Source organism: Aedes aegypti, chromosome 2 (genome assembly GCF_002204515.2).
Source record: "Aedes aegypti strain LVP_AGWG chromosome 2, AaegL5.0 Primary Assembly, whole genome shotgun sequence".
NCBI classification, from domain to species: domain Eukaryota; kingdom Metazoa; phylum Arthropoda; class Insecta; order Diptera; family Culicidae; genus Aedes; species Aedes aegypti.
The window spans coordinates 455,681,340-455,825,518 of NC_035108.1; the positions used below are offsets into that span (position 1 = coordinate 455,681,340).

Consider the following 144,179-nt stretch of genomic DNA (forward strand, 5'->3'; position numbering starts at 1 on the left):
TCCAGGTAAGGGCAGGGTTGAAATCGAAGTTGCCACCTATCACCCCATCCTTCTCATCCACTTCCGCTACTCCACCTGTGGGGGCAGGTGCAAGCGTACAAGTGCCAAAGATAAATTTGCCAGAATTTGAAGGGGTTTTTGACGAATGGTTGCCGTTTTACGACACCTTCAAATCGCTGATCCATAGCAATGCTGATCTCAGTGCGATACAACGTTTTCACTACCAGGCTTCTTCCTTGCTCTTGACTTATCCTCTTTCTCCCCCTTTTAATGATCAACTACAAAAGAGAAGCGATTTCACCCACACACAAAGTGAGCGTACGAGCTCTGCGGGATGAAGAGTTCACACGTTTGTGTTTTGTTATTTTCATTCCCACAGTGGGGAAGAGCTTGTTTTGACAACCTCAGTGCTTAAAAGAGAAGGAGATTATTTTTTCCCTTTCTCAGTTAGGGGGAGAGCATGTTTTCCCATTTCTCAGTTCGGGGAAGAGCATTTCCAGACAGCTCTTCGTTGTCTCTTTGTAGCTCTTTGCACAAAAGGGCAAAGAGGACAGCGAAATCATGCTCTTGTGTTGACGGAGAAACCAACCTCAGTTCATCCTAAAAGCAATGATGATGTGTTTGCAGAGCCTCGCAGTAAGCTAGAGCTGTCAAATGGAAGATGTGCGTTTGGATAGAGCCAACGTTTCTCTCCACTCTCTCAGCCACGGATTATTCAACCAACAGCGAATGCTGGTTCATAATTGTTGTGAGCGTACGAGGTCGCTTCATCTATCAGATCAAGATGAGCAGAATAAAGCCTGTTCACTACTTGCGAGCGTCATTAAAGGGAGACGCGCTCAAGGTTGTCGATGCTTTTCCCATGTGCGAGGCTAGCTACGGGCCTGCCTGGGCTGCTTTGACAAAACGTTATTCGAACGTGTATCTACAGAAGAAACGCCACGTAAATGCACTCCCGCAATATCCGAAATTGAAGAAGATGTCAGCAAGTGGGATTCATGATGTCATCGACTGTTTCGACCGGCATACAAAGATTTTGGATCAATTGGGGGAAGTATCTGCGGGCTGGGGGGCGATGATGACGCAGCTGTTGGTGTCGAAACTCGACGATTCTACTCAGAAGGATTGGGAAGAATACGTGTTGAAAAAACCGGATCCTACTTTCCGGCACGTAATGCAGTTCCTGGAGGGTCAAACCTGGATTCTGGTTGCTGTGGCGGTCTATCAACGTCCTGATACTCAACGTATTCAACCTACAGCTCCTAGTACGTCCTTCAAGAAGTTCATCCCAAAGTTAACGGTGAATACAGCGTAGGATAATTCGTCGATGAAGTGCGTATATCATGCAACGGGCCACACTATATCACCAACTGTCCGGCTTTTGCAAAGCTGGCTCTGGATAAGCGGTTCCAGATCGTCAATTCTAAGAAGCTGTGCAGTAACTGTCTCCGTCGTGATCACTACAGTCGGGATTGCAAGTCATGTACCGTTGCCGTACGTGCAACAAGAAGCACCACAGTCTACTCCATCCTGGCGTGTCAGCAATGGGCTCTGCTTCATATGCAGGCGCTCAGGACTCAGCACAATCGCAAGCGGACGGTTCTGGTGTTTCATCGGCAACGGAAGTTCCTCGGCAGGCAGTACATAGCTCTGTCGCTACCATCTACGTGGCGAACGTAGCTGTTGGGTCTCGAGAGGTGCATATTTTCCTATCAACAGTTCTCGTATCGGTGAAGGATCGCAACGGGCGATTACATACGGCGAGGGCGCTTCTGGACAGCGGGTCACAGGCGAATATCATCTCGGAAAGGCTGTGTCAGATTTTAGGACTGCCGCGGAAAGGAGCTAGCGTACCTATTTCCAGAATCGGCAGCGCGCAGATTTAAACAAGCAGTTCTGTGTCTGCAACTATAGTTTCGCATATCACGGATTATTCTGTTCCGATGGAGTTCTTGGTCCTCATGAAGGTGACAGAAGATCAAGCGGCAACGACAATTCTTATCGATGCATGGAATGTACCCTCGGATATGGTTCTGGCGGATCCGGGCTTCAACAAGCGTACTCCTATCGATCTTCTGCTAGGGTTGGAGTATTTTTACGAGTTCCTGTTGTTGAATGACAGTCGAGTTCAAATACAACGCGTGGGTGATGGACTCCAACTCTTTGTCAATATCGTTTTCGGATAGATCGCTGCCGGTAAAGCAGATATGGGCAAACTCAATCCAGTTCCTTGCTGCCAACTGTGGGATCCCAGCGGCATTACGGCTCCAGTAATCTCTTGGGCCAAAATACGCATGCAGGTGTTATAAATAGCTGTACAAGGCTGGGATGATCCATTGTCCAAGGAACTATCAGATCAGTGGACAAAGTTCTACGAACAACAACCTGCTCTTGCAAACATCAAGGTGGAACGACCTGCTATCACCAACCATCCCATGTTGGTCCAGTTCCACGTCTTTTCAGATGATTCCGAGGCTGCTTACGGGGCGTGTATCTACGCCAGATCAATCGATCTATCTGAGCAAATCAAAGTCGAACTCTTGGCAGCCAAATCTCGACCTGCCGCGTTGATGAAGACGATTCTTGCGAAGTTGGAACTATGCGGTGCCCACATTGCTGCAAAACTCTACCGTGAAACTGTCAAAGCGTTGAAAATGGAGGATACCAAGATCTGGTTTTGGTCAGATTCAACGGTTGTGCTGTCCTGGCTGAAGCTGCCTCCATATGTCTGGCCTACATTCGTCGCAAATTGAGTTGCGCACATTCAGGAGCTCACAAAGGGACATCGATGGAATCATGTGAAGGGAACCGGAAATCCCGCCGATCTTCCGTCAAGAGGAGTAATGCCGAAGGATCTCGTCGATATGCAGAATTGGTTTCACGATTCTCTCTGGTTATCGCAGCTTGACCAACACTGGAACAATAACTGAAACTTAGCTTACGAGGCACCAGCGGCGGAACTCTTGGAGAAGAAGGAAGGCGTTCTAGTAGCATCAGAATCAATTCAACTCCATCCACTTCTCGACCGTTACTATTGCTACTGGATGCTCCTGCGGATTACAGCGTATTGCCTCAAGTTCATCCGGAACTGTCAGCATCGCGGATTGCCCCCAGCAACCCCGAATCTGATAGTCGCATATTTACAAGAAGCCAAATACGCACTAATACGATGTGTTCAACGGGAACCCTTCGCCGCAGAAATCAAAGCGCTCGCCAGCCATCGAAGCGCTGGCCCAAATCCATCAAGAATTCTGGCCACTTCGTGGTAAGGCACTGGCAACCTTTACTTTCCGAAACTGCATTCGATGCTTTCGAAGCAACCCTGTCCTTATAACCCAACCCCCTGGTCAACTCCCAAAACCTCGTACAACCCCTGCCCGAGCATTCACCGTCACGGGCGTAGACTACTGTAGCCCTGTCTACTTTAAACCTGTCCACCGAAGAGCAGCAGGTCCATCTTGAGCTGAGAGGGGACCTCACCACTGCCACTTTCATTGCTGCATTGCGCCGATTCGTGGCCCGTCGAGGTCTGCCATCTGAAATCCACTCGGACAACGGTCTGAACTTCAAGGGCGACAGCAACTATCTTCAAGTGCTTTACGACCTGTTGCACGATCCAGATGCGAAGATTGCGATTTCCAACAAAACTTCACGGCGAGGAATGGTCTGGAAATTCATACCACCCAGAGCACCTAACTTCGGCGGTCTATGGGAGGCTGCCGTGAAGTCCGCTAAGACATCTCTAGTTCGAGTACTGGGCCAGCAGAAGTTGTCGTTCGAGGACATGACGACCATCCTCACCCAAATCAAGACGGTGATGAATTCTCGACCGCTTACAGCCTTATCGGAGGATTCAGATGAGTTCCACGTCCTTACGCCTGGACATTTTTTGACCGGGTCTTCGCTGCTGGCCATCCCCGATCCAGACTACACGGACGTCCCTCTGAATCGACTCCAACACTACCAACGGTTGCAACAGGTAGTACAGCTACATTGGAAGCGATGGAGACAGGAGTACATTTCGCAGCTCCACAATCAAAATCAACGTTTTCCACAAGCAACTGAACTGAAGGTGGGTCAAATGGTGGTCCTGAAGGAGGAACGAGCTGCGGCCATCGAGTGGCCGCTTGCACGCATCGTCGAAGTCTACCCTGGCCCGGACGGAGTAGTAAGGGTAGTGAAGGTACGAACCTCGAATGGTGCAGACTATAAACGACAATCATCGAGGATCTGCTTGCTACCGTTCGAGAAAATTTCAGTGGATCAACCAACACGATTCGCTTCTAGTTCAATCAACACAACGTAGTTCGAATTATCAAATAATTGTAAAATGTGCTAATCAATATGCGTTAGAATATGTAGATCAAGTCAGAATAATTCGTAAATTACTCTAGAAAATTTAGGTGGCGTACATGTTAAGTACAAACATTATTAGTTTAATATTCTTAATCTGTTCGCTATATGATCAGTACGCAATAAAGACCGATCACGAACGGTCGTCGGTTTCCCCTAACTCGCTAAACCAATTATATTTCCATTCGCCGGTCCTAGAAAAATAAAGTACACAGTAGTAATTTCTACATCAGTCGTTCTGTTTACCTAAAACGAAGACATACTTACCTGTTGATACTTCGCAAATTTACCTGATCCTTGGTGAACCTAGAAGAGAAGAAATTGCAGAACAAAACAAGACTAAACGGAATAGGAAAAAAACGGATTTTCTTTGGCGCATAAAGTGAGCTAAGTGTCCAAAAATAGTTAAGGGTCCGAACAACTTTGTTGTTTTTTTTTTTTTTTTGAATAACTGCAGCTTAAATATAATTCAGAAAATTTTACTAAAACTTAACCACTAAACCGTAGAATTTCTGAAACTTGTTGACAACGAACTTCACAAAAAAGCTTAAGTGATCCTTGTAGGATTTATCACAAAAATTCTTGTTCTCTTTTCTTTGTCTTTTAGAATAGAAAATGATTTTTGGTTAAACGGATGGAATTTATACTGAAAATATTTGTTCCTAAAATCTCAGATAATATTTTGCATGAATTCCAAACAATTTTTTTTAAGGGGCTATTATCGATTATTATATTGTACTGTATAAGCTTAACGCGAAAATATTGTCGGTATTTTATAAGAACATTACCGAAGATGTATTGTAGTGAAATTCGTTTTAAAATTTCAATAAATTCAACACTTTTGCATTACATCCAAAATTTGTTGAGAAATTCCTGATGGACTTTCAGAAATCAGGAACCATGCGTATAAGAATTCTGTATTTTTTTTCTAAAAGTCCTATAATTAGCCTTCTTTTAGATTGCTGTTTGGAGTATGGAAAGATTTTGTACGAAGTTCCTTAAAGCGTCAAGGAAAAAGAAATAACAAAAAGTTGGAGTAGGCAGAACAATAGATGGGCAATGGTAAAACGAACGATAATTTATAATCTTTTCTCTAGAGGAAAATTACTGGATAGTTAAAACCTCTCATTTTTAGAAAGTATCCTTCCTTGATTTCTGGTTTTCTTGAATTCTGCCAGAAGCCTCTAGAAACTCCGCTCTTGCATCGCACAAAAAATCAAATCAAGAACATGGATTCTGAAAATAATTGGTAAAAGTATTTCAAAAGAAGTGTTTTAAGGAACATCAATGCAAATTTCTTTATGAATATCCTAATTAATCCATTCCCATTTCGCAGTTATTGTGGTGGGCTTCATGGCCGTGCGGTTAGTGTTACCAAGCATTTAGCCGCATCGTGTCAAGGAGTGTGGGTTCGATTCCCGCCTCAGCCAGAAAAAAATTTCGACAGAAAACGTATTTCGACTGTGCCACTGGGCGTTGCATGCTAGTCCGTTGTCTAGTGTGGTGCTACCTTCAAAGGGCAAATCGTCCACTGGAAGCATTAACGTGTCGGTGTCTTTACATATTTCTCTACAGAATCCTTTACCACTTTGCTTATTTCAGAAGGGAATGTTTTCTTGGAGTTTTTCAACAAATTTCCGCTGGAGATTGGCAGGCAAGAGACATTCCAAAAACAATTTCCTTTAAATTCTTGAATAATCCGGGGATTTGAAACAAAATTTCAAAAAAAAAAAAAATACAAGAATTTTTGACGCAATTTGTGAAGCATTCCTTATGCACTTTCGATGAACTTAAGCGCGCGTAAGTATTTGTAATAACGTTTTTGGGAAAATTATTTAAAGAAATTCACACAAGAGTTCCTAGTAGAACTTTCATTGAAATATCTCAGTTTTAGATTTGACAAGATCAATGATTTTTTGGAGGAATTGCGAGGAAAAACTGATCTTTTAACAGATTAAGTAACATTTTTATGTTAATCCGGGAATTTATTCCGGAATCAATTTGCCAATAAAAAGTAGACATAGAAGGGATTAATTCGCTTTGATCATACATCGCCAGGAATAATTCGCTTTGATCATACATTGAAAGTCCTACAGGTTTTTTATGACTAATTTCCAAGAGATATACAGAGATTCTGAAACTGCCCTTCAGTTGATTGTACTCAAATTGTATGAAGAATATCGAAAAGGTTTTTGAATATTTTGCTTCAAATCTGTTGGAAAACAATCAAATAATTTATGAAATAATAAGTTTTCTTAAAATAATATAGTTTAAGCAATTAGTTTATTCATGAGAAAATACTTAAAATCAAAGAGAAAATTTATAGCTAAAAAAATAACACTATATTTTTTGGACATTATACGAGTTGAGCTTAAGGCCGTACGGGACGTCATTATAATCACCCTCCCAAGTAACCACTAGCCCGCTAATTCGCTTTATTGGGCTTATAGGGCTGTAATACGGCTAATATGGGGCATGTCAGCTCTATAATAGCTTTATATTGACACGGAGGGCGAATTAAAGTGCTATTTGGTTACTTGGGCTATCCATTTGAAGAATCAAATCTTAAGCACCATGTATGATGTGAAAAATTTATCATATAATTCTATATATGTAGTGCACAACCCATAAAATTTTCAGCTTCATCGGTTCACTAAAACTCTAGATTTGCTTCTGCAATATGCTGATAAAAATTGTTAGAGTGAGACAAAAGATAGAGAAAATAACACGGTCTCCTGTGTAACTTTAATGTATGGATTTCTTTAGTGAATTCTCATCATTACCGGACACCTGGCGTATTGGCGTAGGAACAGGGCTCATTGGCGTAGGAACAGGGGGGCCAGGGGGGCCTGGCCCCCTCCAGAATCATCCAGCCCCCCCAGAATTTTTGATGACATTAAAAAAAACAACGATTTAGGATGACGCAAATTCTTCTGGATTTATGTACATGACTCATGTTATTAACAAAAAAATCGCTTCAGTAGTTACGTTATGTAATGTTGAACAACTATATTGAGAAAACCTCGTTTACGTTACACAGCATCAGCGCGGCTGTTCTGACTTTGGTGAATCGTACGACAATCGAAAGCTTAACCGTCCGATTGATATCCCATATGAGAATTCACTAAAAAAAAAGAACCATACATTAACATCAAGTTGTATGATGTCAGAAAATAATTGAAAAAACAGACACAAATTTTGTCTCAAAATTACTAAAAATACTACTACGAAAATTAAGGTTTAACTTTCAAGGAATTTCGGCATGGGAAACTTTTTATCAGATTAATGGTTAGAACAATGTAACAAAATCGGCCATAGTGTTATTCTAGCAATAAATTCATTCTTTAATTTTGATTCAATGTTATAAGTATCGGCTTTATTTATTGCTTAAACTATATTATTTCAAGAAAACTTATTGTTTCATAAATTATTTGATTAATTTCCAACAGATTCGTAGCAAATTATTTTCAAATTCAAATTCGATACTATTCATAAAATTTTAGTATTATCAAATTCCTCAAGGAATATTGAAGGGTGGCTTCAAAACTTTTGCAAATCTCATGGAAATTAGTCAAATAATATTGTTCATACCTTCAAAGCAAATTCCTCCTGGTGGACATCCATTCCTTCTATGTAAACTTTGTATAAGCAAGTTGATTCCGGAATACGTCCCCGGATTTGCCAAAAAAATGTTACTTCTGTCAAATCTGATGCTGGGATATTTTACTGAAAGTTCTACTAGAAATTCTTCTGTGAATTTCTTTCAATATTTCACAAGAATTTTATTACAAATTATTTTGCGTCGCTCATCAATAGTCCTTAAGAAATGTTTTCAAAATACATCACAAGTTGCGTCAAATTCTTCTTTACTTATTTTTCTAGAAATTTTGCTTCAAATCTCCGATTGAGTAATGAATTGGAAAGATAATTGTTTTTGAAACATCTCAGGCCTTCGAATCCTTAAAAGAAAATTGTTGAAATACCCCTGGAAAACTTTAGCTTCCAAAGTTAGCACAGCGGAAAAGGAATTTGTAGAGAAACATGTAGTAAAATAACTGGGAAGGGGGAAAGGATATTTTAAGATATTCATAAAGAATTTTTTATTGATCTTTCCTAAAACACTTCCTTTGAAATAATTTAAGCAATTATTGTCTGATTCCAAATTCGTATATTTTTGGCGGAAATTTCAAGAGGCTTTCTGGCAGAATCCTAGAAAACCAGAAGTGGAGAAAGGATAGATTTCAAGGATAATTTCTAAAGATGATTGTGATGGAATCTTAAAAAAGGTAAATTGTAGGAGTTTTGAAAAATTTCAGAATTCCTAAACGTGTGGTTCCTCATTTCTGAAAGTTCATCAACAAATTTTCCAAGTAATGTACAATACACCTTTGGTAATGTTCTTAAAAAATACCTGCAATATTTCCGCGTTTAACTTCTACTGTACTACAAAATAATCGATGATAGACTATTCAAGTTAGTTTGTTTGATATTTCTAAAGGTAGGAAAAAATGGGTTTTCCTACATCAATATGTTCGCAATATAGTATCATGACATTTCGGAGTTCATACAAAATATTATCTCAGATTTTTATTTTATTTTACTTTCAGTAAAACTTCCATGTTAAAAAACCCCTATATTTTTTATTATAAAAGACGATTCTGAATTTCACGACAGGAATGTAGTAAATTTTTCCGAATTAAATGTCAGCTGCAATTATTAAAAAAAAAATACCTTCAAAGTCCTTTCAATCCTTTTTTGTATGTGTTTCTCTAGAAATCTGATTAGGAGTGATTCGTAAAGGAATTTGTAAAGCAATTCCTAAAAGTATTGAGATATTCAGGGAGTAGTTTTTGAATTAAAATATGGAGAGTGGATAAATTTTTAAATGCTATTTATGAGATCATGAGATTACCAATAAAACAATGGAATGATTTCTAGAACCTAAAATAATACTTGATGGAATTCCTGGAGATTTTTTTTTGAGAAGTTCAAGAATGAATTGCAAAATCTTAGTAAATCGATGAAAAAAAATTTCAAAGAAATTTTTTCTAGAATTTTTGGCGGGTTTTCTTTTGGGAATTTCGTTAGTGCGGTTTGAAGAAAAAAAAAATCTCTGGATTATACTTTGATGAATCTCTGGTATTTTGTTCACGAGAATCTTAGGTAAACAATAATTTAATTCTCTAAGACATCCCTGAACAAATTACTCGGGAAATCTTTGAGTATTTTTGTGGAAGAGTTTTTGAAAGAACAGTTCAACGGTATCCGCTAGGAACTTTAAAGAAATGATAGAATTTTTTAAACATTTCTTGGTTAAGCAAAGCATAGAAAATAAAACAAAAATTCCGAGGAAGTTTTGAAGGAATGGGGGATGTTGCTCCTTGATTTTAGATAAATATAAACAAAGCAAGTAGATCTGCGTTGATAATAGGTTGGCTTTTCAGGCCTGACAAAATTAAAAAAAAACTGATATTTTATTTTGTCCAACGTTTCGGTCCGTTTGAGACCTTCTTTTGAGACTCAATTTTAACTGTTCTTCCTTCCAGATAGATATGCGGAGAACTACTTTGAGAAATCATGAGAATAACAATTTCCCAATTGAATTCTTTCTAATTGCTTATAACATTTTTGTGAAATATTACGTGGAATATTTAGAGAAACACTCAGAAGAGTTTTTTGAGGGAAGTCTGGATAATTTTTATTGTGACTATTTTCAAACCGCACTGTAGGACTTCAAAAGCAAACTGTTCTGAGGAATTCGTGGAATAAATCCTTGCTTGGTGATCTTGAAGACATTTTTGGTGATTTTTCTTAACTATTGTTTCGGAGAAATACTCAGTAATTTAATTAAATCCTAAACAAATTATTAATAAGCAACTGGAGGACACTTTAAACTAACAGTTTTTATAAAATACGTACGTAGAGGACCATCCAAAAGAAATGATCAAAATAATTTCTAATACATTTTCTGGCCGGATTCTTTAAGAGATTGTTTAAGTAATTCGATACAGATTCTTCGAGAATTTTTCTGGTGAGATCAGAAAGTCTGGGTTTGATTTTCTGTGGAAAGCCCAGGACGAACTTCGTGAAAACTGGTGAAAGAGTTCTTGATGAAAGCACTGAAAATTATGAAAATAATTCATAAAGAAATTTCCGTAGGATTTCTAAGAGGAATCTCTTCAAAGAACATGATTGAATCCTTGAAAAAATTGTGGAAGAATCACAAAGGATATTCCTTGTGATTTTTTCGCTAGAATTCTTGAAGGATTATAAATGAATGAATTTGTCTATTTGAAACTACAAATGAAACTGATGTGCCGCAAAATGAGACAATATCACATATTATTAAAAACAATGCAAATCTGTTAAAAATACGAAATTTGTGAAAATCGTGATTATTGCGACCGACATTACAGCCGTGGGCTGAAAATCTCCCTAATAGAGATAATAATAATAATACATCTGTAAAAACAGGTATATGCTAGGCCCCCCTAGGCCCCCTCTAGATAAAAATCCTAGCTACGCCAATGAATGATGCTGCTTTATGCAGCATCATTTGAATTATTCAGAAAAAAACGATATTTTGGAATCAAATTTCCAGAACATTGACGCTTTTTTGTTGCACGGTATTTTTTGCAACAGAGGTGTCGAAAAATTGCGCTTATCGCATACAACAAGAAGCTAGATCTAACAGTAACCAATCGACCGACAGCCGGACGCTTGAGCTCTTGGTTGCCGCATGGTTCACCGAAGTCAGAACCGCCACGCTAATGCCAATGCTAAAATGACGTAACGACGGAAGAGCTTTTTGTTAATAACAAGATTCATGTACATTGATTCATTGATAATTCATGATAATTTTTTTTCAACTTCAATTTTTATTATCACCAACAATTCTGGAGAGGGCCAGGCCCCCCTGTACCCTTCCTGTTCCTACGCTAATGGCATTCTAATTAAAACATATATTTGTGATTGAGCATGATTACAATTAGCCTGATGATTATCAAACAAGCGATCGTTAACTGAAAAATGAGAATTGTTGAAGATTCTGCCTGAAGAATTCCAGCTACGAAAAACGTTGCCGTTCATCTGTCTGGTACGAGCCGCAACGATTCGTTTGCGCGAAGGGCAATCCCAAAAAAGTGCCCCGCTGTTTGTGCATACAAACTTTTTAGTATCTTTGTTCACCGGACAAACGGCTTTAGCGTGAGAAGAACCTCCGCCAATCATGCATATAGCCGTTTATGCGTCAATCCTAAGGACCATGACCCTAATCTTGGCAATGAGTGGGGTTCTGGAAATTTGCGGTTTGGAAGGAAACCTTGATTTCCCTAATGGAGATCAAGATCTCCTATCTAAATCCTCCAAATTCGGAACAACGACTACGTTTAGTGACAGTTTTAAAACCTACTTTTTTGGAAGGAAGTCGTGAATTAAGAGATTCACCCTTCCTTTTGTTCGTGTTTGTAACCTGAGACGAGACTTGCGGAGACGGTTTTTTTTTCTGCGATTGCTGAGTTTTTTTCTTATTTCACTCAGTGTTTACATCAAACTTGCGCAAGCCGTTCAAACTCTCACATGACCATCTCAGCAAAAAACTTTTGCGTTTGCATCACACCCAAGCATAAACGACATTTTGAGTGAAATTTTATGCCAGCAAACGTAGTAGACATAAATAACTAGTCTTGTGTATATATATATCTGCATCTTTGGAAAATCTGCTCCTGCTGACTGTGGTTTTAAATAATAGTTTATTTTGAATACAATACTTACATTTCACTTTTTCAGCCATAAAAACAACGGGCTGCATTTGCCATTTCGTGACAGCGGGATCTGGGCTGCATATGACGTTGATATTTTTTTCTCTTCGCGAGTCTCTCTCAGGTTGTAACCATGATTAGTGAATAAACAAAGAAGACGTTACCATTTGAGTGTGTATTTTTTTCAAGACGGTTCACAGAAGGATTACCAACGCAAGCTTTCACTAACGGGTCCAACGAAAAATCGAAGGCACGGATCCAAACAAGGATCGTAAAGGGATTAATAGTAGAAGAAAAGTACTTAAAACAAACGAGGGGACGATGCGCACTGATGATTTATCGTTAAGATATAATAGCGTCGTAACCTTACCTATTAATGAATGACTTGTTAATCATTATTAAGAAATTTTTTATTTGGCTCAATTTTTTTGAAAAAGTTCGGAAATCAGCGTTGTTTGGATGTTACCTAATAGACCGAATTCCTTGTAACATCTTTGGTCTTTAGAGATCACGTTTCCAGACCACGTTCCCGGATCAGCCGCTGCGAAATAGCAGACTCATCTTCCAGAAAAAGGGGGAAGTGATTGAAATCATCACGACTGAATAATTAATTGACCGGTAAGGGCGAAGTTACCGATTGATAATCACATTACATTAACACGTTCAGGGCACTCACCACACAGATGGTTGGAACGTAAATCATGCACCTGATCGGTCCGTCACATTTCAATTGCGAAATCACGATCCATCGACGTTGAGGCGCAGTTTATGAACGGGGAAGATTATTATCATGCCCTAGAAAAAGGATAATCATTTTTAGTTCATCCAAAAACAATCAATAAAGTAATTCGTAATAAAAAAAATGCAACAATTAATAGAAAATCAGCATTTAGGAATTAAATTCTTTGCAAGTAGAAAATAATCAGTTTACTATTACAAAACTTTATTAGCAAGGTGAAAAATAGCACTTAAAATCATATCATATACTTTTTTTTCTTTATTTCCCATTGATAATTTTTGTTTGGTTTCATTTTTCTATTGGAAATTTGTTTATTGTTTAGTGTAACATTTTGGAATATTTCAATATTTTTAGTGGTAATTTTACATAGTTTCAGTGGTTATCTTAAATTTTCCTTGTTTTTTTTTACAGATTTTTTATTGGAATATATTGCTTGTTTTCAATTTCTCATTTCTTATTTATATCGCTTTACTGGGATGCACTTTCTTTAAATGCCTGTTAATTTGGCTGCCTTTTATGAACCCGTAGTTGCACTCTGCTTCTTGCGTTTCCCCAACCGGACAACACTGGAACCGAAGATGAGAGGTCATCGACGGTAGAGTAGCAAAAAGTGTTAAATAATCTAGAGAGGCACCTAATGATCAACTTCGAGACGAGCTTAAGAGAACTGCCCCCTTCTGATACAGGGGTAGCTACTTATTGAATTGAAGCAGTTGCGCCTAGAGGTCAAGTTGAGCGACGCAAAAAAACGAGGTGAAAGATTCCTCCTGCTAGTTATAAAAAAAAAACACAGATACATTGCAACATACAGTTGTGCCTACCGAACTTGGTGATTTATGACTTTAGTAGTAGCGAGACAGATATCATTTAAAATTCGCGTTGCAGAGATCAAAAAAGCTGATGGTCGGAAACCACGTGCGAACTCCTTTTCAAAACGTGAGCATGTTATTGAGGCTAGATTAAGCATCCGCGAATGACTGGCTGAAAGCCCAAAAATGATGGGTTAATGAGGCGAGAGACAATTTGAAATGTAACGCAGATGCAATTATAAAACAGAATGTTTGTTGAAAATACAAACACGGGTGGTACAATATTGGAACAGTTCAAAGCAGTTCAAGGTGGTGTTTTTTGCGCTTCCTAATTACTCTATAGCGTTTGAGTATTTTTTCATTTGGAGATTGATTATAAAACTATTAATCCATTAGACACTGCTTCAGAAATTACAATTTATTAAACAAATTTTTAATGTATGGAATTTAGTTAAACTAATATGGAGAAAATCAAAGCCATGCTGAAGGTGTCTAAATTCGATTTCCGGCCCAGGATTGCCAGAAGGTGTATCTATGTCAGTAAGGACGTAATATCAGGAAGAGTTAGGAAGTAAATCTCATTTACATGTAAAGGGTAGTCAGCTCTACCAGGTTGTCCATATAAAAGATATATCGATAGTGATTTTGATGTTATCATTGTAAATATATTTTAATCTAACCTTACTCAACTTCTCGCACCCGACTATGAAAATGGTCTTACGACTGAAGAGGAAAAACGTATACCTGTCAGAGGATACAAAAGCAGCCTGGTATTCACCGACGAAGAACTTCTTGAGGGATCTGTCTAGGTACGTCAATCAACCAGTTCAAACTACGATCATCTTCTCAAAACAAGGTACAATCGCACGTGTAGATTTTTTTTTGTAATTCAACCGAAGGATGATAGTTAAACGATTCAAATACGTTTGAAGGTTTCCACTTTTTCAAAGTAAACTCTCCTCCTACCGGTTCCTGAACAGCGCCACCAATATTAGTTTGCATATGGGGCCATTAAATGGACTGCACTCTTGAAAACTATTTCCATCGTGCATCTTTTTCCACTTACCCACGCCCATCGGCGCATGCAAATTTTACGCATCTAGTACACCGACAAGGTGAAATGAACTTTTTTTTTCGGTTTATTTCACAACAAAGAACCCACATCAGTTGGTAGCCGCCAGTTCCGAAGCGCACCCATGTGCCAATCTCCTTTAGCTTCGGTAGCCGATTAGTGGATACAGTGGCTGCAGTCCAGACAAAAGTTGGCTGAAAGTAGAAATTTTGCTCAAATCGTTCATTAAAAAATTCTTTGAAATGAGATCAGTTGAGCTACATTTGATTGAGGTTTGGTACAGCAACAGCGATTTTGAAGGAACAACATTCGCAAAGTTAGCTAAAAATGGTAATTTCTAGCTGCAATTCACTTGATATGAAAAATCTCGGCATTTCACATGATATGAAAAAGCGAAATGTACCCCAATCGATCTGGAATTTCAGGGAGTAACTATTCAATTGTAGAGTAATCAAGGAAAAATATCAATGGAAGGGTTAACAATCTTGATATTTTTTTACTCTTGGCCAGCTTCAGGCCACTGTGCAACGGTGGATTTGGCCTCCTCCCGCACAGCTGATCGCCCCCTAACACTGCACACTGGGACAGGAGCAGAATTTAGCCAGACAAAACCTCTAGCGCTTTAGGAGTGCATTTTTTCGGGTTGGTGTCAAAGGAGACTTATCTTGAATTAGTTTGTTCTTCAATTTGATGATAAAAGTTAGTTGGAAATTTCGCCGCATAGGTGAAGCTGCGATGCAAACTTTTTTGTTTTGCGTCCTAGAGCTTTCGCGTCTTCGGAAATGTTTTAGAACGTGTAAAAATACGACAAGTTGTCGAAGACATCAAAGTTCTAGGACTTCAAATAACAAAGTTATGGTAAAAAATGTGTAAATCACTTAAATTTTTCGTTTTTTCTACTTTTTACATCAAAATCGTAAAATGTTTCATTTTAAAAACCATGCGTCGCTTAATTTCGATAACATGCATGTACTGTATGAAAAAAATCTAATTTTTATAGAAATATTTGAATTTTTGAACAAATTATTGTAAAAATATAATAATTTTCAACATAATTTTACTCAAAAAGTTTTTGCAAAAACTTACCAATGTTCCGAAATACGCTATATTCTATCTACCAAATGTCAAAGTTTGCCAGATGTATATTTTGAAATATTTGAGATATCTAAATTCAAAATAACCATCTTTTCATATAAATAGAATGCACTTATCATTAATTTTATCATAATACTACAAGATTTTTGACACATTGCGTCAGTTAAAATTTGTTAATCAAATTCTTTTGTTTTGATACTTGTGATATGTTAATTGTGATTTATGTCAGAAAGAAATGTCTCGACACGGTCAAAACAGGATGTAAAAGGTTAATTATAGCAGGCCACAGCGATGTTCTAATTAGACACACAACAATATGAAAATATCTAGATACTGTTACACATGACTAACAAAAAGTATTTGATTAATAAAACTTGACTGACGCAATGTGTCAACAATCTTGTAGTACAATGATAAAATCAATAATAAGTCTATTCCAGAGGCGCGTCCACGTTCAAAACCATGGGTAGGACAAACGTTGGCAGATATGTTGTGCACATTGGAACCAAGACAAATTTTAACTCTGGACTAGAAATTGAAAGTTACTATATTATAGGAGGCTCAAACGCAAAGGGGTGTAACTGACATTTAGGTCGGCCATGAGTCATGAGCAACATTTTCAGATGATGTATCCGCTCAACAGAAAAATAGCATGATTCTTAGAAGACTGGCTTGTTTTTTTGTGTTCCATACAATTTGTATAGATAAAAAAAAAATGTGGAAAAACTTCAAAGTAGTGTTTTTCAAATCTAGGTTTTTGTCACTGACACCCCTTTGTGTCTAACTCTTTTTGTCTTTACAGGGCTGGTAGCGATTGAGTTTCTTAAAAATAGGAAATTAAGAGACCTCTTGCCCGAAAAAAAAGAAACTACAAAACGTAAAAGAATCCAAAAAAGGCGGAAAGAGTCCAAACAGGAATTTTTTTTTACAGCTCTAAAAAAGTGTTTTATTTTACCGTTTTATATATACATTACAAAATAGTTTCTAAGTGATTCACAACTTTTAGCATTGTCGGGAATTTCTAAATGGTACATTATGTATCTAATGAAAATTTTTAAAATTTTGCCCTTAATTCTTCTATTACAACTTATTGTGGGGTAATGCAAGTTTTCAAAATTAATATTATTTTGTTGAGCTATTACTTGAATGTTTGAAATGGTTGATTGCCACAAATTATTGATTCCGACACATGTGCAAAACTTATGCTCTAAAGTTTCTACTAGTCCACATAGTTGACAATCAGCATCATCTCTTCTCTCCTGACGGAAAAATAGTTCATTGTGATTCAATTTTCCATGAACTAGTAGAAAGAATGCGGACTTCTCATCAGACGTCAGATTTTTGTGGTTGATGTTCTTCCAAATTATTTTCCAGTTCCGAGTATGTCGCGTAGTGATACTTACAGCGGGTAACTGCTTCAGCAAATGATTGTAGATGAGACTTGCCGTTGGATTATCGATTATCTGACGTGGTATGCCTTCTTTAACTGATTTTATAATATTCAGATGAAGGAGATCTGAAGGAACTTGCTGCATTTGCATGTATCGGTTCATGCAGGGTGTTATACCCAGAAGTCTCAAGTATCGGTTAGTCAAGAGAGCCTTTGTCTTGAGATCTGGTGCAATCCCAAACCTCCTTGTAGCCTTGGCCTAAAAACGTCAATCATTTTGACCCGTTGTGCTGATACTCCGTTCCACAGAAAATATCCTATTTGCTTAGTAAACTGTGCGACGTATTTATTCGGCATTGGAAGGATCGACGACATATACCAGAGCTTTGAACATATATACGTATTTATTAGAACGACTTACTGCTTTATGTTCACCAAACGCGGTCTATGCATCCAGAGAAGACCATTTACGCTCCGGTATACAGCTTCCCAATTACGAGCAACAGTTTCCTTAATGCTGCTTTTGAATAGTACCCCCAGAACTTTTATAACATCTTTTTGAATGAATCCGTCCCAGTTTGGAAGTGGTACACCGATATTTAATGCTTCCGTTTTCCTCATATTCAATCTTGCGCCAGCAGCTATTCCGAATCGGTTAAAACAATCTATTAATCGACGTACTTTCGATGAACACCGAATAATGATCGTAATATCATCTGCATAAGCTATAACACATTCACCAGGACCATTACATATTTCTGCTAAAGCATCTAGAAGCGGCTGTAGATATAACACAAACAGCAACATACTTAGCGGATCCCCTTGTCTGACAGATCTCTTTATTGGGAAACATTCAGTAGTATGCCCATTGATGGTGATCTGTGAATTCGTATGAGCTGATAGGTCAGTCAAAAGATCCACAAAGCGTTCGTTGAATCTCATCCCACGAATGGTAGATAATAGATAAGACCGACTGACCCTATCAAAAGCGTTGCTAAGATCACATGCTATGACTATACCTCCAGTACGTTCTTGCTTTGATGCAGCAATGTGATCTCTGATCGTACATGTTGCTTCAAAAATTGTACGATCTCCATTGCTGCACTTCTGGTGGGGAGAAAGCACTGCTGTAGCAATCGGTTCTAGCCGTTGTTTGAATACTCTGCTAAATATTTTGTAGTCCACGTTTAAAAGTGTAATCGGTCTTAGAGAGTTTATACTGTTATCTCCTCCCTTTTTGCGCACAAGAACAACTACTCCATCCTGCAAATCGTGCCTCACGTTACCGTTTTTGATTTCGTTGATCATCAAAATGAGCTCTCGTTTGATGATGTCCCATGCCTTGATCTAGAATTCTCTCGTAAGACCGTCTTTACCTGGTGATTTGTTTGGTGCAGACTCCCTTATCACGGTGAAAATTTCGTTCTCCGTGAAATCATCCATTAGGTGGCTGTTCCCTTCATGCTCAGCATTTATTGCTCGTCTTGGGTAGAACATATCATCCTCTTCGATGGGTTCTTCGTCGAAAAGGTTTCGATAGTGCTCTAGAATGCAATTATTGATTTCCGTTTTATCCGTAATCCGTCGATGATTCACATCCAGCATTGAGATGCTAGTGTCCCGATGTCTGTTTTCTTGGTCCTCAATTTGAAAAATTGAAACATTCTCACCACCCAGAAAAGATACGTTTGGTCTTTTCCTGGATTCGCTAAATTGTTACTGTTTTTGCAGCATTGTGGCTTTGATCCTGTTGATTTCCGTTGTACAATCTAGATCTCTATGCTGCTCAAAAGCACGATTTAGGCATGTGTAGTAAAAACCCATGGTATTCCTGAATGTCTGTACAGCCACCGAGTTTTTCCAACGGAAAAAAGAGGCTATTTTCCCTTTTGCGTAAACTGCCCACCAGTCAACCCACGATGCATAGTTTCTTCTCTGACGTACCCAGTAATTCCATTTGATTCTCAATTCATTCAGATTTTCATCATTCAATAACTGGTTGTTAAGTTTCCAGTAGGGACCCTCGACTGGTTGAGTTTGCAAAGGGAGAACTATACGAGATACAACGGCTTTATGGTCACTGAAGCAATTTGCCTCATGCCTACAGTATCGTGTATTCTGTAAGCAAGCTTGTGTAACGTATATCTTATCGATTCTAGACATAGACCGCCCTCGAGAAAACGTGTAATCGATTTGTCGATTGAAGTGCTTCCAAACGTCTGTGAAATTAAGACTATCACATAATCTTTTAAGCATTGGACTCATATTGGACACACCTGTGGCATCTCGTGACTCAATTACGGAGTTAAAATCACCCAACATTATGACGTGTGCTGGATGATTTTGCAGAAACTGAGGAACGGTTTGATTGAAAAATAATTCGCGGGCTGATCTATTGTTGGATCCCGACGGTGCGTACAAATTGACAATTTTGATCATATTTTCATCATTTCCTAATTCGATGCATATGACCCTTGCATCCAAGCTCTGATGTACTTGCTTAACACCTATACCGTTTCGAACTCCTATTGCTGTACCTCGCTGTGTTTCATCGATATTCATGATCATAGCATATCCCGGTATACTTATACAATCTCCGACAACCTCTTGTAGTGCTACTATGTCTAAGTCTAGTGTGTATACGAAATCTCTCAACGCGTTTATTTTGGTTGTATTGCTTAAGCCGTTCAAATTGATTGTTGCGAATGTGTACGAAAAATGCTGTATTCTAATCGAGTCTTCCATAACTATATTTTACTTGCCGTCGTGCCGGTTCTTCGATGATCGTCGTGTTCTCGTCATGTCGAGTAACTCATCATCCGAAATTTCCATCGTGATCTTGTCGGTTGCTCTGGTGAGAGAATTTGATCTGCTGTTGGTGGGCGTAGTGCGCGAACGGTCGCTCACCACACTGCTCTTCATTTCGGTGACCTTCGTTGGTCGGGTTGCTTGGGGCACAGGTTGTTCAGTCGTAGATTCAGTCTCCGAGGTTACAGTTTTCACTGATTTCTCTCGAGACTCCGTGTTAAGCGGCGAAGCCGGACGCTTGAAGTGGCTTGGTGGTTGTTGTTGTGTTGAGATTTGCTGCTGGGTCGACGAGTGTTTTTGTGTTGCTGTATCTGGTGCGGTTTCTGCTTGCTCTTTGGTGGTACCAACAAGCACTCTGGAGTAGAGTGATGAAAGTTTGTTTTGTGTTGACAGTTTTGCTCGGTTTTCTGCACAGCTGATTCCGAAATGGTCTTCTTGGTTACAGTGCTTGCAGGTCTGAATCTGATTGCTGTAGGTACAGTGGCTACTGTACCCTTTGATGTTGATGAACGAAGGAATAGGTGTTGTCATGCGTATACGTACAATACGTACGCCACTTGGTGTTTGGGAGAAGAACTGCGAACGGCACATTTCCTGCTTGACACTGATGATCTCTCCGAAGTTGGATAGTGTTGTAGATCACGGGCGAAGCACAATCCGCTAGCAATTCGGACGGCAAATTCTTACCACGAAAGCAAAAACACGTTCTCTACTATTCGTACTCTCTTATACAATGGTTTTATTCAGTTCAGTTGGTAAACATAAGTAGGGGAGTCAAAGTGTGTTTACAAATAAGGTATGGTACAAAATAGGATAGCCATAAGAATTCAAGGTGGCTATAACATCTCTTCCCCCCTTAATTAATGCAATTCATAGGTCAAGTCTTGTTGGCGGCCGTGTTACCCTGCCGGATCTCCTTGGTGACTGTCGGTAGTCTTTCACAACCGGTGGAATGGAGAGTGTTGAATCCTGATCCACTGAACCCGGTTGTTTCGCATTGTTGACTCCTACAGACGATGCATCAGCTATCGGTTGTCGAGGGAATTCCGGTTGCACCACCGAACCGTTTGAAGGGATGTTATCTGCACTGATGTTCGGGCGTGTAATGTTCGCATCACTATCCATTGCTTGTTGCGATACAACAGCTGGAATATTAGGTGATTCACGCAGTAACAGTGTTCTAGTGGTTTCCAAACTAGAACCAACTTCTCTGAGCTGATCGATGTGCCTTTTCCATGTTCTGCCATCATCAAGCTTCACGTAGTAGTGCAGCTTACCGAGTTTTTCAGCAACAACTCCGTATTTCCATCTGTCACTATCAATGTAGTCTCTAGCCGCAACTCTCGCCCCCTCCGCAATGTCTCGGGTTTTTCCTTGGACATCCTTCACAGCATCTTTGGAATTGGGAATCATTAAGTCTAAGCGAGACCGCAGTGAACGATTATACACCATTAAGGCCGGAGATTTTCCAGTTGCTGGGTGGATTGTATTCCTGTATGTGAGCAGAATGTTGCACAATTCAGCATGCAACATCGACTTGTCACACTTCAAACTTTTGAGTTTAGCCTTGAAAGTCCCAATGAACCTTTCCGCTAATCCATTTGTAGATGGGTGGTATGGCGCTCCCATCTTATGGTAAACACCGTTCTTGCGAAGAAAATCTTGAAAAGCGTCGGAAGTAAACTGGACTCCGTGATCCGACACTAAGACCGAAGGAATCCCATAAGTTGCAAAGTACTCCCGGCAGACTTGTATTGTAGTCGCTGTAGTGATGTTGTTTAGTATTTTCACCACAGGCCACTTTGTATAGGCGTCTACCAACACAATAAAATAACTTTGCATGAACGGCCCAGCGAAGTCCACGTGAATTCGTTCAAACGGCTTCGCTGGTTGTTCCCAACAGTGTGTTGGCGCTTTTGCTGGTTCAGCTCTCGTGGATTGGCAGTGGCTGCAATTTCTCACCATCTCTTCAATCTGACTATCAATATTTTGCCACCAAACGTATCCACGGGCCAGCGTCTTCAGTCTTGTCATTCCAAAATGTGTCGAGTGCAATTCGCTGAGAACTTTTTCTCGAAGAATCGGTGGAATGTAGACCCTGATTCCACGTAGAATACAGCCTTTCTGCAAGGAGAATTCTGACTGATCTACTCCAAAGCGATGACTTGGTTCTACAGTTCTTCCACTACGCAAACCTTCCAGTAATGGTTTTACGGTGTGATCCGCAGCAGTAGCCTTTGCGAGCTCTCCTACTGTTAATGGTAGCGTTTCGATCATGTTAACCTCCAACATATCGGTCTCCTCGATAACGTTGTCAGGTGCTTTGGTCTTCAGCGGCAGTCGCGAAAAAGCATCAGCATTTGCGTGTTGTTTCGTCGGTCTGAATTTGATACTGTAGTCGAATGATTGCAAGAATATCGCATAGTGTTGCATTCTTAGCGCTGACATTTTCGGAAGACCCTTCGTGTCCGATAGAATTTGCTTGAGTGGTTCATTGTCCGTCACAAGAATGAACCGCCTTCCGTACAGGTATTGATAGAATCGTCGGATTCCGAAAATTATCGCGTAGGCCTCGCGGTCAACCTGTTTATACGCCTGTTGCGTTGCATTCAATGTCTGAGATGCATACGATATTGGCCGTTCTGAGCCATCAGGGTAAACGTGGCTGAGCACAGCGCCAACCCCGTATGGTGACGCATCTGTTGCCAGTATCAACGGTAGTGAAGGGTTGTAATGGACTAGAAATCTGTCCGATTGCATCTCCTTCTTAACGCTATCGAACGCCGCTTGGCACTGTTTCGTCCAAACGAATGGAACAGAATTCTTAAGTAGGTTGTTTAACGGGTACAGCGTCGTACTGAGGTTAGGAAAGAACCTCCCGTAGTAATTTACTAGCCCAACGAATGAGCGAACATGGTCCTTGCTCTCAGGTGTCGGCATATGGTGAATAGCTTCAACCTTTGAACGGACCTTATGAATACCAGTTTTGTCAATTCGGTATCCGCAATATTCTATTTCGTTGGTGAAGAACTGACATTTTTCAATGTTGATTCGCATATTGTAGGCATTGAGACGCTTGAGTACCTCTGTCAGCCTACGCAGATGTTCGTGATCATTCGGCCCCGTAACACGAATGTCATCAAGAAATACAGTTACGCCTGGTATTCCGCTCAAGATCTCCTCCATCAATCTTTGCCATATTGCTGGTGCGGACGCAACCCCGTACATCAATCGCGTTGGTCGGTAGAGGCCCTTATGCGTGCTTAAGGTTAACACCTCTCGATCCTCTTCCTCGACTTCAAGCTGTAGGTAGGCTTGAGTCAAGTCAATTTTCGAAAACTTGTCCCCTCCAGCAACGTTAGCAAACAGTTCCTCCATCGTAGGTAGCGGATGTTCATCAATGATCAGATTAGGGTTAACTGTAATTTTATAATCGCCGCATAGCCTCACCCGATTGTTGCTCTTCATCACGGGTACTATGGGCGTGGCCCACGCACTATGGTTGACCTTCTCCAGGACACCATCCTTAACTAGCTTGTCTAGTTCTTGTTCAACAGCTCCACGAAGAGAAAATGGTACTGGTCGTGCCTTGATGTATACTGGATTAGTATTTGATTTCAAACGTAGCTTCGCAGACAAACCCCTAATCTTCCCGATGGAATCGTCGTAGAGATTTGCATACCTTCGGACCAATGCTCTGACTTCAGTAGTAGAAACCTCCGGTTGTCCAACAGAAACATTCTCCGGAGTGGGAGCAGCAGCAGTAAGCGTATGCACTTCCGAATAGGCAACTTCGTTGAGATCAATCCGCAAACTTCGCATCCATTGACGGCCTAGCAGTGGGTGTTTCCTCATACTGGTAACATACAGAGGAAGGGACACCCGTTCGGTTCCGTATTCAACGGCAACATTCAGCATACCTTCGATACCGATATTCGTATTACAGAAACTAACCAGCTCCATATCCGGTGGGTGTAGCTTCTTCCCGGCGAAAAACTTCTGTTGATCCTCCACGTTCATAATGGAAACAGGAGCACCCGTATCGATCTCGAACCGTATCTCCTTTCCATTAACCTTGACATCCAACCAGAATTTGGGACTGTGGACGTCAGAAGTTGCATCCAGTTTGCACAATTCTTCCAACGTGACGACCTCGTTCTCGTTCGAACCCGTCGTGGAACCTTCCTCCAGCAAATGTGCAGCAGATTTTGTAGTCTTCCCTTTCTTCGCTTTTAGGCACACTCTTTGTAGGTGTCCAGCCACATTACAAAAGTGGCAGACAGTGTGGATATGTGGACATTTATTTGCAAAATGTGTAGAGCTACCACATCTGTAGCATTCACCCTTCTTTCCCGCACTCAATGATTCTTTATTCGTTTTATTTTTATTTGCACCCTTTACCTGTACCTTGGTTCCACTGCTCCTCGATCGATCCACCAGGTTGAGCTCTGGTCTTTCCTGCCTGGATTGCATCTCTCTTCCACCCTTGGACGAAAGTTCCATGGAAACTGCCATGTCACGAGCACGAGTCAAAGTCAGGTCACGTACTTCCAACAATCGAGACTGGATGGTTCGATCCTTGAGCCCAAAAACGAATTGGTTACGTAATGCGGTGTGCAGGTAGTCACCAAACTTGCACGTGATAGCTAGCTTCCGAAGAGCTATCAAATATTCGTCGATGGACTCATCTGGGCGATCATCCCCTTGTCTTCGGCACTTAAATCTGAAGTTTTCCAGAATTTCAAGTGGCTCCGGGTTGAAATGGTTCTCTAGCGCAGCAACAATGTCAGTATACGTACGTTGTTGAGGTTTATCGGGTGCCAATTTGTCACAGAGAATGTCGTACGTTTCGCCGCCCATGAAGTGAAGTAGGAAAAACAATCTGGAATTCGGCTGCACCCCAAACAAATTGAACGCCCCCTCCAACCGCTCTACCCATCGCGACCATTTCATTTTATGACGGTCGAACGGGTCGATGGTGAATGAAGACTGCATACCAGCAAATGGAAAACCAGCAATGGCGGCTCCTGCAGCACCTCCTGCTCCTGCAACACCGCCGGCACCGGCAGCCAATTCCGCACCTGCATCGGTAGATCCGGAACTTTCGCTTCTGGATTCCGCCGTAGTGGCCATCCTCGTCGGCCAATTGTTGTAGATCACGGGCGAAGCACAATCCGCTAGCAATTCGGACGGCAAATTCTTACCACGAAAGCAAAAACACGTTCTCTACTATTCGTACTCTCTTATACAATGGTTTTATTCAGTTCAGTTGGTAAACATAAGTAGGGGAGTCAAAGTGTGTTTACAAATAAGGTATGGTACAAAATAGGATAGCCATAAGAATTCAAGGTGGCTATAACAGATAGGTAGTCAACAATCCACTCCTCCGGCATCTTCGGTGGCAGATGATGCAGCTTCACATCCGTACCTCCATCCTCGATGTACAGTCTCATACGGTGAGTAGCGCCATTGTAGTTGAGCACGTATTTGTTGTCGTACTCCTCCACTACCTTTTGAACCGCTTCCTGTGTTTGTAGCTCCACAAATACTTTGCCCTCAATTCGATCAATTTGTATTGCGGCAACGTCTGATGGCGTTGGCTTCAGGTTTTTCGCAATGAAATAGAAGATGTTTTCGTCCCTCAACTTGCGAACTTCACGAATGTCGATGAAGAAGTTTTGTTTCCTCAGCGAATCCATAGTCGCGGTTGGGGGCTTGGTCCTAGGATCAAGCTTTAAACCCCTTTTCAATACCGTACCGATGTGATTTTTTATTTTACAATAGCGATCGCTTTGACTCACGTCTGTATAGCTTGGTAGCTTGACGATAACTATATCTAGGAATTATGAAAACAAAACAACTATTATTATTGGTATATTCCCCACGAGTTTTCCTAGGGTATTTCTTCACGAATTTTCCCAGGAAATTTTTCCACAAATTTTGTTCGGGATACCTCAAGAACTCAAACCTGTTTTTTTTTTCAAAATAGAACTAGAGAAATTAAATTTACCCAAAGATTATTTCAGAAATCATCTAAATTCTAACAAATATTCTTTGAGATTTTTTTTCACTAAAGTCCTAACTCCTTCACTATGTTATCCAGTGAATTATCCATCGATTTCTTTGAGACATCCTCCAACATACCCTTCTTCTAAAAATAAATTATAACTTCTCCTGGTATTTCTATGGATTTTTTTTTTAAATTGTTGTTCACGATCTATATAAAATATTAATTAAGGATTTCTCTAAAGATACCTTCACCAATTGCACCAGAGATTGCTTCTTTGAAATCTTATTCGACAGAATTTCCTTTAGCAATTCTTTCCCAAATTCCTAGAAAAGTATGATTTGTTTGAAGAATGTCTCAAGAAATTTTAGATATCTGGGAGAAAACATGGACAATTTCTTAACCCGTATAGGCCTGAGTGACAGAAAAAAAATTAAAACCCTCACCGCTCAGCGAATTCTTAACGGATTCAAATGATTTTTTGTCAGTTCACTGGCCCACATATCTAGTTTTTGGAAGTGGCCAGAGAAACTTGGAAATATTCTTGTGGCCGGAGTTATTCCGGTGGATCACTGGGTCAGGTCGGGTGAGAAGGGTACTGTGCATTTGTGACCCTGAAGGAATTTGTTTCCGGAATCGGCTATAATGTCGCCACTACTTGACGGAGTGTTAAGAAAATTGCGTCAGTGTAAACCTTTTGAGAAACGATTGAATTGGATAACTATGAGTCCTGCATTTGATTTATCCTAAAAATGGCAATTTTCGGGTCCCGGGACGCCTCAAACTTACAATAAAGTGGCCAATTTGTATCTGAACATCTGTGCTAAGCTTATAGGAACGCATTTTAGTGCACAATTATGATTGATTTCTACTTTTCGAGAGTTGAAACGGTTTAGTATCCAACAAATCTACAGCCGGTTCATCCGGGCATTACATCCGAATGGCCACTTCAGGTATATTTTAAACGGTGCAAAACTCTTCATTTATAATGTTGAATATCAGATCTTAATGATTTATGCAAATTGAAATGATTTTCATTGCAAATAAATAAAGGTAACTTGGCATGTCCCGAAAAATTGCCCTTTTTTACCCGACCTGACCCAGTGACTCGCCGGAATAACTCCGGCCTCAGGAATATTTCCGAGTTCCTCTGACCACTTCCAGTTACTAGATATGTGAGCCAGTGAACTGACAAAAAATCATTTGAATCCGTTAAGAATTCGCTGAGCGGTGAGGGTTTCAGTATTTTTTTCTTTCACTCAGGCCTATACGGGTTAAAGGAGTCCTCATGAACAGGAGGAGGAGTTCTTGTAGGGTTTCTTGAAGGAAAACATTAAACCATAATTTTCAAACACTCTAGACATTACTCGAAAGAAATTGTGTAGATTTTTTTAGAATATCTCCTAAAGTAACAACTGAAGAATTCGGTTGAAGGATAAGTGAAAAAATATCGGAAAAAAATCTAAGATAGTTTCGGAAAAAAAATCAAATAATACCTGAGGAAATTACTGGAGTTAGTAGCTTTGGAATTCTCAAGCTTCCCCTGGAGAAATTTGCTAAGCATCCTTTGAAATTTCGCTGGAAGGCAGAATTCATGGGAGAATTGGTAGAAAAATCTCTTTATATTTATATCCAACTCATTGGTTCTAATTTCCTATTCTAATTTTAAATAACAAATAGTTGAAAAGCAAAAATTCTGGGTATTTGTGTAGATTTTTTATCTTTGCTCCGAAGTGACCCGGCTAATAGTAAATGTTCTCAGGAGAAAGTGAGTCAATAATCTTCTGGTAATTCTCCATGGATGTGCCAGAAACTTCTCAAGAATTACTTCCAGGAATGTATATATTGAACAAATAATAAATTATTTAATTTATTTTCCAAGCTGCTAATCTTGTATTTTTTTTTGTTGAGTAATGAGTAGGACAATCCTTTGACTGTCCTACCCAGCTGTTTTTGTGCGTAGTACATGTCCTACCCGCTTCCCGCGCCACTGGTCTATTTTATTTATATGAAAAAGGTGGTTATTTTGAATTCAGATAACTCAAATATATCAATATATCTCCGGCAAACTTTGACATTTGGTAGATGAAATATAGCGTATTTGGGCTCATTGATAAGTTTTTGCAAAAAATTGCAACTTTTTGTGTAAAGTTATGTTAAAAATTATGATATTTTTACAAAAATTTGTTCAAATATTCAAATATTTATATGCAAATTAGATTTTTATTTATCATACAGTACATGACTGTTATCGAAATTAAGCGATGCATGATTTTTAAAATGAAACATTTTACGATTTTGACGTAAAAAGTAGAAAAAACGTAAAATTTAAGTGATTTACACATTTTTTACCATAACTTTGTTATTTGAAGTCCTAGAACTTTGGTGTCTTCGACAACTTGTCGTATTTTTACACGTTCTAAAACATTTCCGAATACGCGAAAGCTCTAGGACGCAAAACAAAAAAGTTTGCATCGCAGCGCCACCTATGCGGCGAAATTTCCAACTAACTTTTATCATCAAATTGAAGAACAAACTCTCCTTTGACACCAACCCGATGCACTCCTAAAGCGCTAGAGGTTTTGTCTGGCTAAATTCTGCTCCTGGCCCAGTGTGCACTGAACCGACTGACTGACTGACTGGCCCACTGAAGAGCGAGCTTCAAATGCGCTCCGGTCCAATCGATTCGCATCAATTTGGTTTTCTTTTCTCGATTATCTGATTTTCCTTCCCGTACCGTATGACTCTGAGCAATTAGGTTTCGTTTGCGAATTAACTGAACGCTGTGCAGATTTGCCGTTTATGCTAAACCGGTTGAATATGTACCCAATTGAACACAGCTTAACCCTTTTAGAGCGGATGAGTTATAATTGATTCACTTATTTGTATCTTAAGGTGAAGATGAATCGAAGCCAAACTTCAAATTTTCAAGAGCACAAATCTGGAGAACCGAACACCCATTTGAGCTGAAAACATAATCGATTGATCACCACCAGCTAGTGACCATGACCAATCGATAAGTGTGTAGACATAAGTCGTCCTGGAAGGGTTAAAAAAGATTAACCATCTATTAATGCTGAAATGTTCAACCCCTGATTCTCACTAGGAGGCGGCCCGATTCTGATGAAACTAAACGGAAAGGTCATGACCGCTGTGAGTGGCAATCAATTTACCCTTACGGGGGGAATGATCTCAGGGTCTCGTCACACCTAATTTCCCTTTTGTAATGTGACCGGCTGGTCGGTAGCGAGATAGATATGATGAGTCGACAACGCTCAATGGATTAATGCAGTAGCTATTTCCTGCTGAGCCACGTGGTCCTATTTAGCTCCGAGAGGTGTTTTTCAATTTTGCACGCCTATTCAAAGAAAACTCATTTGGCCGAAGTTGTGCAGTGGCATCATCAAATGAACGAATGATATCTACAACGTGATCATAAGACATAGCAGGGTCTGGTTTGGCCGGTGCATGACTAAGCGAGGTAACCTTAATCTCCTCATGTAGCCTTTCAAGCTAGAAGGAAGCCACCAGCTGAACATATCTGCATTCATTTGCTCCGCAAATTAATCCCAACTTGTAGAATCACCTTTGTGGAATGACACTTTATGCATTAGATTATGGAAACAGCTGGCTATCCATAAGACGCACTCCGCGAGATCAAACGATTGGAAATTTCCGATAGAGGAAGCGTGCACTTCATTGTGACGTTTTGAATCAATGTTTGATCCAATCGCAATCAGCTTATCGAAAGCGGAAGTGCTAATCATTCGAATCCAGAGAAAATTGCTTCCCATTAGCTGGGACGTGCTAATTTTGCATTGCTCAGCGACGTCATTATGTAAGTCATTCGGACGATTGGTCATCCTGTTCAACTTCAGAGACTGTCAACTTAAATCTCATCAAAACTGATTGGGTGTGGGAGGAACAATCAACGATGGGCAATTGACTGGTCAGAACTTTACCGACATGACAGATGCGCAAAAGGGTTCTTTCTGTGTGATTTGCGGCGGTGATGCAGCCCAAAATGCGAGTCGTAATTGCTGGTATGACTCAGTTGCGGATGTGAATCCTTGTTTCAGTAATGGTGAAGTAATGGTGATTCGCTTAAAGTTTGTTTTGTAACTTGAAATAATAAATAACACTGCGGAACACGTTTTTGTCTCCAGCACCAAAATACCGCTATTCACTTAATTGAGTGTTGCTGAATCCATTGCCGTTTTCAGAAATATCATAGCACGTCTAGTTTTTGAGATATCGACTGTTGAAAATGCAAAAAATGACTATTTCTGCAAACTTGCATGCAAGTTTGCCAGCTTGTAAGGTAATATATTGGCTTAATTTGCCACAGAATTCAAACTTTATGTGTATAACAATACTTATCATTAAAGTTTGTAATACTTTCAATACGGAAAAGTTATTTTTTGATGGTTTAGAGAATTGTTGTATTTTGCCATGTAGAAGAAACGAAGAATTTTGTATGGAGACTGCAAGCATGTTGAAAAAATCGATTTTATCGAAATTTAATCGCGCAATTTCAATCAAACTATGTCTGAAATGAAGATTTAAGTTCTATTTTGCATGTTTGGTGGATAAGATTACAAAAAAGTTTGATAAATTGTACTTTAAATTTTATGTAAACATTAATAAAACCAGTGTTTTATACAACTTTGGCGACCTGTAGCTAAAAATTGTGACGTGCTGGAACATTTCTGAGAATGGCACCAGATTCAGCAACCCCAAATCTACTAGAGACACATAATTTGATCCTTGAGACACGCAAAAATGTCATTTTTGTTACGCTGTGTAATTTGTTCAGCTTGGAACCTTCCTTAATCAAGCTCGAGTAATTGGTGCACAATTAGGGTCGCGCTTATTTGTGTAATTAGATGATTTAAAATCCTTCAATCTATTTCAATTATTTCATTATAAAGAAATTTCTGAATGAAATTCAATGGGATAATTTACCAAGCTCATAGATTCTAAGTTTAGCAAATTTGACAATCATCGGCAAATTACATGCAAGAATTCATTTTGAGAAACATTTGTCCAATTAAAGCTTCTTTCTTACTAATGAAATTGGAAAACGTCAAAGCAGTAGTAGGTGTTTCTCTTCTTCTTATTCTTCTTCTTGGCATTAAGTCACCACTGGGACCACTGCTTCTCAACTAAGTGAGCACTTCCAGAGCTTTCTTTGCCAAAATTGCCATTTTCGCAATCGTGTATCGTAGAGCAAGTACGATGATACTCTATGCCCAGGGAAGTCAAGGAAATTTCCTTTACGAAATGATTATTATTATTATCTTTATTAGGGAGTTTTTCAGCCCTATGGCTGATTCATCTCCGTTTTACGAAATGATCCTGGACCGAACGGGATTCAAGCCCAGACACCTTTAGCATGGCTTTGCTTTGTAGCCCCAGACTCTAACCACTCGGCTAAAATGATACACGCTCAAAAAAGAGTTCTGGAAAACGTGAACTGTCAAAAATACACCATGAACTACCATCATGTTTACGCATAAATATGATGTAGTTCACGGTGTATTTTTGCTTGTTGACGAGTTCACGTCTGCTGTTCACGGATACGAAAACGGATTTTTTTTTCTGTGTAAAATCATTTTTTCTTGCTTGTTTGCGGGGAGCTCTTGGTTTACGACTGGACACTAGGGCGGTTCAAAATTTAAATGTTAGTACAACTGTAATGTTAGTACAAACTTGTTATCCCATAGTAAAAACTCATTCTTCAAACCATAATAAAGAAATATGCTGGAAAGAGTAATTCAATCCGATGGATAGCAGACGAGATATTCATGAGTTTGTTTGCTATTATTTAGGTTAATATGGGATTATAGCCCTGCAAACATGTACAAAAATTCCAAACAAAGTTATCTCAAAAGGGATTTGTTTCTTCAGCAACATCCTTCATTAAGGTTTGAAGAATGAGTTTTCAATATGGGATGACAAGTTTCTATTTAAATTGCAGTACTAGCGTGTTAGGATCATTTCTCTAAATTTCTCCATATATGGAAATTACATATAAACCTACATTGTCTGTGGGCCGCCTTTAAATCACCACCTAGAAAGCTGAAAATTTCACAGAACACTATTTTTATGGTAAGGATAGTAAGAAGCATATGGGAGATTGAATTTTTAAACATTTTTTAAATTTGAATCGCCCTACTGGAAACCGGGTTGTCAGCAGCATGTAAACGGACGATATAATTTGTGGCTCAGCGCAACTTTAAACTGCAAATAGATTTATTATTGATAAGTTACAGTTCCGTTACAATTATAGTATTTAATTCATAAACTTTCGGTGCTTCTACGCAATTACAATCCACATTGTTCTTCCCGGCGCAACAGTTAAATCAATTTAACCTCACAATTGGACTTTGCATGTTAATCACTGTGAATATTGATGTTTCATTTAGGTTTCAATGGTACTTTCAACTCACAGCTCATTGTTAGCTGTTTTAGTTCAATTATAATGCGTTTTCAAGTAGATATATAATACCTAGAATAGTGATAACATTTAGGATAAGCTAATTCAATTCACTTTAGTTGTAAGTCGAACAATAGCTATTAAATTTTGAATTTGTTTATCGGCATATCGGTTTATTTTGCTAGAAGTAAAAGGGAGCATGGAGAAGAAAGCAATGAATACTAGATGGATAGGTACCGTAAGGGAACAGCCAGGCTGTCTTGGTAGTGTCATTCTCAAAACACACCCAAGCCGTTCCCATAGGGGACGTTAGCCACAAGGAAGGACGTTTCAAGTAACACTGTTTCATATGGTATGCCCTCTTCAACATCTAATCCAATTTCTCTCGCCGTTCCCTTACGGTACCTATCCATCTAGTATTCATTGCTTTCTTCTCCATGCTCCCTCTTACTTCGAGCAAAATAGACCGATATGCTGATAAACAAATTCAAAATATAATTATCACGGTCGATACCTTTGTATGTAAAATAGCTAATTATTAAAGTACGAAGCTTTGGCAGTGCCCCCAGGGGCAACAGAGAGGGTCCCTCAATTTTCTCAGGATTCAATCCCTGAACAAAAGCCTTTCGTTCAATACGTTACGGTATGACGCTTTAAGAAGGTTAACAGAGCGAATCTCGCTGAAACCAGGCCGCCATCGGCATAAATCGTCAGAATTTCAATTTTATGTTACACTGCAAATGCTTAAACTAAAGGGTGGTCGTTTCGGTTTTCCCAAATCGATGGACCCCTCGTACGCAAGCTAGCAAAACAGTTTGCGAAAAAGTGCACTTTTTGACAAATTATAGGTAATTCTACACAAGATATGTCTCGTATTTCCCTTGGAACACAGAGCAAATTTAGTGGCATCGTAAAAAGGGAGAATGTAGCTTTCGTTTGATATTTAAAAAAAATTGGCGGCATTTTGAATTTTGCCGCCATCTTGGATTTCGTCAAAAAACCCGTATTTTACCATTAGCGCACCGCTGGTTTTGAATTCTGAGAATTCAAGCCATCAGAAAGCAGAGAAAAAACTGATTAAGGTAAAACTGGTATGGACCAATGCATGCGTTCACTCGTTGACGTTTGCGCAGTGCCGTGTTATTTACGTAGCCATGGAAACCAGTGAATTCGGCACCACTTAAACGTCAAATAGTGAACTCGTGCATTGGTCCATAGATGAGCAATGGTATTTACCTATGAAATGAACGATTTCCTTGATCCACGATTCTGACGTATATGTCGAGCTCAATCAAGGCAAATTTCATTGTTCGTACACCAAAAGAAGAAGATTTCAATCTTTGGTTTTTCTTCGAGTCGAGTGAAGAATATGAGTATTATTATGATTGAAAACATCAAGCGGTGAGCGCGTACCTAAAATATCCGGATATATCTCATCGTACCATACATTCTACGGTGTCTCGTGTTTTAAATCGGTACCACGAACGTTTGACCATCGATCGGAAAGAAAAAATAGGTGGCAAAAATGGATCTCCGTATAGTGTTAAGGATCACAAACGGGTTGTTCAAACATTCTAGAGGAATCCCAGCAGTTCAGTTCAAGATGTGGCGAAGAAACTGAATCTATCCAAAACTTTCGGCAAGATGCGAAACGACTTGAAGGAGTACATCAGAGATGCATTTTGAACGCTCATGTTCTGTGAGCGTTCAGAAATGTTCCTTTGATCGCTCTCGTGTTTATATTCAGTTTTTGAACAAACACAAGGATCACTAGACTGATCGCGAACTCGTATTCTCCAAAATTTTTGACAAGCACGTGTAAATACTTGGACTTTTTAATCCCACGATTCCACCACCCTTTTTCTATACTGATTTTGGTACAGCTTGGATCTCTTGATTAGGCCATGGCTGCGCCCCAACAAGGGAATTGAATAGGGTCCTAAAATTTTTAATAAAATCTTGTTTTTATTTAATAAGACGAAAGAGTATGTTCTTGCAACCACTTTAGCAATTTTTCCTGATCAAATAATGGTTATATCACATTTAAGAATAGGATCAACTTTGAAACTTGACACTTAAGATCATGTTTGACATTCACTGAGTCGGCAAAAACGCCACAGGGGCTCATCTTTTCAACACTGGGGTTGTTCCTATTTGACATTTCAGAAGGGACACGGAAAACAAAATACACCCAAAATTTGAGTTTAAACCAAAAAATGTGACAAAATCTCAAAAATTTGAAAAAAATGTTTTTGGCCGTAAACCAACGAAAATCATTTAAAAATTGAGTAAACATGTGATTCTGGCCTAAATTTAATCGTTTGGTACTAAAATTAGGACAGGGCTTTAGGACCCTATTCACGAAATACGCATATAGATAGAAAACCCCCTCGGAACTGTGTTTTAGTTCTTTAGCAGAACGCTGCGGGAAACCGGGGTCAGATCCGACGTGGATAAATCGCAGGCAAAGTAGAAATATTGAAAAGCTGAAGACCCGTTTTATATTTATTGTGCACATCAATGATCAATCGGATATGTGTGCCAATGAAAACTCTAGAACTATTAACTTATTCCAAACAGTTTTCAACTTGATGAATCGAATCTGTTTAAATCTGCCATATATTGAAGAGAAAAAACGAATGACGGTAACGTTTGCCACGCGGTGAACTGAGTCCTGTGATCAGACATTGCAAATTGTTTAAACTTGAACACGGCTCTCGTGAGCACAAGCTTTGAACAGAACATGAACAGAACGCGTTCAAATGCATCTCTGGAGTACATACGTACAAAGTTCAAATGGCGCCTAATAGCGATGAACGGCAGAATACGGTAGGTAACCACAATGCCTCGTTATGGATGATTGTTATTGACATTTGATTGACATTTTTGACAATTTCAAGTTAGTACCGGGGAGAGTCATCATATGATAAATACTTTCGATGAAATTCGATGAAATGCACATTTGGTATTCCATTTACTCTATGCCTACTTTTGTCAAATGTTACAAATATACATGATAATAAATCTTCGAGCTGTATGCAGTTATCCCAAGTAGCATGCGAAACAGCTTCCGTAGACATGCTTTTCAAAAATGGTTCAAATCGCGTATCAATAAAAGCATCTGTAACTGTAAGGCTCATAAAGTACTATTGCCGTTCCAATGAACATGCATTTCACTCCTTGTTGAACGTTCAACATTTATGAAACGACAAGATTTGCTGCAAATGTCCTTTGCAAATAGCAATGAAGTCAAGTTTATCAAAATGTTTTCCGCAACTTTTCAAACAAACTCTTGAAACTTCTCCCAAAATGCAAGTTTTAATGTAATGTTTCAAATTACTTTCATTTAAAGCATCCACAATATGCTTTCAATTTTCGTTCCCATACCCACAACTGAAGAAGGTTCATCCCAGTTGCGAGTAAGTTGCACTAAACTACGTTTATGATAGCAAGAAGTTTGTTTGTTTCAATCCAGTTGCAATATGGTTTTGTTGTACCTTACGTATCATCTAACAACGAAAACATTGTCTAGCAACAGTTTGTTTGTTTGAAACGTGTTTCTCATGTGTTGCGCGGAAGTTTTTGCGAACATTTTAGATTATTTCAGGCGGAGCCTAATTTCGCCAGTAATGAACTTGTATTCCGAAGGGTGCAGTAAAGTTAGAAGCAACAAGCTTTGATTAATGGGTCATGTGGTCGCTTTTATAGTGCATTGGCGAAGCAATTGTTCGAAGAGCTGATGGAGCAGTGAGTAGAGGAGAAAAATGGTGATCTTGAGGTCGGAAGTTCGATTCTCGTTCATATTTTTGCTTTCATTTTTTTCTTTTAAGTATTTTGCAACAAATAAGCAATTTTGATATTACTTAAATATGTTGCGAACAGACTCCACCTATTGCGCTCTTTGCGTTGCTATTCAGTGCAATTGTAAGTCATATTTTCAATAATTGGCAACTCTGATTAGTTTCAAGAGATAATTTTATTCTTCTTCTTCTTTCTGGCATTACGTCACAACTGGGACAAAGCCTACTTCTCAGATTTGTGTTCTTATGAGCACTTCCACAGTTATTAACTGAGAGCTTTCTTTGCCGATTGACCATTTTTGCATGTGTATATCGTGTGGCAGGTACGAAGATACTCTATGCCCTGGGAATCGAGAAAATTTCCATTACGAAAAGATCCTCGACCAGTGGGATTCGAACCCACGACCCTCAGTATGGTCATGCTGAATAGCTGCGCGTTTACCGCTACGGCTATCTGGGCCCCTAGATAATTTAATTCTTGAGTTGAAACAAACTGTGCTGCTTGGGATGGGCAGCGTATGTAAGAGCAAACTTCCAGCAGCTTCCGGGGCTCCAGTTTTTCACTACTCATCATAAATTCAATGTCCCTGCGGACGTTAAAGAGCAGAAGATGTCAAAGTTTGCCAAAAAGTATATATTATTTGGCAAGCAAGTTGGTCGTGTGGAAAGTGGAGCACCCCATTCGTGAGACTGAAACAGTCAATGGGCAGGTGTACCTTAAGGAATGCCTTCAAAAGCGTCTTCTTCCTATTCTGAGGTCACACGATGGTCCTACGATTTTCTGGCCAGATTTGGCCTCGTGCCATTACTCGAAAGGAGGTCAATCTCGTGCCGAAGCATCATCTCAACCCCCCGAAAGCACCGAAACTGCGACCAATTGAAAAGTACTGGGCCATCATGAAGCAGGCACTTCGGAAGCATCCTAAGGAAGTAAAATCGGAAAGATTATGAGTGGTGTGAAGAAAAAAGTTCGTGCATGGGAACATGGAAAAATATTCATAACATGTTTCATTTTACTCCCTGAAAGTTTGAAGATGATTGGTTGAACGTGCGAATCTTGCCAAGTATGTGTGTGTGTTGCAATTTGATTCCGTACACCCTTTATGCCCACCTCGTAGAACAAACTTTTACAGCATTGAAAATATGTTCTTAGCGAAAGGTCTAACATTTTCTTAACCTCGAAAGGTCAAGCCGTTTATAATTTTTGTTGTAATAATCGCAATTGGCTCCAAATACAATAGGACTTGTCTATCGGAATTTGAAGTTTACGCCTAAAACCTGATTTTTGATCATTTTAGAACTGCTATCGATTATTTATGCTTGAAAAAAAACATAAATACGACATACTATTTTTTAATGTTTATTTAAATTACATGGATAATGAAGAACTTTGTTGAGACATTGATTTACCTTGCCGCTTTTTATTGAAATAAATACGTTTTAATTATAAAACAAGAAACTGGAAATTAAATTATTATGAACCATAATGATTAACATGATTCTTTCTCTCAAGCAGGGAATGTCTGAAAACTCAGTGCAGTGCCAAAATCATGCGTGCCACTCAGAAATTGATTGTGCGTCTCCCATTCTTTGCGAATAAACTCAAAGCAAGGCGCTGGAGACAATTTGTTTTTGTGCGAGACAAAGCAAAGCACAATCTCTACTCTTTCAGTCTCTTTCGTGAAAGCACAAAATCCACTCTAGAATAATTTCAACAAAGTATGCTTTGAAAGCGGACAAGCGTAATCAGTGCTTTGCAAAAACTTATTGTTGTGGATCTTGACATATTTGGTAAAGTCAGAAACATAAGGTGGTGACGAATCATATTCAACGTGTTTAAGAGTTGTGACAGTCACATATTAATGAAATGAATTCAAGTGAATTTGTTTACGCGTGTACGAAACGCAAAGAGTGAAAATGAGACAACTCGATACCATGCATCCCAAAGCACATTACGTGTCAGCACAGCCAGTGCAGTTCAGAGAAAAATACTCCTGCACGTCTCTTTCGAATTTTAGGTGCTATCTCGCAGCAGCGCGTGTAGCACCGAAAGAGATTTGAGTCGCACCCCATCCCTGCTCTCAAGTCTGTAAATTAGTGGAATTAAATGGTATAGTACTAAGTTCGGTTTTCATTGTCTTATGGATTTCGTCTTTATGTAAGAACAATACATCTCAGATTTGATTGTGCTGTTTACGGGTCACAGAGTCACTATACATTTCACAGCAAGGAAAACATACTTGACTGATGCGTATAATTAATAGTTATGTTTATTTTGATAGTGGAAGCTATTATTTCATTAGGATGAATGTTCTAGCTCTTGAAGGGTATCCAGCTTTTTACGCTAGCATGCCATAAATGTTGAATCATCCCTTCTTGACATTCCTTGGCAACACTATAAAATTTTATAGTTCGATCAAAGCAAACTTTGGAAATATTTTTTTTATTGTTGACAAAGTAATGTCAGATTTTTCAACCTTTGTTCAGGACCTTGAAATATCAAATTTATTTCTCATTGTTTAATTGACTTATCTATTTTTAGGTTAATGAGGAGCAGTGGACAGTAGCTAATGTATGCCAATAGTATCTACAAGCTGAAGGGAATTTATACTAGAATAATTTCGATGATTAAGAAGATGCTAACAATCCAAGAAAGAATCATTCTACTCCTTAAAACGTGCAGTGGAAAATCGCCCCTATTCGCTATATATGGTGTTGAAGACTGAGTATGAAGATTAGGCTAAAACAAACATAAGGTGAAAATCCTTTAGAAAAAAAGCTTCCTTATTAATGTAATACCATTTCTGCACCTGAGCTGAATCTGTTGTTGTCCTGAATAAACTAGATTTGTAACTTCAACTATTTAGACAATTTGATTTGATTTCGATCCAAACTAGCATTCATCCAAACGCTAGTTTAAATCTGTTCAAATAGTTTGCCAAAGAATACTTGTGGTGGAACGGATGTGGTCAATGTCAATGTCCAGTGATCAGTTTTTCATGTTTATCAGCTTATTTACAAAACCGTTGACGCATCGACTCAAAAGTATGTAAAGCAGCAACTTCCCATATAAGAAACAGATTTAATGATCTTTTAATTGTTTTTCTTCACTGTGTGAGAGAGGAATGAGAACATGATTCCAAAGTTTGTTGCAGTATCGATAATTGGTTCTATGTGGCAGAAACAATGAAATTATATATTCTCGTTCTTAGTCCAGGGCTTTTTGAAGCAGCGCCATGCCTCATTAATCGACAAAAATCAGTGAATCCATTGAAAAGGTGCCTAAAATAATAAAATACAATGCAGTTATTTGAATAATGAAGATACACGTCGGAGAACTTCGATACTTAGAATGCATATCTAATGTGGTGAAAATTTTTGACAAATGAATCAACAAACGCAATTCATTGTCTACTAGGATCAAACCATAAAAATTGTGGGCAATAAATGTCAAAATCTATTCACCCCCTGTTGTTTTATAGCTAGCGTAAAAAGCTGGATACAAGAAGTACATATTAATAAATCATACCGGTATTTTCTCGAACTATCCAAACAAAAACGTAGTTTTAAAATCATGTTAGTCATACGCGGTATGCTGTTCAGTTTACGAACTCTGCTAGCTAGTACCCTTTTATCCATAGTTCGAATGCCGCAGTCGCAAGTGTTCCCCAACAATCAACAACCCCGCGCTTGATTGTTTTTATTTGTATCGTGCTGACGCTGACACTGACTGTGACTGAGCTGAGATCGCTGTGAGTATCAAACACTCACGCAACCGTGTCTGTTTGAGGCGTCTTCACAGGTTGGCTCGTCACCGGCAGCAGCGTTGTGAGGGTCTATGTATTATTACTTATTAGGGTGGCCTATAATGATAAAACTGTTGATGTCTTAAGCTACCCTTCTTCCTCCCAATTTCTTAATTTGGAAGCGCAGAAGCAATTATGATAGTTTGAGTGGAATCCGTCAACTCAAAGGAAGGGAGAACTTGGAGTTTATGACTATTTCAGCCAACTTGCATGCACGTTTGCCAGCTTGTATGGCAGTTTATATGGTAAAGTTACCAGAGAATTGAAACTTCATGCGTATAACAATACATATCTACAAAGTTCATAATACTTTCGATGATCAAAAGTTTTTTTGGTGGTTCAGAAAAGTATTGTTTTTAGCCATACAAGAGAAACGAAGAATTTTGTATGAAGACTGCAAGCATGGTAAAAAAAAATAATCTAAATTTTGTATCGCAATTTCAACTAAATTATGTGTCTTTAAGTGAAAGTTTAAGTCCTGTTTTGCATGCTTGATACTTAAGATCACCAAAAAGTTTGATAAATCATACCTTAAATTTCATGCAAACATCAATGTTTTATACAACTTCGGCGACATGTTGGTAAATATTGTGACGTGCTGGAAAATTTCTGAGAACGGTATCATTTTCAACGACTTCAAATCTACTAGAGACACATAATTTGATCCTTGAGACACGCATTTTTATATTTCATATAAAAATGGACCACCTTACTACTCATACAGTATATCTATTTGTATGAACAATTACAGTAGATGTAAACGCTGAGAGCAACTGCGACTGTTTTCCGCTGTTGTCGTTCGTTGATGTGTTGTTTAGCCATCTCTCTTTAAGCGGCACTGACTCACACCGTTGACGGAGCACCACATCAGCGCGACTCAGCCGGCAGATACGCGCCCGATATATATAGAGGGGAGCATCGATCGCACCCGGTTTTGTAGAGAGAACGAGATTCGCGAGAGTGGAGCATATTTTCGTGGTGAAGACAAACTCGGACGTGCGAACGGAAGGAAGCTAGCGAGTGGACGACAACCAAAACACACTTTTCTCCAGCTGCCAAATTTAGGAGGAAAATTCTTCAATCGCAGGAACCAGGAGTGAAACTTTCAATTTTCTGTACCGGAAGTGAAAGCCCAACCTGTCGAAAGTGAAAGAATCAATAAAGACGAACGGAAGTAACGAAAAGAGGTGACAAGTTCGAAGAGTGTGTGTCCCGAAGATAAAACTTTGGTGACAAGAGTGTGCTTGTAGGCAGAAGGGTGCAACTCCATCGATTCGGTGGAACTTTCCAGCAGTATTCCAAAAGTGTCAAAAGTCGCAATCGGAAAGATGAAAACTTTTGCGACGTGCTTCCTGCTGATTGGAGCTGTGCTGGCCGCTGCTTACGCATATCCAGGTAGGTGCTAAGTGTGGGGAATAATGGCTCCCGAGCCGGGGATATGAAGTGGACGAGGAGGAGTGATTATTTTATTGTGTTTCATCGGCATTTAACTCCTCGCAAAGCAAAACAATAACATCTGTTGATTCGGGGCCTGACTCAATGTCGTCGTTTGTCTTTGCTGGATGAAATTGAATGGATTGCAACATGGAGCACGGCTTTGATGCGGCAGCTGGAAATCGTGAATGGGTACGAAAATTGAACCGGGGGTCGGTCGAGATTGTTCGCGGCTGCTCGGCGCTGTTGACCTGCTGCTGATGGGTTGTTTCGACGCAGTAGCAACAAAAAAGTGCAACTGCTGAAATTGAGTTGGTGGCGTTGCATTAGACAAAATAATAACAGCATTTAGAGATACACAACCAAATGCATAGTGCATCTCTCTTCGATTATTTTGAAATCCTTCGCTAAATTATCCGCTCGTGCAATAATGCTATGTTTCATTGCCTAAATCAGTTTGGAGCGATCTTAAGTCTTGATTCCTAGATTTTTGGATGGAGCGTTTTTTAATTTCGTAATTGTGCCTAACAGAAACCCTTGCTTAAGGCTAAGTAGCCCGTCATTCGTTTTGGCAACAATGATGACTTTTCAGCTTGCATTTCAAACTGATAAAACTAAGTCTTGATAGTTTATATTGACTTGAAAATGTATCACCGTACTCGCTAACATGTATAAAGTATGCTGATACTTTTTCAGCTGTATCAGTGCTAAACCAACTGATTTTCTTTGATTCGAAATCGTGAAATGAATCAGCAACAATCATCAACGGCGCGTACAAATTCCAATGACGGCCTACTTCGCCTTAAACCCAACCAGTGGATTAAACCAGAATTGTGGCAGAGTTTGTTATTCAATACAGGTCGGACTTGATTATCCGGAGACTCGATTATCCGGGGACTCGATTATCCGTGATTCAATTATCCGGAATTTGCTTTTCGTGTTCGTGTTTTTTTTTTCAATTTTTATGCATGAATCTGAAATAATTTGGTATTGCAATATACAATATGAATGGTTTTGCAGTTTAGAACGTATTTAAAAAAGGGAGGTTTGAAAAAGTGTTTATTTTTTTTTTTTTTTTGAGTATGCTGGTCAAAATTTGTTTTTCTTGTCAAGACCCCTACTGCTCCTCGAAAAAAATTCTGGCTACGCTACCGCATCATATAAATGAAATAACAAAAAAAGATAATGTTTAAGTTTTTTGTCAAAGATTTTATTTTTCTTCTTGTGATTCGATTATCCGGAGGATTCGATAATCCGGGGTGAAAAAAATCGATACTCCGGATAATCGAGTCCGACCTGTAATTACCTTCTTTTACAAAATATGTTATAATGTTAAAACAGGTCGGACTCGATTATCCGGAATTAAAGACTCGATTATCCGGAGTATGTTTTTTAATATTCTTATTTTTCAGTTTTATGCATAAATTTGAAATAATTTAATATTGCAATACACAATATGAATGGTTTAGCAGTTTTGGGCTTATGTAAGAAAAGGGGGCTTGAAACCCCTTTTTATTGTATATGCCGGTCAAAAAAAAAAAGATTTTTCTCAAGACCACTAATGTTCCTAAAATATATGTCTGGCTACGCCACTGCATCATTTAAATAAAACAGCGAAAAAAAAATATTTAAGTTCCTTTATCGCAGATTTTTTTTTTTCTTCTAATGATTCGATTATCCGGAGGATTTGATTATGAAAAAAATCGATTCTCCGGATAATCGAGTCCGACCTGTAACAGGTTATTAGTTCAGGGTGTCGACCCAATTTTGAAAATAAAATTCCCTGACTTTCCCTGACCTTCCAGTCGTTTTCCAGAAAAATTCCAGACCATGTTGATTTGTTTGTTTTGGTAGAGTTTATGTTTTAGGTCGTATGAATAAACTGAGCAATAGTTTGAACGATAATTTTCTTCAAGTTAATATGATAAAACTGAGCACTTGGGTATGTACTTTTCAAACATGATAATTCGTATTGATAAAGCGGTAAAAGTTGAGTAGAAGCTAAGTAAATACTGAGTCATGTACTGATATTGAAATCTTCAAGCGCAAACGTTATTTTTAAAATTGTAGAAAACGATGTATTCGGATTTTGAAGTTTCAGGCATTAAGGACAATTTTGGACACCTTCCGCAAGCTGAATATATCATTTTTATACATAAGACGTCACTCTATTAAGATCATTACTATGCTTTTTTATTGGAAGGACTTTCTTCCTGAAATTTGCCTACTTCTTTTTCAGGTAATTTACAGCCATTGCCAAAGAACTTTCTTTAAAAAAAATCATCAAGGAATTCAAAAAAAAACTCAGGAATTCCAATTTAAATTCTTAAATGTATTTTTGGAAATATTCCTCAAACACTTCTCCACGAACTCCTCTAATATGTCTCTCAGAACCTCCTCAAATATTTTATCCAATGACTTTAATATCACAAAGAATTGTGTTTTAAGAACTCTTTCGTTGTTCCACCATAAACTAGTCCAAAGATTTTTAACTAGTTTAAGAAGGCGAATTCCGGCGCTTATTTTCTTCGAAGAAAAGAACATTTTCTTGCTTATAAATAATGGAAGAAAGTTTCTTCTCTTTGAAGAATTTTTCACCGGAATTCACCTACAGGAATCTCTAAAAAATACTGAAGAATTTATTTCAGTCATGTTTTTTTTTCCTAGAAATTAATTGAGAATCCATAGAAATATTACAGAAATACCATCAGTGCACCAGTATCCGCTCACTAGTGTAAACAATGATTTTTCGTGTCAAAAACCAACATTTTTAGCACGGATGTATTCTAGCAATATTAAATAACAACTTTCAAATGAAGTCGTCTGCGATTATTTTCATATGATAAAATAATTCTTTATGCAGAAAACACAATACCTCGTGAGCGGTTATTGGATCAATAGGTATTTTTGTGTGTTCCAATAACCGCTCATGCAAAAAGTTAAACAATTTTTAAAGAAATATCGACTTAAGTATACAGCCTTCTTTATTGCAGTATTAGCTATGGTTTGATTATAAAAAAATATCAGGATAAATAAAGAAATTCAATATAATGCATTTTTTAGTAAGTTCGTCACGAAAACTGTTTACCGTGAGCAGAATCAGAAATTTCAGGGATCACATAGATCACATCAGGGAATTCAGGGATCACATAGACACTTTTTCCAAAATGTATTCATTTTTTCTAAAAAAAATCACCATGATTCTTTACAGGTAATTTAGGTTAATTTTTAGAATTTTGATGTGATTTTTTAAATTTATGCAACCGTTCTCCCCAAAAATCTATCTAAATATGTTTAACGGGATGAATTCTGGAATTGAATGTTTGTTTTAATGTGTCGTGCCTCCAACAATCCTCGATTTAACTACACTAAGAAAGAGTATTCAATGAGTATCTTCCAAGTACTTTTTTCGGAGGTTTGTGCTAACGTAAGAACTTCATGTACACTCACAGAACGCGACACGAGAACGGACATAACACATATTGTTCTTACAAACAATTAAAAAAGGATTTAAATTTACTTTTTTATTGGACCGGTTTCGAGCTCGGTCTAGCCCATCTACGGAAAGATGTCCGACTAACCTTCCAAGTAATCTCACAAACTATCAAAGGATTGTCGAGCAGATTCCTTCAAATTAAATTCCTGAAAGTTCTGCTTCCATGGATTTTATGGATTCACAAAGATATCTTAGATAATGATTTTCAGAATTTTTTGACAATTTCCTGTATATTCTCAGAACAAAAGTCAAACTGGACATATCTGTAAGTAAGCACCTGAATAAAATCCTGAAGTAACGCTTGGAATTCACAATATTATCATAAAATCCTGGAAAATTGAAATTGAAACATCAAAATTGAGATAGATAGCAAAGTATACAAATATCAATATTAGTGCAATTTGCGGTATTATCTTTATTGTTTCCAGAAACGACATAATAAAAAAATCAAGAATTATGTCTTGCAGATTTATGCTCTAGATACGGGTTTCATCTTCACCTAAATACGAGAATCTTAATTGGTTGTTCTCTATATTTCGTTTTATCAGTTTAACTTGGATATTTTAGGCAAACTTGTAAATATTGACATGATTTGATTAAGTGAATTCCATTTTTTCCTCAAGATTTTGAAGAGAAGACAATGATTTTATCTAGCAAACTTTAGAACTAAATATTAATATAGAAAGCTAAGCCAACTTTGAAGAAATTGTTCAGAGATCACTGTTGATGCTTTTCATTTCTGAAAATTTTGGATTCTAAAGTACAACTCACTCTCATATGCATAAAAGCATCTTCTAAATCAACTTGTTTGATGTTGTAGAATTAAATATTTTTCCCTGACCTTTAGTGAAATTCCCTGACTTTCCCTAACTTTCCAGGTCATAAATTGAATTCCCTGACATTCCCTGACTTTCCAGGTTTTTCCAGATAGTCGACACCCTGTAGTTAAAAGGCGTGGACGACTTCGTTTGCACACTTTTGCTCATATCGTTTCACTCAACAGATCAATTATCAAAATTTTCATTGTTTTTTTTTTGCAGTTTAGATACACGAGGCCGGAAGCTTTAATGTGCGATCTCGGTGAACTTGATGATTTAATGATTTTTTTTTTCTAATTTATTGAACACAGACAATATTCAGTTAATTTAATTCAGTTAATTTAAAAATGAATCTTCAAAATTACGTTTCTTGCATAGGCTGTCTTATATCAATTAAATGACTATAGTCAAAGCTATACAAAAAAAATGATATTTTTTCGGAAGTTTAATTGTGTTTTAGAAGTTGAGCTTCTATAGTACTCAACCATATGAATCTGACAGAAATGTTCAGGATCCTGCTATGAAAGCCCAAGAGCACGATAAGAATCTTCAGTTGTCTTTACAGAATCCACAGAAACCTACTAGAACTCTGAACAAGCTCGCTAAGAATCCACAGGATCTTGTGTACAAATCAGACTGGAATTCACATCTACTCAAGAGCTTGCTAGGAATTTTGAGGATATATGGACCTTAAAAATGTAAAATTCCGCTGCAATATTGCTTAAAAATTCTCAAGTCACCGATGGAAAATTGAAAAAACGAGTTTCCATATTATGTGCCGCTAGCAAACTCCATACATATTCCGCTGGAAACCTATTCAGAATTCTTAAGAAGGGAATTCTTCTATCCGATAAGAATACTCAGATTTCGCTCAGTGTCCTTAAGAATCAGCTGAAAACTTCTAGATCCAGCTTGAGATCACCAGTATCTCATAAAGAACATTTTGATTTCTTCATGCGATCCGCTTCCTTGATTAGAATCTCGATATGGTACTCAGTAATCTCCAGCCTAAGCACCACAGTTATAGAAAGTTGACACTTTTTTTTTCTAAATCGAACGACATACAGAGTCTCTATCGTAATCATCGCACGCTGTAATAGGCCTTTCCATGTGACAGGTCTGTTTATGCATTTGTTTATATCGGTGGAGGACCGTTATTAAAATGGAACTGTCTTCTCCAGAACTGTCAAAGTGCTTCAATATCAGCTGATTTGAACCGTCTCGTGAAAAGACCAAGTAACCAAACAGCACTTTAATTCGCCTTCTGTGCTAATATAGGGATTTCATAGCCGTATAACAACCCTGTTAACCCAAAAAGACGAATGAGCGGGCTAGTGGTACTTGAGTTATTGAAAATCACGTGTAGTTTAGACTGTATTTCAATTGTAATGGTGGTGCTATAAATGGCATTTAGTTCTCTAGCTATTTTCAAAGTAATGGATTATAGGTTGACACTTATGACATTTATTTGAATACGAATTAACATGAAATATGCAATTCATTTTATGAAATTCCATAACAAGTTAAGTGACACGACCTTTTGCTAGGTTTGCTTCTATTGGTGTGGTGTGCTTTTACACACACAACGCTTGTAATTCCACAACAAAAAGAACAGTGAGCTGAAGAACCGAAATTTATGATAGAAACTCTAAATCAGTCATATAATTTGTGTTGCTTTCATTCAATACTTGTGCTTTGTTCAAACGAGCTGTTTTAAATCTAGAGAAAAATGATGTTTATTATATATAACTTGAATGCCTAAGAGGTTGGATTTCTAGTTGAGATACTCATAGAATTTAAAGGCTTCATGAAACGTTATGAACATACGACCATTTAGAATTAAATAAGCGCGTACGAAACCTCTATCAGTTAGTGCAATTTGGAGTAATATCGTTGAGAATGGAGCTCTTGAACACGGTAAACGTGAAGCTGGCTTGCTTTTCAAATGACTAAACCTAAAGACACAATTATATTTACAAAAAATACAAATTTTAATGGTATTCAAAAATGTTGCCAAAATCGGATTTATGTTGCTGCTTAATCCGGGGGGTGCCTGGTCGGACTTGATTACCCCTATTTGGAATGAACAAATTGATGATGATGATGATGATGATGATTATTTAGCCACCATCAGCGCAAGGATTACCTATGGCTGCAGAATCATACCGGGATGGTATGATCTACCTGATGGTTTGTTGTAGCAGGGCTAGTTAATATCTTTGAAGACCTTTGGAAGACAACACTAAGGCTATTTTCTCGTGACAAAAGGCTGGCGACCCCACGCACTTTCATCCAGTCGACAGTTCAATTAACTCCCTTAGGCTACCCCTCCCCAATACCCAATATATAGTAAAATATCATACATAGTGTTTTTAAAGTATCTTACCGTAAAATTATAAAAATAAAGAAATTAAAAATTATACTCAGCTTAATCCAAATAATCTCAAAAAAAAAAAAACGTCTGGGAAAGTATTTCAAGCTTGAAAGTCAACCAGTTTGAAACATGAAATGAACATCAAAAAATGGAATGCTTCTGATATTGAACGACCTCTTGAATATTTTGCATCCAACAGATCCAAAAGTTCTTCTCCAGAACGGATTAATCTGGAAAACGGATCACTTCCAAAGGCTCGTCACGAACTCCAAATCTAGAAAACGGATCACATCTCACAATCTCCTGGAACTTGTATCCGAAACGCCACAGCACACACGGAAACCGAAACCTCGAACAGCTTCTATGGTTCGGAAAATTTTCTCCTCCAGGATCAGGAATGAACAAATTACCCTAAAACTCATTATGTACTTCTCATACTTGTTTCTCACAATTCTGATCATCCTTCACCCTACGGCAGCATCTGTTCTGGCAAATTTCAGCAGTAGTGGTTCTATAGAATTTTCTCGGGAGATTCTCTTGTGGAATCCATACATTTTTAACAACCAAAAACGTCCAAATTTGTTGTCTTAATTCTAGTAAATCTTCTGAAAAAAAAAATAGAAAAATAAACCCCGTTTCTTCAAGACACGTACAATTTCTTCATGTACTCTTGGAAAACTTCCATAGGACTAACATTTACTGGAAAAATTACGATTAAATCCAGAAAAAAAAGAATAAAATTTGAACAGCGTTTTTTGTTAAAATTCTCTGATGAAATTTCTTCACAAATCGAGAAAAAAACTACAGCAAAACAATATTTGCGGAATTCCTGGCATCATTTTTTATTGTCTTTTTGTAGACCTCTTGCAGAAATTTTATCGAACACTTGGCTTTTTTGTTGAAATTTTCAAATTAACAATGAATCGATATTGATAGGATAATCGACTAATGGAAATATCATACAGTGGCCCAATTTCATATTCGTACAGGATACTGATTCCACATCAAGTTAGTAAAAAACTATTAAATGAAGTATTGAGCTACAAATACTTTATCCATATTGAAGGTAATAGGTGTCATCTATTGTTTGCCAATCACAAAATGTTTCCATTTACATTCATATTGGGTTAATAAAAAAGTATTGAATTGATGTCTAAAATTCACCCAATTCCATATTCGTACACCTACCAAAATTCAAACGCACAACGTTCAAAACTAAATTTAGAAGCTCTATTTAATTACTGAAGGGCTTTATTATGATGTTCAGATCTAGTGAAATACATTTGGACAATTTTTTAGAGGACATATATAAAATTTAGGTAAAATTATGATAAATGCCAGTTTTCCAATGATTTTTGGTATAAAATCCAATAATTCGAACAATATGGTTTATTTTTGTCATTGGATCCAATCTATAGATTATACTCGTAAGCTCTGATAGAAATTTAGTTAAAATATATATACTTTACAGAAATCATAAACAGTTTTTATCCCTTTTGAGTTCAGAAAATTGTTGTGCCATAAGTTCAAAACTCTTCTAAAATGATATTTTTAATCAATGTAAACCAAATTTTCATTCTAAACAATAGGTAAATGATAATTTTGAATTTGTCTGTAAAAATAATTTGAACTACGAACTTCGTTTTACAATAAAGTACCCTAAACTACGCTGTACATACCTCCACATAATTGATGTCATCGTAATATTCAATTATCTTTGAAATAATATTTAAATTATATTCAAAATAGCATTCTATTTTGCAATTTATTGATTTTATAAGAAAAATACAAAATTACTTGAATGAGCAGAGAGCATTGATACACTATTTAATAGAATATATCCTGTTGTTTTCATCATTTTAAAAACACGTTTGTTTTGCGGTTATGGCAATAATATTTATTCTATAAATCTCTATAATCATGTTTGGTAGTAAAATGTAAATTAAAATGATAACTACGCAATGTTTTGATAGGAACATTAACTATGGATTATGTATATACATTTAGGAGCAAACATAAAGAAATTGACTAAAATTTTTGGTTTTGGATTTGTTATAAATATTATATTACCTAAGATTTAAAAGTATAAGTTGTCGATATCCACTCTTAGCTACTCTAAAACTGATTATAATTTTTTGAAACTTGTGCAATATTCGCAGTCATCATTCTTAAGGAAGTGATGTTGAAAAAAATGCAATTTATTGTTCGACTTACCGAATATTTTAGCATAAAACATGGGAAAACTGGTATTTTCCTTAAATTTACTTAAGTTTCAAATATATCCGTTTATAAATTTTCCAAATGTATTCTATTGCATCTGAACAACACAACGAAGTGCTTAAGTAGTCATCTAGTCCATTAAAAATAAGTTTTGAATGCTGTATATTTCTTTTTTGTTAGGTGTACGAATATGGAATTGGGTCAATTATAGACACAATCTCAATACTTTTCCATTATTCCAAAGATTTAAGCAAATGAATACAGTTTGTCATTGCCAAACAATAGATGACACCTATAACCTTCATTATTGATAAAGTATATCGAAGTCCATGCACCATTTAATAGTTTTATACCAACTTGATATGAAAACAGTGCCCCTTACGAAAATGAAATTGAGCCACTGTAGGTAGATGAAAAAACCGAATTTAGTACTATACCATTTAATTCCACTAGAGTTTGTATCCTTTGACAGATACGCGTATTTCGACCTCAACTGTAAGGCCGTCTTCAGTGTCGTGTACTAGACTCGACTTCTAGTACACGACACTGAAGACGGCCTTACAGTTGAGGTCGAAATACGCGTATCTGTCAAAGGATACAAACTCTAGTGAAATTAAATGGTATAGTACCAAATTCGGTTTTTTCATCTACTTATAGGTATTCTACTAAACAGCTCGAAGATTTATTATCATCATGGAAATATCATGTTATGGAATACTCGTCCTCCTCTTCCGTCCAATCTGTTTGAATGGTAAACAATACACTCCCGTGCAAAAGTTTGGGTTCACCTCCTCAAAAACATACAAAAGTGTTCTGTCCATATCTCTGTGATTACACGTACAATTGAAACTCTTTTAGCCACGCTCAAAAGACAAAGAGGTATTCTTACTTCATTCTCATTTTTCCAAAAACATTTTTAGAATTTTGTATATGTGCTAAATTTTTACTTAAAGTTGTGAAATTTTTTCAAAAAACACGCTGAAAAAACATGGCTAATTTCCTCAGCATTAAATCGATCAAAATTTTAAATTAATATGTCATTAGAAGTGTAATCTTATATTCTTTGAAGAGCACTCACGAATTTATTGCCGGAAAATCTGAAAACTATTTAAAATCAAAGAAACAGTCATACAAGTCATCGTGCAAAACTTCCTTATCCCAAGTTACGGTAAAGATGGACGTGGCCTGGAACAAATTCTAACAGTAATAGTGTTGGTCTTCTTGTCTAAGATTGGATCAGAGAATACTCCCCATCCTTGTTTTTGAAAGCAAACTTTAAAAATTTTGGTGGATGCTTACAACAACAAAAATATTAAACATAGGGGGAGACCCTCCAATACCGGACAGCACCCAATACCGGACAACGTTTAAAAATTGAGAAATCATAGTTCAATCAAGGTGCTTTATTAGAAGAAAAGAAAGGTGTAATGAAGATTAATTTTTCATAATTTACATACAAAGGTATCGACCGTAATAATTATATTTTGAAATTTGTTTATCGGCATATCGGTCTATTTTTCTCGAAGTAAGAGGAAGCATGGAAAAGAAAGCAATGAATACTAGATGGATAGATACCGTAAGGGAACGGCGAGAGAAATTGGATTAGATGTTGAAGAGGACATACCATATGAAACAGTATTACTTGAAACGTCCTTCCTTGTGGGTTGGTAGTGTCATTCTCAAAACACACCAAGCCGTTCCCATAGGGGACGTTAGCCACAAGGAAGGACGTTTCAAGTAATACTGTTTCATATGGTATGCCCTCTTCAACATTTAATCCAATTTCTCTCGCCATTCCCTTACGGTACCTATCCACTTAGTTTTCAATGCTTTCTTCTCCATGCTCCCTCTTACTTCGAGCAAAATAGATCGATATGCCGATAAACAAATTTCAAAATGAAGATTAATGTTTGCGTAGAGAAACACACCCTTGAAAGATGAACGCCTTTTTAAAAAACTAGAGATGTTTGAAAATCGCTAAAAACTTTACTTGACTATCGCCTTAAATATGAGCCTAAATATTGCGGGGAAATTTAAAAATTTGGATTGCCTCGCGGAAATAACGCGCAGTGAGCAATCTCCGCATAGAGCAAATGAACCACAGTAAGCATTGCTCTTTTAAACATGATTCAATTCGTTGACATTAGGTACTGATTTGCAATGAAACGATAGCTGAAATGCACTGCATTATCTAGGTCAGTATATTCTCACTACGACGCAGTAATCAAAATTGCTACTACCCATAAAGACTAGCCATTGCTCGTACTACTCAAAGTCACTCATCTCAAATTTCTTAGGCAACGGGCCTCCATACATGTGGTTCGACACAATCATCTCCCAAACTCCTGTCATTTCTATGTAAGACTGTCCTGAAAATTTCCCGTAGCTTATGGGATTTAAACTAAATGGTGGTTCCTTTTCAAAAAATGTGAAGCTGCTGGCATCCACATCATTATTATAATCTACGCACAGATAGCGATTGGCATTAACAAGATTCAGACTGAAGTTTTCTGAATACGATTCGCTCAGAACCCGTTGAAGTCAAAAAATTCGTTATGACAGCAGATTGTACGTTCCGTAGTCACTGATCAGATGATTTGGATGGAATATTTAGCAATCAATAACCCCGGATTTTCCCGGAATCAAAATTTTTCTTGCAACGCGTAATAGTAATTATTTCGAATTGTAGGCTTCGTGGCCGTGCGGTTAGCGGCGTCAGTCGCTTAGGCGTATTGTGCCATGAAGTGTGGGTTCGATGCCCGCTTCAGTCGGCGGAAACTTTTCGTCAAAGGAAAAATTTATCATTGGGCTACTGGGTGTTTCGTGTTGTCCGTTGCCTAATGTTTGTGATTGTTCAGTCAACGCAGCTTTAAGCTAAAGACGGTGTAAATTGTCTTTTTAATGTTAAAACTGTTTGGATCTCGCAAGCATGATCAAATACAATCACAATTTGAAAGTATGAATGTATTTTCTACTATATTCAAACCAAATATGGGCAAACTACAATTTTGGTCAAGCACCTCCTGTTCTCCAGTTTCGGACAGTTAGATTTGTTATATGATACTTTTGTAATTTTTGCACCAGTGTCTTAAAGTACATCAGTTTTTCATGAATTCCATCGATCATGGTACCATACATGCAATAAAAACTAAAAGAATGAACATTCAGGACAACATGATAAATTGGGTTATTTTTCATCATATATAAAAGAGGATGGACATCTTGCAAACTAAGTAAAATTCAAATAGTTCTTGTAAATATTGCAAATGCAGTTGGCTATGAAATAATATTCTTGGGGTGAAAACATTCGTTGATGTACAAATTTACAGAAAACGAGTAATTTTCAGATTGTGTCCGGTATTGGGAGCCACTTTTTATTATTGACCAATGGCTTTTAGGGCGAGATCAGAAGTTATGCGAGAAATAATGCATGAGTTGAGTTTTCAACTTGAAATTCTATCCAGCTTAGAAAGGCACTGAAGTTGCATTAATCATCGTCTATTTGGCTCATAGCAGTGACTCCAGTTCTCGAGACAATCCCAATTATGCACAACGACACCTTTCCAAGAAATCATCACCACAAAGCATCGTAAAAACTTGACCGCAAAGTCATCGGTGTATCGGTCAAGCCCACATAAGGAAGCGCTTTGCTACCAAATAGCTGCATATATTACTGCTCAGATCACAACACCAAAGAAGAAGAAAAAAAAACTGCATATGATTCCAGTCTGATGTCACACACGCGGTGTCTAAAATAGAAAGAAAAACTCAACCGACCGACGTTAATCTCGACTGGGAAATGATCGCTCACTACGGTGACTTCCATATTCATAAATAACTTGTGGGAAGTCATTCATTCCGCTTGGCGATGCATTCTGTTATGACGCGTTCGATTGCGTGCAGTTGAGGGCCCCTCTGTGTCTATGGTATGACTAAAGATGCATATTAGAGTGTGGCTTTTGTATCAAACGAACTTGAAGCCTTATGGAAGGAGCTTATGTTATATTCTGAATAAAAATCATACACAAACCTCAAATTTCGAGCCAAAAATGTTAAGATTAAGGTGGCGCAATCGTCTTGAAGGTGGATTTTCTAATCATCGAATTTAAATCAGTTCACATAATTTTGTAATTTTCAAATCAATTTGAGTCTTTTAGACTCAATCTCTTCCAAATTGGTTTTATGAAAAGTTTGTAGAACATTAAAAAGCAATCCCTACCAAATTGATCTTTTGAAAAGTTTAAGAACAGTTTAGAACATTCCTTAACATTCCTGGGCATAGAGTACTATCGAACTTGCCACACGATATACAAATGCGAAAATGGCAACTTAGGCTCTCAGTTAATAACTGTGGAAGTGCTCATAAGAATACCAAGCTGAGAAGCAGCCTGTGTCCCAGTGAACACGTTATGCCAAGAAGAAGAAGAAGATTTTTTAATTCCACCCTATTGAAGATTGCAACAACGATAAGTGTTGTCTTATCTCGCGTTACATCTTGAATGCATTGATGTATTGATATTCTTCATTTTTTTAGTATTTATTAATGAATGCAGAATGGAGATAAAAGATTAAGAATTGGTTAAAAATAACAGAATTATGTGAACTTCTCTGAGAGTCGTAATTTATAACTTGATATTTCAACTTAAAGTCGCTTCGCTTCTTCTTAATCTTAATATATTAGACTTAAATTTTGAGGTTCTTCTTTGAACGTGATTTGATTTCTAAAGAGCACAAGATATAAGGGTTTTGGATTTTTTTTTGGAGCAGCACCCTAAAGCATATGCTTCCAGTAACGTCGCTCATAGAAGCATTGTTCTCCTGTAACCTAGTGAATGTCGATTCCTCACAACTGGTTCGACGAAATTGCAGTCACAATGATGAGAGTGTATCACAATCGCAAAATGATCGCCTCCTCGCAATACACTTGGCACACTAACACGATAATGATTGGTCTTTAGGCCAACTATCATTTGACTGGGTCGGGAAATTTCCTAGTAAATGGCCGCCTAACGTCATTGTTCACGAGGAAAGGCCGCGTGTGCCATTGAACAAGCGGGCTCCCATTTGATAATTTTCAATTTTCTTCCTCGGCAAATTTCTACCACCAACGATCACGACGATAATGCGCATCATCTCGCGGCTCAATTACAGGGCTGGTAGTGACTAATAGGAACCGAAAAGAGACAAGGGAACAAGAAAAAAAATACCAGGTACCAGAAGATGAGAGTTCCTCACATCTCTAAGAATATTTCTGACTTATTTTTAATTCGTCGTGACATTACGACAAGTGTTACTGCTCGTGTGTACTTTCATGATTTCAGGTAATTGTGCAAAGCTTTCTTCAAATGTTGCTGTGTGAGCGAGTAATGGCGCTTAAGCCTAGGCTCATCAGACCGGACAAAAGTGGGGCCTTCCTTAGCCGAATGGTTAGAGTCCGTGACTACAAAGCAAAGCCATGCTGAATGTGTCTGGGTTCGATAACCGGTCGATCCTTGTTACTTTCGTTATAGAAATTTCCTTGACTTCCCTGGGCATAGAAATTCATCGTACCTGCCACACAGTATACGAATGCGAAAATGGCTACTTTGGCAAAGAAAGCTCTCAATTAATAACTGTGGAATTTCTAATTGAACACTTATCTGAGTAGCAGGTACTGGCCTAGTGAGGATGCAATGCCAAGAAGAAGAAAAGGTGTAAATACATATGTCCCATCCCAGAAAGGTCAATACCAATGGGAGTGACCATAAATTTCATGGCCACGTCACTTCTATCGATTTATCATATTTTTTAAATTCAAATAGTCGGTAAGATTGTCCCCGATTTTCTATTTTCATTTTCGAACCTAACTCTGCATTAATGTTTACAAGAAAAATAATGGAAAATGTCGATAATTTTCCAGGATTGTTTCACGTACTTGCTATAGACTAGACCAGTTTTCTGCAGATGTTATATCAAAGACTTCTCTAGGATCATTCAATAATTTTCTTTACGAAGATTTTTTTTATTATTGGAGACATTTTTGAGGAAATCCATGAGCCATGTCAACAAGTAATCCCACCGAGACCTCTGAAAAAAATCTGTGTTTTCTAAAGCAATTTTTGATAAATCAATGGAAGATGTCTTAAGCATCAGAGTAAGGAGAATTCCTTAGATAAATTTTTAAAATAATTGATGAAAAACTAATAATTAGGAATTCTGGATAAAATATTTCAAAGTTTTCTCAACAATTTCCTTGAAAAACTTCGAACCGAATCCCCGAAGTGTGTGTAGGAATATACGTAGAATTCTTCGAAAGGAATTAATGGAATAAATGTTGTATATTTGCTGGTTACAAATTATAGAAACAATTTCAAGGATCCATGTAGATTTTTTCTAGAGAAATTACTCGATAGCCACCAAACGGAAGATGTGCAGGAGTAATCTCTGGATGGAAGGCTGAAGAAATGCCTGTAGAAAATTCTGGAAGAACTCCAAAATGAATACTTGGTCAAATTTATTGAGGATTGCCTGAAAGATTTTCCCTAGAGGAAGTTTTGAAAAAAACTAGGAGTAAACATAAAAGCAACGTTGCAAAAATCGGTGTGCGTTGGATTGAAAAAAAAAAACAATCGAATTTCTTCCAAAAATTCTTATGGATTTAATTTTGAAAGAATTCTCGCTGAGTATAAACCAGAGCAATCAGTGGACGAATTAGTGGACAAATATATGAAGGAAATCGTGATGTAGTCTCTGGAAGCAAATCCCTGAAGGAGTGATGTTAGTAGCGTTGAAGTGCTCACAAAATTTCGAGAAATTCCTCTTAGTATCCTTGAAAAATCACTGAAAGAATTTCTGGGAGAATTGGTGGAGGAATTTCTGGAGAGATCCCTGGAGGAGTCCCCAAAAGTATTCCAGAAAAAATATCTGGAGATGTCACCAGAAGAATTCTTGCTGCTTCTCATCGAGGAATCGGAGATAAAGTTCCTGAGGAACTCCGTTTAACAGTCTCTAGATCCCCTTAAATTTTACACCAGGATTGACTGCAGGCAGAATAGGGACAAGGTAGTGATCATTGTAGTTAAAAAAAAGAGACCTACTACAGAAAATAAAGACATTTTAGAGACTTGCATCGATATAGCGAGAAAGAAAAGAACAAGAAAAAAACCTGCTACCAGCCCTGAAATTATCTACGAAATACCGCACATTTTCTGTGGATTGAACACTCGAAGCAACTCCCTTCGGTTCCTCGTTGACTACGACTTCGTTCTACACATGAAGTGCACTTGACCGTGGCCGCAACCAACAACAACGCACCGAACGCCTTGGATCCATGATCGACGATTTTCGCATTGTAAAAGAACCAAGAACTAATGAAGGTGAAAACGATTCGCCTCCACATGCTGCTTCTGCTGCAGGTGTGCCTTTCCATCTCGGTGTCCACTCAATTATTGGTGGCTTATTAATAAATTATTGTTCCTTCCACAACACTTCACATGAGCAGCGCGCGTGAACGAAGCCGGCGATCTCTGCATAACTCGAAGAAGCAGTTGATGGAAAGCAAATTGGGAAGTCATGGTTAAACGGCCGGAGGAAAAGGGGTGATCTCTCGAAGGAAACCCAACCGGAATGAGATGGCGATGCCTTTGTTTTGGGGTGTTTGCAGTCGATCAATTAGCGTCGATGTTCGGGGAAACCTCAATCGCGGCCCAAACCGGTAGTAATTTGTCCTTAATTGAAAAATTTGGAGTGCTGATCACTTCCCTGTTTCGTGCTGATGGTTTGTTTTTCCAATTAGGATGGTAATTCGATTGAATCCGATCTCCGAGATGGTCGTAAGAGATCGTTGGTCATCTATTAGCACCTTCTTGAAATAATCAACGTAATAGTTGGTCATCGGTGGAAATAAATCTCTCTCACCGTTACACCCACCAGAGTCCAAGTCATATTACCAAGAAGATTTAAAATAAGCCATAGGCGTCTGAATTTGCGTCATTTTGGCCAAAACATTTCGAGTGTTTCCGAGAATCCGAAGAATGTAAAGTCATCGATTCGAATCACGTCGATGCAGATGATGGTGAAAATTCCTTCACCCACTTGAAACGTTACCTGATCAGAGTGAGAGCGATTAACGATTTGGAGGGAGAATCCACGTGTTGGACGCTCGGATTAAAATTTCTCTCACGCATTTGACAAGTTCGCCAACAATCGATCAATGTGACGACGTTGTAGTCGGTTTGCGTGGCGAAAGAGAAAATACTGACCTTGATTAAGGTGCGCCCCCAGACGGCGATGTTACGCATTAATGGCAACTTATGCAGAGGGCAATGATTCGTACTTTCTTCTTCACTCGATCGCTTTCGGTTTCGTTGCGCCGCTGTCGCTGACTGGATTGAACACTACTATATTCAAATCGCATGAAGGATGTTCGCTAATGGTTATAATTTAGGAACGCAGCAATTCGATCAATCTCTATTCTCAGCATGATTGCGTTGTAAACACTTTAATGTTGCCATCGAATATAATTTGCGGCCACCCTCCTACAGAGTGCGCAGAGAGGGTCGCAAATCAAAAAAAACACCACAATCAAATAATCTAATGTCAAAACAACCGCTCAGACGGTGGTCGCAGTTGGTGAGAACCATAGCCGTCGCTGTTGAGACGCATAGTGTTACCTACCATTGGCCAAAAATCGAAAAATAAGTTGTCTTATTTTCGAATCCGTACCGTTTTGTCTCTAATTCCTTACCGGGCTCATATTCCGAACTCTGTCGATTTCAAAGGCAAACATTTATATTTTCACAATTTTTACATGAAGTCTTCAATTTAATCATAGAAGGATTGGTCATGCTGTGAAGAATTTGAATTTTTAACTCGCTACCAAAATTCGATTGTTCACAATATGAGTAAAGTTCGGAATTTGAGACAAAACGATACCTTTTAACTGATCAATTATGATCAGTTAAATGAAGAAACTCAATTTTGCTGCACTTCTCTGTTTGATCTCCCCTGTAAGGCCGTGAATGATAGGATAGATTTTACTTACCGTCGTCGGAGGTGAGAGTGGGTCAATAATGCATATTTTCATATATTCCGACTTGAAATATTCGTTCATTTTTCACTGATCTATTATATTATCCATTATTATTATCTATTATAATAAATGAATGAAAGTTGATCCATTTTCACCCCGTCGAGGAGGTGACATTAAATCTAAAAAACTGGAATTGGTCCGCATCAGGAACAAAGCAGAAGAATCTTCTATTCAAGTTAAATTGTACTTGCAAATAACAATGAATTTAACGGACGTAAAATAAAATTTTACAATAGTGTTCTAACTTTTAGATTTTCTATGACACTCTAAAATGAGCAATTTAAGGCGAAGTAGGCCGTCATTGAAATTTGTACACGTCGTTGATGATTGTTGCTGAATCATGCTACAATCACAAATTAAAGAAAATTAGTTGGTATTGCAGTTATGTAGCTGAAAAAGTATCAGCATACTTTCTGCTTGTAAACATATAGGGTCGATGTACCAATAGCCGCATAGCTAAGAACAAATATTCGTATAAAATCGAAAAATAAAGCCTGCGGAATTATTTTTAGACTATCTGATAGCTTTTTATCTTGGCTTTGTGGAAAAATTATGAAACATACGAGAACTCATGTTTTTGTATTTATTATCGCTTGTGCCACTATAGGAACACATGTGCCTATAGTAGCACTATTCCTAATTTCTGTTCCTATAGTAGCACTAGTCTCACGGAATAGGCAAAACACAAATCAAAACCGTATTTTTACAAAACTTTTATATTTTTCCTTTGAAGTGTGGATCAAAAGCGTTCGATTGATGTAAAAAAGTTCCTAATTTATCAACTATTTTGTTTAATAACAAAATAGTTTCTCTTAGTAGTGCTACTATAGGAACAATAGGTTAACTATAGGTGCAAGGGAGCCAAAATTTTAAGCAAAACTATTTATTTCGATCATTTTTTGAACAAAATCGAGCTGTGTGTCAATGGTACTTAGATAAACAGCTACTGATCTTCATGTCAAAAATTATTTTGCTACGATTACCAGCGAAACGGCCGTAAAAAGCCACTAGTGCGACTATAGGGGACCGTCCACTAAGGGAACACCGACCCTAGTGATACTTTTTCATTTCAATATTTACTATGGCGACTGAGTTTTATCACTTTGAAATTGCGAGCTGCAAATCAACATAGCTGCCAAAACGAATGACTTAGCCTTAAAAAGGCGTTTTTGCTTAACGTCTTTTTCAATGATAGCTTTATACATCTGGAAAAAATATCTACATCATTAAAATCTTTCATCAATATTTCAAATATTTGTTGGGATATTTCAAATTATGTTTTGACTAATTTTCCCCTCTTACCCATTGTTACCTCCATAGACGGTAATAAATATGAGGGATTCCACGGAGGCATGCAAGTCGATTCTGATCGACCATTTCAAAAATATCTGAAACTTTGCACAGTTTTTCAGTTCCATCTAAATCGTCATTTTCCGATATCAAATCTGCAAGTTGAGTCACGACTAACTTTTCAAAAGGGTGTATGTGAAAATGGTTCAAAAATATTCAAAAAGCTGCACAGCAAAAACGGTTCGTTCGATTGTTAAACAACTAAAGAAACAAAGTTAGACAACTAAATAAAGATTCCAAAAAAAATACACACAGTGAAAAAAAAATTTTTTTTGCATTAAAAAACATCATTTTTGTCACAAAAACTCAAATATCTCAAAACCCTATCGGAATACCAACGTAATTTTTTTTAGCTATCTATCATTGGTGATGGTAAGCCAATAAACAAAAAAGTTATGACATTTCAAATATTTCACAAATTTGACACTTAGTGAAAATTTTTTTTTTTCATTGGTAATTTTTTTTAGGACCGCAGTTTGTTGCTGAATTTTTTGTTAAGGGTACCACATGAGGTTAACAAGTTAGAATTGAATGAAATTAGAAAGTTTAATTCCTCACGACTTTATTAAAACAGAGCAATCCCGCTTTTTAAAAAATACGAAAAATACATTACAAGATGGTGAATTTTTAGTCATTTGTGATTTTTCTGAAAACTATAGCTTTGTATTGCAAGATGAAGTGCAGTCCCATCACTGGAACGTACAACAAGCTACAATCATCCATTCGTTATTTATTTCAATGAAGGTACGCAAATTGAACATTTTAGTTTTATTGTAATTTCCGAAGATTTAAGACACGACTCAGTATCTGTAAATTTTTTCATTGCCAAAATGATTAACTTTTTACGCGTTGATAAGGATAAAGAAATCAGAAAGATATATTTCATGTCTGATGGAGCAGCATCGCAGTACAAAAACCGTAAGAATTTTTCGAGCCTATGTCAATTTAAATCAAAGTACGGAATTGATGCAGAATGGCATTTCTTTGCTACCAGTTGACAACCGCTATTCGTGCGCGACAGACGTCTTTTCACGTTACTAGATACAATCGCTCATCAAATTACCCGTGACCCCTGTTGCGGAGGAATTTTGTCTACTCACAAGATGACTTCGCACAGGAGAAACACACTTGTCGTGGACTTCAGTGTCCTGCCAAGCAGGCCAGTAATGGCTCAAGTAGAAGAGTTCATTAAAGACATCATCAAAATCGACATGGCCGATGTTAAAAACATCCAAATCCACAACCTTAAGAGCTGCGTCTACATTGAAATGAACGACCCGGGCGTCGCACCACGACTACAGAAGCAGCATTATTTGCGGCATTGGTTTGTACATGAAGGAGTCAATTACCATATCCCGGTGTATGTAGATGGACCAACTACAACACTGAGGATCCACGACCTTTCGCCACAATTGTCCAACACTGTCATAATAGACCACATGCAACAGTACGGCAGAGTGTTGTCTATCCACAACGAAGTGTGGAAGAAATTCTTTCCGGGTGTACCAAACGGTGTGCGAGTGGTGAAAATGAAGCTGGAGAAACAGGTGCCGTCTCATATTGTAGTCGAGAATCAAACGACACTCGTCACATACCCGAAAACAAGCGCAACCCAGACCAATAAGCAGCAACAACAACGCTCACCACTTAGCTCTGGAAATGAGCTAAATAAAAACAACGACAACAACCAATGCGGCATTGTTGATCCACCACCGGGTCAATGCGACAAGACTGACACCAGTGAATCGGAATCAGATGACGACAAGGCGGTAAGCAACAGCAAAGGCGCAGAAGTAGGGGAGAATTTTTCAAAACGAACCGACGAATGCGGACACCAAAATGAAACGGCAATGGACTTGGAATGCGGTAAAAGGCGGTTGTCAACCGAAACAACGAGTGGAACAGGGGAAGAGAACGAGCCAAAACGATCGTGTGGGCTGAGTAGCGACATAAATGATGCGGAATGGAAGGTGCACAACACTAGATCTAGAAAGAAAAATGTGAAATCATTGAATATTTGATTTTTTTTTACATGTAATTATTATGTTATTTTCAATACGACACGAATGCACCAATTTGGTGTAAAGTGTCGAAAATAAAACAAACAAACAAACAAACAAACATTTCTTTGCTACGTCACATGGCAAAGGTCCTTGTGATGCTATTGGAGGAATCATAAAGCGCATGGCCACAAGAGCAAGTTTAGCCAAAGAACGTGAGCATCCAATTAAAACTGCAAAAGAACTATTTGATTGGGCGAATCGCAGAAAAGAAGAAGATTTAACAAAATTATCATTTTGTTTTACTACTACTGAAGAGTACGAATTAACGGCATCAGAGCTCAGCGAGCAATATAATAACGCGAAAACGATCCAAGGAACCCAAAAATTTCACTGTTTCATTCCATTGTCAGAAAATAAAATTAAAGCAAAACTATACTCGAACTGTACTGATAATGATGCAAAAGTGTTCGATATTGTAAAAAAATTGAATAACAATAAATAAATAAATAAGTATTAATAAAATGTTTTCATGATCTCATAACGCATACCCAAATCCAAAACTTTTAAAGTTTATATATAACATTTAGATACTCATCGATCATACTCTAAAAAAAATATCCTGGTAAAAAAAAAATTTATTTTCGTGTAATCTGTTAATTCATTTTAATTTATACATATATACATATACATATAATATTTATACATATACATAATATTTATACATATAATATACATAATACTAATGAATACATGAAAACGACTTGTTTAATTCACGCAAGGCCCTTAACAATAAAATCAGCAACAAACTGTGGTTCCCGTAATAATTTACACCGAAAAAAAAAAAAAATTTTTTTCTACTAAATGTGAAAATTGTGACATGTTTGAAATGTCTCAACTTTTTTGTTTATTGGTTTACCATCACCAAATTTTTATGGTAGATAGCTAATATAATGGACCGTTTTCCCTCAAAAAATCGTTGGTATTCCGATAGGGTTTTGAGATATTTGAGTTTTTGTGTCAAAAATTATGTTTTTTAATGAAAAAAAATTTGTTTTTTACTGTGTGTATTTTTTTGGAATCTCTATTTAGTTGTCTAACTTTGTTTCTTTAGTTGTCTAACAATCGAACGAACCGTTTTTGCTGTGCAGCTTTTTGAATATTTTTGAACCATTTTCACATACACCCTTTCGAAAAGTTAGTCGTGACTCAACTTGAAGATTTGATATCGGAAAATGACGATTTAGATGGAACTGGAAAACTGTGCAAAGTTTCAGCTCAATAGAAAAAAATGAATTAAAAAATTTACCAAATTTTGGTGCTGTTGCTTGGAATCACTCATATGTGAAATGATCAAATGAATCCTACATTCTGTTTATTTCCAATAATGTACGTAATCAATTGGATTTTCAAATATCAAGTATGTGCTGCAATTAGGATTACTTACATGGTCGATTTCACTCCATCGATCCTCTTTTTAGTGAATATAGGTGACAAGATTCAAGATGTTTGGAAGTTTTTCACTTCAGAAAGCTCTATAGCGGTGCAATCTGAGGTGAAAAAGTGACATCAAATTTGCATCTTGTTTCATGAGACAGATGTTTGAAGAGAGAAGCGATGAAGAGAAATCTATCATGTTACTTACACCCTAAGATATTTTCGCCTTAAAACAAACGTTTGTTTAAAATTTCTGTTACAAATGAGGGGCTCAAACGCAAAGGGGTGTAAGTGACGTTTTGGTCGGTTTTGAGTTAAGTATACCAAAAAACTCTACACTTTCCAAGTTTTCTAACGGTATTTTCAAGGGGCCCAGATAGCCGTAGCGGTAAACGCGCAGCTATTCAGCATGACCATGCTGAGGGTCGTGGGTTCGAATTTGCAAAATTGCTGAAAAAACTTCAAAGTCGATTTTCTCAAATCAAAGTGTTATGTGATATCTAGGATCTATAATTGATGCAGGTAAGAAGCATACAAATATGCCCACTTTATTTGAAGTGTATTTTTAAATACTGTCAAACGGAGTAACTTGCAACACTTCAAAGCTAAATGGATGAAAAATTCAAGGATTTATATGAGCCAAAACAATCTGGTACAATAATCACTACGTGAAGAATAGCACGTGATACTCGTTTAATTATAATTTGGCCTAATAAGCTATGACTTGAAATGGTCTTTGTTTTTTTAAGAAATAATTTATTCAGTTTTGATTCGTATAACGGATACTTAAGGCCTCAGTTAAGCATAACTCATCAAAAAGCATTTTAAACAATTCATTCTGTATGATTCCTCCACGTTATCAAGTCTTCAGAACAATTTACTTTTGAATGATGAGTGAAGATTTTGGTTCTGCTACTTGAATAATTTTAAATAAATAAAAATGTGTGTAAATAGAATAGAAGAGTAAAATCATCAATTGAAATCGTCAAACCACGAAAGAGATGTCTAAGGCAGTTGGGCATTATAATATTTCCTAGATAATTATGTACATTAAAACGAGCCTCGAAAGTGAGAACTTTTGAATGGTAAAAATTGAATCATTTATGTGAAGTATTTCCCATTCACAGTAGAGTGTCCGGAATTTGAAGCTATCGGTAATTTGAATCAAAACCGTACATGAAGACATTCATGGTTAAATCTTATTATATGCTATTTATTTTTTGTTACAAAATGCTGGACAACAAGGGTTATGCGGAATCGTCAACATAGCTTTTAATCTTGTTATATTACATTTTTTCATAAGAAGCTTCAAAATCGAAATAGGTTTTTACAGCGTTCGTTGTTAGTGGATTCGAGGTGGATGGATTTTAGTGTTTGTTAAAAAAGAAGGGTAATGGAGAAGTGCTATTTGTATATTCATTAGGATAAGATTATTTATTTCCAATGCTTTTTCGACTGTCTGTGCCCCCTTTTAGCTACGCTGAATGGGTTAGTTTCGTTTCAAGTATTGTTTTTTGTTAACCAGCTGATTCGTTTATCGGTTTTTGGGTAGTGATACCATTCGGACTGCCGATGATCGAGCTTTCCAGCGCTTTATCATTGCAACTTTCGTCAGTGGACATTGATGAGATATCACTAATTGAGATTTGCGATGATGAATTTCCAGATCCTTGGCTGTAGATATTTCTTTGTCTACCTTATGTTGTATTGAATCAGCATGAGAGGCTGAAAAAGGTTTTCTTTTAAATGGCGATAGAATATATGCGTATTCTTGTGTAAAAAGTACATTGTCACCAAGCGAGTCACTTCGTAGCTTCTCGGTCTCGTTGGCGCTGAAACCTTTAGACGCTCCTCTCCCTGCTCCAGCATTGTGTTTCTCGTGAGTCGATCATTGACGCTGACTCTCTGAGTCAACATTTGTTTTTTATTTTGCACGCTAGATATGCCTGTGTGTATGAATTCACCACAGTGCCTACATGTTGGTCTTTGATTTGGGTACTGCACGTACGTGGTCTCTCCATCTATCGTGCTGTGATGGGTTCACGCAGAACCATCTTAACCTGACGTGTACCAGTAGCCATACCTGCGTATAATGGTGTTTGTCGTACCGGTCGCACCAGAGAACTTCGGTAATTGAGAGTATTTCTCTATAAGCCGCCACCGGTCACCGCCTCATACGGATTCAAATTTTGTGTTTCACCCCTTCCACTTTGTAATCATGTTGGTTATCGTGAGTCTGCATTATGCGTAGCGTTGTGTTGAGATCAACTACCTGAGCTGTGTTAGGGCTACGCCAAGCTGTAGTGCGACGAACGCGTGTACCTCTTCGGAGGCCGTCTTCTTGGGAATGTTCGAAGATCCCACTCGGAATGTGTTCTCGTGAATCTTGCGAGTATTCATCTCGAGACACACTGTGATGAGTTCTACAAATAGTAAATCCGGCACTGGTACCGGTAGTAGTCTCGAACACGGTTTTATCGCAACGAAATTAAGCTTTGGTCATATAGGGAGCCAGATCCTATTCATGTCACTTTTGATTCACTTTGGCAATGCGTCGTATTGAAGTGCTTCTTATTGCAAAGTTTTTTTTTTCGATTCAGCCGTAGAAAAACCCCCCATGCCAAAGTAAATCATGGAAGTGTAGCTCTGCACCCTACTCACACTACGAATCGACAATGTGTGAACACTTCGACAGTCGAAGACCAACTTGTGTTGGTTTTTTGATATAACAATCATCATTTTTTTATGCAGACGGTTCACAATGGCAGATCTGCTATCTAACTTCAACACAGATTATTTAAATTTAACATAATTTTCATAAAACACACAAACTTTAAAATAACTGTACAAATAAATGTTCAATTATGTTTTTCCATGTTTTTATAACAATCTGTGAGAAATATCGAGCAATTCAAAATGAAATTTCTGTTTTAAGTTACCCCATAAGGGTAGTCAAACATGTTTTCGTAATTTGTGAATGCTTAATCGTATAATTAGCAAAACTTTAACCTAGTGCTTTGTACAAAATTAAGTACTGTAACTGATAACACATATAGTCAGCTCTCCCTTAATCGATATTGAAGGGATCATCGAGTTAGGGAGGTATCGAGATACAGAACACATATAATTCAATTTTTGAAAATTTCATGATTTCGACAAAGTACATTCAAAATAATAAATTTAATGTGAAAAATACCAAATTTTAGCACATTTATCAATGCGACACTTTTAGGAAAGCCTTGAAAAATTCAAATTTGTATCACCCTGAAATGGCTTGTCAACCTTTATTTTACTATGTGTAGAATCATATTTATGTCCGGCAATGGCGTGACACCACGGTGTAGCCATCAAGGTATCAATCATAATAACCAAACTTATGGAATTTATTGAAATTTGGTGGATATTTGAAAATTTTCATGGAAATATCGAGTTAGAGAGATAAATTTGCATATGAAACTGAAACAGATCGCTTCGAGTTAGGGAACATCGAGCTAGATAGATATCGACTTACAGAGCGATCAAAGTATGCTAGATTGAAGGGACCGCGCATTTCATCAAGTTAGAAGTTATCGAGACACAGAATATTGAGTAAGAGAGAGTTGACTGTAACTCGAATGACATATTTTATACCGCTTGTGTGCTGCGAGGAACGATTTTCAGTCTTGTTTCCATACGATCAAACGTGTTATATGAATTTTACTTCCAGCACACCACTCAAAATACAAACAACGCTCAATCCCCGCTAAAATCTTATAATTTACATAATAATAATCTTATAATTTACATTATAATAATTTTATCAATGATACAAAAATCGTCGATTTTGTTAAATGTCGATGTGTTGAAAATTGCACCTGTTTTGCACGTTACCCCGTTTGAAGGTATATGATGTTTGAGTAGAGGTATAAACATGTGATGATTTTAGCTGTATATATTTGCAAGTATGTTTGCAGCATACCTACAAAATTGTTTTTTTTTATCTCTTCGAGGTTATTATCAATATATTCATAGAAGTTAGAGCATACCAATTCGACTGGCCCTTAAACAAAATAGATGTAAAATTCAACGGGGCACCCCCTACATATGTGCCTTAAGGTAATAAAAAAGGTTTCTCAAAATATCAACTCAATTGGTTGCGCCACCAGCGCGTTCAATTCGAAGATTGTATGGGATATTCGTTTCAAATATATTGATAATTGACCATTTGTCACTGTTTCGTTCTGTATACTTATTGATCGTGTTCAATTGAGCCAAGAATGACAAATACACTAGTTGATACCCTAATGAGCATAATTGCAGAAGGATGTTTCCGGATTTAACTTCATTGTTATTAACATTTCAGTTGTTGAAAGTAAGGCTTAGATCAGAACTCCCGTACAGCCACATATACACATGCGTCTTGCGCAGCAGCTCGCCCAGCGTTATAGATGGTTATGATGCGCCTAGTGATAACCATCAGACTACGTTGAAGAAATACAGAGCAGTAATGCAGATCTACTTCAGATAGGTAAAACATTAACTTTATCCATTTTTATCATGATACAATCTTCTACAATATTGTTCGCTATGGTATCAAATGTTGTTTTTGACATTCTGGGTTCAATTGAACGCGGTCAACAATTTTCCTGAACCAAATAGTAGATGATGTACTGATTTCCATATGTTTGAGCTGGGAATCCCATATTAACTTCAATTCAAATGCACCAGCTCATGGAACGACCAAATGAGCTGAAATTTTCAGGAAGTCTACCTCTAACCCTAAGGAATAATCATGAGGGGTGCCCCGTAGGATTATACAACTTCATTTTTCTCCCATACTGAGTTGGGCCAGTCTAATACCAATACAGTAATACCTCGATATAACGTAACTCGATTTTTATTTTCGTTACGTTATATCGAGGCTACGTAATATCGAAGCAAAATATTATTTTTTTCTGAATTTCGTTCATCATGTATTGTTTGGTGAGAAAATGGGTCTTACATTGATATTATTGAACTAGCAGGTAATTTCAGTTTATCTCACATATTTTTTAAAAATATTTTTCCGTATGAAATTTTCTTATATTTTTCTTTTTGTTTTATTTTTTATTTTAACCTTTTTATTTCAGTATTCCCTAATGAAATGTATTCAGGAAAAAACTTTGGAGGAATCCACGGAGAAACTATACAATAAATTCATAAATGAGATCTTTCAGAAATCTTTAAAAATGTTAATGTTGAGCAATCCATGAACATTTCTTGCAAGCAGTTATGGAATTTCAAGAATTTTGTTATGAGGAACTCGTGGAAAAACTCTTTGAGCGAATCTTTTTGTAATTTCTGGACAGAATTTTAGAATGAATGTCCCAAGAATTCTTTGAAAAATGTTTTTTTTTAAGAATTCATGAAGAAATCACTAGAAAACTGTCAAAAACAAGAACTATCTTCAAGGAATTTTTTATGCGAAAGTTTCTGAACGAATACGTTGTGAATTTTCGGAAGTATTTTAGGAGAGATTTCTGGAGGATCTCCGAAGGAGGATGCTCAGTTTTTGGAATCCCAGAATATATTTTTGTAATAAAAAAAAATCCATAGAAAAATTTCTAGACTTATCGTCTTCAAGAATTACTTGAAGAACCCAATGAAATCATTGGAATCTTTCTTTAGAAATTCGTGTTGGAATCAATGAAAGATTTCATTTCACATAGAATTCTTGAAGAACCTAAAGTAGTATATAGAATGGTTTCTGCATAAATATTTGTAAAAAGTTCTGCAGAAAATCATAATTAAATTGGTGGAGAAATGCCAAGAAAATTGTTCTTCAGGTTTTTGGACGAATACCTGTACGGTTTTTTAAATAATTTGTAGAGCATTCCAAGAATTATAACTGGATTGTTCTTTTAAAAGGCCGCTGGAAGAATTCATGAAAAAATGCTGAAATAATTTATAAATTTCTAGACTCCGGAAAAGTATAAGGTATCATATGTGGAATTCTTTGTAGAATGCATAGTTGAATACACTTTGTATTCTGGAGAAATAACACATTAATATCTGGAGGGTCAACTTGTAGAATTTCTGGAATATCCCTGTCGGAATTATTTTAAGAATAGGTTATAAGTTTATACATGAATACCAGGACAGTTTTAGATAAGCTTATGGAGCAATTATTGTCGGAATATCTGGAGGCATCCTCAGAATCCGTCGAGAAATTTCGATATCGATTTATGACTGTATTCAGTGATAGTAAACGCTTGAATTGCTTTGATTTAGTATTGGTTGGTGTTTGAATCTTGAAAAATGTTTATAGCAGTTCATAAACCATGTTTTTGATAAAAATTGTAAAAATAAATGGGGTCAAAAAAAAAGTTACGTTATATCGAGGTAAAAATTACGTTATATAGAGTTACGTTATAAAGAGGTTACGTTATATCGAGGTATTACTGTATGTTTGTAACTGTCTCAAAGGAATGCCGACGTTTATGGAAATTGCACTGTAGCTGCAATGAAATGCAATATAATTTTTCTTGCAACATTTTATTTAAATTAATTAAAAATATATTTTTTTCTAGTACAAGCGCAGAAACAACAAATTTATCGAATACTAGTTATCCTGGCAAACTTCGTCTTGCCATCAAGTAGGCTATTGAAAAACGCCATGGAACGGTCCATACAAAATAAGAGTTTTTTTTAAATCTCGTTTTTTAGACTTTCCCTACACTACAGGGACATAACTATGAGCAGACACGAATGCCATGACAAATGGTAAAGAGTCTTAAATAAAACATAATAATAATAATAACTATGAGGATATTTTCAAAATTAGATAGCCCGTTCTCAAGCCATTGAGTGACATACACACAACATTCCATTTTTATTTATATAGAAAATAAATAGATAGTTTTGGAACATAAGCCATTCCGATAAATATTGTATGGCTTCCCAATAAGCAGGAGAAATTACATAAACATTTTCTTATGTCAACTATTTGCATTGAAGTCGTCTCAAGTCAACATTTTACCAGTTTTTACAATGTATTTTTTGGTAGCATATAAACTTTTTTGCAATTTCTCATCGTAATAGGCTGTTTTTCATCACGACAATCTGTCATGGAACGGCCTACTTTCATGCACTGAAGTATGCAGTGCGGGAATAGAGCTGTAATGATTCATTATGCAACGCTTTCTCATTACGCAACTATTTTGAGTTGCGTAATGAATCATTACACAACAATTTTCCCGAAATTACAAAAATGATGGTGAATGCATTCCGATATAATTTCTGATACCCTCAAGTGGTCTTCTACAAAATTGCAAAAACTGTTGTACGTAACTCGTTGCAGAACACGATTTTTACAGCACTCGTCGTAATTATCCTACTCGGCAAGCCTCGTAGAATAAGTTTACGACTCATGCTGTAAAAATCATCATTTTGCAACTTGTTCCGTAAACTACTATTAAATAACGATTCCTTAAATGTATGCATTATACCATTTCACAAATTTGAAAAAGTCTGGGATTCAACTAAAAAAAAACAAAGATATTACATTCAAAGAAACAATACTTCGGTTTAATATTTAGGATCACGAATAAGGTTAAAAATCTTGTAGAACAAAAATTGCATGTTTCAGGTATTCTCTTGGACAAAGGTCATTTAAATTTAGGCTAAGCTATCTCCAATTATAATGTTCACAAAAGTTGTAGAATATTCATAATTCTTTCAACTAGTGGCATTTTTTTGGATTTGTGTTGTTGTAAATAGGGTCTCATATGTATCGAAATCCCTGATAATAATTTTTGAAGCAATATCAATTGACGCACCTAGAGAGTAGTCCTGTAAGGCCTTCCTTAGTCGAGTGGTTAGAGTCCGCGGCTATAAAGCAAAGCCATGCTGAAGGTGTCTGGGTTCGATTCCCGGTCGGTCCAGGATCTTTTCGTAATGGAAATTTCCTTAACTTCCCTGGGCATAGAGTATCATCATCGTACCTGCCACACGATATACGAATGCAAAAATGGCAACTTTGGCAAATAAAGCTCTCAGTTATTAACTGTGGAAGTGCTCATAAGAACACTTAGCAGGCTCTGTCCCAGTGCGAACGTAATGCCAAGAAGGAGAATAACCTTGAGAGTGTTCAGATATTGTACAATATTGTATATGACCGCTTCGTAGAACAAATGGAACCACTATGCGCCGGCCGTCGGTCATCCTGCAAATTGATGCTCATTTAAGAGGCATAGTTATGAAGCGTTTCCTCGCTCGTTTGGCCGCCCATCACGGTCAACAAGCGATGGGGTGGCCGAATAAGTGGAAAACTGGCGTGGAAGGTGAACAAGCTCAAAGAAGGTGCAGGTGAGATGATGCACCTCTCGAAGTGAAGAAGATGCACTACTGTCTGTCTTGAGCTTGGGGCGAGATGGTGGAAAATTGCCTCATGCAACCGGTCAAGTTAAGAGGGCGAGCGGCCGCTTTGGGGTAGACGGTCATTTGCGCGCAAGCGGTTCTGATGATGATGATGACGGTGTTCAAGCGCGCGTGCGGTCATCTCAGAACGGGGTGAATTTAAACTGCGCCTCAAAAGCAAAGTGCAGCATATTGCAATCGTGAGACAAGAGGTTAAATGTTTTGCGTTGGGTCATACGTAATTGAGTAATAGGAGATCAATTGGTGGGGCGATAATGTACAAGTTTAATAATAATGGAAGGATGTATCTATATTAAAAATAGAATATTCAGGAGACAGTTACCACAGATACTTACCGTTTTTAATCAAATTAAAAAATCTCTAGCAACTTCGAATTGCACGGTCATCTATGCTTATGCTCATGCTCATTCTCATGATCTCGATTTCTTACGAAAATTTATAAAAGTATCGTATCGTGTTACGCGGAAATGATATTACCAAATGGTAAACATTACTATTTTTGCTCTAAATGTTATTGAAGCTCAAACAGATCGAACGTCCTTCAAAGTATACAGTCGAAACCCAATTTCCATCTAGGCCGGCACTAATAACCGTTCGGGGACTGATAATGACCTTTCATGCTCATCGTAACGTAAATCAAGATCGCACCACGCTTGAAGCACATTTATCAGAACACTGGGCGGTCAACTAACGCAGTCCTATCTAGATAGGTAGCTAGCGTGATGACATTGTACAGCACATCGTCATCAATGCTCATCGAACCGCAACGGAATTGAATGCGAAGCTGCAGCAGTGGTGTTTTGCAGGTTCAGCTCAATTCAGATGCCATTAACTGACCAGAAGGTATGCAGCTCGGAACCTAAACCATATTGATCAGATACAGACCTCTAATACGCATCGGATTGGATTCAATTCGGATCTCCGACCAGAAATGTGCATTAGGGCGATTCAAAATAACTATAATCAACAGAAGTTATTCGGGATCAGTAGCATCCTCAATATGTAAGTACTGGTGCTCTCATAATTATAACAAACAATAACGGCGCTGGCTGCGTCCGAATGCAGGTCAATTTAGGGATGGGAGGAAAATGTTGACGTGTTACTTGCTTTATGGAAGCCGAGGAGTTCTCTGCACTTCAACAAGAAAACACTGGGAGGTTGAATATTTTCTATTTTCACCATCAACATTGTAAGCAAGATATAGCAAATGGAATCTTTCAAATTTGTTTTGTAATTCGAACCACCCTAATGTGCATGGTATTGTTTTCAAACCTTACTCTAATCTCAATGGCGCGCTTTGCATAGACACAACATAGCCCGGACGCTTCCATGCTATTTTAGCGGATTATGTTTACCGCAGCATAACTACGTTGACTGATGCTAGGCACGTTCGAGGAATGCTGAGAGCTATCGCTTCCCGATCTGTCGCCGGTTAACGGAAAGAACAAACGCCCTTTATGTGTCATTGTCAGCATAAAAGCGATGCCGGCTCATCGTCACCGACAATCTCATTCAACCAAAAAAAAGCAAGCTTGAAACATCCTAAATGCACATGGATTGTCCAAACGCATGAAATATAGCACCAGCAGCGGTCAATGTACCGAATGCGACTGGAAACATCTCCGGTAGAGGAAGTGGTGGTAAAATGGGCACCATGAGTGGAAAATAACCATTATCGTTTATGCTAGATATGAATTTAACTTTCAAAAATCACATTGAGGACATTTAAGCCAAATGTAGCAAATATACAAAATGTCTCTATTCCCTTATTAATAGAAATATTCAAACACATTTTCAGGCCAGCCATGTTGTATGCTGTACCAATATGGACTAGCTGTTGTAATACCAGGAAGAAAGCTCTGCAGAGAATTCAAAATAAAATTTTGAAAATGATTCTGAAGTTTTCTCCCTGGTATAGTACCAATGAGTTACATAAAATATCCAATGTTGAATCATTGAAACAATTGTCAAATAAAATAATTAATAATTTCAGGCAAAAATCGTTACAATCTTCTATTGCCACAATTAATACGTTATATATTAAGGTTAAGTTAGGTTAAGTAAATTGAAAACGTGTTTTTTTTCTCTTAAAAGCAGGTGAAATCACCTGTACAAAATCTGAACTGCTACGGCAAATGAAATGTAATATGTTGTTAACAAAATGGTAATAAAATCTTAAATTTGTTTTTACAGAATTAGGATGATAGTGTTGTCTAATAACACAGAACACCTAGATATAAGAAATGTATGTAATGTTGGAATGATACTAATAAAGAAAAAAAAATGTTCATGAAAATGTTTTATTGCATTATACCTGCTGTATGTAATCATTGATAGATTTTCATTTAAATATCTTTAAATATAAAGTTTTTCATTTAGTATAAAATTTCTGTTGATTGCTGATGATTGAATGATAGATTCTTGAGCTTTAAGGGGTTTCATCTCTTTTCAAATAGAAAACAATGGATTTCTATGGGGAATGTTTCCTATAGCACCGTAATCACCAAGGTGTTCATTTTACCATTACTTCCCCAATGTATGACGAGGGGCGTGCACATATTCTAACCGGGTGTCAACTAATGGAATTGACGGCTTTAGGTTTGACAGTGGCAGTCTCACTTCCCGGTTGGTCTCGTCTCGTTAGCGTGAATTATCCGTTACTATTAGTGTGCATCATAAACGACATCCACCGTGCTATTCGAAGCGTCAAACTGGATGTACCGGGAAGTATGTTTCGAAATGTGGAATGTCGTTGTTTTTGCGTGTTGGTTCGGAGGCATACGTGTTTTGATGATGAGCTGTTACGAAGTTTAATGAATATCCCCTAATTCAAATCTCTTATCAAATACTCGTTAATAATAGAACAAATGGTTCAGGTTATTAAAATCCTATGGGAAATTCTCTATGACTAGTTTTAGTTTCTACACATGAGTTGGATTATTATTTCTCAATTTTATACGATGCCTGTAATTTCTACCATAAAAACAATTGTTAATTCAAATGATATACTAGAAAAACTACAGTTTTTAAAACGAGTGTTCGAGATATGGATAGTAGGGTGCCAATGAAAATCGATTTTTCGAATTTCAAAAAATGGTAGTGCTCAAAAGTTTTGTCTCCTCGAAAAAAGTCCCCATGCAAAATTTGAGCTCAATCGGTCTTCATTAAGTGGACCCCCAAAGCGGTCAAAGTTTGGCTTTTTTGACCCATGAAATTTCCGAAATCGAAATTTTTTTTTGATGCCAGATGTCTTAGAAATGCATGAAACGTCGAGATCTGATGTTATATGGAAACATTTTTTTTGAAAAAATCGACCTTTTGGGACTTAGTAAATTTTTGAGTTGTGGGAGTGAATTGAATTTGAAATGAACGATTTGAATTCAATTGCTGAGAAATTCAAGGCAATAGTATTGAAACATATCCTATATCATTGTTGGCCACTGAAAGCATATTATATGTGATATTTCATTAGGGTGGTTCATTTGCTTTCCATTAGGGTGGTCTTTTTTGTTAAAAAATAAAAAAAATAGAATTTTAATTGAATATTGAAGACAATAATATTGGAACATCTCTCACATTATCGTAAGCCATTTTCTACATATAATATGTGGTCTTTTATTAGGGTGGTTCACTTATTTTCCATTAGGGTGGGCCTTTATGTCGAAAAATCATAATTATAATGGGATATTAAAAACAATAGTATTTTATCACCTCTTTCTTCATCGTAGGGCGTTTCCTTCATTAGATTCGTGATATTTTATTAGGGTGGCTCACTTATTTTCCATTGGTGTTTGCCGAAAATTTAAAAAAAAAAATCAAGAAATTTTGAATTTGACCCTTTTAGTATGTTAATACCTCTTTTATAACCGTAGGTCATTGTCTTCATTTTTGTTTAGAGAGGCTTTAAATTCCTCTGAATTCATGCGCCTCTAGTTCCATTTGATAGGCGACATCATCGTAGGACACTGTTAACATATTTCATTAGGGAGTTTCTCTCATTTTCATTAATATCTACAGACCGAAAGATTATGGTGTGGACTACTACATAATATTTGCGTAATGTTCGACGAAAAATGTAAAGGTAACTTAGTTAACAACAAAAGAGTTTTCTAGAAAGCCTCTCATTGCTATAAAGGTCCTTTTGAAAAGTTTTGCGTGATTTTCATTCGGAATGCAACACTTCACTAAGCTGAACCAGTTCGGAGTCCTCGTTTCATACAAAATCCGCTGGCTACTTCGTGATTTCAGATACACTCATCTCAGAGATCAAGCATTGAGCCTCAGTGACCTTTCCAATTTAGTTTTGCAAATTCCGAAGGAAATTCCAGAGAAAATTCTGAAGGAAATACCGAAGAAAATTCCAAAGGAAATTCCAACGGAAATTCTAGAGGGAATTACGAAGGAAATTCCAGTGGAAATTCTGAAGGAAATTCCAGTGGAAATTTCGAAAGAAATTCCAGAGAAAATTCCGAAGGAAATTCCAGACGAAATTTTTCAGGAAATTCCAGAGGAAATTTCGCAGGAAATTCTAGAGAAAATTCTAGAGGAAATTCAAGAGGAAATTCCGAAGGAAATTCTAGAGAAAATTTCGAAAGAAATTCCAGAGAAAATCCCGAAAGAAATTCCAGAGGAAATTCCAAAGAAAATTCCAGAGATAATTTCGAAGAAAATTCTAGAGGAAATTCCGAATGAAATTCCAGAGGAAGTTCCGAAGGAAATTCCAGAGGAAATTCCGAAGGAAATTCCAGAGGAAATTCCGAAGGAAATTCCAGAGGAAATTCCGAAGGAAATTCCAGAGGAAATTCCGAAAGAAATTCCAGAGGAAATTCCGAAGGAAATTCCAGAGGAGATTCCGAAGGAAATTCCAGAGAAAATTCCGAAGGAAATTCCAGAGAAAATTCCGAAGGAAATACCGAAGGAAATTCCAGAGGAAACGAAAATTATAGAGGTACTTCCGAAGAAAATTCCGAAATAATTTCAAAGCTTCAAAAGAAATTCCAAACGAAATTCCGAATCAATTTTAGCATGAAGCTCCAAAATGAATTCCGAAGGAAACTTCAGAAGAAATTCCGAGGCAAATTGCAAAGTAAATTTCAACGAATATAACGTAGAAAATTACAAATCAAATCCCGAAGGTAGCTTCAAAAGAAATTCCAAACGAAATTCCAAAGCAAATCCCGAAAGAAAATCCAAAGCAAATTCAAAAAGAAATTCCATAGAAATAAATCCGAATGGATTTTTGAAGGATGTTCCGAAGCAAATTCCAAAGAAAACTCGGACGAAAATTGCGCAGCAAATTCCAAATGAAATTCCGAAGCCAGCTCTAAAAGAAATTGCAAAGGAAATTCCATAAGAAATTTCAAAGGAACTTCCGAAGCGAATGCCAAAGGAAATTCCGAAGGAAATTCCAGAAGAAATTCCGAAAGAAATTCCAAAGGAAACGCCGAAGAAAATTTTGAAGAACTGAAAAAGGAAATTCCGAAAATAATTCCAAAGAAATCCAAAATAACTTCCTGAAGCAACTTACTGAAAGAAATTCCAAAGGAAATTCTGAAGTAAATGAGATATAAAGGAATTTTAAAGGATACTCCTAAGAAAATTCCGAAAAAACAATTCGAAGGAAATTCCTAAGTAAATTCCGAAAAAAATTTAACGGAAATTCTGATGAAAATTACGTAAAACAGTCCAAAGGAAAATTCCGTAAATAATTCCAATCAAAACTTCTAAATAAAATTTCGAAATCTCCATAGGAAATTCCAAAGGTTATTCCAAAGGAAATTCCGAGGAAACTCTATAACAAATTTGGAAGTAAACTTCAAACGAAATTCCGAAATAAATTTCAAAGAGAATTTTGAAGGAAGTAATAAAGAAATTCCAAAGGAAATTCTGAAGAAAATTTGATAAGTAGCCTCAAAGAAAACTGCAAATGAATTTTGAAGGATACTCCTAAGGAAATTTCGACAGAAATTCCAAAGTTAATTCCGAAGGAAACTAAAAAAAATCTTCTGACGAAAATTGCGTAGAAAGTTCCAAAGGAAGTTCCGAAGAAAATTCCGTGGAAAATTCCAAAGGAAATTCCAAAAACTCCATAGGAAATTCCATAAAAAAAATCAAATCAAATTCCGAATGAAATTCAAAAAGGAATTTCTTAGGAAATTTCGAAGAAAAAATCAAAGCTCCGAAAGAAATTCCAAAGGAAACTTCGATGGAAATTTTCAAAATATAAGGGAAATCCCGAAAAAAAAAACTGAATAAAATTCTAAAATAAATTCTGAAGGACATTCCGACGACAATTCTGAAAAATATCCAAAGCATATGCAAAAGGGAATTTCTAAGGAAATGCCAAAGAAAATTCCAAAGCAAATCCCGAAGCAAATTGCAATGAAAAAAGGAAGTTAAAAGGAAATTTTCTAAGGAATTTTCTATGGAATATCCAAAGCAAATTCGTAAGGAAATTCTCAAGAAAACTCTGTAGAAATTCCAAAGAAAATTGTAAAGGAAGTTTCTAAGAATATTCCGCACTAAATTTCAAAGGTCCAAAAGAAATCCCAAATGAAATTTCGAAGAAAGCTCCAAGGAAAATTTCGAAGGAAATTCCAAAGTAAATTCCAATGCTTTGAAAGAAATTCCAAATAATATTTCGAATACAATTCTGAAGGAAGCTCCAAAGATAATTACACAGGAAATTCCGAAACAAACTCTGGAAGAAATTCGGAAGGAAACTCCAAAGAAAATTCCAAAGCAAATTTCGAAGGAAACTCAAAAAGAAACTCCGAAGAAAATTTCGAAGAAAGTTCCAATGAAAAGTTCAGAATGAAATTCCGAAGGACACTTCATTTCGAAGGAAAAACCACAGAAAATTCAAAAGGGCAGTTCTAAAGATACCGAAGAAAATTCCACAGGATATTCCGAAGCAAATTCAGAATAAATTTCCAATTTTGATGAAAATTCCGTAGAAAATTTCAAAGGAAATTTCGTAGAAAAGTCCAATAAAATTTTAAAAGGAATTTCGAAGGAAATTCCGATTAAAATTCCAAAGGAAATGATTCCATGATTCAAAACTATACAAACAAAGTTGATTTGTTAGATCTGTTGAGATTATATTTTTAAATTTACAAATTAAATGATCACCCTTATGCAAAACTGAGGACAATAGCCCTAATGAAATATCACTTATTATATGTTAACAGTGACCTACGATGACATAGGAGATGTTTAATTACTCTTGCATTTTTTATTCCATTCAAATTCTCATTCTTTTTTAAAGGACCACCGAAATGGAATATAAGTGAGCCTTCCCAATGAAATATCACGAATCTAATGAAGGAAATGGCCTACGATGATGAAAGTGGTGATAAAATACTATTGTTTTTAATATCCCATTCAAATTATGATTTTTCGACATAAAAGCCGACCGTAATGGAAAATAAGTAAACCACCCTAATAAAATACCACATATTAAATGTAGAAAATGGCATACGATAATGTGAGAGATGTTCCATTACTATTGTTTTCAATATTCAATTAAAATTCTATTTTTTATTTTTTTTATTTTTAACAAAAAGGACCACCCTAATGGAAAGTAAATGAACCACCCTAATGAAATATCACATATAATATAGCTTTCAGTGGCCAACAATGATATAGGATATGTTTCAATACTATTGCCTTGAATTTCTCAGCAATTGAATTCAAATCGTTCATTTCAAATTCAATTCACACCCCCAACTCAAAAATTTACTAAGTCCCAAAAGGTCGATTTTTTCAAAAAAAAAAAAAAATTCCAAATAACACCAGATCTCGACGTTTCATGCATTTCTAAGACATCTGGCTTAAAAAAAATTTCGATTTCGGAAATTTCTGTAGATTTTTCATGGGTCAAAAAAGCCAAACTTTGACCGCTTTGGGGGTCCACTTAATGAAGTCCGATTGAGCTCAAATTTTGCATGGGGACTTTTTTCGAGGAGACAAAACTTTTGACCACTACCATTTTTTGAAATTCGATGGCAAAATTTTTCCCATACATTCCATTGGCACCCTAATGGATAGTTTTTAAAACTGAAGACAAAAAATAAGGAGGTAGGGATTTTCTTAAAAAGAGGTAAATCAATATCAGGAATATACCACATTTCATATACGTGTATTTTTATTCATTTTGTTGTGGAGTCTCTTCGGTCTACTGAATATTGCTGGCAACGTTTTTCTCTCGGAATACTCCGGCTACCACCCATCCTAAAGCGGGTCGTTATATTGATCGACAGATCCAGCAGAGGGAATTCATATAATTATTTCTGTAGAAAGTGATAGAAAACTCGATATGCTTAGATGTATCGCTTTCAAATACTGTTATAAGGTTTTGACGTTTTGAAGTTTACATTTACACGACGAAACACGTGTCAAATGTACAAATTGAAATTGAAACTGCGAAAAGAAACCACATGCTCCGGTGGGGATCGAACCCACGACTCACTATTCGCTAGATGGGCGCTTCAGCCTACAAGCTGCGGAGCCCCTCAAGAGAGTATCATCGTACCTGTCACACGATATTCACATGCAAAAATTAGCAATCGCCAAAGGTAGCCTCAGTTAAAATCTGTAAAAGTGCTCATAAGAGCACTAAGCTGAGAAGCAGGTTCTGTCCCAGTTGGGACGTTAGGACAAAAAAAAAGAAGAAATCGATGGTAATAACTTTGTGGTAGTTATTTAAAAGATTATCAACACACATCCAAATTTACTATGGTAATAATTTACAATGGGAAGTAGTCTATACACCAATTGGGATGAATGTGATCATGACAAAAATCAACAACATTGTATCGGTATTATCGTAGAACCTTAAAATAATCTGTCATTTCTACTTAATTGACTAACCAGCTTCATAATATCAGTTGCATTCATGCCTATTTGACGTGCACAATGGAATATCCCAATTTTCCCTAAATGATGAAAATCACCCGTCTATTGATTGCATTATTCGCGTTCGTTCTTTTTATGCACATGTAGTTAAATATACCAGATGAAAGCCCCCGATCCGACTATAGTTACGAACGAAAAAAAAAAGAATTGTTAGGAAATTCTACCCGGCGATGGCATACAAGCCGCGCATTCGTTACGGCAATAACAATCGCCGACGTTTAAGTACACCCCCGTGAAAAAAGTTTTGTTCGTTTGTTATCAAACTAAATCATCTCGGAAAAAAAAATTCCCGCTGCGCAGTGCATGCCATCCGTTTCAGTCAGTTTCATCCAATAATATGCCTCTAGATACAGTATAGGACAATACATTAGTAACTTTTTTCAAATGTCTATGTAAAATTATCAACTTTGGAAGATTAGATTTTTGAATTATTAAATTTATGGACCGGTTTGAAAAAAAATAAAATAATTATAGCTCGTCAGACATATCCAATATAATTTTAACATATGTTTTTATTTATTTTTCCAATCACTAGTTCAAAAGAGATAACAATTTAACTAAGGGCAATTTTTGAAAAAAAAAATAATTTATCGATTTATCCGAAAATCTGAAAGACTACACAAAAACTATCTTAAGCAAACTGGGTATTTTTTTTTAAATCAGTGGTTTATCAGTATCCCCACCAGATTCATTTAAAAATGAAGAAATACGGTTTCCCTTGTGGCTCAATTTAACTGTTCATAAGTTTCATCTCTAAAGGAAAAATAGTTCTCTTCCATGCACAGTCTAGTTAATTTAATTTGTGTACATACTCATAATTTGCTTTCAATCAACATTCTTCTTCTTTCTGGCGTTATGTCCCCACTGAGACAGAGCCTGCTTCTCAGCTTAGTGTTTTTATGAGCACTTCCACAGTTATTAGCTGAGACCTTACTATGCCAATGACCATTTTTGCATGTGTATATCGTGTGGCAGGTACGAAGATACTCTATGCCCTGGGAAGTCGAGAAAATTTCCAACCCGAAAAGATCCTCGACCGGTGGGATTCGAACCCACGACCCTCAGCTTGGTCTTGCTGAATAGCTGCGCGTTTACCGCTATGGCTATCTGGGCGATTTGCGATTGGAAATAAACTCGTCTTTAAACTTGTGTTCATCTTATTATTGAAGTCATTTTAAACTTTTTATTTGGGAATCAGAATGTCACTAAATGAGTTGTTGTATGACGGTACGACCACTTCAAGGCTATTAGCGGCTTAAGTGTCTTTAAATATGCACTTTGGAGACCTCATGCCAGAAATACGTGACCAAACGGTGACTGAATACGAACCACGATTTTATCAAGATTCTTCCGAGAATTCAACAAAATAAATTCCATCAGAATTCAATCTAGGTATATGATGGAAGATTCGTTCTGCTCCAAATACAAACATTGTTTCAGGGGTTCATTAAGCGATTGCATTACAAATGTCCAAGGAATTCTTTCCAGAATTCTGTTCGAGATGTCTTTAAGAATTCAACCGGAAATTCTTCCAAGGATAACCTTAGAAATTGAACCAAGGATTTCATCAAAGATTCGTTCCACAATTTCTCAAAGCCTCACTCATCCAGTGATTCTTCCCTAGGAAAAACATTTTGTAAGATTTTATATTTTCATAACATTGTAGAATTATTGTTGAACAATGAACAGAAAATCGATTACGGTTTTATCAATTAACAAAAAAATTATAGCACAAACAAGATGTCCACTTTATAAAATGAACGGTCTTTAGACATTCTTCAACAAAAATTTCCTGATAATTCATCCAGGATTTCTCTTAGAATATTTCCAAGCAAAAAATGTGGAAATTTTTTGAAAATAATTTAGGGTACTTCTTAAAAAAAAAATGGAACCAGAAAATATTTCAGATATCACTAACCATGGTGAAAAACTTCCCACAAGAGCTACACAAGTCTTTTGAAGATTCTCGGATTTCTTGAGAAATTCTGGGATACATCCAACGAAAAACTAAAGAATCCATGGATAATTTACTATGAGTAATCCCTGGAAGAATTTCTAATAGCTATTGTGAGATAATCCTATGAAGCAAATCCTAGAATAATCACTTGGATATCTGGTTTAAATAAAATGGAGAAATGTTGATTACGAAACGGTGAGAGCAAAAAGTTTTACGCAAAAGGGGGTTGGTAAAATCAGTACTGTACTTAAAAACGGTAGAAGAACTTTTGAAAGCATCTTTCTAGAAAATCTTGTAATTGTTGGACTGCTAAATAATTATCTGGAGCAAATTCTGATGAAATTTATCTGAACATATCTTGAGAAATACTTTTCTGAAGACGAATTCCTTGGAGAATCGCTAGAGTAACCTTTCTTATTTTGTGTATTCCTGAGAGAAGCTCTAAATGATGCACTAGAAGAGGTCCATATGATTTTTCCATTTTCTCTGGAATTTAAAAAATATATCAGGATACGAAAAATGAAAAAAGTGACTTCAGATACTGTTATGTGTAAAAAAAGGAGACCTTAGAAACCTTAGAAACTTGTTGTTCACGTTATCGAAAAATGCTTTTGTTTTGCAAGAATGTATAAAATATTACGTAAAAACATTCGTTTAAAAAGGCATATAGACGAGCTTGGTTCAGACTTACAATTAAATTCCTCAGGCTAAAGTAATAAAAGGGCTCCCGGATTTTCCATGATTAACAGAATAATGTTTATTTCAGAGGCGTCGCGTGGTCTAATTATCAACCTGTGCACTTATAATTTAGTGTCATTTTATGTTTGTCATTATTAGATACCTTGGGTTCAAACCATTTTTTTAAAGTTAAATGTTAAAATGACCGCCGTTTTCAAATACAATTTTCTTCTGATCTTTCAGTTAAAACAACATATTTAAAACTAATCGAGTTGTTTAGTTTAATTCATCAACTCAACCAACAATTTTTCAATTTAAAAAAAAAATTGTATGAGCTGTAACATCATGAAGACACCCACCCACCCCCTTCAGCGTTATGAAATTTGTAAATGGGCCCAAATAATTCCAGGTATGCGGGTCATCATTGACGATTTATAATGGACTGGATTCTAGCTAATATTGCTGTAATTATAGCTTACATATCTTTACATATAATTAAAAGATCAATAACATCGTGTGCTGAGTGCACGCACCATGAAACACGCTCGCTTTCAAAACACACTACAAGCGTCAAGATGCTGGTGATGGTGAAGGGTACTACGTACAACCGCTCTTGAGTTAATTCTCAGGTTGTCATCTGATTGACTATCGCTTGAAAGTACCACCGCGCCAATACTGTATGTTAAAAGCGAGGTTTTTATAGTATTGTACAGAAAATAGCAGCACGAGTACTGAGTGCCAAGCTTAAAAAAAACTTCCTACAGACAGCCGCCTGAAAAATCGGAAAAATCGCACCTGATCGGCTTCCATACCCCAAGCGTGGTAATGCTGAAGGCGCTAGGGTAAAAAAGAGCAAGCGAAATATCTCTCTCCCGTAGATTGATTTTTCTCTTATCTCTCTCATCCGCACGCTTGCACTGATCGAGTTGGTTGATGTAGCAAGACTGTGCACCGACCAGAGTTTACGCTTTGGCTACTTACACACTCGCATTTGCAGTTTAAAATGCTTTCTACCACATAGACAGAACTCGTGTACGATACAAGGCAGCGCGTTTCCCGATGAGAGTGCACGCGTTGGTTTTCAACGTCACAGCAACGAAGTGTAGCGTGGAACAAAGTGTTGCGCAGCATGCATCGCGATGAACGCGAAGGTCCCAAATCGTGCGTCGCACGAAACAGCTTTTTCATAGCAAAAATTTAACAACAGATATTTTGCTAGATGAAAATTCCGTTGCAAGCTATTAATGAGAGATAATTGAAAAGATATAAATTTAATTGTATTAAGAAAATTATCGAATTTAGAATACTAAAAGTAGTACATATTGTAGGTAGCTAGGATGAACGAGCTCCCACCTGTGCAGTGCACATGTTGCACATGTGGACGCGACGCCTCTGGTTTATTTGAATCCAAAAACACTATGTTCTATTGTTATACTTTTAATTACTTCTGTAAAATGTTCGGGGTTTTCAATATCTTCTACTGTCGACTTGTCTACCATCTTGTATTATTTTGAAAAAAAAATAAACAAATATTCAACTTATTAGAAACAGAAACATTAAACGAGCTCACCAGTTGATATTCCATTCACAACTGCGCAACGCAATAAGATGTTGTCTAGCAAAACGCGAAAATGAAACATAACTTTCACTTTGGTGATGCTAAAATCGAAACTGTTTGCTTCGGATCAGGGTTGGAAAAAATCCCGAAATTCACTGTACAGTAGTCAAGCGTAGCAAATCACAGTCAGCGAAGCCAGTGAAATTCACGCCCATCGCTGCTGTAGGCAAAAAGGCTTGAACATAGCAAAACACCCGTTGCTAAGGGCAACCCAAAATTACTGTAGAAAAGTGTTCTATTTCCAGGCCAGTAAACGTAAAAATCCCAAACATAATCAAAACAGTGCAGAACCCCATGACACTAATGGTTTAGAAAATTCATGCACCCAACATAGGCTACTTGATTAGATTCACGTTTTGAACTACTGTACTGGGAAAGCCACGTGATTTTCGCGAAATTCAAGCCTACTACTATTAGAAAGACGATTAGAATTTCTTACTTTTATCTATGACAAAAGGTACATGCCAATGGTTGCTGCTCCGTGATTGATTGAAACTGGTAAAAATCGCACTTCTCTAAGTGTCATTTTAACAACTCTCATATTATTGATCAATTATGGCGCCGGCCAAGTCCTTACAGTCGTTGGGATGGGAAAATAATGTATTGTTTAATGAATGTTGCTTCTAGAGGCCGAGAATACCTCTGCATCTCCACAATCACCACGGGAAGGGTGATTAGTGAGGGAGGAAAAAGATCTGGGAGTCACCTTTGGTGTAGCGGTGTTGCGATTAAAATTATACGAAACTGGAATACTTGTTTATGTCGATATCAAAAAGGTCGAAAGAACAAAAAAAGACGAGGCAAAAAGGTCGAAAATCTTTTTTCAAAAAAGGCTGAATTTCCCACCAAGCAGATTTTTTCACCTTTGTCTCTTTTTGACCTCTTGCCCTTCGAAGTTTTGGCTTTCGACCTTTTGTACATAAGCCCACTGCAGATACACCTTTATAATAATAAAATATTTGTCTATGATGATACGGCCTTGAATTCATAATTGAAAAACCACTATGAATTATCTGTTAAAATTCAAATTATGCCTGAAGAACCGCAAAACTTTCATTCAAATCGATCTATAAATAACCACCCAAAGTTGACCATTTTGTATGAAAATCAAAAAAACGTTTCAAACGTATTGTTCAACACTGTAGCTACTGCTGACTTGTACGCCGTCATTCGGTGGGGTTTGAAATCTAAATAGATGTCAGTTGAGTCAACAGAATCGTTACTACATATCTCCGGCAACTATCCAGTGCTAGGTAGACTAGTTTAGATATAAACTACCTCTGTGTGGCCACATTACCCTAATGGCATCGTTATTTTGCGTTGCGTTGCCAATTGAGTCATCATCTGCAGACGACAGCCGTCATGCTCATCCATTGCGATGTGACTCTGCATAGTAGATTCCTCCGATGACACGCTCCCTTCCCGTGGTGGGTGGTCTGACAGGTTCATTATCGGGGACGTGTGACAACTTTTTTTTAGCATCTACGAAATGTTATGTGCTAATTATCGAATTTGGATCAGCAAACTAATGGGTGATTATTTCTTGTTCTCTTTGGCAGCGAGCGACAGCAAACACAATGATCCATCGGATGACACGGAGTACATCGTCGTCCCCCTGGAACATCAGAGGCCAACCTACTTCAACCGGTACCCGAGCAGTTTCGACAGCTTCGATGGCATTGTGGACACGGACGACTTCCCGCATCCGGGCCAAAGTCCGGTATTCTTCCCGTCGGTCAACCCGTTCACGTGGCAGTTCTCGTCTTACCTTGACGGTGAGTGAATGCGCAGTTGCATAAGTGGGAATCGTCAATTGACGAGAGCTTCACAACATGCTAACTGTTATATAAGTGAGCAAACATATCATGGGGCAATTACTGAATCCATTTCTGTTTTATCGTTGTAGATCTCGTGAAGCGTCTTCGTGACCGATTCTCCGGTTCCTGGAATCCGTTCTATGGAGGCAGCGACTTCTCGCACAGCGGTCCAGGCGTGTGGCCAATTGAGATCCCAGATGATGATTCCTCGGAAGATACCCAGACCAATTCGACATCGACTGTCAAGGTATCAACAACGAGTTGTCAGGTGAGATTGTTCATAACTAATGACTTTTCTTTTTAGATCATCGATGGACACAAGGTCATCATCAACGACACCTACTACACTAAGAAGACCGAATACGGAACCTCGGTCTACAAGGTGCGCGTAATCGATGTCAAGCCAGCTACAGAAGGTGAAACCGAGAAGCCCGCCACTGAAGACAAGCCAGTGGAAACTGGAAATCGTAATGGATCGGATAACGACGATGAAACCACCAAGAAGGATACTGAAGGCGAGTCCGACAATAAGGAACCAACTACTGAGGCTCCAAGACGTGATACCGAATTGGACTCCAGTGATGAGGAAGCTGCGTCCGTTGACGATAGCGTGAATGCCATTGACCCCAACCGGGACATCGACGCCGCCAAGAAGGTCGAGGTAAATACTGATGCTCCTGCTGATGGTGCTGACAGAGATGATGCTACTACTACCGCTGCTCCTACCACTTCTGCGGAATAATTTTCCCATCACTATCCAAAATCAATGGGCTTAAGCAGAATTTCTACACTCTAGAATTTGCATGCTCTGTAATGGCTCTAATCTATCTCTCTAAATAGTCGATCTCTTGCAATAACACTAACCGTTCAAACTCATCAGGAGGTGCGGATCAATTAACTACTCGAAACCACACACCAACGCTATAAATGAGAAGCATGCCTCATTCGTTACCTATTCTATCTACCGCAGTAATTTTCCGGTATTTTTGAACTCTATTCCGAACTTCAACATCCTTCATTGATCCTTTGTACATAAAGAATAAATTGATCTAATCCCATCCGTATTTCGTTCCGTGCTGCATGGATTGATACCAGGCGAACTAGGAAGCATCGATGAAGACGTCAACGGATACAAACTCTGCTTAATTTATCTGATAAATATTCAGCCTATCCCCTCCATAGTGAGCCAGCAGCATGGAATAGATGACCTCTACGGTTGATTGTATAGTACATAGAGGATAAAACAGGCATTTCCATTAATGATTGTTTAATGATAAAGGAGCGGCTAGTGATTTCAGTGAGAAATGTGTAAACTTCCAAAACAATCGATCAAAAGCGTTACAGTTGTACATAGTTGACAAAAATAAAACAATCGGCAGATTAGGATCTGTTAGAAACAACATAAATTATGGTGATAACGTGGTACCTTTTTGCCGGAGAGGCATTGTTGAAGTATGATTTGGTTCTGCGAGTATTGCGATTGACGAAGAATATATTTTAATTAAAATAAACGAATCATTTTATGTAAATAAATAAAAACTGATTTAAAACAATAACCAATATAACATTTTTAATTTACTTATACGTGCTTCTCCCCTTACCTTCTGTGTGCGTGTGTGGATTGAACTAAACCAAGTCATCCATTTTGTAAGCTTTATCTAGCATAACGCATGATTCAAGGAAGCTAATGTACATAAATCTTCTAGTTTGAGGTGAGTATATAACTTTTTTTGTATTGTTTGATTTTCTTTCTACCTAATCTAATTCAAAAACTGTTATGTTGAATAAGAAAAATGTTTTTTATATACAAATAGATTTAACAGTACAGTTGAGTACAGTTGAGGTTAAAATACGCGTATCTGTCAAAGGATACAAACTCTAGTGGAATTAAATGGTATAGTACTAAATTCGGTTTTTTCATCTATTTTTTTTTTTGTTTTTTTTTTTTATCTCCCCGGAACCACCTTACGGTATTTCTTCGGGGAGGGACCAGTGCATATAGCACAACACGTGTAGCAGAAGTAACCTAGGCAAACTGCTTCTCCTAGCTGACTTAAACAATACTACAAGGGACCAGCCTCGGCAGGGCTAATCCTCTGCAGCCAACTCTTGGTCGGCGCGCCATAGGCGATGCAATTCTAACATAATGTGAGTGACAGCCGTTGTTACTCCATTCCAGCACTCGGCATCCGCACACATTCTCTCTATTATATTGTCGGGGGATGTGTTCCCGAGCATGCGACCTCTCACAACAATGAAACGGGGGCAATCGAACACGACATGCTCCGCTGTTTCCTCCATACCAACACAATTGGTGCACGCAGGAGATTCTGAGTGCCCGAACCTATGCAGGTACTGTTTATAGCCAACCATGTCCTGACAGAAACTGCGTCAGGTGGAAGTTCACTTCCCCATGGTTTCTACTATACCAATCTGACACAATTGGTACTAGCCGATGGATCCATCTACCCTTAGTGGAGTTATCCCATTCCTGCTGCCAGCTTCTGAGCGTTTCCTCTTTACACGCGTCGCGGACTCCTCTGGTACCCCTTTGGTTGAAGCATTGAACATCTTCCTTGATGATGAGCCCGATAGGCGTCATCCCGGCTATGATGCACACGGCCTCTTTGGATACCATACACTTGCTACTCTTAAGCACATTATCCTGTATGTGCTTTCCAACCGCTTTAGGTTTCTGCTCGTTCTAAACGCTTTTGAGCAGATTGATCCTCCTTACCTTAGTATGGATAACGCCACGCTTGCCAGAAACCTGCATTATCTGGCAATTACAGCAGAGCTGTTAGACATCATCCTCGAAAACGCCGCTTTAGCGGCAGATACCCTTTTACATTCATATTCAATAGACAGTTTCACAAAAATCAAAATGTCTGGGATTCAACCAGTCACCCCCTAGTCCTAGTTGCAATACTAAAACAAACTACCAGACAAATTTTCATCCCATTTGGAGAAGATTAGGAGGTGCCTCAAGTCGAATTTGTGTTGTTTGGCTATTTTTTACATTCAAAAAATTCTAACGAGAATTTGGAAAAACGAAAATCAAAATAAATACCACTAGTTGAACGTATTACTAGTACTTTACAACTTTTGAGAACACTGTATGCCGATTAGAGATGGTTTTGACCCCATTAAATTGATTTCTGTTCATTAAAGTACCTGCAAAACATACATTTCTCTACAGTTTTTGTTCTACGAGATTCTTAACCTCATGCCTAATCATAAAAGTTCAACCGTAGTATCATTCCTTTGTTATTTCTGAACATTATTGTAGTACATCATTTATGTATCCGAATTACAGATAAATTGTAAAAATTCATCGGGAATACGATATTCCTCATTCCCCTGCATTTAGAGTTGCTGCCATATGGCGCAATTGCTGACATGTTACAGAATTGAACATAGTAGCTTTGCTTTTTCAATGATGGATGATGATTGAAGAAAACATCTAGCAAATGTCATCAACGCAGTCGTGTTTCAAACAACATTCGCATTTGATGCCAAGCAATTACATATGTGTTATAGCCCCGAGGTCAAGCTTCTCGACTACCGATCTTGAGAATCGAAGTTCAATTATGTTACTTTTTTTTCGAGTGAAACCAATGTTTATTATATGCAGCATAGAAAAAGGACTAAAGGCGCAAATCACTACTTGAGCATTTCACTTGATTCGCTTAGGAGTGGGAGATTTTTGTGAGTTCTATTGATTAAGACTCAGCCACAAGATGCACTTTTGAACAATGAATCGTGATGAAATTTGTTGGCCTCAAGTCATTTGGTCCATTGGAAAAAAAGAACACTCTAAATGAACTCCCGTAATCAAACTCTGATCTTCAAGATCAGTAGTCGAGAAGCTTGACCTCGGGGCTATATCACATATGTAATTGCTTGACATCAAATGCGAATGTTGTTTGAAGCACGACTGCGTTGATGACATTTGCTAGATGTTTTCTTCAATCATCATCCATCATTGAAAAAGCAAAGCTACTATGTTCAATTTTGTAACATGTCAGCAATTGCGCCATTTAGCAGCAGCTCTAAATGCAGGGGAATGAGGAATGTCGTATTTCCGACGATTTTTTACAATTTATCTGTAGTGGGGCAAGAGTTTCTTTTTAAGATTTCTAGCTCAAATAAAATAAAAACTTAGAAATGTCATGATGGTTCGAATGCTGTTTAAGTAAGAGACTTTCACTCCAAATATCATAAAAATCGATTGAGATTTGGAAAAGTTATGGCTATTTATTGTTTTTCGACGTAAATATTGTAATATTTGGTCAAACTTTCGATGCATGGAACCAAATGAAGATAAAATATTTTTCAATATTTTATGTAAGGCCTATCATAAGGATGCTTTGACGTGTATTAGTTTTTCCATAAATAGTTGGAATCAATTTTTGGCCCATAGCGGGGCAAAATTTCGAATCTGCGGGGCAAAAGTTCGACCCATGTATAAACCCACGGAAAATGTTTAAAGTTTCCTGAAATCTACATATTATCTTTAAATTTAGCGAAATTTGCCTGATCGTGCGAAAAATGTCACAAAAATTTTACTTTTTCAGTTAGTTTTGCGAAAAACTGCTATTTTATGGGTGTATTACAATTAACCCTGTTTTAGGCATTTTTTGATGAAAATTTAGTGTGTATTTTTCGGCAAACATAAGTTTACGGCTGGTATAAAGTATGCCTGGCATAAAAGTATTGATATTTTGTGTTTTAGCCAACGAACTTTTGCCCCACATTAGATTCGAACTTTTGCCCTACCGATGGGGCAAAAGTTCGTTTAAGACAATCAATTTTGAAACTGTTATAACTAAAAATGGGTAAACATTTTGACACAAGTTTGTTCAGCAAAGTTATAGCCAATATGTTGAAGGTTCGCTGTATGGTATTTGTTTTGTTTCATCTGCTATTATTTTCCTGGAAACTTTGATTATACCACTAAGGTCGAACTTTTGCCCCACCTTACTCTATTGAAAATGTCGTTGCTTACTTAAATCATGACCTCTGAAGCCGAATATGAAGACAAAACTGTTACAAGTAATTTACTTGTTGAGTTAATTGAAAAATAAAAACACTTTGAACCGCGGAATACGCCTAGAGGTAGGCAATTTCCAAAGGAAATTCTGCATTCTTAGTAGAAGTTCGTTAATATTGCTTAATTGAATAAACTTATGAAATATTTGACAACGGAATCGTTTTCGGCGATGCAATTTTTGGTAACAATCGCATTTTCTTTGTTCATACCATTTGCAGAACTCATGTGAGACATGAATCTCGGTATGACAAAAAGCATTGATTCAAAAAGTTGGCACACTTACGCATGAACGAAACGCAATTTTTGCAAAAACCTCAATTTTTATTATGAATGTAAGAAAGAGAGGCACCATTCATGCTTTGAAAATATTCTATCAATAAATGATGATTCCAACTTTTTACGAGAAGGGTCATACTGATCAATGTTACCCCGGATTACGGTAATTCGAACGCTTTTCTGCCCTTCCTCTGTATCATACAGTAGAATCCTACCATCAAATTAGGTTTTTAGAAGCTTACACAACTGCACCGGTACCATGAGGCGGTGAAGTGCGTGGGCTATCGCTTCCCAGAAAGCAGTTTTACGCGGAAAGATGCATTTTGAGCGTCAGAATGAAAGATTAGACGAAAACGGTTTTCTACAAAGTTGTTTGTATTAGTAAGGCCTTTTGTTTGGTGTTATTGAAAATTAGGGTGGTTCACGTTCTCATAGAAATGGTGTAACTAACCTTCTTATTTGTAGAAATTATATTATACATGCTTCAGCAAAGTTGTAGACCATTCAATTTCAAGCAACTTTGCCAAAAAGATTTTTTTGTATCTCTTAAATTGACCGATTTAGAGCTTTTTTCCTACGGTGGAATAGGGTGGTCCGAGAAAAATTGGTTTTCTGGCTCTAGCGTTTTCAATTCTAATATCTCTTAAAAGTAGTCTATGAAACACTTTTAGAGCTTTTAAAAATGCGTAATTTGGTGAGTGAAGAAACTCGCTATCTCCTTCCGTTTGGGAGTTATTGTTGTTTTTCTCTCAAAAACATGCCTCGGGGACGGACCTGGTGTAGTGGTTAGAACACTCGCCTCTCACGCCGAGGACCTGGGATCGAATCCTATCCCCGACATAGTCACTTATGACGTAAAAAGTTATAGTGACGACTTCCTTCGGAAGGGAAGTAAAGCCGTTGGTTCCGAGATGAACTAGCCCAGGGCAAAAAATCTCGTTAATAAAGTCAAACTAACCAACCAAAAAACATGCCTACACTGAGGCAAAAATACTTAGGTTTTCCATAAATCAAGACTTATGAACCAGCCAAATTATGGTTTCATTGCACGCTTAAACATTTCGAATATGGGATCATAAGTTTCATAAGTGAGAGCTTTGAATTCTTTAACAACAATTACTTGAAATAATTATCATAGCAATCGCTAGAAGAACTACTCCGCTTTCGATGTTGGCTACAAGTTAATCGAGAATCGATCACATGTTATCAAAACATGTCAATTTTTGAGCACGCCTGAAATTAAAGGCGAGTAATATTATCGATTGATAATACGAATTAAGATATTGTCATTGCGTTTAGTACCGAATTTCATTGATTTATTTTTTTTTTTTTTTTTTTTAATTTATTTATTTGGAAGGCCCAAACGCCCAAAAGCTTCACGGGACCGATTTATACTATTTTTTCGAATTGAAAATAACAGGTGAGTGGGAATCGCAATCACGTTTGGATCCCTGCATAGCACACATTTTTTTCGTCTCTGCACCGCGTTTGGTTGACAGCCGTCGCTTGTTGTTACAATCGTAGCTTTCGCATGGCGAGGATGAGCTGTCTTCGTTGCCATTGTCGTCGTCGTCGTCGTCATCGTTATCGGTGTTGTTTGTAGCTTGCTTTGGTCGGTCCGCAGGTATTGTTTTTGGCTTGCTCTTGTCTTCCGCAAGCGCACGTTTGCCTCTTGCCAGAATTTCACTGAACGCATCACGGGAAGAAGTGGGATGAGTACTATGCATCGATGGAAATTCGTTCTCGTTGAAATTTGTTTCGGCCGCGGGTAATGTAGTTGCTGCTGTAGTTGTTTTGGTCGCGTTTTCGGATGCAGTTACATCCAAACATTTTTGGTTGGGATGTACTGCTCTTGAGCAGTACTTACATGTTTTGGTCTGATTTGGATGCAGAACCGTAGCGGTCTGATTTTCGATGCATATGAAGGATGGGATCGAAGTTTTAATCCTCATCTGCAAAACCCGTACTCCATTGTACACTCCGCCATAATAGTTTTTCCAGCGCTCATTCTGTATGGAGAGAACATCTCCAAACCGCATCATATAGTTCCCGACGGTCGAATGAGGCATGGAAGGTGGAAGATCGCAAACTCTAACAGTGACTGCCCCGCTGTCCACATACACGGGGATCTTGAACGGTTTGTCCTTATAAACCAGAGTGCGTTTGAGGTTGTTCGCTTTCTCGTACCGCAACGCAATGTCATAATCTTTCACTTCAATGTACACACAGTTGCGGGTGTGGTGTAATTGAATACTATTGACATCAGCGAGATTCAGGCCAATTTCGTTCTCCAGAAAATGCTGGACTTTGCCAATATCGGGTCGAACCGGAAGAACGTTGAAATCGACGACAATAGTATTTTTCCGAACACTACTCATATCGAAAGCAGTACGAAGTACAGAGCACGGGAGCAAAGCGAAGACACGTCTGTAGGCAATGAGTAAAAGCTGTCAACTGAATTTCATTGATTAATTTATGAAATTTATTACTGAAATTCTTCACCAATATCATAAGTAAAACTTAAAAATTTCAACAATAATCGTTGTGGCGCCAAATCTTAATTATTCCTTAAGAAATTATTAAGTTTTTTTGCCTCAGTGTACTTTGATTGTGAATATCTCTGATTGGGGCAACATAAAAAATATCTTTTGACGGCATTCTAAAGACAAAACAAAATTGAACATTGTATCAAAAAATACAGATGTGTTATTTTTGTAACTCTAATATTGCTGTGGGCACTTGAACTTTAATAACTTTTGAAATAATATAGATGTCAACAATCTTTTTGCATGACAATTTGCGTTTTGTTAAGCATAGCATAGCATAGACTGACTGTATCAGGTATCAGAAGGCCAGCTCCAAAGACACGTTCCCCACCAGTTGGGAGATTTGTGCCATCGCCACATTTGAGCCTATTTCATCATCTACCCGATGGGAGAGGAAAGGGAAGGGAAGGAAATGGGAGTGGGATCCCTTGAAGAGGGAAAATCGCATAAGCAAAATGAGAGCATGCATACCACAATGGGTTCGAACAGCGCCATCAAAAGGGCACTGCAAAACGCATGAGCCTAAAGAGAGCCTATAGCTCATTACCACAGCGGGTTAAGAATAACAGAATGTCCTGAAGATTCAGGCTTCTGAATTCAGTTTCACTTAATAAGTGTTTGCCAAGTAATTGGAATCGCATTTGCGCAAAAACTGGACAGTTACATATCAGGTGATACGAAGTTCCATAATCGGAGTCACAACTATCACACACAAATAAGTCAGCACGCTGAATATTTGCCATGTGATAGTTGAGTCGGCAGCGGCCTTTCAACGCTCTGACCAAGAGACTGCAATTCTGCTTTGACAGATTTGTTAAATACTTCGCCACCCTTGGAGATGGCTCAGTAATGTACAATTTTGTTTGACGACATAACTCCAAACTATTCCAATAGAGTAAAGTGGGGCAAAAGTTCGAGTGGGGCAAGAGTTTCTTTTTAAGATTTCTAGTTCAAATCAAATCAAAACTTAGAAATGTCATGGTGGTTCGAATGCTATTCAAGTAAGAGACTTTCACTCCAAATATCATAAAAATCGATTGAGATTTGGAAAAGTTATGGCTATTTGTTGTTTTTCGACGTAAATATTGTAATATTTGGTCAAACTTTCGATGCATGGAACCAAATGAAGATAAAATATTTTTCAATATTTTATGTATGGGCGTTTCAAGGCCTATCATAAGGATGCTTTGACGAAATCTACATATTATCTTCAAATTTAGCGAAATTTGCCTGATCGTGCGAAAAATGTCACAAAATTTTTACATTTTTACTTAGTTTTGCGAAAAACTGCTATTTTTTGGATGTATTACATTTAACCCTGTTTTGGGCATTTTTGATGAAATTTCAGTGTGTATTTTTCGGCAAACATAAGTTTACGGCTGGTATAAAGTATGCCTGGCATAAAAGTATTGATATATTGTGTTTTAGCCAACGAACTTTTGCCCCACACTAGATTCGAACTTTTGCCCCACCGGTGGAGCAAAAGTTCGTTTAAGACAATCAATTTTGAAACTGTTATAACTAAAAATGGGTAAATATTTTGACACAAGTTTGTTCAGCAAAGTTATAGCCAATATTTTGAAGGTTCGCTGTATGGTATTTGTTTTGTTTTATCTGCTATTATTTTCCTGGAATCTTTGATTATACCACTAAGGTCGAACTTTTGCCCCACCTTACTCTATTGCTTGTGCTGAGTTGCCGCCCAAGAGTTTATCTGAAGCTTCACCCAGCACTTCGAAATTGGAATAGCCGGCTCAGGGCCAATGAAGTCATGCGATGCTCCATCGCGAGCTAGCTCATCAGCCAATTCATTTCCAGCGATGGAAGAATGGCCAGGTACCCATACAAGGTTTACAGAGTTGACTGAATTCAGTTCCTCAATTTGAGTTCGACATGCGATAACAAGCTTCGACCTTGAGTTGGCCGAAGCGAGAGCTTTTATAGCAGCCTGACTATCTGAACAGAAGTATATGACTTTACCCATTACGCGCTGTTGAAGTGCTGATTGCACTCCACACATAAGAGCAAATATTTCCGCCTGAAAAACGGTGCAGTTTCTACCAAGTGAGTAAAACTGATTCAGCCTTAGCTCACGAGAATATACTCCTGCACCAGCTCTACCTTCAAGAAGGGAGCCATCAGTGTAACATACTATATTGTTTGATATACTTCTTTCCAAATAGCCAGACGTCCACTCTTCCCGTGAAGGGAATTGTGTGGTAAATGTCCTGTAAGGAAAGTGACAAGCAATTGTGAGATCACTTGGAGCAAGGACAATTTTGTCCCAATTCACCAAAAGTGGAAACAACGAAGTGTGTGTAGATCTACGATTCACTGGATTTTTTTCCAGTAGATCCAGTACCCATAAACGGTAAGAGCAAGAAAGTGCTTCTTGTTTAAGATATATGTGTAGTGGCGCAACGTCGAAAAGGGCCTCGAGCGCTGCTGTGGGAGTTGTAGAGAACGCACCAGACATCGCCATCAATCAAGCACATCCTTTGGAGATGAACCAATTTTGATTGAATTGTTCTCACTTCGCCCTTTTGCCACCACACAAGACATCCATATGCCAATATTGGTCGAACAACTGTTGTGTAAATCCATTTGATATATTTGGGTTTGAGGCCCCAAGATTTACCAAAGGTTCGCCGGAATTGACCGAAGGCCATGCAAGCTTTTTTGACTCTGAAATCAATGTGAGGTGTCCATGAAAATTTGGAATCTAGAATGACTCCGACATACTTTACTTGATCAGTCACATTAATCTCAGTGCCAAAAAGGCGTAAAGGTCGAATTCCATCGCGGTTTCGTCTTTCCATAAAAAGAACAATAGATGTTTTATTCGGGTTAACCGAAAGGCCATATTGGCGACACCAACTCTCGACTACCTGAAAAGCACTTTGCAGCAGGTCGAGGGTGCTTATGCACATACCAACTATCAGAGCTAGATAGCCGTCGGCAAATCCATAAGTTGGAAAACCGCTGTTATTGAGTTGCCTCAATAGCGTATCTGCTACGAGATTCCACAAAAGTGGTGACAAGACTCCTCCTTGGGGGCATCCGCAAACACTCCATTTTCGAATCGCTGCTTGACGCAATGTCGAGATGAGATGTCGGTTTTTGAGCATTTGATGAATCCAATTGGTAATCATTGTAGGTAGCCCATGGTTTCGTGCGGCTTCCAATATGGCATCGAAAGACACGTTATCAAAGGCACCCTCAATATCCAAGAAAACACCCAAGCCGGATTGCTTCTGAGCGAATGCTTTCTCGATATCGTATACAACTTTGTGTAAAGGAGTCACAGTGGACTTTCCAGATTGGTAAGCATGTTGATTCACATGAAGAGGCATGTTTGCCAAATAAACATCACGGATGTGATGATCGATAATGCGTTCCAGACATTTCAGAAGAAAAGAGGTCAGACTGATTGGTCTAAAACTCTTCGCTTCTACATACGACGCACGTCCTCCTTTCGGGATAAACTTTACAGTAATATCACGACAGTATCTGAAAATGTACCCGGTAGCAAAACTGCTACAAGTAGCTTTTTCAAAATATGTTTGATAAATTTAAATCCCTTTTGGAGCAGAACAGGATAAATCCCATCCGCTCCTGGAGATTTGAAAGGAGCAAAACTATTAAGTGCCCATTGAATCGATTCAGTAGTTACGATACTGCGAGCCGAGGCCAGAGACTCGTAACTACATGAAAAGACATTTGGTTCATCCGTAGATGCTATGTCCACACATCCGGGGAAGTGTGTGTTGAATAAACATTCTGAAACTTCTTCATCGGAAGAAGTAAAGTCACCATTAGGTAAGCGAATTTCGTTCACTTGGAAATCCTTAGATTTTGCAAGGATTTTGTTCAGCCGACTGACTTCGCTCAAACTGGAAAAATTTGTACAAAGGTTTTTCCAACCGGATCGTTCAGCAGAACGAAGAGCCTTCTTGTAAGGCTTGCGAGCCGGCTTGAACGACTCTGATCCTGCTGAACGGCGTCTGTTCCAACTCCTGTTTCTTGAGTTTAGTCAGATTTAAATTCCACCATGGGGTCCCTCTTGTAGTCTTCATAGAGCGCAGAGGACATAATTTTTCAAAAGCCTCCATAATGTATGTTGTAGTATAAACGGCATCATCCAAATCACTTGGATTTTCAATGGACGGAGAATATCCATGAAATTGGGTCGCAACCAATTCAGTGTAGAGTTCCCAGTTTGTTGACCAGGGATTCCTAAAACCCAAAGTCTGCGCCGTTGAATGTTCAAAAAAGATGTAGCGATGATCAGATAATGATTTCTTTTCTGATACTGGCCAATTCGTCAATTCATGATTGATTCTATTCGAGCAGAGCGTTATGTCTAACACTTCTTCTCTAGCAGATACCATAAAGGTTGGGCGATTGCCTATGTTAAGTAATCCAAGATTTGTACTACTTAAGTATTCCACCGGACTGGAGCCTCTCAAATTGATATCTGAGCTGCCTCAGATGATGTGATGAGCATTGGCATCACTGCCCACAATCAGCGGAAGGCCTTTTGTTACGCAGTGTACGACAACTCGTTTGAAATCATCGAATGGAGATGGTTCATCATGTGGTAAATATACCGAACAATAGACGTATTTCCTGTTGAGGTCACCATCAGAAACATCGATTGTGACAGCACATACATCTCTGGTAGTTGACTCAGAAATGAGTGTAGCAACGATTGCATTGTTAACAAGCAGGCATGCGCGGGGCATGGAGCGCGAGTTTGCCATTTCAAGTTTGCTGAAAGTAGCAAAAACTGGGTCCACAAGGTTGCCTAGATAGAAGTTCCCCATACGAAAGTAAGGTTCTTGAACTAGCGCCACTTGGGCTGTACCATTTTGCATGAGTCTGCAAAGATTGATCGTTGCTGTTGTTTTTTGCTGAAGATTGATCTAACCTAACCGTAGCCACCTCCCAAACTAGGCAGGATTGAGCTTTTTGTAATCTCAGTACGAAAAAGACCAGCAGCGAAAAAAGCAGATCGGTATCTATTAATAGTCGAAAAAGCACAGAATACACTGTGTAAAACACATGATGCAAAACCATGTAGGTGATAATTTAAGTTAAATAGCAACATATTCATATTCCCACTCTTATTAAGCCTCAGATTAGAGACTGAAAAAGGGCAACCGATTATCTCGGAGAAACACCAAGGTCACCTGCACCATTGCTCCGGTCAGCACAGGAAGGGCTCTGCAGTATTGCCTTGGTACTCCACAGGCTCCATTAACGATTAGGTTTTATTTAGAGCCCCTTAAGCATTTATTCCTAGGTACGGTACACATCATCACCACCAGTGAGGTGAACTTTTACCATCGGAACAGGTAGTCCATAAGAAAAGAAGGTTGATATTGATGATTAATTCCTGACGTGCCCAGGCAGGCCTCAAATTATTATTTTAATTATCATTTTTATGTTTTTTTAAAAGCTGAAATTTTGTAAATCGACTAAACTTAAAAATAGCGCATGTCGGGTATATCATAGAACATATATTTTATTCCACAGTCCAGTTTATAGGTACAATGCAATCATTGTTACCGGCCCCCTAGTTGATTAAAATATTACATGATATATTTTGGAGAATAATTAAAAAAAAAACAAAAAAATAAATAAAAGCAAACAAAACTTCCCATAACTAATAATATAAATAGAAACCCATTCGGAATAATGCCCCATTCAGGATAATAACGTTCGGTAACGGTATTCGGGGTGGTGGCGTTCAGGGTAGCGTCATAGAGTCCGCATAATAATTTACCTGAAAAGTCGTTTAATTATACAAGTTACATCACAATCGCACCACATGGTAAATACTATAAATCGTCTGATTGATGAGTTTGCTCACATGAAACGTTACTCTTACAAAGTAAATTACATAAAACCGCAGCTGCTCAAATCTACTTTGATATCATAAATAATGTCGCGTAAGGGGATCTGATCTGATCTCTTGCGAAAAAAAACTCCGATGTACATTCGATTTTTATAATCGTCTGGTTCAGAGATAGCGTGACTCTATTTGTATGCCATTTTTCATCCCATAAAATATGCACACTTATCGGATCGACTTTTGTACGTACAGTCAACTCTCCCTTACTCGATATTGAAGAGACCATCGAGTTAGGGAGGTATCGAGTTACCGTTTTGATTCATATTACGGACAGCTTCAAATTCCAGACACTCTACTTTGTATGGGAAACATTTCACACGAAATGTTTCAATTTTTGCCGTTCGAAAGTTCTCATTTTCGAGGCTCGTTTTAGTAAGCTTTTACCATAAATGTCTTTGAAAATTCATAATGCCCAACTACCTTAGAAGTCTCTTTTGTGGTTTGACGATTTCAATTGATGATTGACTGTTTTTTTTTTTTTTTTTTTAATGGCCCACCAACTACCCCCGCACCAAAAAGCTCTACAGAGCCCCCTGGTAGCGGACACCATTTATTAGATATTAATAACGATAAAAACAAGACAGAGTAACATTGAATTAGGAGTAGTAAAGTGAGTTGAAGTTCCAGTGGATAAAAATCCTTTGAAGGAACACCGAAGATATATAGGAATACAATTATGATTATGGTAATTAGATCACACTAAACAAATTCATGAATCTTTTCTTTTAAATGCATTTTCAATCTGCTTTTGAAGATGTTTCTGTTATTTACTGATTTTAAATAATTAGGCAGTACATTGTATTTTTGTGGACCAATGAAAGTAATCCTTTTTTGTCCAAGAGTGGTTTTTGCCTGAGTTCGCAATAAGTGATGTACTTGCCGAGTGTTTTGCAGCTGATTATTTAACATGATTGGTAGATTATTATGCGTATTATCATTATATACTGCATCATAGACAAATAGGCAAGTTTGAAGCTCACATAAACCACGAATAGGAAGAATGCAATGATTTCTATTTGTATAAAGATTGACTGTGGAATACAAAGGAGGGAAATTGAATATATGTTTTAGGCAACGATTTTGCAAAGTTTGCAGTCTTTTGAGTTTAGATTTGCAAGCGTATCCCCACACTATATTCAAATACTGTAATAAGGAATGAATGCAAGCATAATAATATTTTAACAAGACAGCCAGAGATACAAATGATTTAACTCTTCTGATAGAACCACAGAGAATTGCAACTTTCTTCTCAATGCTCTTGATGTGTTTATCCCATGAGAAAATTGGATCCAAAACAATTCCCAAATATTTAAATTCCGAGACCAGCTCAATAACTATGTCTTTTAATTTTGGATGATTTCTTGGTACGGGTTTCTTCCTTGGTGAGTGGAATAACATATATTTGGTTTTTGCTAAATTGAGCGAGAGAAGGTTCAAACAAAAATAATCATTGAGTATGCAAAGATCATGTTCAACGTGCGAAACAATTTCATCTGTGGATGCTCCGGGGTAAAACAAAGCAGAGTCGTCGGCAAAAAGTCTTGGTATTCCTTTTAGATCGAGCTTCCCAATGTCGTTGATGTATACAAGAAACAGAAGTGGACCAATGTTGCTCCCTTGTGTCACTCCTGTATTTATTCCTAAAGTTTTGCTAGTTTTGCCCTCAACTGCTACAAATTGCTTCCTATTGGTTAAATAACTACCAATGAGACGATTGGGAAGACCTCGAACACCACAGTATTCCAATTTTTTCAATAAAATGTTATGGTTCAGAGTATCGAAGGCCTTTTTTAAGTCAATGAAAAGTCCTCCAACTATTTTCTTCGCCTCTATTTGTTTTATTACATAGTCGACTAACTCTACCACTGCAGAAGTGGTACTGCAACCTTGCCGAAATCCGTACTGGAGTGGATATAGAACATTATGCAGCTTGAAGAATTGTATTATCCTGTTCACGATAAGCTTTTCGAAAATTTAGTTAAATACTGAAAGTGTGGAAATTGGACGATAGTTGCAGGCTAAGTTAGGATCCCCGGACTTAAATATCGGAGTTACCTTGGCTATTTTTAGACAATCTGGATATTCTCCTGATGCAATAATTTCGTTGAACATGTTGGATAAAATTGTTGAAAATTTGGCATAGTTCATCTTAAGTATTGATGGCGGAATATTGTCTGCACCGGGACATTTGTTAGAATCTAGATCGTTAATAAGGGAAATCACTTCTTTGGGATTAGTGGGACGCAGGAAAATGGAACTATTTATAGGTGTAAGATGATTAAATGGACTTGTTCCTGGGAGTCTAGGGATTTTCCTAGCCAACTCCTCTCCTACTGTCGTGAAGTAATTATTGAGAATTTCACAAGATTCCTCTACAGAGCTTGATGGAACATTTTGTGCATTATTGATACAAATTTTCTGTTTTTCTTTTGTTCTTCCAGAAATTTGATTGATATTGCTCCACAATTTCGAATGGCATGTTGTGTTCAATAACTTTTCAAAGTATTGTTTTTTACAGGCAATTTTGGTATACTGCACCTTTTTACTTATATGATTCAACATTGCTTTAAGATTAGCGTCGTTCGGGTTGCGTTTCGCCTTTTTTAGGTAACTATTTTTAATCTTTATCAACACCGAGAGATCAAAGGACATCCAGGGACAATGGTTTTTTATTTTAATTTTCCGCGACACAGTTTTTGTGCAACGATGTAAAATGTCGTTGTAAACATTTTGTATTCTACTCAGTGTAGCCGATACATTATCAATAGCATCAATTGTATTTAGGAATGTATCAAATTCAAACTCTACTTGCCGATGGTTTACTATGGTTTTTGTAACTGTTGTTGATTTTCTATCCACAGATGTTTTTATAGATGAAATAATTTGCGTGTGATCACTTTCATCTGAAAATATCGTATCATTTCGAATGCGTTCTACGTCTTCCAACCAACAAAGTACGTGATCCAGCAGATTGTTACTAGACAGTCTTGTTGTGAAGGTGTTTGAACAAACCAAGCCGTACGATTCTATTAAACTTCTATATTTCACGACAATATTATTATGCGTGAGGTTAATCGGAATGTTGAAATCACCTAGCATGAAACATACATGATTTTGATTAGTATTACTGGTCCACTCTTCGATTTTGTCCAAAAAACAGTTTACATCATATGACGGAGGTCGATAGACTCCATGTATTTCATATTGATGTTCATGAACTTTCAGCTCAATATGTATATGGTGTAAGCCATCCAAAGTTTCTGATGCTATCAATCTGTAGTTTATTTGATTTGAAATATACATTGCCAAATTACCACTCGAAAAGTTTCTACAAGAGAAAATAGACTGATATCCTGGTATACCATATAAACACGTATTTTCCGCTTTAAGCCAAGTTTCGCTAATGACAAGTACATCCAAAGGGACATCACATTGGTCCAAAAATTCAAGAATAGAATCAAATTTGTCTAAATTATTCATCCCTCTTATATTCCACTGAAAAAACCTTAAGGATTTTTCTAATTTATTAGAATAAAGTTTATTAAAATCATCTATTGAGTAATGGAAATAGTTTTGTAATGAATTAGCCATTGTAATTGACATGAATATGATAACTGATAACAACATAGGCACATCGAAATTTGATGAAACTATTTGAGCAACTTGTTCAAGTCAATTCTATTGCAAATTTCATGGGGCTTAGAGTTTTCTTCTGTTTTTGCCAAAATGACGCCACCTCTACCTTGCCAGACATACTTTAGATTAAGTTTTCCTTGAGCCTGTCGCAATTCATTTAGTAAGTTAGTTGATAATGGAGTGAGCTCATCGCGAATTGTAACTGTAAAATAAAAGGGACACCCAAAATAACTGCATTATTCATTACGGATATTTTGTTTTGCTTATCCATTTCCACCTCCGTTTTGTAAACCAGAGCCGTCAAGGAGCTTTGTGACGATCTCATCTCTTCAATTTCCTGTCTTAATCGAATGTTTTCTTTCTTAAGAACATCGAAATCAGTCAAGATAGCTTCGAATTTTGAAGAAAGGAATTCCTGAGACGATTCGATTGCACAAGTAACAGCTTTTACTTGTTCTACAACAGTCTGCATATTGGCACGCACAGCTCTTTTAAGCCCTTCTAATAGCTTGGACATATCCTTACTATTTTGCATCCGCGAATTGATAATGCGTTCGTACATGCTTGAGCATTTGCTAGAACAAAAATGCAATTTGTTCTCATTTTGCTTGATAGCTCTGCCTAAATTTTTGGGACATTTAATGTGTATTTTTGTGAAGCAATATTTGCACGCAATCAATTTATTGTCATCTGGCTCGATTTTGTGACAATTGTTGCAAAGATTTTCTGAGTTCATCTTCAAAAACAGATACTTAAAAAGACAAAAATAAACAGAAACAAAGTGGAATGTGTATACACAACACATGCAATATTAAATACAAAAATCAAAAGGAATTTAATATATATGACTACCCCGATGGCGACATTGGCTACTTGTCCGTAGAGCCAGACAGTGTCAGGTCTACCCTACTAATACAACGACCGATCGCCAGTAGTGGAGCCAGAACCACACATGCGTATCGTGTTTTTCAACGACACCTCACGATGTACACGCGACGTACTAAGGTATAGCTTTTCCGTTACAATGTTAAATCTACCCCGATGGCGAATTTGGCTACTTGTCCGTAGAGCCAGAACCTCCTAGAATATTGTTCTGTTCTATTAATGATTATCATGAGCTGTCCGAAATTCGAATCAAAGTGTCCGGAATATGAGGCAAAAGTGAGGAAGCGTCCGGAATAAGAATCATGAAAAGGCCACACATTTTGATTTATTTAAAATTATTCAAGTTGCGAAAGCGTATTCTTTACCCACTATTCGAAAGTTAAGGGCCTCTGACGTTCGATAACGCTAAGGAATCATACAGAATGATATATGTTGTACGCTCTATGCTGGGTTATACTTCACTGGGGCCTTAAGTGTCCGTAATATGAATCAAAACGGTACAGAACAAAAAACCAATGCAACTGTGATCCAAGGGACTATCGTGTTAGCCATGAAAACCAACTTGTTCTATGGTTCTCTAACTCGATATCGAGATACCAAATATCGAGTAAGGCAGAGTTAACTATATATAGCCTTTTGACGACATTATATACGTGAAACTTTGAACATAAACCATTTAAAAAAAACCTCTGTCCAGGACAGACTGGACACCGATCAATATTATAGGCATTGCAGAACGCAAGTGGTTATTTCGTTTTAAGTACATTCTGGATGTCTGGAATGACAACTGAGAAATATAAGTTAATGTCAATGAGTAACTTCGCATAAAATATTATTCTTTCTAATCTTCATAATCATGAGATATAGAACCTGTAAACTAATTCATGGGGCCATAAAGTAATATTTTCTGAGGTAGGGCCACCATGTGGCGAAATCACAAACAAACCTAATATACAGCAGCCCTTTCCCTGTTGCAAATTTTTATTGAGAGACGTATATTTTTTATACTATATTGTTGCTAAGATATAAACGTCCATAGTATCAAAATTACATTATTGTTGTACATTTTTCCACAGAAACCGATGCGATTTGCATTTAGAGGCACTTTTGGTCATGTTTGACGTTCACAATTAGTCGACTAAAACGCCACACGGGTTTTACTTTTCAACACTGGGGATGTTCTTATCTGAAATCTCGGAAGGGATACGGAAAAAAATATACACCCAAAATTGGAGTACAAACCAAGAAGTGTATCAAAATCTCAAAAAACGAATATAATATTTTTTTTATTTGAAAGTTGAGTAAGCATGTATTTTAGGCTTAAGCGATCGATACTGAAATCGGGACAGGGTCTATTTCCATGAGTAAAATAAAAAAAAAACTCGTGGAACGGCATCCTTATGTGAAACAATCATGTTGACCACAGATCACAGAAAAGGTTGAATATTCACTGTGCAGTGTGAGTTAAATAATTTAATTTTACTAAAATGATTCTTTGTTTTCACTCAGGCCTATACTGCTTATGTTTGCATGGTCGACGTAACCACCAGCACTATCATTGTTGGTAAATGCGTTTCTGTGTTCCCAGCTGCATTCTTATATCTTTCAACAATCTTGGTCAAATTATCTGTGCATTTGCTAAAGATTGAAATTCAAAAGTTTACTGGGAGAGACTTTTTGATTAATTTCTTACTTTTGTCATCTGCAAACGCATACATCATTTTATAGTCGAAGTGATAAGTGTGATGATTATATGGATGAATTTACGTAAACAGCAGGACACTGTCATATCAACCTGGTTTATACGCTTAACACTTCAGTCGTCGCGCTGTTGTAGTTTGTACAACAGGGGTGAAAAAACACCGCTTATTGTACACAACATCAGCGTGGTGGTTCTGACGGCGGCAAACCGCGCGACGACTGAAAGGTTAACTATCCAAATGAATGCTGGACAAATCGGGTGTTTTTTCGGATAAGTTGGTGTATGTGCTCATGTAAATCCGTTTTTTTTTCTAATAAATAAAATATTCCAGAACAAATAAATGCTGCTCACTTGTGTAACAAGTGTATGGCATCGTCCACAATTTACGTAACGCTCTAGGGGAAAAGAGCGAGTATGCTCAAACAGTATGGGTCACACAAAAATTTTAAATTCTTCATGCAAAATCCGTTACGTTGCATATTATCAGCATTCTTCAGTGTAAAAAATGCATTTGGATTATATTGGCGCTAGCGGCGACTATGCGAACATGGGCAGTATACGGAATATGTGTTTTCCAAGATGTAGCTTGTAGGGGATCAGATAGCCGTAGCGCAATGGAAATTTTCTCGACTTCCCAGGGCATGAAGTAAGGGCGTAAAGCTAGGAAGAAGCCTGTATTTCAGAAATAATCTAGCTTATAAATATTGAACGCAATCCTATTCCACTTTGAATTAAAATTATTCCTTTCATTCGTAGGTAGACCCGCTTTCTGAACAAGAATTCGGTGACGATTCTCTCGCTGAATTGAAATCGGCAGCCCTATCGGAGTCGGACTCAGTGGAGCGAAATGTCTTGACCAGTGTGCCCTACAAGGATCGCGAAGACGCTAGCTCTGCCGAACAACCCGAAGATGAGTACTTCTCCCCGGACGAATGGCAACAGCATCAGGACGATCGGAAGCGGATCGTTGTCAGCGTAAATGGAGTCACCCGGTATCCTGTGCGGAATCAGAATCAATTCGATGTTGATCCATCGACGGCTAGCGAAGCAATTGATCTATCGAACGATATCGCCATCAACGACATGCTGGCTGAACAGTCCATACCTCTGCATCCCGATGTTGAAGTATTCGCTCCAAACCGCAGACGTCCTGCTCAACAGGATCCCATGCAATCGTTCCCCATGTTCCCGGGATTCCCTCAGCAATTCCCCGGCGGAAACCGATACCCATTCCCGAATCAGTTCCCGCAACAATTTCCAACCCGATTTCCTCAACCGCTACCCCAGTTTCCACAGCGACCGATTGGTCAATTTCCAATGCAAGCATTTCCGGTGTTCCCTCCTCTGAACCAACAGCCCAATCCTGTTCCATTCGGACAAGGGCAACTTCCGATGCAGCAGATTCCCGTTCAACAGCAACCCGGAGGATTCGGACAGCAAACGCCGATTTTGATGATGACGTTCCCAACTAATTTCCTGGCAGCATTTCGAGATGTTCGACCGTAAACTTGTTAACTACGAGTAGCATTCGTTATGGATCTATTTATTTATTTGATTATTTATTTATTTATTCCTAGCCTTTTTAAGTTACGATATTAACTAAGCTACCAAAGATCAGGGAAAAAGAAAATGCAGGAAAATGAAGCAGAGTATTCGTTAAAAAGTCAACCACAAGATGACACAAATGAGTTTAATAATGAACTTTAAACAATAAACAACTGACTGACTGACTGATTAAATCCATTTCAATATTAATTTCACAGTTCTTCGAAGGCAACATCACAAAATTATTCAATTTCACGGTACGAAGCGCTGCTGACTTACAACAGCAGTCTTACTGGAAACCCATCATATTGGATGTTATCATTTGGACTAGACTCTTTTATCCACTTGTTCTGTCTGTCTCATCAAGATGCAAACCATTATTTATTATATTGATATTGATACAGCATCCCCTTTCTTGGTAGCTCTTGCAAATATGACGTATCATCGTGTCGTCGTCCATCCTTGGCAACATTTATGTGCATCGATTAGCCTTCTCCGGTACTAGTCGGAAAGATAGGCATCGCCTGGGAAGCTGACTACAATGGGAAATATATTTATTAAATTTTCAAGTATGTTTTCCACTATCCATCATAACCGAATATGCATACATTATTCCAATCCGGAAGACTCAACAGGGTTTTGTGGATGGAAGGGAGAAATAGTGTGGAAGAGCATATTCTATTATTGCCTCCTTCAGCCCTTTCAGGACGAGTTTTTTCAATACATATTTTACGTATGAATTTAAGTTTTTTTCTGTTCAGATGTTCCATGAATGTCATAATAAGGGGAAATATGTTAAAATAGATAATAATGAGATATTCTGTGTTATTCTATGTGTTCTGGAATACTGATGAAAAAATATTATAAAAAGTATACACAGAAAAAAAAACCTAGAATTTCACGTAACGCGATTCTAGCTTCAATCATTTAATGCCATTTCTAAATTATTATTCAATTATTAAACGTACGCACACATCTATTGTATCCAACATTGCTAACAAAATCCTTAATATTGAATAAATGTTGCAAGCAAAACTGCTCAGTTCACATGATTCTTCGCTGAAAATTCAATCATAAATATTATTCCATTCATTTGCGTAATTTGTGACAGAACATTCAGCGTATTGTAGTGTAAACCGAGCAGTTTGATTTGCAATTTTACTTACAAGATGCAAGGAAGCATGCAATATTTTCGAATATTGGATGCAAGATCATGAAATGTTTCAATTTCACTCAAGATTGCAAGCATTCTTGAATGAAATGAGGTAATTTACATCATTTATCGTTGAATATTTAGTTATAACTCGTTTTACATGACAATCATAAAAGTTTACGTGCTATGTGAAATTACTGTTTTTTTCTGTTTGGGCAAACAATTCCTCCTCTACCACAGTATATCCAAGAAGCCCCACTGAATCATGAGAATACATTTCAAAAGCATAAGCAGTAATCAAAATATTCTAGGTACTCCCAAGTTGTTTTGGGGGTCAACACTTTTAATCTATCAAAACCTCCAAGATTCGAAATGTTTTTAATTGTTTCTTGTGACATCATTAGGTATGTCCTAATGCGACTCATGATACTTTCTGGAATGAACTAAGATATTTTAGATTATCATTACTGTTCTTGAGTTCAAATCCTTCTACGCAGCCAGGCTTGAAAGATATTCTAGTGTGAAAATTGTATAATTTGAATAACACCATAATAGCATGTTCGAGAGAACCAGAGCTATAGGTTCAAAGCGCTGATTAAAGTGGATGGTTTATGATGACGGTTATAGCTATGGTCATAATGCAAAGAACAAGCAGACAATGCTACATCGTGTCAGAACCAAGGAGGCAGCCTATCTAACACAATACAGGTTGTGCAATCCTGGTTAGGTAGCCTATCTTCACCAACCAAGAAAGGCAAACGGATAGATTTTACGGCAACAGACCCAGTAAGGAATGAAGGACAACGATTGGAAAGTTGGATCTTGGAACGTAAGAACTCTGGATGAAACCGCTCGTATTAGGCTCATGAACTGCGGAATGTCGGCGTGAACGTGACAGGTATCCAGGAAATAAGCTGGAGAACGTGAATTCCGTACGGCAAATACAACATCTACTACAGCGGCGGCTACAGAGCAGAACGTGGAGTTGGCTTCATAGTGATTGGTAGGCAGATGAAGCGAGTTATCGAGTTATCGAGGTGTTCAGAATGAAGGGCAAGTTCTTCAACTGCAGCCAAATCAGCACATATGTGCAAACTAATGATAAGCCCGATGACATGAAGGATGAGTTCTATGAGAGTCTAGGATAAGGCCTGCAGAGAGTTCCCAAAACAAAATGTCAGGATCGGGAAAGAAGACTTCTTCCGACCCGTCATTGTATCGGAAAGCTTGCGGCTTGTAACCTTCGCTGCTGCTAGAGGGATAGCAATCAGAAGTACCTACTTCGCACGCCAGAATATCCGCATACACACCTGGCGACACCCGAATGTTGCCTTAAAAGCGGCAGTTAACGCGGATCCGGACATGTTCAGAATCACGATGCAACACTGAATTGATCAAGGAATCTTCCCGGATGTATGGAAGCAACAGAAATTGGTGCTACTATCACCACCAGGGGCGGGGAAACTACCAGGGCTATCTTTCTACTAGATACGACGGGCAAGTTATTGGAGAGGATGATTCTCAACAGGCTAGTACCGTATACGGAGAGTGCGGACGGCCTGTCCAACAACCATTTTGTCACTAACCGCACGGCCACGAAGCCCACTGCGATGTACGAAGACGTACTGAGGCTGCCCCTTCCGACGGTTGTTAAGATTGTTGGCTTCGCTGACGATATCGCCCTAGTGGTCTATGGTGAATCGATGGAGGAAGTAGAGTTGTCAGCAGCGCACTCTATTTCCATAGTTGAGGAATGGATGAAGTCTAGGAAACTAGGACTGGCCCGTCACAAGATTGAGGTGGTGATGGTCATCAATCGCAAGTCCGAGCAATGGGCGATTATCTTATTAGGTGATTGCACCATAGAGTACAAGCGGCATCTTGGGGTAATGATCGATGACAAGCTCAGCTTCGCTAGCCACGTTGAATATGCCTGTAAAAGGGCATCTACGGCTATAGCGGCGCTTTGGAGAATGATGTCTAACAGCTCTGCTGTAATTGCCAGCAAACGCAAGCTACTGGCAAGCGTGGCGCTATCCATACTAAGGCGACATCCATTTATTACGTAACGCTAAAATTGGAAATTTTCGACGCCCTCCCCCCCCCCTCCGTAACGTTTTTTGTATGGAAATTTTAAAAATTTTGTGTGAGTCGTAACGCTTGAGCCTACCCCCTCCCCCCCTTCGAGCGTTACGTAATTTGTGGATGCCGCCTAAGGTATGGAGGACCAATCTGGTCAAAAGCGCTTAGAACGAGAAGAAACCTAAAGCGGTTGGAAAGCACATTCAGGATAATGTGCCTAAGAGTAGCAAGTGCATACCGGACGGTATCTAAAGAGGCCGTGTGCATCATAGTCGGGATGATGCCCATCGGGCTCATCATCAAGGAAGATGTTCAATGCTCCAACCAAAGGGGTACCAGAGCAGTCCGCGACACGTGTAAAGAGGAAACGCTCAGAAGCTGGCAGCAGGAATGGGATAACTCCACTAAGGGTAGATGGACCCATCAGCTAGTACCAAATGTGTCAGATTGGTATAGTGAGTAGAAATCAAGGGAAGGGAACTTCCACCTGACGCAGTTTCTGTCAGAACATGGTTGCTATAGACAGTACCTGCATAGGTTCGGGCACTCAGAATCTCCTGCGTGCCCCAATTGTACTGGTGTGGAGGAAACAGCGGAGCATGTCGTGTTCGATTGCCCCCGTTTCATTGTTGTGAGAAGTCGCATGCTCACTACATGCGAAGGGGACACGTCCCCCGACAATATAATAGAGAGAATGCGTGTGGATGCCGAGTGCTGGAATGCAGTAACTACGGCTGTCACTCACATTATGTTAGAATTGCAGCGCCTATGGCGCGCCGACCAAGAGTTTGCTGCAGATGATTAGCCCTGCCGAGGCTGGTCCCTTGTAACATTGTTTAAGTCGGCTAGGAGAAGCAGTTTGCCTAGGCTACTTCTGCTACACGTGTTGTTCTATATGCACAAGCACCTCCCAGAAGAAATACCGTAAGGTGGTCCGGGGAGATAAGGGTCTGATGCCACCAACGCTTGTCGACGGATGGAGTAGCTGCACAGTACCGCCGGCAGCTAGGCGTGCGGTTGGGAAGAATCAACGTTTCTGGAGATGTCAACATCCTATGGGATCCTATCCACGAAGCTGTGACAACAACGGCGAAGTGATTGGCACTGGTCAACGACAAAGACGAAGCGACTGATTCGATGAAGAGTGCCAAAGAGTGACAGACGTGAAGAATGTCGCCAGAAGCCGAATGCTTGTGGACGATACCTGACAGAACAGAGAGCGGTACAGGGCAGCGAGAGCCTTGTTGATGAACACCTGCAGCCGTTGAGTGTTCTCCGCTGATACACAACACGTATAACTAGCAGCACAGATTTCACATTAGAGTTGAATATTCGAGTTTTGGTGCGTTGAATAATCTGACTGTTCTTCCAGATATTTCTCAAACTCCGCAAAAGCAGGCTTTCCCTTCTTGATGTGTGCACCTATGTCGATCTTGGTACCGCCGTCAGACGCCAATTGGCTACCAAGATATTAGAAGTTTTCGACGTTCTCCACTGTTAGCCCGGCTACTGTAAAGCTGGAGGGGCTGGCCGTGTTTATATCCAACGATTTGATCTTGTTGACGTTGATGATGAAACCTGTCGTTGAGGAGCGTTCGGCTAGATCGTCAAGCTTACTCTGCATATCAGAGCGCCGATGTGCTAGGATAGCAATATTATCAACTTAATCGACGTCATTTAAGTGCTCCATAGTAATAGGCTGCCACATCAGCCCACGGTTTTGTTCACGGTCAATGGCACCTACTAGGATCTCGTCAATTAAGATGAGGAACAGTAGCGGTGATAGTACACAGCTACAACCCGGATGGGTTCAGACCAGAGTTGGGAAAAGTTCTGAAATTCACACTACAGTAGGCAAGCGCAGCAAATCACAGTCAGCGGAGCCAGTGAAACTCACGCCCATTGCTGCTGTAGACAAAATGCCTTGAAAATAACAAAACACCCGTTGCTAAGGGTAATCCACAACTACGGTAGAAAAATGTTCTATTTCCCGCATTTGCAGCCTTCAATGACACTACTGATTAAGAAAATTAATGTACCCAACATAGGCAACTTGATGAGATTCACAATGTTGAACTACTGTATTAGAACTAAGACAAGACGTGACAGGTCAAGGTACAAAAATGAAACCAATTGCCTGTCAAAAAAGACCATTTCTCATTGGTCGTTCTGGCAAAGGCCTACTTTCACATCGTTGAGTTGGATTGCAACAGGGTACTTTGTTACTAGCTCGACCGTGTTGCCAATTCATAAACTAGAGTTTTCTTCAAAAGTTTGGAAATTTTTCGTGAAATCTTTTCGTTTCAAATGTATTTATATTCGATGTTAAGTTCAAAGCATGTGCTCGTACAATGATAAAATAAATATAATAAATTTAATTGAGACCAAAATAGTGGAAATTGTGTCAATTTTCTTCAAAAATAACATCGGTTTTAAATTTCAACCTAGTTGTTTAAAAAGATAGCATCCTCTATTGCGCTAAATGAATAAAGCGTGCAAGTAGAATCAGATTATGAGCTTTGATATTTGAATTTGTTCACAAGAAAAAGGATACTGGTAACACTGGCTTTTGTATCGACAAGGTTATCGACGGAAAAACAACAGGGCAGTCTTAGTTGAGCTGTCACGTCCTGTCCTAGTATTAGAAGAGCCACGTAATTTTCGCAAAATCTCAAGCCTACTCAAGGGGGTGGTCACTCTACAAGGTCACTGTTTTTTTCGTATATTTTAATACTTTTTATTCATTATTCCATCCCTCAGTTCGATTCAGACGGGCTCTGCTGGCTCGGTGCCAGTATTTAACTGAAATAAAAAAGTTTATAAATGAAAATTCAACATATTAAACCGTGTTAGCAGGTTCCTTTCGAAGCCGAAGCCAACATGAACATTTCGTGTAATCCGTTTCTGACACATAACAAACAACTCAGAAATATCAATGATTGCTGAGATGGAAATTTCATTTCATTGTGAATTTTATAGCACCCTACTATAAAAAAATGTGCCAGTCAGTGCGCCGAAATGTGCCATAGCTGTGCAAGGCACACTGCGTAGAGTGACCACCCCCTTGAGCCTACTACTATTACCATTCCCAACTCTGGTTCAGACAAGACCTCGTTGTGCAATATGGACTGTTCATTTAAGAAAGTGGACACGTGTTTTTTACAGTAAACTGTTTATTTTCGAACAAATTCATGAGTTTACCTGAAATACATGGACATCAACGTAATTTCGATCAAATTCACATAAATTTGAACATTTATTGAGCATTGCTGGAGAATGCTCTGACTTTTCTTTTGATACCTCCCATAAAATTCTGCACAACTTTTTTCGGAACTTTTCGAACTGCTTTTTGAACTGCTGACCACATTTTCTTGAAAAAATCGATGGAGCTTGCTTCTCTTCCATCCTTCTTAAGATGCCGTTTGATTATTGCCCAATATGTTTCAATGAGGCGTAGTTCTGAGCAATTTGATGGATTCGATCATTTTTCTACAAATTCGACTTATTCCTTCTTGAGCATCTCCAAAGTAGCTGAAGCATAGTGAGCCGATGCTAGGTCTGGCAAAAACAATGGAGGCATGGTATGCTTTCAGTAGATGGGCAGAAGCCATTGTTTAATGCATTCAGTTCTGTAATTTTCGCCGTTGATTGAACCCGTCGTGAAATATGTAGTACTTTCATACCGCAGGAGCAAATTGCTTGCTATAACAAATCATTTTTCCCAAATTTTTTTGTTGGGATGTATCGTACGTCGTCAGGAATATCTGTTTGGGCCACAGCGTTGAAAAAATTCAACACTTCGCGATTTAAGCCAAATCTCGGAACGGCAGTTTCTCTTCACACCATTTGTGCAGAAAAAAATTGAGAGTCGCCATGTCAATTCGACCCATCGTTTAGAATTTATAATTTTTTAATGTCAACTTTTGTCTGCTGTCAAAATAAACACTTGAGATCACACTGAAACAAAATTTTATTTGTTTTTATGGAATTTTTACACCAAAATGCTAATATTTAGGTGTCCACTTTCTTAAATGAACAGTCCTTACTGTGCATGTATTGCTATTTTAGGGAAAACTTTCCGTTTTACGGTGCAACGAAAAGCTACCGCAGCTGTCATATAACTGATTTCCACTGATAAACCATCAGTAGGCTTCAATGATACCTTGGATACCGTATTGGTGATTGTTGTTTGTTGCTGTTTTCATAGCGTTTTCTCTTTCAAGCATACTATGATTGAATTGTTTGCATCAATGATAGAATGATTTTCAAGCCTGCGGTAGAACTTTGACAGCTGCGGTAGAACTCTGCGGCTACCGTAAACCGGAAAATTTTCTTTACGACTGTAATAAAGGTCTCGTACTGCGCTTCGATGAGGCCGATGATTTTCTCAGGAACACCCTTGTGCCTCAGGGCACCCCACATATTTTTATGATTGAATCGGTCGACCATATACAGGGACTCTTGGATATCATTGACTTGCTCCAAGAAGATACGGAGCGTGACAATACGGTCCACACAGAATCGTCCGGCACGGAAGCCTGCGTGCTGCGAAGTCGAAGGGTCGCATCGATCTTCTCCTGGGTCCTGTTTAAGATCACTTTGCATAGAACTTTGAGAACAATATATAGCAACATAATGCCCCGCCAATTATCGCATACAGTGAGGTCATCATTTTTGGGTACCTCCACTAAGACGTCTTAGATATTGCGGGGTCTGCTTTGAACATCTTGGCTGATGTGCGATCGACCCCAGGGGCGTTGTTAGATTTCATACTTTGAATGGCTGTTTCTATCTCCTGCAGTGATGGAGCTTTGGTGTTGACGCGACTATTACGCCGATCCCTAGGCGGATCATGCAGAGGTGTTGGTGGCCGGGTTGGTACTTGACAAAGTTATTCGAAGTGCTCAAACCAGCGTTTTAGCTGGTCAGTGAGGTCCGTTAACAGCTGTCCAGTCATGTCTTTCACGGGCATCGTCGTATTCATCTTTGCCCAGCTAAAGCATCGTGAGACATTACTGTGTGCGTTTGAAATGCGAATATCAAATGCGGGACCATTTGACGCGGTAAAATTTTTCACAAGGAAGGCGAAGTCATAAATTGATTTTCTTTGCTAGGTTGCTACCGTGTTTGAAGCTCAGTTAGACATAATTTGCACCTCAAACGCAAACAGCAATATCGTAGACGAGACGAATGTCGCCAGTTGCTACGGCTTTTTACCTTCGTGGGAGTCCGCCCACGCTCGTTTGTCCCGCCTACATAAACGCTCAAGGGGGCAGGATCCGTCATTGATTTTGGAATTTTCAAAAGCAGTTTTTTCGTTCAAAAGGAAGAAAAATTAGGTACATACACGAAAATGTGTTCACTGTATTCTATTCTTCAACCGAAACACAGTGAACACATTTTCATCGAAAAATGTTTAGTTATGAATAAAAAACTGCTGTCTAGAGCCGAATATCGATGATGGGAGTCTACAGTTCTTCGACGAAGGACTTTTCCACTGTAGCATCTTCCAGTCGGCGTCCGCACGGCGTTCCAGTTATTCCGCACATCAAGAAGGCTCCGTTTGCACTTTCGGCTGATACAGATGTGATCGATTTCATTTTTAGTAAAGCCGTCACGGATACCGGACGATGGGGGAAGAGCGGGAGCTCACCATGTCGTTGTTGCCACAAAACTCTGCGAACAGCTATCCGTTATCGCTCATTTCTCCGAGACCATGGCATCCCATGACGGGCTCATAGCGCGAGTTGTCGGATCCAATCTTTGCATTGAAGTCGCCCATGTAGATCTTGATACACTCTTCGGAATCTTATTCACGACAGCATTGAATGGACTGTAAAAGTTCTCTTTGTCCTGCAATTCGGCAGCATCAGTTGGCGCATAACATTGGACTATGGTAAGGTTTCGAACCCATGTTTTAAATCTGGCGACGATTATTCTCTCATTTATAGGCTCCCACTTCATAAGCGCGGCGAAAGCTTGGGCGCTAAAAGTTATTGTTTGATGGTTTAGAAAAGTATTGTATTTTGCCATATAAGAGAAACGAAGAATTTTGTATGGAGACTGCAAGCATATTGAAAAAATCTGTTTAATCTAAATTTAATCATGCAATTTCAATCAAAATACATCTAAAATAAAAGGAGACGGACCTGGTGTAGTGGTTAGAAAACACGCCTCTCACGCCGAGGACCTGGGATCGAATCCCATCCCCGAGATAGTCACTTATGACATAAAAAGTTATAGTGACGACTTCCTACGGAAGGGAAGTAAAGCCGTTGGTCCCGAGATGAACTAGCCCAGGGCTAAAAATCTCGTTAATAAAGATAGAAAAAAAAATCTAAAATGAAAGTTTAAGTCCTCTTTTGCATGCTAGGTGGAAAAGATCACAAAAAAGTTTGATAAAATATACTTCAAATTTTAGGTAAACATCAATAAAATCAATGTTTTATACAACTTTGGCGACCTGTAGCTAAAAATTGGGACGTGTTGGGAAATTTCTGAGAACGGCATCATATTCAGCAACCCCAAATCTACTAGAGACACATAATTTGATCCTTGAGACATGCAAAAATGTGATTTTTGTTGCGCTGTGTAACAGTTCGTGGCATATCGTATTCGGAGAGCCCTATGAATGTAAACATTCACTCTCTTGTTTGGTACGTGGCACGAGAGCGTTCAAGAGCAGCAACTTTCACAGACTGCAACATTATCGAGCCATTGGGGTAATTAATGTTTTGCAAAAAATTGGTAATAACTTCCATATTTTCTGGTAATGCAGCATATAGGGTAAATGATGGCTTCGGCACCCTGAGGGTATTTTCGGCAACACTAACTTATCGTCCTTGTTAGAATTTATCTACGTAACAAGGGTTACCTTCAATGTACTCAACATGTTCCTTGAACTATAATCTTCCATATAAATCACATTCTTGACGAAAATATTATATAACATGGGTTTTATTATTAAAAGAAATAAATGCTTACGAAATCATCGTCATTCGTGAGCTGCCGAACAGAACAACACAAGAACAGCTTAGGAAAAACTCACCACTTCGAAAGGTCCAGTTCTCCGCTCCAATGCCAATTTTTTCACAAAATCTACGCACCGATCACTTATGCACTATTGAACTTTTGATTGGTCTATAAAGCACTCGAAAATACTTAATTTTTATGCTTCAAATCACAAGTAAAAATTAATGAACTTTGTTTTCCTCGGCAATCGCTTTTTATTACTGCACCAGGTTGCCAGAAAACCATATTCAATTGGGTCCTAAAATATTTAATGAAATCTTGTTTTTAGTTAATGACACGAAAGGGCATGTTACTGCAACTGTTTTAGCAATTTTTCCAGCTCAAATAACGGCTACATCATATTTAAACTTTAATTTAAAAATTGGGTCCACAAATGAACCTTGACACTTTTGATCATGTTTGACGTTCGCTTAATCGGCAAAAACACCACAGGGCTTTTAGTTTTAACACTGGGGTTGTTCCTATCTGACATTTCGGAAGGGACACGGAAAGCAAAATGCACCCAAAATGTTTTTTGGACTTAAACAAAAGAAAAACATTAGAAAATTGAGTAAACATGTGTTTTTGGCCTAAACTTAAGCGTTTGGCATTGAAATTGGGACAGGCCTTTAGGACCCTATTGCGGTGTAATTATTATTAACGATTTAAATTCACAGAAAAGATCGAACACAACTAATTAATTTATTGGAATTATGCAACAAAGCATGCATGGGTAATAATTGAGTCTTTCAATGCCTTCCTTATTTGAAGATTGTAGCGCATAAACTTCAAAATACTGAGAAACATATAAAATATACGTCTTTTAATAGGTTAACTTTTTTGGCAACACTCCTGTTGTTTTACAGGCAATCAGTGGATGATGTAATTGTGTAAAATCAAAAGTGAGTAGATTTGAAAAGGGTCTATTCTGATGTTCTCATACACTGAGAAGAATATGAACCTTAAAAATTACTGGCAAGGTTTGGATTTTGATACGAATTAGCTGATCAAATCATATTCGGAGAGTGATATTCAAAAACAAAAAAAAAAAAATTAAATCCTGGGACATCGCAATCGGATTTTTTTTATACACCCTAACCTCTTTTTACGACCGTTATCGGGGGGTCGTAAAAAAATCTGGGTAATAATTATGTTTTTGAAAAATGCAACGTCTATATTCGGAAATACTGATTCGGGATATTCGGCAAAGTTGAAGCATGGGTTGAGAACTTTCCAAAATGGCCGTTCAAGTTTTCATATTTTGGTAATAGATGGCAATAATGCTCGATCGTTATCAAAAGAGCCAATTTTATGGGGGTGTGATATGCAAATACCAAAAAATTTCAAAGATGACGGTACCAAATGTTCACCAAAGTTGAAGGAAGTGTTGCGTGCTATACAGTCGGCCGAATCACAAATGTTCATGTGGCTGGTAGCACAGAATAAAGAAAAGATCAAAACCATAAAACTTGAGCGGAACATAAAAATAGAATGCTTAGCAACATAGCAATACTCTTTAACTGTAATCCAGTTTTTCATGAAGGGTTCAAAATTTTGTCGTAGCTGGCAACACTGCTTAAGTGAAATTGCGTCACCGGCAGTACAAGTGTGCATGCAACTTTTGTTTTGCGGATATCTCAGGATCCTGCCCACTTAGAAGGATGGCGTCTTTGGCAAAGTTGTTCATTAGCTCAAGCGCTATCATTATTAAAGCTATGAGATTCAAAATGTTGCCAACAGGCGGCGCTAGTGAGCGTAGAATTTTTGTTTTGCGGATATCTCAGGATCCTGAACACTTAGAAAGATGGCGTCTTCGGCAGTGTTATTCAGTAGCTCAAAGACTATCACTATTCTGGCCAAGAGATTCGAGATTTGGCCACCAGGCGGCGCTGGTGAGCGTAGAATTTTTGTTTTGCGGATATCTCAGGATCCTGACCACTTAGAAAGATGGCGTCTTCGGCAAAGTTATTCAGTAGCTCAAGGACTATCATTATTCTGGCCAAGAGATTCGAGATTTGGCCACCAGGCGGCGCTAGTGAGCGTAGAATTTTTGTTTTGCGGATATCTCAGGATCCTGACCACTTAGAAAAATAACGCCTTCGGTGAAGTTGTTCAGAAGCTCAAACGCTATCATTATAAAAGCTATGCGATTCAAAACTTTGCCAAGGGCTATTATTATTTTTGTCAAAAGATATAAGGTTTTTCCCACCAGGCAGCGCTAGTAAGCACGATATTTTTTGTTTTGCGGATGTCTCAGGATCCTGGCCACTTAGAAAGATGGCGCCTTCGGCAAAGTTATTCAGTAGCTCAAGGACTATCATTATTCTGGCCAAGAGATTCGAGATTTGGCCACCAGGCGGCGCTAGTGAGCGTAGAATTTTTGTTTTGCGGATATCTCAGGATCCTGACCACTTAGAAAAATAACGCCTTCGGTGAAGTTGTTCAGAAGCTCAAGCGCTATCATTATAAAAGCTATGCGATTCAAAATTTTGCCTCCTGGCGGCGCTAGTGAGCATGAAACTTTTGTTTTGCGGGATCCTGACTACATAGACATGGCGTCTTGGGCAAAGTTGAGCTTCTCAGCAAGTTTATCGAAGACGCCATCTTTCTAGGTAGCCAGGATCCTGATATATCCGCAAAACAAAAGTTTCATGCTCACTTGTGCCGCCTGGTGGCAAAATTTTGAATCTCATAGCTTTTATAATGATAGTCCTTGAGCTAATGAACAACTTTGCCGAAGGCGCCATATTTCTAAGTGGCCAGGATCCTAAGATAACCACAAAACAAATGTTTCATGCTCACTAGCATCACCTAGTGGTAGAATTCCGCAATTCAGTGATGGTGGTGCTAGCCCTTGAACTACTGAACAATTTTGCTGCACATCATAATCCTCTATTTTGAATACTTTGTAAGATATTGGTTATTTATAAAAACGGTCGTTAATCTGAATTTCGGTCGTTAAAAAGTGGTCGTAAAACGAACCGTCGGTAAAAAACGGTCGTAAAAAGAGATTGGACTGCAATACCATTCATTCTCTCGGTAATAACTTGGTGATAGAGCGTTCAATAGCAGCAACCTTATCGAGCCATTCAGCTTGTCAGTGAATAGTTCAATTCTTGACATTAAAAAAAATGAAAACAACTATGCGAGAACCATCGTTTGGGGTGAGATTTGGCCTAAAATGCGTAAGCTCTCATTTATTTTTAAATAACTTTCGCAATTTGACTTGATATGTTCGGTTAAATATGAGAATACGTTGCAAATGCTGAACAACTAATTGATATCTGATTATTTTCCTTTAAATAGGAATCATTTGAAAATTGGCCCAAACTCACCCCTTCGAGAAGGTGACATTGAGCTGAACAAACTACACTCAGGAAAATGAACTATCGATAAACATAGGAATCATACGGAAATTCGCCACAAGAAATTGTATTGAAATTCATAAATTTACGTCATGGAACCGAAATTTGAAAACAAAAATAGTTTTCGCGGTAACCTGGAATCGAACCAAGGACCTTGCTTAGTTTTGTAACAAAAACTACCCAAAAACATGATTTTTTAAAGAAAAAATCGAATTTATTTGGAGTATTTAAGTTTGTCTTGCGGAATATTACATGTTTCATATAAAACTTATGTTTCTAAAGCATTTTGTTTGAATTACAAGTTGAACAGTGTATTTTTTTAACATGTGCAAATATATCATTGTTTCAAAATTATTTAAAAAATGTTGCCAAGTCTTTTTCAAAGGTTTAACAATTAAGGAAAACCAGTTTCAGCTTTAAGAATATTGTTTAACTGATAAAAATTAAAATGTTGAATAACTTGGTCAAAACAGTAAAATGCAGTGTATGCAAAGTTTGAACACAATTAAATAAGCTTCAAAACCATGCAAAAAGATTTGGAATCGGTTGAGTATTCATGAAGTTATGGTCAAACAAAGATATTTTTTCAGTAAAAAAAAAATTGGAGTAAACTACTTTTTATTGAAACTTGTTTTGATTTTACACAAATTTGATGTTCTACAAAGTTTTCAAAAAAAATAATTTTTAAGGTAATGGTGCTGAAATTACCGAAGTTATGGTGAATTTACTGAAGGCCATTTTTTATAACTTGAAAATTCACCTCCAAGACGCTTGTACCTCTAAATTTTAATATTTTTGGCTCAAACTTCGAGGTTTCTCTACTAATATGATTCGAATTCAGAAGAGTACACGAATTTTTGGTTTTGAGAACTTTTGAAAAATAAGCCGCACCCTAAATAGACTGTAGCGCATGTGCGAGTAGCAAATAGGAGCATGCATGTAACTCATTCAAACGCAACTCTGAAATTCAAGTAATCCGATAATCGCGGATTTTTCTTGCAGAGCACAATATTATGAATCAATTAACCATGACGTCACGCTGCAACTTCTAGGTTGTATTCCCACCTGCTGCAAGTTTATTACCATGACATGGCAATTTTTAAAGCCGAAATGCTGCCATAGTGAGATTGAATACAAAATTTATTCGATAAAATAAATGAAAATGAAATTAGGCAGTGTCCATTTATGACATAACGTTAAAATGTACAATTTTCGACCATTCCCCCTCCGCAACGGTCTTTGCATGAAAAAAAAAAAATGTGTTTGAGCCGCAACGTTTGAGCCTACTCGCCCTCCCCCTAGAGCGTTACGTATTATGTGGACGGCGCCTTAATCTGCATAAATTTAGTGGCGTTGTGTATTCAATTTGAATCTCCGCTATTTTATTTCTAACTGCAATTCTTTTCTTAGTGTAGTCTGTATTTTTCTGCATTGGCCCTTTCAACGAGTAGAACATAATGAGTGACGATAAAAAATATTCGGCTCTGTTTATTGATCAGAATGAGAGTGGGTCAGCGAATGTTACAAGTATTGACACAGAGTGATCGGCGCCGAACAAGAGGTAGTGTGTGTCTGTCTTGTTTTCGTTTATGGCTCGTTACAAGTTTTTAAATTTCCTATTCCAATCACGATTGAGCTATCAATAACACTTTTTTTTTGCGTTTTGTTCCTTCTCGATCCAACCGCATCGATAGCCAAGCGGTAAGTGTTCGCGCTTGACAATCAAGCGATCGGTTCTGTTCGATTCTGGCCTGCTGCAAGTTTTCAAACATGACATAGTAATTTTACTGTCGAAATGGTGCCATGGTAAAATTGAATGCACAAAATATTTGAAATAAATGCTAATTTAGTCTGCACAAATCAAGTGGCGTTGTGTATTTAATTTAACCCTCCAATATAGTAATTTCAACTGCAATGCTGATCTCAGTGTATGGCTTGTGTGTCAATGATCGTTAAATTGTCCAGAGTCTGATAAATTCCCCTACGTACATAGTCCAAAAGGCGTCTAAACGCGATGAACAACAGAATGGTAAGTAAAACACTTGCATGGAAGCAACACCCCGATGTTGACGAAACCATATTGCCTTGTTATGGTTGATGAGACGAATGTAAATGCAGACTTCCGGCAGCTATCGGGGCTCGAGTTTTTCACTGCTCATCATAAACTCGATGTCCTTGAGGACGTTGAAAAACAGAAAATAGACAAATTTACCAAACAATATATGATTTGGCAAGCGATTTGCACGCGTGGAAAGCGGAGCACCCCATTTGTGACAACTGGAACGGTCAATGGGCAGATGTACCTAAAGGAATGCCTCCAAAAGCGTTTACTGAGGTCACACGATGATCCTACGATTTTCTGGCCGGATTGGGCCTCGTGCCTTTACTCAAAAGAGGTTTTGGAGTGGTACAATACTAAGGAGGTCAATTTCGAGCCGAAGCATCTCAACCCCTTAAGTGCACCGGAACAGATATTGTATGATGTTATGAGAAGCACTAAATGAGTATAACAAGTATGTGGTATTATGAAATATTACACAATTAACTCTTTAGTACACATTTGTTGGCCCTGCGTTAGCGCATTGATGCCTTCAGGGCCAATTCTGGAAGCGCGAGCCAATCTAGATATCTTGTTCGATTTCACAAACCAGACGCTGGATTGGCAGCCTGCAAATTTACAGCTCAGCAGGCTTCTGACAACGAAGTTCTCGTCGCTCAGCAGGTTCGGAGCTCTTACCAGCTCGAAAGCGAAAATGGAACGAAACCAAATCCGACGTAGAAAGCATGAATTATAACTTTAGAATAGCAAAAGATGCTACTCCCTTTTGTGCTCTTCGCTTTCTGACTAATCTGGGAAATGGGTATGTGCCAATAATGTGTTGGACTAAGAATTACTTGAAAATTTCAGAAAATGTTAAAGCGTGAGAAAATTATTGATTTGTTGACATTTACTTAATATTCAATACTTAGCTATTGGTAATCATTAGTTTTATTTATTATGATGGTAAATTTCTGATCCATTACTACAATTGCCAAAATTATTACAATTGTGCAATTTGAAGTAGATTATGAAACCAAATTTAGTACTATACCATTAATTGCACTAGAGTTTGTGTCCTCTTAAAGATACGCTTATTTCGACCTCAACTGTAAAGCCGTCTTTAGTGTCGTGTACTAGACTCGACTGTGAAATTTTGTTACATGTGATAATTTTCGTAATCGAAGTTTTCCCATAAAATATGGGAAATCAAAGACGCTGTTTGAAATGCCACTCTATTTCACAAGTATGTGGTAAACACATAAAAGAATATTACACAAATAATTCTTTAAAACACATTTGCTGGCCCTGAAAAGGGCCGATTGAATGGTTGAATTTGCGTAACACGGACACATTTTGACGGCACACAGGTTGATATCCTCGCCCGATGAGGTTTGCGGTGGCGATGACGACGGGCGCTTCAACAAGCGGCTTTGGTCGATTTTCTTCAGCCATCTCGTACAAATCTTGCCTTTGCGCCCCAAATCCTGCAGGACCAATTCTTGCCTTTGTGTCCCGATTCCTACAGCGCCAATTCTGGAAGCGCGAGTCCATTAGGAAATCTTGAGCGATTTCACAATCCGGACGCTGGATTTGCCGCCGCTTGATGATCAACAGCTTGCCTCTGGTAGCGAGGAGCTGACAGCGCACTGGTAGAAATTCTCCTCGCTCGATGAGGTTTGCGGTGGCGATGACGATGTGCGCTTCAACAAGCTTCAATCCAATTGAAAACTGAGCTGAGAATGCGAAAGGCACTCGAGACTTGCTCGCCAACCAAAAAGAAGAATGAGCGAAGAAGCAGGAATCGGTCTGCTTTTATAGTGCGAAGCGGAACGCAAAAGAAGCGTGGAAAACTTCAGTGCGCATCGTACCTTCGTGCTGTGCGTACACGAATTCACTCTGCTCTTGGAAGTTTTCTTAAAAACTACCTAAAGCAATAAAACAGTACTTTTCAGTGCTAAAATTAAAAACGGTACTTTTCAGTGCTACTTAAACAGTACTTTTCAGTACTATTTTTTCTACTATTGATCCCTTTACGATCCTTGTTTGGACCCGTGCCTTCGATTTTTCGTTGGACCCGTTGGCGAAAGCTAGCGGTGGTAATCCTTCTTGGACACCGTCTTGGGAAAAAACCTCTCGAAGGTCACGTCTTCTTTCGTTTATTAACTAAACATGGTACCAACAACTAACAAAAGGAAGGGTGAATCTCTGAATTCACTACTTCCTTCCAAAAAAGTGGGTTTTAAAACTGTCACTACACGTGGCAAGAATGGAAGAAAGGACGCTTCCCCGGAATGCGAACTTTCTTCCAAGGGTGAAATGAATAATTGTATTGAAATGAGCCATCAGTTCGATGCTCTAGACAAATTTTCCGAACACCAAATCGAAGCAGCCTCTAGCCCAGGCTCTTTGATTCAAGTGAGGAAGCAAAGAGTGCCGCCTATCGTGGTCAGTTGTTCCGAATTTGGGGGATTTAGGCAGGAGATCTTGAACTCCATTAGGGGAATCAAGGTTTCCTTCCAAATCGCAAAGAAAGGAGACTGTCGCGTTTTGCCGGAAACTATTAAAGATTGTGAACTTCTTCTCAGACATCTTGAAGAGAAGAAGCACAATTTTTTTACTTATGACGACAAAACTGAACGTTTGTTCAAAGCTGTCGTGAAAGGTCTCTCAAGTGACTATAAGTCACCTGAAGAGATCAAAAATGGAATAAATGATTTACTTGGATTTTCCCCAGTCCAAGTAATCATTATGAAAAAGAGAACCCAATTTGGCATTGTTCGGAAAGGGCTTTCTCAAGAATTTTATTTAGTTCACTTTAACAAAAAAGAACTAAATAATATTAAAAACTTATGTTCGATGTCCGTGTGACGTGGGAACATTTCCAGAAACCTGGAGGAAATTACCAGAACCCCACTCAGTGCCGTCGGTGCCAAAAGTGGGGTCATGGTACAAAAAATTGTCGCATGGATGCTAAATGCATGATTTGCGGAGGTTCTTCTCACGCTAAGGACGACTGTCCTGTGAAAGAAGATACCAGAAAGTTTGAATGCGCCAATTGCAAGGGCCCTCACAAAGCTAACTTTTGGGAATGCCCTTCACGCAAAAGAGTCGTTGAGGCTCGTGCCAGGCAGATGAAGGATAATATCCGTTACTATAACGGTCGTTTCCGGAATTTGCCTGGTAGAGTATCGAACAGTTAACGATCGCTTGATTAGGAATCATACCCACCAGGAAGATCATAATCATGCTCATTCACAAACAAATTTTAATCCGTCGGGTAGCCGTTCGAATCTTTCAATTTCGAATGTATCTACCCACGGTAAATCCTTTGCCGATATCGTAGCAGGTAATTTGAACTCTTCCCCTATTCGTTCCATGAGTACCCATTCTACTTGTTTCAAATCAAATGGAAAAAACCCTACCGCCACAGGTAACTCCTACCCCGCTTCTTCGTCTACCGAAAATTCCAATGGGAAATCATCAGATGATATGTCTGCCTCTGATTTTAATTTTCTAACTGAACAATTGAATCTAATGATTGATGCAATGTTCAAAGCCATCACTATGACTGAAGCAGTCCAAGTCGGTGTAAAATTTACAAATCAAATTGTTATTGGATAACGCTTTTCTAATGGATCCAATAAATAATAATTTAAATATTTTAAACTGGAATACTCGATCTCTGAATGGTAAAGAGGACGAGCTGTTTAATTTTCTTACGGTTAATAACATGCATATAGCAGTTATTACAGAAACGTATTTAAAACCTGGATCCAAACTAAAAAAAGATCCTAACTTTTTTGTTTATCGTAATGATCGACTTGATGGGGCATGTGGGGGAGTTGCAATCATCATTCATAGGCGTATAAAACATCAACTGTTTACGTCATTTGAAACTAAAGTTTTTGAAACTTTAGGTGTTTCTGTTGAAACACAGTTTGGTAAATATACTTTCATAGCTGCCTATTTGCCTTTTCAATGCTCTGGGCAGCAAGTTAATTTGCTCCAAACTGACTTGCAAAAATTGACTCGCAATAAGTCAAATTTTTTTGTCATTGGTGACTTTAATGCCAAACATCGGTCATGGAATAATTCTCAAAGTAATTCCAACGGCAGAATTTTATTTGATGAGTGCTCTTCAGGATATTTCTCAATTCAATACCCTGATAGCCCTACATGTTTTTCCTCTTCTAGAAATCCATCTACGATTGACTTGGTCTTAACCGACTCTAGTCATCTTTGTAGCCAATTAGTTACTCATGCTGATTTTGATTCTGATCATGTCCCTGTTATATTTCAAATATCGCATGAAGCGATTCACAATCCTATCAGCTCCACTTTCAATTATTTACGAGCCGACTGGAATATATATGAAACGTATGTTGACTCTAATCTTGATGTTAACATTTCTTTAGAAACTAAAATTGATATTGACAATGCTCTTGAAACTTTAACAAATTCCATTGTTGAAGCCAGGAACATTGCAATACAAAAATGTGAAGTAAAATTTGAATCCGTGATTATAGACGATGATCTTAAACTCTTGATCCGTCTTAAAAACGTGAGGAGAAGGCAATTTCAACGCACTCGTGATCCTGCTATGAAAATTATATGGCAGGATTTGCAGAAAGAAATCAAGAAACATTTTGCAGATTTAAGAAACCAAAATTTTGAAAATAAAATTTCTAAATTGGACCCTGGCTCTAAGCCCTTTTGGAAATTATCTAAAATCTTGAAAAAAACCTCAGAAGCCAATACCGGCATTGAAAGAGGAAAACAAATTATTACTAACTAATTGCGAAAAAGCTCAAAAGCTTGCTATGCAGTTTGAAAGTGCGCACAATTTTAATTTAGGACTTACTAGTCCAATTGAAAATGAAGTTACTCAGGAGTTCGAAAATATTCGCAATCAAGAGAACGTTTTCGAAAATGCCTGGGACACTGATTTGTAAGAAATGAGAACTATTATTAAAAAATTCAAAAATATGAAAGCTCCTAGCGATGATGGAATTTTCTACATCCTCATCAAGAAACTTCCAGAAAGTAGCTTATCATTTTTAGTTGATATATTTAACAAATGTTTCCAATTAGCATATTTTCCTGACAAATGGAAAAATGATAAGGTTGTTCCAATTTTAAAACCAGACAAAAATCCTGCAGAAGCTTCTAGCTATCGTCCAATCAGTTTGCTTTCCTCCATCAGTAAACTTTTTGAAAAGGTTATTTTGAACAGAATGATGGCCCACATCAACGAAAATTCAATTTTTGCCAATGAACAGTTTGGATTCCGCCCTGGACATTCGACCACTCATCAACTTTTACGTGTAACAAATTTGATCCGTTCCAATAAATCTGAAGGCTACTCTACTGGTCTTGCTCTTCTAGACATAGAAAAAGCATTCGACAGTGTTTGGCATGAAGGTTTGATTGTAATATTGAAAACCTTAATTTTCCAACATACATTGTTAGAATAATTCAAAGTTATCTGTCAAATCGTTCACTTCAGGTTAATTATCAGAACTCCAGATCTGAAAGACTTCCTGTAAGAGCTGGTGTTCCCCAAGGCAGCATTTTGGGACCAATATTATACAATATTTTCACATCTGACTTACCTGAGCTACCTCAGGGATGTCAAAAATCTTTGTTTGCGGATGACACAGGCCTCTCCGCCAAAGGTCGAAGCCTGCGTGTCATCTGTAGTCGATTGCAAAAAAGTTTGGATATTTTTTCTTCGTACTTGCAAAAATGGAAGATTTCTCCTAATGCTTCCAAAACTCAACTAATAATATTCCCACATAAACCAAAAGCTCTTTATTTGAAACCTTCAAGTAGACATGTAGTCACGATGAGAGGGGTTCCAATAAATTGGTCAGATGAAGTTAAGTATCTAGGGCTCATGCTAGATAAGAATTTAACTTTCAAAAATCACATTGAGGGCATTCAAGCCAAATGTAATAAATATGTAAAATGTCTCTATCCCCTTATTAATAGAAAATCAAAACTTTGTCTTAAGAACAAGCTTTTGATATTCAAACAAATTTTCAGGCCAGCCATGTTGTATGCTGTACCAATATGGACTAGCTGTTGTAATACCAGGAAGAAAGCTCTGCAGAGAATTCAAAATAAAATTTTGAAAATGATTCTGAGGCTTCCTCCCTGGTATAGTACCAATGAGTTACATAGAATATCCAATGTTGAAACATTGGAACAAATGTCAAATAAAATAATCAATAATTTCAGGCAAAAATCGTTACAATCTTATATTGCCACGATTAATGCGTTATATGTTTAGGTTAAGTTAGGTTAAGTATATTCAAAACGTTTATTTTTTTCTCTTATAAGCAGGTGAAATCAAAAAATGTTAATAAAATCTTAAATTTGTCCTATCACTATCATCCTAGTGTTGTCTAATAACACTGAACACCTAGATATAAGAAAAAATGAATGTAATGTTTGGAATGATACTAATAAAGAAATTAAAAAAAAAGAAAAAAAAGCGTGGAAAACTGCTTGCACGTGATTGGTTGCGTAAGAAAGGGGCCAACATTTTCCCAATTTTTAATAGTTTATTGTCGATAATCAATAGTTTTCTCCATTCGAGGAAATTGTTGTATACATTTTCGACTGATTAATGGAAAAATATTGAAAATCTATCGATAAATGACTGAGTAATTAGCGTTCAAAATCTTACATAATTTCGTGACGGTCGCAAAATTTTAGATTTTCAATTGACACCCAGTATATTGCCGTAAGACGTAGTTAACTTCAAAAAGGGACTTCCACGCAAAAAAATGTTGGTCGAAGTATTGTACAGGACCTTCTGAGTAGTGTGAATAGAAAAGTTCGTGCGTTTCGAATTGAAATAAAGTAAAATAAACAAGGGAAATTATCATAACATGTTTTATTTCACTCCCTGAAAGTTTATAAATGATTGACTGAACGTGCGAATTTTGCCAAATATTTGTGGAGCTTCTACGGACGAATTCGAAATGCTAAAAATCTCGTTAATAAAGTCAAACCAACCGAATTCGAAATAAGGATCATTTCAGTACGACGCATATTGTGGCCAAATATGAACTCTGTTGAATCTAAAGTGCCGAGAATAGTATCCGGCTCCCTGTAGTGCTAAATTCGGTTTTCATTTACTCACGGGTATTCCACTAAACACCTCGAAGATTTATTATTGAAACTCGTTTGCTTATATTTTTGCTGCATAGCATGAACGCACAACTTTGCTCTAGAAAGTGTGCATCTATGCGCTAGATTTCATACTACAAAATCTAGAAGCTGGGTCAGTACGACCCACATCCGTCCTGAAAGGGTCAAGCAGTTTTCTGTAGAGCTACCTGTGCATCAACTTCGTTGCAGTTGTTGCACTGTTACTTCTTCTCTGGTCTGCTGATAAGAGTGCGATTGATGTAGGTATTTATTGCATCATGATGGCAAGCAAGATCGTTACCAGACTGTACCTATAGCTTAAAATATGAAACGTGTGCTCCTGAAGGTATGCTATCAACCGGTTCGTGCAACAGACGTTACACTTTTCGGCTTGATGTCTCGAAGGAGCTATACACTGAGGAAACGGAACGTATGAGGTACATAAGAATTTCTTATGGAATAACGACATAAGAAGTATTTTGTTCTGCATTCGAGAATCTTATAACATTCCACAATAGACTTATGAAATATCACTCATTACATAGACAGATATAATTCCATAAGAAACTCTTTTTGGATATCAAACGCATTGATCATTGGCATTCATAAGACAATCTAATGGAGTACGATTTTCTTAACAATTTCATACGAAAATCTTATGGATAACGTGGAGAGATGCTAATAACAAAATATTCACGATTGAGATTCATAAGCGCGCGTATGACAATGATTAGTAACACTTGTGAAAAACAGTCGACTTCCTATCAAAAACCACGTAAGAATTTCATACGAAATTCTTTTGGAATAAAGACATAAGAAGCATCTAATGAGACTCATAAGAAAAACTTGTGAACTTCCATCGATCATTGCGTTCATAATACAAATAGGTATAATATCATAAGATACTCTTATGAAGGATCATAGATATCAATTATGGAATTCTTTAGGACCATTATGTATTTAGAGAATCGCTCTTTGAATTTAGGAAAATAAAGATATTCATAAGATCTCTAATGATAACGACAAGAATTTCTTGTGAATATCGGACGTTTTGTGTTTCATAAGAATCTTATGAAAGAGAGAAAACCAGTCAAGAAATCAATTCACAAGCGTTTTCTTATGAAATTCGTACGCAATTTCTGGCTCAGTGTATGTGTAGTGGATTCCTTTCAAATGCATTCGTTTTTGTACTGGAGAATTCAATCGGCACTGCAACTGAAAGGATTACTTTTCCAAACAGAAAACTTTCTTCGTATAACTTACTTCAAATAGATCGAATTATCGCAGACAAAACAAAATGAATTGCAAAGTAAAACAAATTATTCATCGAACCAACAAAGTGAACGATTATGTCTCTAAAAGCTTCATCGTCATTATTGTGACAAACAGAAACGATTCATCCGGAAGAAAGCGGGGACACAATTACCAACTCAAATTAATTACTTTATTTATTGAGGAATTGAAACACAAACAGCAATTGCTGATTCAGAGCAAACAACATTTTTGCCCGGACGACATCGCGGAAAATTGCGATGGTGGGAGTAATGGCAATATGGTCGTCATCGTCGTCGTCGCCATTGTCATTAATGTCAGCACAACCACTTGAACTTTCTTTGTCCGCAAATGAACGGAAGAATCGGTTGTTCAAGGGGTTAACTGTTGAGAATGATAAACATTGTTTCTCAGGAGTGGAACTATTAGGGTGCCGGTGTTATTAGTGGACTACACAAGCTATAAAAAATCATAACAAAATAACGAAAAGCCTTAACAGAAGTCTTTCAGCGTCAGCAGAAAGATTTCAACCTCTACTACATGGGAAAAATATGAAAAGAGTGATAAAACTAATTTTTTAACATAAAATCGCTTGAGCCACTATTGGTACACGTGTTTCAGTAGTTGCGCTAGTGCTCCAGTAGTAGACGTTCGGTAATGATACAAGGAATTTTAAACAAAATGATAAATTTTTACATAGGATTAACATTTTTCCCTCGGAACAGCAACTAATATCTTTCGAATAAAGCATAAAGATCATCTCTGGGATTTTCTCCATTTTTATAGGGGAACTTACGTATTGTCGGCAGCCTAAGCAGGTGAACTTTAAAGAGGGCAATTCCAAAACTGCGCAAAAACTAGTTTATGTATTGGTAACCTTTCGTATTTGTTGTCAAATCCTGAAATTAAACGTCACTCATTATGCTCTACTCGTTGAAAGGGCCAATGTAGAAAAATACAGACTACACTGAGAACAGAATTGCAGTTATAAATAGAATAGCAGAGAGTCAAATTGAAAACACAACGCAACTAAATTTACGCAGACTTAGGTGCCGTCCACAAATTACGTAACGCTCTAGGGGGAGGGAGAGTAGGCTCAAACGTTGCGGCTCAAACACATTTTTTTTTCAAACAAAGACCGTTGCGGAGGGGGGAATGGTCGAAAATTGTACATTTTAACGTTATGTCATAAATGGAACGGAACACGGAACACGATTATCGGATTACTTGAATTTTAGAGTTGCGTTTGAATGGGTTACATGCATGCCTCTATTCGCTACTCACACTACTGCTTATTAGGGTGTGGCTTATTTTTCAAAAGCTCTCAAAACCAAAAATTCATGTACTCTCATGAATTCGAATCATATTAGAAGAGAAACCTCAAATTTTGAGCCAAAAATATTAAGATTTAGAGGGGCCGCAAGCGTCTTAAAGGTAAATTTTCAAGTTATAAAATATGGCCTTCAGTGAAGTCACCATACTTCGGTAATTTCTAACCAATTTCGAAACTTTCACCACCATTATCATAAAAACTAAATTCATGAACAGTTTGTAGAATATCAAATTTGTGTAAAATCAAAACTAGTTTCTAAAAAAAGTAGTATACTCCAAATGTTTCCTCATTTTACTAAAATAATATCTTTATTTGACCATAACTTCATGAATACTCAAACGATTCCAAATCTTTTTGCATGGTTAAGAAGCTTACTTAATTGTTTTCATACGCCACATATCACTAAAAAAAATGTTTTGATCAAGTTATTCAACAAAAACTAACCAAAACCATGATTTTCTAACGAAAAATGCAATTTCTATTTATTTTTTATTTTTCAGTCAAACAATATTTTTAAAGCTAAAACTGGTTCTCCTCATTTGTTAAACCTTTGAAAAGGACTTGTCGACAATTTTTAAATAATTTTGAAATAATATTTTTGCTCATGACGAATTCCACCCAGAATGAGTCGAAAAAAATAAAAATCGTACTCGATTGTCTTCGATTTGGATTAAATTTTGCACATGTTTTTGATATGGTAGATTAAGTGTTTCCCATAGAAAAATTGATCATTTTGACTCAAGTGTAACTTTTGAAAATGGCCTATAAATTTTTGCATGCAACTTATTTGAAAAATTCTCACTTGGAAACTGTTGATTTTAGAGAAAAAAAAAATTCTATGAAGAAGTTGCAGGGAATCATTTGGACTATAAGAAAAAAAAACACTGAAAACATATTTTATTTATTTTCATAAATATATCAAAAATTAAACTTAAATTTTAAATTACACAAAAACTCCATTATTAATATTTTTTAAATTTTCACCATAGAACTTGATAACATGGGGCAGGACACTAGGTCCAGTATTCAAATATTAATATTTATTCATGATATTAATATCGATATTGAGAAGATTATCAAGTATGCATGGAGTTTTGCTGTTTGCCTGTTGCCGGAGTTGCCAAAGCAAATTGATTATTTATATGAAAAAACAAGTTATGTTTATCGTCAGATCGTCTGAGCAAAATATATGAGAAATCCGTCCAATGCAACATAGACCACACTGTTCCATCTGGTAGTCTGGCTAGATGAAGACTGGCACCTGTACGATGCATAACATTCTGTAAAGCTCCATTGTCATCAATGCCGATGCATTTTTTCTCCTATGGTATATTAGATCGGCAAGACATACAATCCACAATCCCTAGCCTTTTATTTATAAACCCTCACCATTGACTTAAATTCAAGATACTTCTGTCAGATGTCTTTAGGAAAATCGTAGGTAACTCGTTGATATCATAAAAATAATATATATTAATCAGTATTAACGGATATTAATACCAATATTAATGAGTGTCTTACCCCATGCTTGATAGTCAAATGATGTTTGGGGCAAAGTTTCATGATGGAGAAATTTTTAATAAAAAAGTTTATCCAAAAACAAAAAAAATTCCAAAATTCGGATTTTTTTGTCAAAATAAATACGTTCTGATGATACAATAAGCATCTTGAAATGACTCTAAGTCATGATGATCATGTGAATAATTTCTTTAGAAGTAGCCATTTTCGAATTATATCGACTTTAATGCAAAAAAATATTATTTAAATACTAAAACAGGCCATTTTCATTAGTTATCCAGCTTTTTACGCTCGCCATGCTATAACAAAATTGACAGGAGCTTACAACCGCCACTGAACTGAAACTCTAAAATAAATACTTAGTAACCCATCTTTCACTGAAATAATTTTCATTGCTATTACCCAGAGTTAAAATCGTGCTCACTATTACGCCAGACTCTTGCTCTAAAAAAAGCTTTTGTCATGAAATCTGTGAGGATGATGTCCAGGATTTTGAAATTATCCTCTTCAGTATTCTGTAAGAAATCTACAAAACATTGCGTGAGACTCTCACCCCATATTATAAGGATTTCGCCAAATACCTTGTTAAAATATAATTCCGAACTATGTAAAAATACTGTTCAGGATGTTTTTCAAAATTAATTAACAATTAGGAAGCTGTACTGGTTAACTGAGAATCGTTTGCTGTAATAAACGTGCTAGGCGTTTCCTCAGAACCTTATCCAAATTTCCAAACAATAATCCTGACATGATGCCTAATGATGTTTTTTAGGATTTTATCATAATCCCACCCAGAAATATGTGAAAACCATGCTTTGAACTTTCTAAGATTTACGGCCCGACGACATGCTGCGTAAATTGTTTCCAGGATTATGTAAATCTGACAAACTTATAACACGATTCTGTGAGACTTCATCGTATGATTTAGTAAGGATATGTTTGATCTATTTGACTGTTTTTGGCAAATTTGTAAGCCTTTGTCTTGCGCAATTTAAAATGCTAAGCCGGGTCTTTTAAACATTTCTCCTTCAGGTTGTTTTGAGGTATGGTCGACTAACTTGTTTAAGCCTAAAATAAAATAAATAGTTCTTCATTATTAAATGTAACCATTATGACTATTTCCGCAAATACAAACAAAATTTTCATTTGATTGTCAGAAAGAAAACAATAAAAAATTGACTGTTCGTCAAGGCATGCTGGGGACATAATTCGAAGTTTCAGTTCAGTGGTGATAGTCAGCTTCCGTCAAATATTTTATAGCATATTGTTTTTATGGCGAGCGTGAAAAGCTGGATTCGCGATTCACCATCAAGAAAAATAAGTAAGTAGAAAGAAATATGGTCTTCACTCTTGAAAACGTAATGGAGAAACGCGAATACCTTATGAAAATGGCCTATTTTAATATTTAAACAATAATTTTTGCATTAAACTTGATATAATTCGAAAATGGTTACTTCTAGAGAAATCATTCATATAATCATTATGGCTTAGAATCATTTTAAGATGCTTACTGTACCATCAAAACGTATTTATTTTAACAAAAATTCAAAATTTTGAAAATCGATCAAAAGTTGTTCTTAGAAAAACATTTATATTAAAAATTTCTCCATCATGAAACTTTGTCCCAAACATCTGTTTACTATCAAGATTCTATGATGAAAATTTAGAAAATATTGAAATTGGGGTTTTTGTGTAATTTGAAATTTAAGTTTTATTTTTGATTTTTTTCTGAAAATAAATGAAATTTTTTTTCAGTGTATATTTTTTTCTTATAGTCCAAACGGTTCACTACAACTTCTTCATAAAACATTTTTCTCTAAAATCAACAGTTTCGGAGTTAGAATTTTTCAAATAAGTTGCAAGCAAAAAATTATAGGCCATTTTCAAAAGTTACACTTGAGTCAAAATGTACCACAATCAAAAACATGTGCAAAATTCAATCCAAATCGAAGGTGGTCGAGTTCTGAGACTGACCGATTTGACATGGAATTCGTCTCATGTTAGAAAATATACGCACTATTCAACTCGTAATTAGAATAAAATGCTTTATAAACACAAGTTTTATAGGAAAAATGTAATTTTTGGCGAAAAAACTTAAATGATCCAAAGAAATTTCTCTTTAAAAAATCATGTTTTTGGGTAGTTTTTGTTACAAAAATAAGCCAATACCTTTTTTTTGGGAAAATGTGTTGTATGAACAGTATGGAAACATCTATTTTTTTGCTTCAAAAACATGTGCGTACAAATGTTTGAAATAGGTTGAGTATTTATGAAGTTATGGTCAAACAAATATGAATTTTTTCAGTAAAATGAAGAAAACTTTCGAGAAAACTACCTTTAACAAAGACTTGTTTCGATTTAAGACAAATTTGATGTTATACAAAGTTTTCATAAATTAAATTTTGAAATTAATGATGCTAAAAATATCAAAATTGGTAAGAAATAACCAAAGTCATGGTGACTTCACTGAAAAACATTTTTTATAACTTGAAAATTCACCTTCAAGACCCCTAAATCTTAATATTTTTGGCTTAAACTTTGAGGTTTCTCTCCTAGTATAATTTGAATTCATAAGGGCACACGAATTTTTGGTTTTGAGAACTTTTGGAAAATAAGCCGCACCCTAGTGTCAATGCGCAAAAAATCGCTAAAAGGTAACGCGAAATTGAAAATTCTTCAGGCCATTTTTACATTTTTCTTACGTTCATATTATTCTCAGTGTATGAGAAAATCAGAATAGGCCCTTTGCAAATCATTGCACTTATAACTTGACACAAAAACATCAACCTCTGATTGCCTGTAGAACAACAGGAGTGTTGCCAAAATAGTTAAGCTAGTGAAAGACGTATATTTTATATGTTTCTCAGTATATTGAAGTTAATGCGCTACAATCTTTAGATAAGGAATCTATTGAAAGGCTTGATTATTACCAATGTATGCTTTGTTGCCTAATTCCAATGAATTAACTAGTTGTTTTCGATTTTTTCAATGAATATAAATTGTGAATAAAAAATACACCGCAATTGAATATGGTTTTCTGGCAACCTATACCCGTAATAAAAAGTGATTGCCGAGGAAAGCAAAGTGCATTAATTTTAAATTATGATTTGAAGCATAAAAAATCAGTATTTTCGAGTGTTTAGACAAATCAAAAGTTTAATAATGCATGAGTGATCGGTACGTAGCTTTTGTGAAAAATTGGTATTGGAGCGGAGAATTGGACCTTTCAAAGTGGTGAGTTTTTCTTAAGCTGTTATTGTGTTGTTTTATTCGGCAGCTCACGAATGACGATAATTTCGTAAGCATTTATTTCATTCAATGATAAATCCCATGATAAATCATATTTTTGTGAAAGATGAGGTTTACATGGAAGATTATAGTTCAAGGAATATATTGAGTACATTGAAGGTAACTCTTGTTCCATAGATAAATTTTAACAAGGACGATAAGTTAGTGCTGCCGAAAATACCCTCAGGGTGCCGAAGCCATCATTTACCCTACATCCATTTTTAAAACTGCTTCCATCCGTTGATCCACTATTGGAACACGACGGCTACTACTGGTGCAAGGTAGCAAATTTGTTGCGTAAACTTAATTATTTATATGACTTTTTGATAAAATAAAAAGCTGAAATTTGAATAATCGACTAAACTAGAGGCGATCTATCCACCAAAAATAGCACATGTCGTTTTTATCGAAAAATGTACGTTTTATTCCATAGTTCAATCTACTGGTACATTACAACCATTGGTACTGGCACCCTACTGGAAGATGCTTGTTGGCGATTTGAAGTGTTACCAGAAGGCAAAGTGTTAACGAGTTTCGAGAAAATTGTTTTTCAATTAAGGTTTAAGTGATGCTTCAAATTATTTCAAATCATAAAAAGCAAATTTGAGCTTATAATTATAAGTCTCCGAGCTGTTTGGTGGAATATTTATGAATAAATGAATAGCGAATGAAATCAGACTAATCGAGTCTAGTATACAACACTTAAGACGACCTTACAGTTGAGGTCAAAATAAGCCTATCTGTCAAAGGTTACAAATTCTTATGGAATTAAATGGAATTATATAGTAATAAATTCGGTTTTTATTTATTAAATTTCAGATTTTTTTCTTAAACTTTATTTAACACAAAATATGAACATAGAAAATCGATCAGAAAGCTGGATGTCACAATTAAAACCATGCTGAAGGTGTCTGGATTCGATTCCCGGTCGGTCCAGGATCTTTTCGTAATGGAAATTTTCTTGACTTTCCTAGGCATAGTATCATCGTACCTACCACACGATAAACGAATGCAAAAATGATAATTTGGCAAAGAAAGCTCTCAGTTAATAACTGTAGAATTTCTCATAAGAACTCAGGCTCTGTGACAGTTGGAACGTAACGCCAGAAAGAAGAAGATAGGTTCTCCAATCGGGATCGCAAATCAATCTAGATGTATAACATATTTATACAACAATTGATTAAATTAGCTCATGGACACTGACATTGAAATACTGAACAAAGAATAATGAAACATTCTTTCCCCAAGTCAACAATCTGTGTACTCAGCTTAAAAAATTCCGTTGCTGTAAGCACACCTGAGCAGTTCCAAAGCAATAAAGGTTGCTTGTGCAGCACTTTCCATCATAATTCTTCACTTAATGCCTAAATAATGCAAAAGCCAACAAAGTTTTCCCTCTGATATCACCTTGACTCACACCCCAAGTGGCGAAAGCTGCAGCGAAAAAGGAAGTTTAGCGCGTGCAAATATTGCAACAAATCAGTTTCTCTCCATTCTGCCAGTTTCTTTGCCATCATTTTAAGAGCTGAAAGGATTTTCGCTCCTCTTCCGAAAATAATTTATTTATAACAGTTCGACAACAAAGTTTCCACAAAAAGGGAAGATTTCCGCTTTTGTCACCAAGTTGGGCGACTTTTTCTCCCTGCAAGCTTACACGTTTACACAATTTCCTGAGATTTTTCCCTCTTTTTTCTATCTAAGATACCCCCTTGAGGCAGCCCGGGAAGGATGTATGTTTATTGAAAAGTTTTCCATTTTCTAGTTTTTGTATCGCTCTCAGTTCCAATAAATACCGGTTGCCGTTGCCAAAACTTCACACACAGGAAGAAAAATCTCCTCCTTGGGAATACGTGCAGCTGCAGCTTTCCGAACGGGCTTTTCTGGCGGAAATTTGCGAAAAACTTTACAAAGATAAGTTCAGTCAAGTGACAACGCTCTTCCCATTAGGGGTTCAATTCACAGCGGCGGTGATAGTTTTGATTGAAAGAATACGTCGACACTTACGAAATGTAATGGCAGATTCCGTGACGTAAATTGAAATCGAAAGATGCAAAGATCTGCGGATAAAGGGCGAATATAATGAATGTACCTTCGGAGGTTTTTATCACGATCTGTCTGGAGTTTGGAAATCCATCGCGTTCGATTGCAACAATGCAATGGCGCGCGAAATCACGTATAACAGTGCGGACGCAATCGGTTTATTTCGGATGGCATTGCTAGCTGTGGATGCCAGCAGAAGCCAGCTGTCCGGTAAATAGATGGATGTGTCATTAAATATTAAAGGGCGATTTGAGTACACCCGACTAAAAGATTAGGGTTTCGACCACGTTCGAAAATTAAAATCTTCTAAAACATCAACAACTAGTTTGCAACGAGATTCAAAAAGTAGATTAGAGTATTTTATTGTTAATTCCACTTTACTTGTTAATCTTTTGACAACAAAGTTTATGGTTTGTTCTTGTTTTGTCATATATTAATATTGATTAGCTATATTGTCGCATAATATCGTGGGCTTCGAGTCCGCAGAAGTGTTTGATCCGTTGAATCTGTTGCATGCTCCTTTGTGGGCGAGGGACGGAATTCGGATCATGTCCGGATCGCATAGTAACCGCACTATCGGTATCGATCATCCGTGCATATGGTCACGTATTCATTTAAAATTATATCTTTATCTTTTACCAAAACGAATCCTTTCCCGTATCCAAACTTCCAGTGTTTTCTTGTGGAAGTGCAGAGAACTCCTCGGCTTCCATAAAGCAAGTAACACGTTAACATTTCCTTTCCATTCCCAAATTGACTTGCATTCGGACGCAGCCGGCGCCGGTATTGTTTGTTATAATAGCGAGAGCACCAGTGCTTACACGTTGAGGATGCTGCTGATCCTGAGTAGCGTCTGTTGGTTCCCTGTGTAAGTACAGCTGTTCTGACAATAACGGAGTACTTCGGAGTACTACTTAGCAACTGTGAGCGGTCAATACGAATATCCGTGAATACTGTTCAGTACCCTTGCGTACTTTGCAATGCCCGAGAGTACCTTTGAGTGTTCGCAAATATCTGTGATTAACACGTTAACATTCATGCATATCCATGTGTAACTGGGAATACTCCTAATTTTCCGTGAGTGCTATTGAGAACCTCTGAATGATATTGTTTCCGGAAGAAACCTGGGGTCGTGAGTTCGATCCTCATCGAGAAGACATTTAACTATTTCGCAAATTTCACATCAATTTATCCATTTAATTCAATTGCCTGGTATATGTAATGTTTAGTTTTTCGCTTGATGATACCCTTAGTTTTTGTTTGAATGAGTGACAATCATTTTCGGATATTTTTTTTTGTAATGCAATGCAAATTTTCAAATAAAGTTGTTTTGCACACTTTCTTTGCATGGCGTCTATTTTACTCACTTAGTGCAGGGAAAATTAATATTTTCATTTTTTTTACTAATGATAAACATATATGAAAATTTAGCTATCATCATGCATACAAACAAGACGAAATCCTTAAGTTGTTCATTTTACCACATCTTCCCCTACGGTAGAAAAGCATGCTAGAGGTTTAAAATTTTCGACAAAGTATTTTGGGATTAGCTGCACTATATCTTGATCCCTTTGATTTTTATCTACATAACTAATAAATGATCTAAATTAGTTCTATCTCTATATAGGCATGTGCCGATTAAAAGCTCCCTTCTGTTATGTTGTTAAATGTGGCATTTTTGACATCAATCCAACAAAAATTTGCTTGTAGAGATACAAAGAACATGTTTGAGCAGAAAAATGAATTTTAGTATTGCTGTTTGCGTTTGACGTTCAAATCTTGTTCAAATGCGTTCCAAACGCGGTAACACAAACTAACCCCTCTACCGGCAGTTTCATTTTTTACCACAAGAAAAAAATTCAAATCGCGATAACTTTTTTATTTCTCGGTATTTTTGCACCATTTTTTCATGAGTTGTCAAAACAATCTTCTTGTTTTAGAATCTGTGTCAACATTGATCATTGGACCTCTGGATCCAGAGATATTCCGAGATTCCTTGGGGGACCGACGCGCAACCATATTCACTCTTCGGAACAATACATTAATGAGAGTATGTTGTGAAAAAATGAAGCAATTTGGTGCAGCCCTCTTTGAGTTATGAGCATTTATGTTGCTGGCCAAATAAAAATCTTGAAAACTTAAAACCGCATATCGTAATTTTCATAAATCTGTAAGAATACTTAACCAATTTGTATGATTTTTTCAGAGTCGCTCCTTATTACATGGCATTGTATAGCCCATATTTCATATTTTCGATAAATTGACGTAAAACAAAATGGCCGCCTAAAACATTTTATATGAAAAATATCGGTCCCGAAAGTGATGCAATTTGTATGAAAAAACGACGTTGTTCGTTGACTGTTATGCGACTTCTGGTTGTCTGGGTGTTGTACTCGCTTAGTTACCAAATATAACAATCTTAGGAAGTCCAGCATTGTAAGATATTCTTCTACTAGAAATGATAAATTGATCTCCATTAACTCATGTAGAATCATATGCCCAAACTCCAAAGAGTTCTTGGAAAATCTTAACTTGCACGTATTCTAGCCTGATTAGGAACCAAATGTATCGATAATATATTATGATGTAAATAATTTATTACAAGACGAATCCCATGTCAAATCGGTCAGTCACAGAACTCGACCATCTTCGATTTGCAGTAAATTTTGCACATGTTTTTGATATGATACAATAAGTG

General features: G+C 37.5%; 1 protein-coding gene across 1 annotated transcript; it reads left to right on the forward strand.

Moving 5' to 3' along the window:
• Positions 1-40,990: 40,990 nt before the first annotated feature.
• Positions 40,991-109,409, forward strand: LOC5565904. Its single transcript, XM_021848114.1, has 5 exons — positions 40,991-41,473; positions 87,403-87,618; positions 87,750-87,907; positions 87,965-88,321; positions 108,432-109,409. The coding sequence occupies exons 1-5, from the start codon at positions 41,407-41,409 to the stop codon at positions 109,179-109,181; spliced, it is 1,548 nt and encodes a 515-aa protein (XP_021703806.1). The 5' UTR covers positions 40,991-41,406; the 3' UTR covers positions 109,182-109,409.
• The last annotated feature ends 34,770 nt before the right edge of the window (positions 109,410-144,179 follow it).

What these genes read in the sequence shown, in the direction of transcription:
- LOC5565904 (XM_021848114.1), top strand. Translation starts at nt 41,407, where the DNA reads ATGAAAACTTTTGCGACGTGCTTCCTGCTGATTGGAGCTGTGCTGGCC. An exon ending in CGCTGCTTACGCATATCCAG is followed by an intron (nt 41,474 to 87,402) that starts GTAGGTGCTAAG and finishes TCTCTTTGGCAG; the next exon opens with CGAGCGACAGCAAACACAAT. An exon ending in ACGCCGCCAAGAAGGTCGAG is followed by an intron (nt 88,322 to 108,431) that starts GTAAATACTGAT and finishes TTTCATTCGTAG; the next exon opens with GTAGACCCGCTTTCTGAACA.